The sequence below is a fragment of the Rattus norvegicus genome, chromosome 9 (assembly GCF_036323735.1).
Source record: "Rattus norvegicus strain BN/NHsdMcwi chromosome 9, GRCr8, whole genome shotgun sequence".
In the NCBI taxonomy this organism is placed as follows: domain Eukaryota; kingdom Metazoa; phylum Chordata; class Mammalia; order Rodentia; family Muridae; genus Rattus; species Rattus norvegicus.
The window spans coordinates 34579413-34723591 of record NC_086027.1 but is presented as its reverse complement, the minus strand read 5'-3'; the positions used below and the strand labels follow the sequence as shown (position 1 = coordinate 34723591).

General features: G+C 41.1%; 1 protein-coding gene and 1 pseudogene across 1 annotated transcript; one reads left to right on the top strand and one right to left on the bottom strand.

Moving 5' to 3' along the window:
• Positions 1-2798: 2798 nt before the first annotated feature.
• Rpl11-ps11 (ribosomal protein L11, pseudogene 11) lies at positions 2799-3357 on the top strand (annotated as a pseudogene).
• Positions 3358-49166: 45809 nt separating this feature from the next.
• On the bottom strand, positions 49167-130869 carry Lmbrd1 (LMBR1 domain containing 1). Its single transcript, NM_139189.2, has 16 exons — positions 130722-130869; positions 122696-122872; positions 114563-114623; positions 100355-100452; positions 99261-99328; positions 91069-91157; positions 88764-88837; positions 81228-81353; positions 78393-78545; positions 64871-64935; positions 64473-64575; positions 63875-63979; positions 61812-61961; positions 58191-58269; positions 50468-50559; positions 49167-50128 (listed from the first exon to the last, which is right to left on the bottom strand). Exons 1-16 carry the CDS (start codon positions 130779-130781, stop codon positions 50015-50017), a joined length of 1614 nt encoding a protein of 537 aa, NP_631928.2. The 5' UTR covers positions 130782-130869; the 3' UTR covers positions 49167-50014.
• Between the last annotated feature and the right edge of the window lie 13310 nt (positions 130870-144179).

The following is a 144179-nucleotide window of genomic DNA, read 5'->3' as shown; positions in this document are numbered from 1 at the left end:
ACAAATCTTCACCGGAGAAGCAAAGTCATCAGAGGCAGCGCCTCAGTCAATTTGACAAACAGATTCACTTGGAAAGAGTTGCACTCACAGTCAGAGAACTTGACATTCTGCAGGAAGTGTGTCACTAACTTTCTTCCTCTGTGACTTGGGGGCAGCCACAACCTTGCTGAGGGAATCAAAGTAATCTGCACTGAAGAATTGCTTCACGAACTTGAAATGCATGCAAATTACCTTGGGAACTTGTTAAAATGCGGGTTCTGCTTAGAGGGGAATGAAGTCCGTATTTCAAACAAGGTTTCCCTTAATTCCGATACCGCTGGTCTGTAACACCGCTGTAAGAAGCAAGGGACAAGGGACGAGAGTCATACAGAAGAGATCTTGGGCAAACTCTGACACCAAGAGAAGCCGCTTCATGGCTTGAGTATTGAGGATGCTCAGAATCAAGGTAAGTTATCAGAAATATAGCCAGAATTTTATTAACTAATGATCGAAAACACATGGGTGCCCCTCTCACTGTATATATCCGGTGCCTGAGGCAGATAAGTAACACAAATAAGTGATCAACTCTTGGGTCAGAAAAATCAGTGTTTGCAGACAACGGGTTAAAAGCAAACCAATCTGTAACTCTCCCCGGGTCTGGATTGTGGCTGTTTGCCTTGAGATCCATGTGCCTAACTGGCCTTGGAATAGATTTTAGGGATAGCACAAGAACTTCTGACATCATACAAAGTTGGATGCTAATGATGCAGGGCCGATAATTAAAATACTTAAGAAGCCTATGGCTCAGGTGAAATTCCAACTGGAATGTGTCTGGCCAGTCCAGAGAGCTTCTAGCCTCTATGCCATCATAGGGTGTCCCGGATGAGTGTGAGGACCTGCTCTTTCCAAAGCTGTTTTAAACTTCATTCAACTCTTGAAGGATTCAGTGGTCCAGACAAAGGCCTAAACCATAGTTGTGAGCAGACTGTCGCAAGCCATGGAAAGAAACACACTTTGGAAACTGAGCACACACTGTTAATTGACGAAAATTACTGTTCTGTGGTTATCACCGTGTGTTTGTCAAAGTTGCTTTCACTGAGTTAAATTGAGTTAAATTGTCAGGTTTCACTGAGGATTAACAAGAAAGATGCTCATGAAATCAGTGGTTAAGAGTATCTTAAAGCCCACACAGTATATTTCATTGTGTGGCCTATCCAACACAGTTCTAGATCAATTGACTAAGTCCATTCAGGGAATGTCTAGTTTGAAAGCTGGTTTTTTTTCCCCCCATCTTTATTAACTTGAGTATTTCTTCTTTACATTTCAAATGTTATTCCCTTTCCTGGTTTCCAGGCTAACATCCCCCTAACCCCTCTCCCTCCCCTTCTTTATGGGTGTTCCCCTCCCCATCCTCCCCCCACTACCGCCCTCCCCCCCAACAATCCCATTCACTTGGGGTCCAGCCTTGGCAGGACCAAGGGCTTCCCCTTCCACTGGTGCTCTTACTGGGCTATTCATTGCTACCTATGAGGTTGGAGTCCAGGGTCAGTCCATATATAGTCTTTGGGTAGTGACTTAGTCCTGGAAGCTCTGGTTGCTTGGCATTGTTGTTCATATGGGGTCTCGAGCCCCTTCAAGCTCTTCCAGTCCTTTCTCTGATTACTTCAACGGGGGTCCCGTTCACAGTTCTCAGTTCTGGTTTGCTGCTGGCATTCGCCTATGTATTTGCTGTATTCTGGCTGTGAATCTCAGGAGAAATCTACATCCGGTTCCTGTCGGCCTGCACTTCTTCGCTTCATCCATCTTATCTACTTTGGTGGCTGTATATGTATGGGCCACATGTGGGGCAGGCTCTGAATGGGGGTTCCTTCAACCTCTGTTCTAAACTTTGCCTCCCTATCCCTCTCCAAGGGTATTCTTGTTCCCCTTTTAAAGAAGGAGTAAAGCATTCGCATTTTGGTCATCCTTCTTGAGTTTCATGTGTTCTGTGCATCTCGGGTAATTCAAGCATTTGGGCTAATATCCACTTATCAATGAGTGCATACCATGTGTGTTTTTCTGTGGTTGGGTTACCTCACTCAGGATGATATTTTCCAGTTCCAACCATTTGCCTACGAATTTCATAAAGCCGTTGTTTTTGATAGCTGAGTAATATTCCATTGTGTAGATGTACCACATTTTCTGTATCCATTCCTCTGTTGAAGGGCATCTGGGTTCTTTCCAGCTTCTGGCTATTATAAATAAGGCTGCGATGAACATAGTGGAGCACGTGTCTTTGTTGTAGTTTGGAGCATCTGATGCCCAAGAGAGGTATAGCTGGGTCCTCAGGTAGTGCAATGTCCAATTTTCTGAGGAACCTCCAGACTGATTTCCAGAGTGGTTGTACCAGTCTGCAATCCCACCAACAATGGAGGAGTGTTCCTCTTTCTCCACATTCTCGCTAGCATCTGCTGTTGGCAGAGTTTTTGATCTTAGCCATTCTGACTAGTGTGAGGTTTTTTGGTTTTTTTTTTTTTTTAATCTATTGTTACCATTTGCTGGTTTGAGGTTTGCCTTTATGATTTGATTAAAAGGAGTGTTTTGATTCCCTTTCTATAATTCTTCTAACTTTGTAGAAAGCTCAGCTATGGTTACCAGAGAGAGAAATATTCGAGTCAAGAGTGGAAGACTAAAGAACAAGGAGTGGAAAGATGTCAATTCACTTCAACAACAGCAGCAACAACAACAAACAAAACAAACAAAAAAACCCACACCGTATCCATCTTTGGAACAGTAACCTGAGAGCGACCATAACAGTATATATACTGCTCTCTTCCACCATGGCGCAAGATCAGGGTGAAAAGGAGAACCCCATGCGGGAACTTCGGATCCGCAAGCTCTGCCTCAATATCTGCGTGGGGGAGAGTAGAGACAAGACTGGCCCGAGCAGCCAAGGTGTTGGAGCAGCTCACAGGCCAGACCCCTATGTTTTCCAAAGCTAGATACACCGTCAGGTCCTTTGACATCCGGAGAAATGAGAAAATTGCTGTTCGCTGCACAGTCCGTGGAGCCAAGGCAGAAGAAATTCTGGAAAGAGGCCTGAAGGTGTGAGAGTATGAATTACGGAAGAATAACTTCTCAGACACTGGCAACTTCGGCTTTGGGATTCAGGAATGCATTGACCTGGGCATCAAATAGGACCCAAGCATTGGCATCTATGGCCTGGATTTCTATGTGGTGCTGGGTAGGCCAGGTTTCAGCATCACAGACAAGAAGCACAGAACAAGCTGCATTGGGTCCAAACACAGAATCCGCAAAGAGGAGGCCATACGCTGGTTCCAGCAGAAGTTTGATGGGATCATCCTTCCTGGCAAATACATTTTATCCAAAGGCCAATAAAATTTTCTCAGAAATGCAAAAAAAAAATATATGGTGTGTATACCTACAGTTAACCGTGACTCTTCTTTGAGAGGCCATACCAACACACCAGCTTTCTACGATGGTCTGTTGGAGAAGCTCACAGCCCAAGCTCTTGGTGTGTCTTAGTTCCTTTGTACAATGACTCTTTCTCTTGACCTTTAAGTTTAAGCCTGTGTCATCTCCAATTCAGTCCTAGTCACATAAGCTATGTCTATTCCCTCATCAAAGTCAGGAACCCTGGTTTGACCTGAGTTGAGTCCCTAAATGTTTGGAGAAATGCCGTCCGACCACTCAGAGTTGTGTCTCTGTCCCCTTGCCACTGAAATGAATCTTGGCAGAGGGAGACTTCCAGCCTAGGCTGAGCTCCGGAGAAGCAGAGATAGAGAAGAGGGAATCAGTCACTCAGGTACTCATACCCTCACCGTGGGCTGCAGGCAACCTGCAAACATCTGCACACCCAGAAGAGCACAGGCAAAGAGAATCTCACCAGATCAAGCACAGAAAGGGGATACCCAACTCTCGACTCCTAGGGTCCAGTCCACTCAAGGTAGCTTTTTCTTTCCGCTCTATGGCCAAAGTCTGGGAGTGCTGTAATTTCCCCATTCTTTCTTTTCAGAAACTCCAAGTCCTACCTATTTTTGTTTGTTTCTTGATTTTTTTTTAATAAACCAATGAAAAGAAACAAAACCCACGAAACAGACAAAGAAACTACTCACCTCAGTGCTGCAGGGGGAACCTAGTCAACCTTTAAATTAAAAAGCCTGCAGTTTCCAACAGTCTGCCTCTGAGTGTTCTGCACACAGCCTGTCGCCCTGCTGATAGGAGCAATTCAGGAACTTTATCTTAAGAAAGAGAAGTCTGGAACAAAAAGCAGCAAGGGATACAAGCAAAACACAGCAGACCATGAAAAGAAGGCGAGGTGCAAGGAGAAAGGCAGCTGCATCACCTGTGGGTGCAGGAAAACAGCCATCTTGGGAGGGACGTGACTGGCTTGGCGTGTTTGTCCGTGAATAACAGATGTCGGTTTGACTGCAATTTTTTCCATTACGATTTTTAGACGAGAGACATATGTACGTATGATTTAAAGAGGACTGGGAATACATGGTAGGTGCTCCATGAATTATAAATGATAAGGCTCTAAAAAGAAATTAGGGCAATTTTTTTCATAAACAACACAAAAAATGGACATACTGATCACATTTGAAAAGAGTGCTTAAATGCTGAGAAGAATGAGACTAATAATAGCCAATAATATCTCCTTATGTGGAGAAATCTCATTAAGTCATATTCGATATGGTCAAACTTATTTTTGTACAACTTAGCTCGTAAATCAAAGGTTGGACTGGTCTAGAAGGTGATTCAAAATTCATAATTAAAGCCATCTGGCCCGTTACTTTGTAGACTGAGTAATCTTTCTTTCACTGCGTAGCTAAAATAAAAGTCCTTGACCCTGTTTCTCCACATTCTCTTTGGGGCTATCATGAGTCCTACTGTTAATTTTATTCCTTAGTCTTGTTATGCTTTTTAAAAATATATCTTATTATCCTTATTTATGTCGATATGTGTGCATCCATGTATGCATACATGTGTATGACCGCCCCAGAACACTGGAAGAGGATGTCGGATTCCCCAGAGCTAGAATTAAGGACGGTAGTGTGTCTTCTGACCTGGGAACCAAGAGCGAAATCTGAACATCCACAAACCACTGAGCCATCCTTTAGCCCCTTGTTACAGGCTTTGTTGGTCTGTTGGGTTGCATGGTTTTTCCTGTTTTGTTTTGTTTTTTTTTAATCTGTCACTTCTTAGAGTATAAAACAACTTTAATCTGAGAAGAAAGAGAAATACACCTTTACCCACAGGTAATGAGTCAGAGGTTGCAAGACTTACACCATAAAGTTCTTTCAGTCCACACCAGCATCATAAGGGCGAGTCTAAGTCCATCCAAAGCAGAGGGCTATAGGGGACTTGGGATAGAAAATGGGCAAAATGAAACAATCCCTCGCAACCTATTCCACCCCTCCCCACCAAAACCAAAACAAAAATCATGGAGACCAGCATTTTGATTTTCTTTGTATTGCCAGCATCAGAAAGGCCATTCTGTTCTTTTTTTTTTTTTTTTTTGTTCGTTGTTTGTTTTTGAGATAAGCCAGTTTCAAATGGAGATTTTTTATATTTTTCCAAGGTTTATTTTTACTGTGTGTACATACTGTGCCTATGTGAATGTATGTCATGTGTGTGAAGTGGTCATGAGATCCAGAAGAAGATATGGAATCCCCTGGAGCCAGAGTTACAGGCCACTTTAGACCACCTGATGTGGACACAGGTGAAGTAGTCTCTTCTAGGCAAGCCAGAAAGGCCGAGCCAACTTACCACTCTTGAGAAATTGTCATCCTTGATATTTTTTAAACTTATTTTTAAGTTTGTTTCTGTGAAATGACTTTGATTGTGACCTATACTTACAACATTGTATATAAAATGGGTTTTTTTTTCAAAAAATTATTAAGTTCTTTCCATAAAATAATCCAGAGTGGCAAGTTGAAAGATAAAAAAATGTTACCAGACATTTAGGGGCAGCTGCCAGGCTTTGGCAGCCTTAACAAGCTAAGGTTCGCTACCCACCCCCAATATTCCAATTAAAGAGACAAAAGACTGTGAAAAGAAGAGAAAGGACAGTATTCGATGTGACTCCACCCCCAAGTTCATCTTCGTTGCACTAACTTAAGTCTAGGCTTGTGCAGAGGAAGGAGCAAGTCTTCCTGGTGAAGGTGTGGTCCCATCCGGCACTGACAGCATCTGTTATGCAAATTATCTGAGCTGTATGAAATCTCTCCTAGGGCGTAAGTTACTCCTGTGGCTGGGGCACAGACTTGAGCCTTTTCCTATGTGATTCCCAGGAACTTTTTTGATTCTGTGGAGTCCATGGTTTCAACAGCCTGTGTCAGAAGTTTAAACTATAGGACCTTCTGCCAGGACAGTGCAATCCCACTGAGAAATAGCACAGATGACACAGTGTCCTATTGAAAGTTCACAGTTGTGATTAGAATAAAAAGGGTCCCAAGGAGTCCATTATTTCTGGAGCTTACATTATGCTGGGCCCCTGCTAAACTCCTCTAATTATTTACCTGATTCTTCCAAATAATTAAATGATAGAATCGTGTCTTTTTTTTTTTTTTTTTTTTTTTTTTTTAGATCGGGAAATTACAGTTCAGCAAAGTCAAGCAAATGATTAAGGTGCTGTGGTCACTAAATTGGTATGAAATTGCTTTTTTTCCTTATGAATACGAATTGTGATGGCTGATGTTGCTTGTCACCTTGACTACATCGGGAATCAACTTACACCCAAGCTACTGGGTGCTCCTAAAGAGGGATTTCTTTATGTAATCAGATTATTTAAAGCAACCATCCTAAATCTGAAGCATACTTTCCAGGTAAGAGGACCTGAAAGGAGGAAGTCTTGCTTTTTTGCCTGCTTTCCCTCAGGCTCGCTGGCAAGGTCATCAGTCTGATGCTTAGTCATTCCTTCGCTGATATTAGAACAAACTTCTTTAGGATTCCATCCTAGACTGAATACCAGCAGCTCTCCAGGACTCAGGTGCAGGATTGGGACTACTCAGACATCCAACCTTGTGGACTGAACAACTGTTGAACTATCCAGACCACAGCACATCCTGTAAACACACACAGACACAGACACAGACACAGACACAGACACAGACACAGACACAGACACACACACACACACACACACACACACACACACACACACCACACACGCACGCACGTATGAATATGCAATGTAAGCATATGTATGCAAATGTAATACAAAGTTAAAGCAAGAACCAAACAGATTATGGAAATGCTGCCTAAAGGTTGTCCCCTTTCAAACCCAAATCTCCTCAAGCCTGTTTCTGTGCTGACTCTTCATTCCAAGGAGGCAGCAGCAACATTAGTCAGATCTCATCTTGCAAGGAAAACAACCACCTTAGATCTTGAAACCTCTATTTACAAAGGTCATAGAGGCGTCAACCAAGAGATCCTCCTCTCGTATCCTGGTATAGGTTTGACGTCTTCCTACTAATTTTATCAAGGAGCATCACTCGGATGACCTTAGGTTAACAATCAGAATAATACGGCAGGTGCATTAAACTGGACCCACGCTTGCATTTTCCTAGAAAACAGAACATAAAAATAATCACCCCTACTGCAAACAGCCAGATTCTATGTACGAAGAGGAAAATTAATGAATTCTTTCTTGATAGACAAAGGATAGAAAGTCCAAGCGAGACAACCAAATCCATTCTTTAATTTGCAGCCAAGTAATTAGATGGCAATGAAATGCATCCTTAGTCTCTTGTACAAACCCAACAGAAAACCAGAAAGGGAATGAGCCTGCAATTACTTAAAGACAGTGGAAGTTGGTATATATGCTAATGACACGATAGAAAATAAATCCCTTATCAAAAGAATGTCTAACGGCTGAGAGAAGTGCACAGCATCCCTGTGATGAAAAGAGATAGAAAAATGTAGTTTTCTTACATTTGTCAGCTTCTAAGTGCAGCTGCTCATCAGGCAGGGAGACCTGGGGATGGAGAGTATTCAGCTTTTAATCCTCACGCTCTTTCTTGCTCAGAGTAGATCATAATACTTTGGTGTTGTAGAAATGTAGTTCTTTGAGGCTTGAAGAATATTAAAACTCGGGTGTCAAACATCTCATTAAATCGGGACAGTTTTACTTGTTTCCAGACAACAGAATAACTTAAAATTGGAACCTGGTAGTTTTATTACCCAGTCCCATATTTTTAAATCAAAAGTAATAAGTGTGTTTTGTTTTATGTGTTCTGTACTGAAAAAAAATTTTACAGTGTTTTACGCACTGTAATTATATAGAATTATATGTACTTACTGTTTGCATAATTGTAAAGTTTGCAATGAAATAAGAGTCAAATTGCAGGCTGACATTTTAAAATATGCATTAGATACAAATTGCAAGTGAAGTAACATAGACTTTTGCATTTACTGAGCTGAGAACTTTTGTATTCAGACTGGAAATGTATATCTGTATCATTATAGAGAATCCCAAGTTCATCGGCAGCTCTTTATTATCATAAATATGATATATATATTTATATTAACATTTTCTATTTCTAGTTAAGATTTCCTATTCTATTCCTCTTAAGATAAGCTTAATTCCTTGAGTAGATTAACAACCATCTCTACTCTTTCAGAAACAACGCACTTCAGTTTTTTTTTTTGTTTGGTTTTTTTTTGGTTCTTTTTTTCGGAGCTGGGGACCGAACCCAGGGCCTTGCGCTTCCTAGGCAAGCGCTCTACCACTGAGCTAGATCCCCAGCCCCCACACTTCAGTTTTTGATAGTTGCCCTCACTCATGGGTCACAAACTATCTTTGGTTTTGCTCTCTCTGACTCCATGACTGTTTCAGTTCTTTTCCTTCGTCTGAACTTCTGTTGCCAGTTCATGTGTCCACCTCAGGATAATGAGCACATGGTTGTTGGTTTTTGTTGTATGGTGGTTTGAATGAAAATGGCCCAGGGTGGGCAGGCTCCTGTGTTTGCATGCTTAGTCCCCAGTTGATAAACTGTTGGGTGTTGTGGTTAATAATAAAAAAATGAAGCGGGCAAAAATCACCATGCCACGCTACCTCCTTTTACTCTCTGTCTCCGGTGGTCTCTCTGCCTCCATGATTTGCCAGATCAGCCGCTATCCATCCGGTTCCCAAGGTGAGCCACTGCCACGCCAGTCCCATACGGCTCTCTTGCTTCAGACTCTGCTCACATTCCCTGGTAGAATCAAAACTCAATATGCTTCTAATTTATCAATCAGATTTATATCAGTAAATTCTCACCCCACAAAATGTCCACACAATAAACTCTGAACCAATTAATATTGATATAAACTGCCCACCTAGATAAGACAAATTGTCCTATAAAAATCCATCCCTTATGAAATATTCATAACTACCTGTGGTCCCTTAAGGCCACACAGATCTGGGTCATCCTTCTCTGCCATCATCTTGGTTCTTCTCCTCCCCTCCTCCTCTCTCTCTCTATTCTCTCTAGAACTCCATGCCCGCCTTACTTTTTCACTGCTCATTCACAGACCTTGCCTTATCCTATGCCTGCCCTCACCTGCATATAGCATCAATTCACAGTTGGAAAAGATTAGGAGGTGTGTCCTTGTAGAAGTAGGTGTGTCCCTGCAGAAGAAGGTGTATCACTGGGGTGGGCTCTGAGATCTCAAAAGGTCATGTCAGGCTTAGTGTCTATGTCTCTCTTTGTCTCTCTACCCCCTCATCTCCCTTCCTCTTTCTCTCTATGTTTCTGTCTTTATCTCTCTCCCTCTCTCTTTCTCTTTCTGCCTCTCCCTGCCTGCTGCCTGAGGATCAGGATACAGAGTTCTCAGTTATTACTCTAGAGACAAGCCTGTCGGCTTCCAACCATGACCATCATGGACCAACCCTCTGAAATTATACGCAATCCCCAATTAAATGTTTTCTTTTATAACAGTTGCCCTTTTCAGCTTCTCTACTTAAGAGCAATAGAACAATAAATAAGTCATGCTGTTCTGTCAGTAGTGAGAGACAGAGAGCCAGCTCTATACTGTCATCCTTGGCAGCCTGAGGAGGTCACCAAGTCTTTTGGGACTTTGACTCAAATTCAACCAGGACTCATGGCATTGATACAGAAAAAGAACAACAGACATAGCATGCATCCAGTTGGATGCAAAGTTAGGGGTTTGATTAAAGATGGTGTTTAAAGATACTTTCATGTAGACTTTAAGTGAGGGAATGGAGATGAAGAGGCATGCAAACAGAAACCAGACATACCCAAGTGAGCTGAGCATTCCAAGGGAAAATAGCGGGAAAGTAGGGAATATCTAGGTGTGAGTATGGGCCCCTCCAAAGAAAGTCACTATTGATCATATTACTACTTTCCACATACACCATTTTGGGTAGCTCACACATTACATTTCTAAAGATTGCTCTGATGGCTCTTCTTGGTTGTCCACTTATCTACATCAGGAATTAACTAAAATACAAAAATGAAGGGGAACACCTGTGAGGGACTTTTGCTTAATATAAAGTAGGGGAATACCCTTCTAATTTGGATTTCAGAGGTAGGAAGACATGCCTTTAATCCAGATCTTCTGAGGTGGGAAGACCCACCTCAAATCTGGACCACACCTTCTGATGCAAGTCTATGTAGGAACACTGGAAGTGTGAGCTTTTGCTCTCTCTGCCTTCTTGCTCCCCCCTTTCTAAAAAATCCTTTCCTTCTCTAGCACTAGAGCCTGCTTCTTTAGGATCCAGTGTCTACTAAAGGCCAGCCGAGACATCCAGCCTCATGGACTGAGCAACTACTGAATTCTTGGAATTTCCATTTACCACAGCCACACACACACACACACACACACACACACACACACACACACACACACACACAGTGGTTCTGCAGATGCTTTGGATAGAATTATAATTTGATAAAAACCAGGAGACACAAGGTTTACATGTCCTTTCTCTGCAAATGGGATTTCTGGTGAGATTACTGAAATTTCTCAGGTTTAGAGCTGGAAGAGACATACTGGGTGTTAGTTGTTCTGGAATTCTTGGCTCTATGCTGGTGAGAGGCTTCCATTGGGTCCTGGGTGAGAAGCTCTGCCTCATTCCCTGTGTTCTCATCACGCCATCTGTTTCACATGAACATCCATCAGTTATGAAAGGGAGCTTAAGTTTGGCCAGTGGAAATATGGTAACCCTAATCCCTAAAGGCATATATAAAAACTCTTGGATTATAAGACAGAGTAGTCATTATAATTCATATGTAAATATTTTTGTTACCCAAATAAGCAAAAAAGATCCTTTACACATGCTAATAATAGTCCTATATAACTGATATCTAATTTATCATCCATCATTAGACTTAAATCTTCTGTTCTTTGAGTTCACTGGTTGCTGCTTCAAAGTGTACACATATCTATATTTCATCAGAAGCAATTCTCTGTAGTCACCTTTAATTGATATTCACGGGGGATTTTATTTTATAATTACATTATTGATCTCTGGAACAGCATTATACAATGTTCCTAGATCAAGAGGAAGCTAATGACTTTAGTGCTAGACCTGACTCTAGAAGGCATTAGCAAACCAGAAGTAACTCGAAAAGGCAAAGTAACTTCCATCTGCTTCTGGGGGAAGGAGAGGAACATTTGGAAGGATCGTTGAGGTCCCTGCTTCTTCTTAATTATCGATATAAAAATTTTTGAAGATGAATTTTGTAGGACTATTTATTAATAGAAGTGATACCATTGTTCCATATAGGTTATTGTGGATAGCCTTCTGGTACTATAAACCCACACCCCAAACACATGCCAATTCTCACTGCTTTTGAAATTGGATTAGAAAGTCATCCTAGTCAAGATGAGGTCTAGCATGAGAACTAATACTTGCTGAGGATTCAGTATCTGCCAGGTAGGTACACTGCTTAATGTTTTACACATGTGAATCTACTTTAGAATTTTAAATCCCCAGAACAAATCTTTCTGATCTCATTTCACCTGTGAAGAAATTGATACAGTGAGCTATGCAGCTTAGTATATAAAAGAATCAACATTTAACAGCTTCAGTGCCTCGGCTGTTAACCAGAACATGTGCTTCTCTGGATTTGTCCAGAAAAACTCACATACACGCACACACACTTGCATGCACATACATATGCACACATACATACACACTCACATACACACACACACATATACCACAAATAAATATACACCCACACTCACATACATATCACACCCATGACACACACAATCACATGCACATACCACACTCTCATATACACACATGTTACAGACATTCACATATACACTCACTCACATACACACACATACACAAATCACACACACACATGCCACACACATTCACACGCACACACACATAAACACACATGCTACACACACACACACACACACACACACACACACACACACACACCCCTGAAGCCAGGTTCCCACTTACGACATCCGAAGTCATCGCTCTCATCTGACAATATGAATGGGGGATACTGAACTCAATCTTCCATTAGCTCCTCCAGATCTCTTTTATCCTGCTTTATGTCTCAAGAGCCTCCTCTGCTCCCCTGGGAAAGGAGGCAGGAAGAAGAACCAGTAAGTGAGTCTCCTACCTGCTTTACCAAAGGCCTCAGGTGCAGTGTCTATGTTTCCTTTGTAACTTCCTGCCTCACTGTAATTCCTCATGTGCTTGTTCATCTCAAAGGCACTGTCATGGTTGCTTCTCCTCCAGACTTCTCCTGCCTTGTGATGGTTAACATGGATCTCAGGGTCTAGAATCGCCTAGGAGACAAACCCCTAGTTACATCTGTGAGCTGGTTTTTAGATGGAGTCAACTGGGTATCTCTCTTCAGTGAGCTGGAGTTCAGGATTGAATAAGAGAAGACTGTGACCTGAGCACAAGCATTCATCTCTCTCTGCTTCCTGACTGCGGATGCTATGTGCTTAGCCACCTCACATGCCTGATGTTATGTCTTCCTTGCTATAATGGGTTGTACCCTCTAAATTGTAAGTCTGTATATACTCCAACTCATTCTTAAATTGCTTCTGGTTGAGTATTTAACTTAAGCAATGAGAAAAGTAGCTAATACAAGTCCCTTGGTTAACCACCACCACTAGTTATTCAGATAAAACATGGATGGGCAAGTTTTGGTAAAGGGACTGCTAGATGTCCTTGCCTGCTCCCCAAACCTCTTGAGTATCCCCAAGATATCAGGGTCATTAAGATATGTGAAAGTGACTTTTGTTTGCCAGCTGCATTGTCATCTTGGCAGCTTGATGCTGAATAAGCTCACTCTTTCTAGTTCTTTCTGAACTCTGGCTGGCTAGTTCAATTCAGCTGTTGTGGTTTAAAACTCCTCTCCAAGCTGATTGATTCGAACTTGCTTCTCTTGGCTTCTCATTGAATTGCTCTGCTTGAAAAAAAAAAAAAAAACTGCCTCTGAATTCCATGAACTGAACTACACTGACAGCACTGACTGCATAGACTGAATGGAACTGAATGGAACTATAAGAACTAAACAGAACAGAATTTAACTCGCTCACACCACATTGTATGAACTCAACTAAATTGCACTCACCTGAACTCCCCTCTCCCTGACTCACTCTGTGTTTGCCTGCCAGTAGCCTCTCTTTCTTATCTGTTCTTCTGAGAGTTGGGTGTATCCTATCTCTGGCTCATTCTGTCAAATCTTTCTCTGATTCAGCACTTTGTCTGCTCCTCAGTTAGATGTCACTTTCTTTTCTCTTTTTTATTTTTTCATTTTTTCTTAAGATTTATTTACTTACGTATATGAATACACTGAGCTGTCTTCAGACACACCAGAAGAGGGTATTGGATCCTCATTACAGATGGTTGTGAGCTACCATGTGGTTGCTGGGAATTGAACTCAGGACCTCTGGAAGAGCAGTCAGTGCTCTTAACCACTGAGCCATCTCTCCAGCCCCCTAGATGTCACTTTCAAACATGGCACCTTCCTTCTACAAACTAAGTTTACCTTCATTTTGGGGGGGGGTTGGGGGCAGAGATTAAAGGTGTGTGCTAAGGGTGTGTCTGTATTACAGCCAGATCACACACAGTCTTTGGATGTGATCTCTTGTTAGAGCAGCCATGTTGCTGGATTAAAATTCCTCTACACTGATATGTGTCAATATATAAGGTATAATGTGAGACATAGCAGGAAGGCCCCCATTATTTTCACTTGCTTATTCTGAGCATTTATGACTAATTAGGCACCATACCATGTGCTGGAGAGACAGCCATAATTATGACAGAATAGAGCCTTACTAGCATGCAGCTTATATTTCAGTGGGTGGAGCAATAAGATAAATTCAACGAACTGTATAATTTGGTAACTGCTATGAAGGAAATAATTATACTAGCAACGCAGAAAGTAGTTGGAGGCTGAGGGTCTGCTGTTTCCCGCGTGATCGTTCCTTTGAAAGCTGTCTTCTGAGTCTCAGATAAAGGAGAGCAGCTGGTGATGTGGCGAACTGAAAATGCAGAATATTCCATGCTAAAGCAATGGCTACCAAGGCCACGAGGAACAGCAGCACTTTTGATAAAAGGAAAGAAAGTGAATGTGGTCCAAGCATGACAAGGAATGAGGCAAGAGAGGTAGATAGGGTAAAAAAAAGGGGGGTTGGGGATTTAGCTCAGTGGTAGAGCGCTTGCCTAGGAAGCGCAAGGCCTTGGGTTCGGTCCCCAGCTCCGAAAAAAAAAAATTCTAATTCTTTAGAAACTGTCAACTCTTTGGCTCCTAGCAAAATTTAACATTCTGTACAGTACTACTTTTAGTCGGGGTGAATATGAAGAAATCTGGGTGAACAGAGTCCAGGGAAGGTGTTTACCTTATAAAAGTGAAGGTGAGCCATCATGGGTTGAAAGGTCTGTGAGGATTGCTCACCTGAAATGATTCTTGTTCATTTGCTGACATTTTTTGGAGGTTGAGAGGACTTGTCCCAATGGTCAATGCCCATGTCTCTGAGCAGTGAGCAAATCTTCAGATGAGTAGAGTACGTTCAGACATTTGGAGATGTTTTATTTCTCAAGGGTCCTCTCCAAATCACATAGACAGGTAGTTCACCTGTCTCTGCAAACATCCTAGAAGTACTGATAAATGTTCTTCCAGTTCTATGATAATTCAGCATTCCTCAACTGGCTGAAACCCTCTGATGGGATATGGGGTTTCTTTAGGCTCTCTGCCATTTGCTTTACTTCAATTTCTTATTTGCACATTTTTAATTTTCCATTTTTATTTATCCCCAAACAGGGATGCAGGGATGAACAGCGTCCAGGAGTGCTAACTAACACACACACACACACACACACACACACACACACACACACACTCACACACACACACACACACACGTATGTATGTATGTATATAATACATAATTCCTTTCCCTCTCCTTCCCCCTCCCCCCTCTCCTCTCTATAAAATTTCCTGAAGCACAAACTGCAAAGTTGCCAGTCCTAGAATTCTACATAAGGAAACTTCACTTCTATGGGCAAGGTAGGCTTTAGCTTCATACCAAGGTTACACTTAAATCTCCTGAGACAAATCTTGTTTCCCGTTAACTGCAAATCTAAGACCTCCTCACTTCCATATAGTAGCCCTATCATGATTCTGCCATTCAGACCCTGGAGCTTTTCTGAACCTCTCCAATGCCTGTCTTTGCTGTGATGCTCATCAGTTTCTGTGAGGCCCCATGCAGTTGGGCCTCTGCCATGATCCACACGCTGAGCTCAGCTGAGGCTGAGATAGAAACAGCCTCTGGCAGACACCATTCTTAATGAGCAATCCATCACTCCCTTCGTCCCCATTCTGAGACGTGTCTCTCTTTATCTCTCAGCTCTTCCTAGCTTCTTTTCTTCTTGGCTTTTGCTTTTTCCTCATCCCATCCTTAACTGATCTACGGAGAATCCTTTTACACTCCTCACATTGTTGACATTTCTAGGTGATCTGCTTCCTACGTCTAGCAGTCCATGCTGCTTGACAGACTCAGTGAATCTATATTCCACTGTAGGAGCACATCTCCAGATAAAGGAAGAAGGAGCGTAAACTGGATCTTCCGCTTAGCATTACATGAATGAAGTATTTGAAGGCGTAAAGGTCTTGAGAAAGTTAGAATTATTTGGTTTAAAAGATCGTGTCTAAATTTACTTGCTATCATCATCAGTGAATTACAGCTGCCATAACTATGAACGATGAAGTTTACGGAGGTTAAGGGGATGGCTCCATGTGTAAAAGGGTTGCTGTGTGAGCAGGAGGACCTGAGTTTGTATCCCTAGCATCCATGTAAACGTTAGGCTTGGAGGCATATGCCTGCAACCCTTGCTCTGGAAATGTGGAATCCTTAAAGTTTGCTGTTCATCCAGTCTGGTCAAAATAGGAAGTTACAGGGTCAATGAGAGACCTTGTCTTAAAAAGTGAAAACAATAAAATGTGGCAGAGGGGCTGAGATAGCACAGTGGGAAGAAGAGAAAAGGAAAAAGAAAAAGAAAGAGAGAAAGAAAAGAAAAGAAGAGAAGAGAAAAGAAAAGAAAAGCTAGCCAAGCGACAATGAGTTCAGATCCCTGAAACCTGTATAAAAAGCCAGACGTGGTAGTATACATCTGTAATCCCAGCACTCCCAGAGCCAAGATGGTGGACAAAGACAGGCAACTCCTCTGGAAACTAGCTGGCTAGCTTAGAGTGCCAAGCACAGTGGCAGAAACAAGAGTGGCTTTCCTTCAATCAAGTAGAAGGCAAGAACTGACTCCCCTGATTAATAAACTCACACCATGGCATGCATTCACACACAGTTGTTATAATTACTCTAAATTATTTTTAGTCATGACAGTTTGTCAGCAGAATAAACAGGGACCAAACAAAACATAAAAACCAACTGGGTTTCAGAAGAAGAAGAAGAAGAGAAATGTATTCCTTTTCTCGTTTCTTTGGCTAAACTGAATGTTTGTACTGGAAGAACTGCCCGTGCAACCTCAGAGAGGACAACAATATCATTTAATGAAATGAATGAGGTCTCGGGGTAAGCACATACAAGTCTGGGTGTTGTGGCTTAAATAGGTATGGCCCCCATAGACATGTGTGTGTTTGAGTGCTTGACCCACAGGGAGTGGCACTATTAAGAGGTGTGGCCTTGTTGGGGGGAAGTGTGTCCTGGTGGAAATGTGTTTTGAAGTCTCCTATGCTCAACCCAGTGTGACACAGAGTCTCCTTCCGCTGCCTATGTATCAAGATGTAGAATTCTTAGCTCCTTCTCCAGTCTGTAGGCACCCTCCCATGCTTTCTGCCATAACGATAATGGACTGAACCTCTGAAACTGTAAGCCAGCTGTAGGGACGGGGTATGTGCCCTTTTATTACCTTGAATGGCTGACTCTATCTCTAGGAGTCCAACTGATTCTATAATTGGTTAGGGCTTTGGAGACTTTCCAGGATGCTTGCTTACTCTTTCTAGCTACCTATTCTTGTTTCAGGTCAGATGACAAGGTGTCCTCGGATTGGCTGCCTGAGGCTGTTGTGGGCTGACTAGAGGTTCCTCTGGTTAAATGTTTTCTTTGTGAGAATACTGTGGTTGAACTGTCTTTTCAGTGTTGGAAACCCTAACTAAGACACTGGGTAACTTAGTTGTTTTGTCTCCTTCTCTAAGCGCAACACTTCAAAAAGCAAAGTGGTTTAAACAGGCAAATGGAATATTTCTCTGATGTTACCAGACACGTCTAATAAAATAAGCCCATATCCATTTTGAAGAGATGTCAATCATTGACTATTTTTTCAAGGAGAGCAGTATTTCACTTATGGAAACTTGAGAACATTTGCTGAGAAGAAGCTGATTTTCTAAACAAGTCAACCTCCATCATTTGAAGGGGATCTGTCAGTGTTTGGTTTATAACAACAACAAAAACAACAACAACAACAAACTCTTCGGAAATCACAGGGTGTTTGTTGTCCCATGGAGCGTGTCTGTAAGTCACTGGAGCTTGCCGGTCTGAAAATGGTGGAACAAAAAGATTGTTGCTGTCAGGATCAGTCTCCTCAAAAACATATATATTATTCAGATATTATTAGATATCAGTCACAGCAGATTTCTCAGAAGCATATTGATAAGCAAGAAACAGAAATTGTAGAGTTAAATTTTATTACCATCTTAAATGAATTTACATGACCTTGGATAGCTGACACAAACACTGTCTTCAACAGAAACCCAAAACTCTATAGGTTAAATTCAAGGGAAGCTGAAGAAACAGAAAACAGTAATCTGGGTCATGTAAACACCTTTCTCCCACTAGCATTTTTCCCCCTATACTAAAGTAGAACAAGACTGCGGGAGCCCAGAGATAAACACTACCCCAAAAATACATTTGCTGAAAAACGATTTTAGGAAGAAAATAAAAGCTGTCCTTAAGGAGGCAGAAAAGTAGACAAGGTCACTGTTAAATAAGATAAATAAGACAAATCCAGGGTAAAATAAAAACAAATGAAATCCATAGCAGACTAAGGGAAGTCACTGGTGGCACCTGAGAACTGGTTATACTGAAAAGATGCCCAAGAGTGCGGTGGACAGAGTCAGGCAGCCAAAGCTAAGTGGTTTTGATAAAAATTGGTTTCGTTACTTATATAGTAGTGAGAAGCATCCCACAACTGCTTGATTTCTTCATGTGTTAAAGGAACTGATGAGAAGTATGGACCTGTACCACTTCGAGGGGTCTGAGGCACAATGCGTCTTAAAGTATGGTAACATCAGCAGGTGAAGTCCTACTTTGAGAAAGGAATCTGCCGTCTTGCCTATTTCTAAGCACACAGCAAACACTTTCACACATGCTAATTATAGCTGAAACCATAAAAACTCAGGCATCCCGGCAAAACGCTGGATCTGCAGAGATGAGGAAAGTAACCACCGTACTCTGGCTACTGAAGTATAAACATACATATTGAAAGTCTCTTGGAAACATGATGATCAAGACGAGGAAGTCCAGGCATTTTTAAATGGAGACTTTCCCCAAAGCACGCGGACAAAGTGCATGTTAGCAGCACCGCAACCGCTGGTCTTGACTGTCAGCTTCCAAGATATGCAATCACCAGGGAAACGAACCCCTGTGTGTGCCTTTAGATCTAATTAATTGAGGGGCGAAGATGAACCCCAAATGTGAGCGGAGAATCTGTGAGCTGAGATCCATGACTGAATGACGGAGAAAGCGAGGTGAGCCTTGGTTTCGGTGTGACCAACTGCCTCGTGTTGCTCTGGCTCCTGTGCCTTCCCTCCTTCGGGCACTGTATCCTGGAACTCAGAGTCCAGGGGAGGTCTCCGCTCTTTGCCATTGGAATGAAACAAGCGACTCTCCCTCACTATTAACAATTTAAACTAAGAAAATGCTCCAAACATAGTAACAGAACAATTAGGAATTAATTTGACCAAGAGTGAGGCCCAACTAAGTTCTCCACTTCTCTAGTGTCTTCCACCTGACCCTAACACAGTGTTTTCCGCTGCAGTTTTTGAACGGCGTAGGAAAAATGGTAGGGAATAGATGTGTGCCCCGCCCCCTTTCTCCTTGGAGGCTGTTGGCCTGGGAGAACAAAGGAAGTGGATGTGGGGATCTGGGTTGCTGCAGTGAGGCAAGTCTACTTGATTATTTCAGGGATAGGGTGTGTACGGGTGGTTTTAGGGGCATAGGTATAAAGAGCTAATTGGTCACAGCAGCCCTGCTAGAGTAGGTGTGATTTTTGTTGGAGGAAGTGTATCTCTGTGCGCGTGGGCTTTAAGATCCTCATCCTAGCTCCCTGGAAGCCAGTCTTCGCCTATTTGCTTTCAGAACAAGATGTTGAACTCTCAGCTCCTTCAGTCTCACATCTGCCTGGATGCTGCCATGCTCCTGCCTTGGTGACAATGGACTGAACCTCTGAACCTGTCTGCCAGCCCCAGTGAAATGTTGTCCTTGGAAGAGTTGCCTTGGTCATGGCGTCTGTTCACAGCAGTAAAACCCTAACGAAGACACCAACTGACCCCAGAGTATCACTTAAAACCACAAAGGGATGTTATCAGCCTGTGTCCGCATGCTGAGAGCAACATTTATAGGATATGTATTTTAAGGTTGGTTTAAACAGCAAATGCTTACATTCACATACAGTATTGTGGGTCAGGGGCATGAAAGAATGCATAACTTAAGTTTAAAGTTATTCATTTAGTTATGTTCCAAAGGCTGATTGCATGGGATATCCAAAGCCTAGTAAGGTTCACTGCACTGTTTCGTTAGAGGGAGGTTAAACTTAAATAAACTGAGTAGATAGAAAGACATCAGGCTAAGTATATAATCTTAAGTGATCTTAAGGCACCTTACTAACTTGACTGCAAAGTCCAGCAGAAACTCAGTCTCAAGAAATGCTTTCATAAAAATTTATCCCCACAGTATCACAGAAAATTTACATAATAACTTTTGAGATGAAAATGACATCTGCAAAAACACTCAGGAATATACATATATAATATACCACATATATAGCCATATATATAATTTATAGCATGTAACATATATCATATATGATATATATGTTATATATTATATATATATGTTAAAAATAAAAAAGTTTAACTATTTGAAAAAATATTTTAGATCCTGGACTCTGGGTGGGATTCACAAAGAGTGAGACCATGAAAGTATCTTCTTTATGGATTAGAGTTAGGGCTACCCTTACTGTGTCCAGTAAAAACCCTAGACCTCGTCTCTTACACTAGTCCTGAATGTGCGCTGAGGTACTGCAGTGCTGTCAGTGTGTGACTGTGATGAGACTGTGTGCAATGTAGGGCAAAGCACATGCACCGAGTGTTCAGAACCGTGGTAATACAGTACCAGTGACCACGGTAGAAACTGTCTCGGGTTCTCATGCCCTTGATAGTGAAGTAGTCATTGGTCACTGAGTGTTTAGAGGAACTTTTTGTGTTGTACTGCATTTTAATGACGCCAATTTGGTTATGCATTTCAGGGTCCTAAAACACATTTTGTAAGTCACAAGTCAAGTGTCTCTATTTAAATCTTTTAGCTATTCCCAACAACCTGATTGTAAGGATGCCTGGTCTTCCTAGTTAGAATGGCAACCGAGGGGCTATTTATTCTACTCCATTCAAGTATGAAAGAAGTCAGGGTTTTTACAAACAAGTTAAAAGCAAGAATTCTTTAAAGTACAAAATGATTTATGTAAACACCATCAAAGGCTTAGAAAATATTAACACTGGGCTTTGACTTACGATGTTAAGACTTAGAAAACAAATATTTACAGGCGGTAAGTAGATTGATTCATAGTTAGAAGCACACTTGAAGAAATTATCCACTGCTCTTCAGGGACTGTGTCCTGCTTCCTTGTGTTCCTTAAGTCCCTAAGGCAATCCGAACACTCGCGGTTTCTAGTTTATAAATAATGTTTAAAAAACGAATCGAAGCTGCTTTTCAAAGGAGCCCCTTTATCTAAACGTCCAATCCTATATTTCCATTTTTAGTAGGATCTGAAGTCAACGTGTTTAAAAGGAAAGTATCTCTGGTTATAAAGTTAAAAGAAGCAGTGGAGAAATATGCCTTCTTTTCCAGAAAGCTGCTATGGAAAAAAAATCTTCTTAAAAGTTTATTTTAAGCTGTTCAGAGAGATAGATCGGAGATACACGTTAACATCAAGTTCAAGCGCTGCCAAAGCCGTGGACCTGCCAGCCTGCACGGAACTTTCAAGTCAAACTTCTTACGACTGTACTCAGTTCGGTTGATACGGTGAAGTTTGATATTTCCGTGACATTTCTCGCTTTAAATGTCTTCAACCTTTTTAAACTTTCATACATGGAGATCTGGGCGGGGGGAAGGTTTTGTTATTAAAAGCTAAAGCAAAAGAGAAGATTTTAGATAGTCTGCCTTCGGTAGCCTTGTGGCTCTCGGCATCTAGGTCTGAAACCCGCTACCTAAGGGGAAGGGGGAGGGGAAGAGAAAGACTTGTTATCCAATGGGCTCTCTGAAAGGCCCAAGTTTCCGGTTTTCAGACTCCCTCCCTCCCTCTTTTAGTTTTTTTCTTTTTTCTTTTTTCTTCTTTTTTTTTTTAATCTTTAGTTTTGCTCTTTTTTGGCCTGTTTTTGTTTTCCAGACTAGCAAAAATATTCTCTTTTGTAACTGTCTTCTCTTTTAATCTGTCTATTGAATTTTTTGGTTGGTTGGTTTTTGAGACAGATTTTTTTTGTGTAGCTATGGCTGTGCCTGGAACTCACCATGTAAACTAGGCGGTCCTTGAACTCAAAAGATCCGCCTATCTCAACCTTCCAATTTCTGATACTATGTTCATGGAACACCACCACCCAGATGCCTATTGAATTTTTGAGACAGTGTCTCATGTAGGCCAGGCTTCTCTCAAAGGAGGAATTCTAAGGACAAGTTCGAATTTTTGATTACCTCCCTGCTGAGGGCGGGGATTCGAGGCATATGCCATCACATCTCTTTTTTGTGGTGTTGGGGATTGGTTCTAGGGCCCTGTGCATGGTAGGCAAGCATTCTAGCTCGGAGTTTACAAACCCAGTTTCTATCTAAATTTCAAAGTACTTACTATACATATATAATCGTTCATCCCATTTAACGCTTTTTATAGTAGAAGTCAGTTTAGTTAAACAATTATATGATAAATACATTAAAATCACTTGAATTTATTTACATTTTTAAAAGAAGGCCTATTTTGTGCCCTAAAACATTTCTGAGGTTTATTTTAATGTATTCGTGTTTCCACTTCTTTATCAAAGGGAATTCATTATTCTTCATGAGCAATTTCACCCTCCTTGCTTTTTTTTTTTTTTTCCTCCTTGCTTTTTTGAATTGAGAGTTTTGAAGCCCGAAGAGTGGGAGAGAATCTTTACCAACTCCACACTGGATAGGAGATTACTAGCCAGAATACTTAAAGAACTCAAAAAACAAACAAACAAACAAACAAACAAACAAAAAACAACCCAAAAACACAAACAAACAAACAAAAAAAGCAAAGCAAAGGAGTCAAGAAAACAAGAGATCCAATTTAAAAACAGGCTCTCAGGCGCTAAACTAAAATATGTTCAACAGCCTTAGTGGTTAGGGAAATGCAAACTGAAAGTACTTTGAGATCCATCCTGCCCTAGTCAGAATGCCTCAGATCAAGAAAATGTGAAGCACAATTACTGCTGGGGCCGTGGGGAAAGGGATCCGTCATTCGCTTCTGGTGAGATTATAGACTAGTGCAGCCACTGTAGAAGCTAGAACATAGAACACTCAAAAGACTTCTATTTTTCAAATGTTTCTTAAACCATTTTCTAGCTTTGCTGCACCTCCTTAAGCAACTGTGTTCCGAGTGTTTTGGAGTCTCTGTCACCGTCTACAGACGATCTATTCTTGCGTGCCAAGGGTGGGTGAACCAGCACGTCTGTGGGAGGGAGCGTCATAGTCATCAAACCGTGGAGAGAACTTCTCATGTTTGCTTTTTGATGGATTTTCATGTGTTCTGAATACAAGTCTTGTTAGGAGTTTTCAAAAAAAAATCTCCATTCAGATCTCTGGGCTTGCCATTTTATCTACAATGGTAGAACGTCTCAAATTTGATGAAACATAATTGACAAATCTGTTCCTTTATGTTTTGTGTGTTTGTATCTATTAAAGAGTTGTCCAAATAGTTTCCCTAAATATTCTTTTAAATTTATTAGAAGTTTGAGATTTGTTGCTGTTTTACTTTGCTTGTTGTGTGAACTCTTTTCTTTTTTCTTTTTTTCTTGCTTGGTTGAGACAGTTTCTCTCATAGCCCAGGTTGTCCTCAACACCTTTATGTAGCTAAAGATGGTTTTGAACTCTTGATCCTTTGTCTTCCAAAGTGCTGGTGTTACAGGCATACACCACATCCTACTCAAAGATTAAGTCCATGTGTGATCTATCTCATATTAAATGTTGTGTGTGCTACTCCAGTACCGTTGGACGAAAAGAACATCCTTTAACCAGCACTGCATTTGTAATCACGTGACTACTATGTCTACCGATGCTTGGATATGTTTCTCTTCATTTCCTTTCTTCGACACTACCGTTTTAGCTCTATGCCAATGTGACGTGCATTGAATTATCTGGTCTTGAAGAAAGGTTCAGTGAGTTGGAAAGGTTCTATCTCTTCTTATTTGTCTTGGTGGAGGGTGGAGTAGAGCCAAGGTTTTAACAGTGTTGACCCAATGGGTCTTGAATCTGGCCCAAGCTCAAGTGATCTTTGCAGATCAGCCTTTGAGAGCTGGGACTACAGTTGAGCATCACTGTGCTCATTTCTATGACCATTGTGAAAATAGACTAGAAGTATCATGCCTTTAGTCCCAGCACTTGGAAGGCTAAGGCAGACAGATCTCTGAGTTTGAGACTAGCCTGGTCTAGATGGCAACTTTCAGACTAGCTAGAGTCAAATGATAAGACTCTGTCCAAAAAAGAAAAAGTACTGAGATTTTGATAATGTTTTCTTAAATCTGCACATTAATTTGGGGGATAATTTGCATCTTAAAATGCAGAGCCTTTAAACCCATGACTGTATTTCCATTTATTCATTAGTTTTTCTCAGCAATGTTTTACAGTTTTCTAAGTCTTGTCTATATCCGTCACTCTAAATCTTAAGTACTTTTATGTTTTAATGCTAATCATTTAAATTCAGAATACAAGTATGCTACTTGTATATAAAAGTACAACTGGTGTTTCTCATTGCCCTTCAACTGTTCAACCTTATTTAATCCACTTTTTTTTTTGAGAATTTTTTCATAGATCTTCCTATGAAGCCAGTTTTTCTTCTCTATTTCAATATGCATGTCTTTAATTCCTTCTGATTGCTTTTGAAACCTTCTCTTTGAAGTGTGTTGTCCAGGTCACAAATGTTTGAAAGGGAGGGAAATTTTCCCCCTACGAGTTTGGGCATTTTTCTTAATAGAGCCCCCTCCTGTGGAACGTTTTCCTCTATTTCTAGACACTCTGGTAGCCCTAAACTCTGTCCTTTGATACCCCAGTAAGACATTCCTTGCTTGATTTTTACTGGTCATGTTCCCTGCAGGCTAAAGGGGGCCCTTTGAGAAATAGTTGTCGGAAAATGGTCTTACTCAATGTACATCTTTCCTTTCAAAGCTGCAATTCTGAAATTCCTTCAGATTTCTGCTTGCTTTTGATCATCCTCCAATGCCGTTCTTGTTCTTTTCTTTAAAAAGGAAAAAAAAAAGCTTTATTTAGAATTTATCATTGTCATACTCAGGAGGGGGGACGGGCAATTCTCTATGATCTTCCTAAACATTTAATGACATATTTTCTCTCAAAAAAATTGTCACGAGAGAGTTTGAAAAGAGTCCTGAAATATACAGTTTCCTGCTCCAATGCATCGTGAACAATAAGATCTTTTATTTCGACCCCAGAGTCTCTATTTTGGTAGCATGGCAAGCTAACTTGTTATCTCGAAAGTCCGGTAAAGCTCAGACCTTCCATGATCTTGACAATGAGCTACTCCTGTCTCCTGTTCTTTCACTGTTCTGACTGAAAGTCTGAACCAGTTTCATTTTTTTCTTTTTTGTACTAAATATAATATCCCATGGTGCGATGCTATGTTAACACATTTCACACAACATTTCCATATTAATGGACATTCTGTTTGTCTTAGATTTTCCTGCTAGCTCTCTCTGCCACTTCGAATAACGTCGCAGTACATACATCGCTCGTCAAAATCCTGCTCTGTTTTGGCATGTGTACTTTTCAGCTGCTTAGATTGCCGGGAACTTGACTTCTCTTTTTATGCTGTAATTCTGTGTTTATTATCTCTTCACCACAAGGATATTTTAATGTTTGTGAAGTCAAATTCATTTGTGCATGTTCAAAAGTCAGTATTTTTTTGCCATAACAACCAAAGGGACTCTAAGTGCCACGGCTGATACGAGTCATCCTTGCCCTTCAGCTTCTTGGACATGAGGTGAAGACCTGCAGGTTCGCCAAGCACTGAGCTTCAGAGCATTTCAGAGACTTCTCTCTGCTCTCCCAGACCTGGTAACGGGTAATGGTAAAGGATGTGGTGATAGAAGTCTGCCTTACCCAATTCGGAATCTTTGGGTATCTTCAGTATTGCTTTTGCCCTTTGACCCCCCAACACCGTGCAACCAACCTTCTACATCAAACGTTCTGCGGCAAGATAATTAGTATATGTCTTGCTTTCTTAAGTGGACCCTCCTATACAATTATTTAATATTTTAGAGTCTGGTGGTTGAAAAAGAGGGGCTGGGGATTTAGCTTAGTGGCAGAGCGCTTACCTAGGAAGCGCAAGGCCCTGGGTTCGGTCCCCAGCTCCGAAAAAAAGAACCAAAAAAAAGAAAAAAAGAAAAAGAAAAAGAATTAGGTCCCATAGGTTCATATATTTGAATGCTTAGTCTTTAGTGAGTGACACTACTTAAAAGGATTAAGAAGTGAGGGTTTTTTGGAGGAAGTACGTCAGTGGGGGTGGGCTTTGAGGTTTCAGAAGTCCTATCTAGGCCCAGTGGTTCTCGCTGTCTGTGGATCCGAATGTGGAACTCTCAGCTACTTCTCTAAAACCATGTCTGCCCCTCATGTCACCGTTAAGTCCTGCCATGATGATAATGGACTAACCCTCTGAAATTGTAAGCAAGCCCCAATTAAATGCTTAAAAAAAAAAAAAAAGAATTGCTGTGGTCACGGTGTCTCTTCACAGCAATAGAAAACTGACTAAGACATACAGTTAAGTTTTAAAGTTAGTAATAGTTTATGTTAATAAATTCTTAGGTTTTTCTATAGTATTTAATTTTCTACACATTGGAATCTTTTTATATATCTGAAATTGAGTTGGAATCATGGTATAAGGGAACATTTTATTCAGAATGACTATTAATTAATATTGCGAGCCTTTCTTACCCGATTCAGCCGATTGTCACTGAGTCGGAAAGTAAAGTTGTACTGTCAATTACCATAAACTAGGATGTGTGGGATTAACTTCTGAAGCCGGAACAATTTTTTGGTTTCTTCTGGTCTCCCCACCATGGGAAGACCAATAGACATAGTGTTTAACAGGTTGAATAATCTTGGTATATACCAATGATAGGTTATGGCTTGTTTGGTTTTTTATAAATATAAGGATTTAATTTGGGGGCTTGCTTACAGTTTCAGAGAGTTAGTCCATGAACATTATGGTAGGGAGCATGGCAGCAAGTAGGTAGGCCATGGTAGTAGAGAGGCAGCTGAGAACTTACATATGATCCACAAACGAGAGAGAGAGAGAGAGAGAGAGAGAGAGAGAGAGAGAGAGAGAGAGAGAGAGAAAGAATGAGAGAATTAATTGAAAATGACAAATGCATAATTTTAGAACTCATGTTACATTTTTCTTTATGTCTATATTATTACAATGTTGAGTTTAGCATTAATAACTTTCTAATGTAACTTCTACTGAAAGCATTCAAAAGCCTTTCTTCTAACTTTTCAGAACCATACAGCACATTATCACTGTCTTTTGCCACCCACTGTTACTGTAGAAACAGTAGAACAGTTTCTCTCTTGCATCAATATGGTTCATTTTTCCTTTTATGGGACCATGGTGAACGTTTTGTTGATGTAGCACTTCATATCTTTCAGGTAAACACTCGGGAACAAGATCACTAGGTCATAGGACAATTGTACTTTTAATTTTTGAGGAAGCTACACACTGTTTCCCACAGCAACTGGGCTGATTTTTTATTCTCCAACAGTGGACAAAGCTTCTTGTTTCACATCTTCACCAGCATGTGCTGCCTCTTACCTTGTTTCTTCCTGAACAGCTAGTACAACAGGTGTTACCCTAATGATGGCGTTGTTTGCGTCATTATGACATGGAGTAAAATCACATTTAAAGGAGGTGAAGTTTCCTTTGGTTCCCAATTCCAAAGTTTTCAGCTCCTGTTCCACTCGCTTCCCAACCTTTTGTCAAGACCAAACAGCATGGGAGGGTGCACACGGTGGGCGAAGTATCTTGTGGTGTTCAGGTAGCATCGAGGGTATGGAGCTGAGATTCCAGTTTTCCTTTCCAGAGCCCCTCCCAAGTGAACTGCATTCCTCCCACTGCATGGGTGTGGCCCTGACCCCCAGTGGGCTGAGCCTTCTTATATCAATCATTAATTAAAAAATATCACACAGATTTGCTATTGGCTAAACTTTTTTCCTGAGAAAATAGTTTATTCGACTGTAAATAAGAATTTTTATTTAAAAAAAATTTAAACATTACCTTTAGTAACATCCTAAATTACTAATTAAGGATGTAAATTTGGATGGATACTTAGAAATCAAGTAATCCCCTCCAAATACCTTCAGCCTTTCTCCTACATTTTCAGAATGGATTTCTCTGGTTCAGGACTTTAAACCATTAAATACTCCCACTTTAGACTGGATCCAACGCAACATGAGTAATAGAGAAGCACAATTCTTTGCCATTGTATGGTGAGTTCCACAGAGTGCTAAAGCATTCTAGATCTGCAGCATCTGGACTTGGGGTACCCAGCCTACATCATCAGCATCTAGAAATTCTGTAGTGGGTTTTATTTATGCTGTCCACTCAGTCAAGAGTTGATGACTATAAGGTTACTTCTCATGGAAGAGGGCCTTAGTTTATTGATTTCGTTTGAATTTCCAGTTTCAATAAATTTTATTTAGAGTAATGTATATGTCTACTTTATAGAATTCTCTAGTACTCTTCTTTACGGTCCAATTAACATATGATAAATTGTCTTCCACATGTATGTGGACAAGACATATTCCCTATTATTCAGATGGGAAGTTCTAATATAAAGTTCATATATATGTGTGTACGTGTATGTATATACATCATGTGTGTGTGTGTGTGTGTGTGTGTGTGTGTGTGTGTGTATTCCCAGAAATCTGTCTTTTCCTCTAAAACTATGGTGAATTTCCAAAGAGCCTGTGTATTTCTGTGATATGTCAATGGTACCTCTCCCTTTGAATACATATTTCCTTGAGTCTTGCCTCCTTTTCTTAGTCTACTGGTTTGTCTATGTTATGTGTTTATAGAGGCCACTCTTTGTCTCCCTGATGCTTGTGTTTTGTGCTATGTGGCCATTTGTTTCTCCGCTCATGTTTTCTTTTCCCATTCGGATTCTCTAAGCCACAGAGGCAAGTCCTTTACTGAGGATCCCCATGTCTTTTTGGATGTAGACACTGAATCCTATAAACTTGCCTCTAAGTACTGCACATATTGTACCTTGCAGGATTTGGTAAGTCATGTCTCCACTTTGATTTCTTTCAAGAAAAAAAAAAATTAATTTACTACTTCAAAGCCAAGCATAGGGGTATAGGCCTGTAATCCTTGCTCTAGGGCACTGGAGGCAGACATATTGCTTGAGGCACATGGGATGCAAGGTAAGTTCAAGGCCAGTTTGTTCTATATAGTGAGACTGTCTCAGAGGACAAAAAATAAAATAAAATAAAAATAAAAAGTTAAAACACAGAAATTTACTTCGTGATCCCCCTCCCCCCAACCATTCTTGTAAAGTGGGTTATACAGAGATGGAAAGGTGGCTCGGTGAATAACATGCTTGCTGAATGTGAAAACAGATGCTTGAATCCTCAGAGCCTACACAAAGCTGGGCATGACAGCGTGTTTCTGTAATCCTAGGGCTCCTATAGTAAAATGAAAGGTGGAGAGAAGAGAATCCTACCAACTTCCGGCTGGCCTGACTGACCTGTGGAGTTGTAAACAACAAAGATGCACGGTCTCAAACAGCGCGGAAGGTGAGGGCCACCGACTCGCCAAAATGCTTGCATGCACACACACTTATCACGAACAAACACTGTACATGCATACACGCAAAGTAGATTATATAACTTGCATGCATTTGTATGTGTTTCAGTCAGTGTTCCATCGCTGTGAAGAGACACCATGACCAAGGTAAATGCTTACAAAGAAAAGCGTTTAACGGGCTGACTTACAGTTCAGAGATTCAGTCTGCTGTCATCCTGGCAGGGAGCAGGGCAGAGTGCGGTGCCGAGAAGTAGCTGAGAGTTCTCCATCATCCCGATGGAGGAGGGAGATGCAGGCGTCAGGAGAAGAGAGACTGGCTTGGGCTTCTGAAACCTTAAAGACCACCCTCAGGGGTACAGTTCCTCTAGCAAGGTCACTTCTGCCCCATCCTTCTGAGCAGTGCCCCTTCGTGATGACTAAGCATTCAAATACATGAGCCTATGGGGGACATTCTTATTCGTGCCACCCCAGCATTTTTTTCCTTGTAACTGATTTCTAGTTTTATTGGAGTAGAGCCAGAAAACAAAGAATATTCTCATGATTTCAGTTTTTAAAAATGTTTTCAGAACTGTATTTCAGTCATGTGATGTATGGGGGGGGGAGTAGGATGTAGGAATAAGAGAGCTGGTATTTGGAGAGAATGATACAAAGATTCCAGGTTCTTTTTTTTTTTTTCTGTCTTCTTAAAAAATAAAATAAAATATTTATTATATATGAGCACACTGTAGCTGTCTTCAGACACACCAGAAGAGGGCATCAGATCTCATGACAGATGGTTGTGAGCCACCATGTGGTTGCTGGGGTTTGAACTCAGGACCTTTGGAGGAGCAGTCAGCGCTCTTAACCGCTGAGCTGTCTCTCCAGCCCTTTTTTCCTATCTTTTAATTTATTCTTCTCTCATATAATACATCCCGACTTCAGCCTCTCCTCCCTCCACTCCTCCTAGTGCCCCCAACTTCCTCCCTCCCCAGAATACACTGCTCCTCCATTTCCCTTCAGAAAAGAGAAGATCTCCCAGAGATATCAACCAGACATGGTATAACAAGATGTGAAGAAATCAGGCACAAACCCTCATATTAAAGCTAGAGGAAGCAACACAGTAGGAGGAAAAGGGCCCCATGTTCAGGCAGAAGCCGCTGCCACACTCTTGTTAGGAGTTCTAACAGTGAACACCAAGCTAATCACCCATAACATCTACACAGAGGACCAGCACTCGCACGCATGCAGCTTCCTTCCTTCTTGCTGCTTCAGTCTCTGTGAACCCTTAAGAACCCTGCTTAGTTGATTCTGTGGTTTGTGTTCTCTTGATGTCCACAACTGTATGGTTCCTACAATCCTTCCTCTTCTTTTAAGGGGTTCCCCAAGCTCCACCTAATGTTTAGGTGTGGGTCTCTGCATCTGTTTCCATCAGCTGATAGGGGCTGCTTCTCCGATGATAATTGAGCTAGACATCAGAGATACCATTTTTTTTAATAGTTTTTGTTTGCTTTGTTTTTGTTGTGGTTGTGTTGTAAGACCCCATAGTGACCTTACCTCAGGAGTGCAACCCACAGAGCACAGATTGACAAAGTGACCGCTGCAATAGCATGAGGGTATAGGTTTTTAATCTACCTACGTGGTGTTGCTCATCCATGCAGGGTGAGGCAACCCCGAACCTAAAAAGCATTACAGAGGGCAGACTTCAGCAACAGGGTTAGCTGGCCCATCTCATTGGTGGTACACAGGACAAAGGATCTGGTCAGGCATTGGCTGGCCTGCCAGGGGGGCTGTTCTTAGCTCAGTTGATCACTTTCCTCATCCAGCCCTACACCTGGCCTTGGAGAATCACTGGGAAAGGGCTAAGTTGGCATATTCCTTAGAGGGGGAGGAACTGGGTGGTCAGGCAGGGTCAGGATGACATCTTGCGGTTGTTCTCGGGATTTACCACAGGGAGGGGTGGGGGGTCTTTCCGAGAACAGTCGTTATTGTTTTGTCTTAATTAGCTTAATCAGAATCTTGATCACCAAAACTTATTTTGTATCACTTGGACATCCTGATGTCAGATGTATCTCTCAGAAAGGTCACACGTTTGTCATAGGCATCCTGACCACCAGCAGGTGTGTTTCTTTTTTTTTTTGTCTTTGGTTACTCTTTTTTTTTTTTTTTTATTAACTTGAGTATTTCTTATTTACATTTCGAGTGTTATTCCCTTTCCCGGTTTCCGGGCAAACATCCCCCTAATCCCTGCCCCTCCCCTTCTTTATGGGTGTTCCCTTCCCCATCCTCCCCCCCATTGCCGCCCTCCCCCCAACAATCACTGGGGGTTCAGTCTTAGCAGGACCAAGGGCTTCCCCTTCCACTGGTGATCTTACTAGAATATTCATTGCTACCTATGAGGTCAGAGTCCAGGGTCAGTCCATGTATAGTCTTTAGGTAGTGGCTTAGTCCCTGGAAGCTCTGGTTGCTTGGCATTGTTGTTCATAAGGGGTCTCTAGCTCCTTCAAGCTCTTCCAGTTCTTTCTCTGATTCCTTCAACGGGGGGGGGGGGTCCCATTCTCAGTTCAGTGGCTTGCTGCTGGCATTCGCCTCTGTATTTGCTGTATTCTGGCTGTGTCTCTCAGGAGCGATCTACATCCAGCTCCTGTCGGCCTGCACTACTTTGCTTCATCCATCTTGTCTAATTGGATGGCTGTATATATATGGGCCACATGTGGGGCAGGCTCTGAATGGGTGTTCCTTCTGTGTCTGTTTTAATCTTTGCCTCTCTATTCCCTGCCAAGGGTATTCTTGTTCCCCTTTTAAAGAAGGAGTGAAGCATTCACATTTTGATCATCCGTCTTGAGTTTCATGTGTTCTAGGCATCTAGGGTAATTCAAGCATTTGGGCTAATAGCCACTTATCAATGAGTGCATACCATGTGTGTTATTCTGTGATTGGGTTACCTCACTCAGAACCAGGTGTGTTTCTTAAAACCTTGTTTTCACAGCTTTGTTTTTCCACATCTATGAAACTTTGTTTCTTCGGTTGTTGTTTTGAGACAAGAGTTTCTCTGTGTAGCCCTGGCTGTTCTGGATGTCCTAGAACTCACTTTGTAGACCAGGTTGTCCTTGAACTCAGAAATCTACCTGACTTTGCCTCCTCAATGCTGGGACCAAAGGCACATGGCACCACACCATGACTGGCCTTTTTAAATAATTTTTATTTTTATTCTATGTGCATTAATGTTCTGTCTGCTTAGATGTCTGTGTAAGGGTGTCTGAGTGTAGGAAGGACATCCAAGTCAGCTAGCTTTTGTCTTCAATAAACAATAATATCATAAATATAGCAAATAATTGCTTGTTTATGACTTACTATCAGTAAATGTTTGACTTGTAGACCTCTTTTGTATACAAACACCTTGAGTCCCAGGATAGGGGGTAGGTAGAAAATAAAAAAATTAAGAAACCTCTTCTAGAATACCTGAAGACAGTTGAAGACACCGTCATGGTTCAAGTGGGTGACTGTCAATCAGATCCAGAATTTCTTTGGAGCAAAGGTTGTAAATTATATGCAACCATCATGATAAAGGCTTTGGCAGATAATGTCCAACTACGACTACCAACGACAGCTGGGGAGGTGGCTTGACCATGAGGACTGCGGTATTATGAATGACTGTGCCATTCATTCATCAAATCTGGACCCCATGAGTGAGCCTGTGTATGAAACATGACTTCCTCCAAGCTGAGACTTTGTCTTTCAGTTTTTTTGTCTTGGGATGTCAGCATCATCCAGATTCTATCCTAGAGAAAACTTTATGCTAGGTTTTAATAATCTAATAGATTCCTGGGAATCTTGGGCTTGTTGGTTTGTGGGTTTGTTTTCCCCCTCTAATGGTTGTGAAAGTCCCCAGATATTTAAATACTGTACATAATATTTTTATCAGTTCCAGAAAGACAGTCCGTACTGAAGGACTTCGGGGAAGTAACTCCCATCTCTTTTGGGGTTGCTGTTCTCAAGCAAGTGTCATAAGAATCCTGCCGCAATTGAAGATTTATCTGGACTCACCGTCAGTATCTGCTCATTGAAGATTGGATAAAACATCTTCTAGTCAGTATCTTTCGAAAATTGCACAACTTGCAGGCATATATCAGCAATTGCATGGAGACAGTAGGATCCTAGGTTTCTGGGCCAGCCTAAGATTACAGAAATACCCTTATCTAAACGAAAAAGCAAGCAAGCAATCAAAAACATTATGACTCTCATAAGAGTTAAGTTTCCTTTCACAGAAAGTATCTGCTGTACCTTTAATGCCTAAATATTTCCCATCTTTATGGGAACTTTAATCAAGGTATAAGTACAGTTGTGTATGTTTGGGGGGAATGGGTGAAGGAAATCAAAGAACAAGCCATTGTTTCAATTATTAACCGTGGGGTGGTTGGGTAAGAGTTACTTTGTGAGCAGGAATGCCAATGGGTTGGGTAAAAGTTACTTTGTGACCAGTGGGTGAGAAAACAGGTACTAAATGCCTACTAAACTCGGAGCATCGCATCGCCCTAGGTGCTTTACCGGATCACTCTCAGAGTGAACATGGCAGATGCAGGCTCGCAAAGGAGAGAGACAACAGCACCAAGCTCTGCCAGACTGCAGTTACCCAGGGTGAGTTGACTTCTTCAGGGTGGAACTGTGGACCAAGGTCCCTGAGCTGCAGTCGACACAAAAAGGTTGGCTCTTTTGTGGGAAGAAAACAGAGAACTAGATACTGAGGTGAAGAGCTAAGTAAGTTTACTTAGTCCAGGTTTTAATAATCTAATACATTCCAGGCAGTCTTGGGCTGGTTGGTTTGTTTGTTGGTTGGTTTGTTTTTCCCCTCTGATGGTTGTGAAAGTCCCCAGATAAACAAATACTGTACATAATATTTTCATCAGTTCCAGAAAGACAGTCTGCATAGAAGGTGCAACTTTGAAGTTGCTATAACTTTTATATAGTGAAAGCGAAAGCGTGTTTTTTTTTTTTTTTTAGTTCAATTGCTTTATTTGACAATTATGGAAGAGGGCAAATTCACATATCTGTTTAAATATGGTGAATAAGATCCATTTGTCAACATTATTTTGATGAATACCAGAAAGTACACAGAACAAGCTGGGTCAAGGAAAAACTCTGCACCACTCCCAAAGGAACCCATGAGAGTGAGACAACTGAGCTTTAGTCAACGTGAGAAATTGAGAATCATGCTGGGAACTGTGGGGCTTCCCTATACAGAAGTTTTCTTTTTTTTCTGTGAAACCAAAGGGAATTGATAGTTTTGAAAGAGGCGAAATTCCCCTGGAGAAATTACTTCAACTAAGTAGAGAAAGATTGAGTAACAGGCAGCCACCATATGAAGGCCATCCATCTTTGATATGCATGAAACCGTATCTTTTTCACAGAAAACATACACTCAGAGTAGCAGAAATGGAACATCAGAGGTTTGGCTTTTAAAGCGCCAGGAGGAAGAGTAAAAGGATTGTGACTGAGAAGAGCTAAAGACAGAAATAAAGTTAGGCAGGGTGGCCTTTTGTGGTCTCAACTCCGCAGGAGGTTGAGGCAGTGGACTGTTGCAGTTCAGTAATCCGGGGCCTATTTGGGAAACCTGGCAAGACCTGTACCCCTAGCAAAACAAACGGAGAAGTTGAAATCTGGAATCCCCAAAGACAAAAACTCAATTCATCATATATTGGTATTCTTATGCCTTTAAATTTTCTTGTACGTCTGTTCTGGCCACAAAATGTAATTTTAAAAATTAACTTGTTCACAGTTTTATGGAGGCATAATTAGCAAAAAAAATTGCATATTTTAAAAGTGTACAATGCAATGTTTTGATATACCGAAACATTGAGAAATGATTACCAAAGTCAAAATAATTAACATATTTCTCACTTCAGCTAGTGTTGTGAAAATGGTGCTGTTCTACCCTTTGCAAGTTTGAGTATACATTATTAATTAAAATCGCTAGGTCTATAGAAATTATTCATACTATAGTTGAATACTAATATACTTTATCACTAGCTACACCAGGACTACTGCTCGCCGGTCACCATCTTTCTACTTTAATTTTTATAAATTTTAGACTATTAATTCCAAATTTTAGAAAAAAAAATACACTGAATAGTAAATATCTTTTGATCACTGTCTTTCTATGCCCTAATTAACTTTGTAGCCATTTTCTTCTGGTCAGTTAGTCCACAGGAAATATTCAATGGATGGGATGAGGGGATATATGCGTTTGGCTTTCTGTTATTTCAGCATGAGCGTTGGGTTTGAGAGTTTGAGAGTTTACTCTCTTTACTTAGACATCTATTTGAACTCTAGCGATAGAACCTGAGGTCCAGTGCTCCGTCCAATAGGCTTCTTCGAGCATGTATCAGTGTGTGCCGCTGTAATTGGGAAGTGTGGAATTGAATATATCTTATTCCCCTGTGGTTGAAAACGTGTTTTCCTAAGGCTATACATCCGCAGCGGGAATGCAGCTGACAGACTAACGTGTTCTGAATCCTGTGATTATTTTTTTTTTTAATTTGCTGAGTGTTTTACCAAAGAAGATTATAGAAATAAAACATTGCTCCCTTAAAACTACCCAGTTACTAAGCGTCTCCGGTTGGATTTTGACCCAAGGTCTGTCTTTTCTTTCTACTTCTGCCACACTGTTAGCAGCGGCAAACTTAACAGGGCGTGAGAAAACCGAAGTCAAGTTACTGAACATAAATTGTAGCCTGCAAAACGACACCGAATGTTTTATTCAAATTTACTTTGTTTTTGTAACTCTGTAGTAGTGATGGAATATGTGGAACTTTTTTTTTTCTTTATCCTGACAGGGGAAAAAGCTTTACAAATGCTAGTTTTCTGACTCAATATGCTCCGTGAATTGCTGAAGAGAAATCCTTCACTCTGTATGTTAAAGGAAGCAGACAGAGCTTGGGGGACAAAGACTACAGTGTTGACATTGTTAATCAACCTGAGAGGAATGGGAGGAAGGACTACAATGGGCCCTGCTTCCAAATTAAGCACAAAATGCTCTGACTGCTTCTGTGCATTGAGTAACTGTCACGTTTTAGTCTTGCATTTCATTATTTGAAGTTTTGGAAGTCAGCTTGAAGAAAATCAAATCACTAAACAGTAAAAAAAAAAATGGTTATATTAATACTGAATTCTTATGTTACTAAATTTTGTAGGTTTTGTTTTGCTTTAATTTTTAATAATGGCTAAGGTATTTAGGAGTTGGCTTAATACCATGCCAGTTTAGCAGAACGATAAGAGTACGTTCTCCTCTAGAAAGTAGGACCACTTTAAACACATCTTCTTAATCCCAATAATAATGCCAACTATGGGTGCCATTGTGGAGTTAGATGCTTGTCTTAGTCAGGGTTTCTATTCCTTCACAAACATCACAACCAAGAAGCAAGTTGGGGAGGAAAGCGTTTATTAAGCTTACATTTTCCACATTACTGTTCATCACCAAAGGAAGTCAGGACCGGAAATCAAGCAAGAGCTGATGCAGAGGCCATGGAGGGATGTTTCTTACTGGCTTGCTTCCCCTGTCTTGCTCAGCTTGCTCTCTTATAGAACCCAAGACCACCAGTCCAGGGATGGCACCACCCACAATGGGCTGATCACTAATGAGAAAATGCCTTACATCTGGGTCTCATGGAGGTATTTCCTCAACTGAGGCTCCTTTCTCTGTGATAACTCCAGTTTGTGTTGTTGACACACAAAACCAGCTGGTAAAATGCTTTTTTTTTTTAAGAGTAGTTGGTTACTCTCATGACATGTTTACCATTATTGCACCAGTGGGCATGTCCTGGCAAGCTGAACATTATTGTAGTTTTCAGGATTACACAGCTAAATAATACTGACAATTACTTTTTTCCTCTGGTAGTGCTCATAGAAATTTCTTTCCTTTTTGGTTATTTTATTTATTTACATTTCAAATGTTGTCCCCTCCTAGGGAGCGCAAGGCCCTGGGTTCGGTCCCCAGCTCCGAAAAAAAAAAAAGAAAAAAAGAAAAAAAAAAAAAAAGAAAAAAAGAAAAAAAAAAAAGAAAAAATTCAAATGTTGTCCCCTTTCCCAGTTTCCCCTCTGCAAGCCTCCCATCCCATCCCTTCTCCCCTTTGCCTCTAAGAGGGTGCTTCTTTACCCACCCACTCCTGCCTTAACACCCTAGCATTCCCCTACTCTGGAGCGTTGAGCCTCCACAGGACCAAGGGCCTCCCCTACCAATGATGCCAGATAAGGCAATTCTCTGCTATATAGGTAGCAGGAACCATGGACCCACCCATGTAAACTCCCTGGGAAATGAGGGTGGGGCGGGGCGGGGTCCAGTTAGTTGATATTGCTCTTTCTATGGGGTTTCAAGCATTATGAAAGCTAGCCAGGAGTGATGAAGCTATCAGGTCAGTATCAACTTGGCTTCTCCAAGTGTTGTGACTCAAGTGTATGGTTTTTTCAGCAGTAGGTTCTCGCCATGAAGTTCTGGAGTGTAACTAAGAGCACTGGCAACAGGCTGTGCTGTTTGGACATCTATGGCAACCCACTGGTTAGCAAATACCAAAGAGGTAACCCATTCCTAGCATTGGGCTTCCTGTTATCCTGTGGTGTCTAGTGGGGCATTGCTACCCTGTGATAATATAACGTGATTTAAACTCTCTGTCTCTCATATTTGTGTTGTAATATCTACACCTGGTTGTCAACTTGACTATATCTAGAATGAATTACAATCCAGAATTGGAGGGCTCAACTGTGATCCGGCCCTTGAGGCTGGAAAACACAGACTTCTGACCAGGATCTTGGCATGAAATTCTTTTTCATAGAAAAAAGCATAGAAAATTCATTCTTGAAAAGCTTAGACCCAGCTAAGGTAGTGCATGCCTTTAATTCCTGGAGACTGAGGCAAGGATATCTCTGAGGTCAAGGTCAGCCTGAGACAAAGGCAAGTCCAGATCCAGGTGTGGTGGTACAAGCCTTTAATCTGGACCATACCTTCTGCTGGAGGACATTGGAAGAAAGAAGATTCATCCTTTTTCACCTGCTTTCATTTACTTGCCAGCACATCTGTTGGAACCTACTTCTATAGAAAACCAGCTGAAACCACTAGCCTCCTGTGAATATTTTATATATGCACATATATGCATATGCACATGCATGTATATATATATGTATATATGTATATATAATTTAATGAAGCATGTATGGTGGTAGCTTCTTTGTAGCTTCTTCAAAAGGTCTTCAATATTACTTTTTTTTTAATATTTATTTATTTATTACGTATACATCATACAGCTTTCTGCCTGCAGGCCAGAAGAGGGCGCTAGATCTCATTACAGATGGTTGTGAGCCAACATGTAGTTGCTGGGACTTGAACTCAGGACCTCTGGAAGAGCAGTCAGTGCTCTTAACCTCTGAGCCATCTCTCCAGCCTGTCTTTGATATTACTTAGTTGTCTCCTTGTCCCTCCTCATAGATTAATGCATCTCATCACAGAAACTTTTTGTAATAAATGGCAATTAAAACAGAGACCCACAACTGGTCAACATGCAGACAGTAAGAGACTTCGAAATGCTTAATCCATCCTACACCTGTTCCTCCTAAAGCTCGAACATCATCGTGGAAGAGGAAGCAGAAAGACTGTGAGAGCCAAAGACAGTGGGAACCACAAGAAAACAATGTCTTCTGGACACAGTAGGGCAGTTACACATATGAATTCATAGGGCTCATGACAGCAAACACAAGACCTGCACAAGCTCCACCCAGACAACATCTTAGCATGGAGAGGGGAAGGAAGCGTCAGGTATCAGCCCCAGCTAAGGAGCTATTGGGAACTGAGAAGGAAGGAGGGATAAGGAGTCAGTTAAGCTTAGCCATTACAAAACTACGAAAGAAGCATATCAGCTACCTTTATAACACATGTCCTATATTTAGATCCATAATCCTCCTTTTAATTTTATACTTAGGTGTATACTGAAGTGTTTCTTTGCTCAAACTGGTGTATGTGTAAACTAGTTTTTCTCCCCAGTGCGGGTCCTTTTTGCCTCTTAGCACTGTGGAACCAGTACCATGCAGGAGACATTTATTTTGGCCATGAATGAAGCCGAGATAAAGCAACTGAGCAGGAGGAACTCACATATATTTCTGGGACTAGACAATAGTTTCCAGGAATTCCTGCTACTGCCTCATTGGACTGCATTTATGGTTCTTTCCAGCCCTTGACATGGCAATAGGTAACTGTCTTGGATGGAATTGTAATGACGTTAGAGTTTGCCTGGGCAACTGAAGTCATCCTAGATCAGACTGGTGAACCAACTTGTCCTACAAACATCCTGCCTCAAATGTGAACAGGTTTACAGCAGGGGAGAAATCTTGCTAGGCCCTCTAGACCGTATGCATAGAAATAAACCCCCTTCAAGCAATGCAATTAATGGAAAAGTATAGTTTGGTATATTATATAATAAGCATAACAAATCAAATTAGATTTTTTTTTATTTTTGAAAAGGGTTGTAAAAGAACAGAAATGAAAACAGAATAAGTGACAAAAAAAAATCCTGTGTAGCCTACCAAACATAAAAATCCTAACTTCTCTTTGCCCTTTCCAGGAAGAATATTAACGCCTAGAATAAAAGGACATTCTCAAATAACAAGTACAGAGCAGTTCTGCTTTCCCACTGTAAATGTAAAATCCTTTTCTCTGCTTCCCTAGCAGAGTAACTAACTTAGCAAACTACTAAACCCACGTGTACTCAAGAGGATTGGTGCAGCCTGGGCATAGACAGACATTACTTTCTGAATTTTGGCATGAGAAAGACTTTGTATTGTTACTTTGGTTCTTAACACACTTGAGCTGAAGATTCGTGTTTACCAATTTCTGGTCTCCATTTTCTCCTCAGGTCTAATTTGAGGTTGAAGGGGACCATATGTTAGTACCACTTGGACAAGCCCTTCTGGTCTGTGTTACCCATCTCTCTTAAGCAGATTCTCCCACTTCCCATGCACACAGCTCCATCATTGTCTTTGCCTCTCTTACAGACTCTGCAAAAGATACCTCTTTCCTTCCACTAGGACAGGTGATTGTTTAGAAGTGGGTTGGCATTTGTTATCTCAAGTCTTAGCTCTTCTCTAAGTTCCAGAAGTCATCAGATGACATAATATCCCGTTGATGACATCTGTGATGCCAAACTGTCTAGCTTTAAGTGTGGTCTCTCGAATCCTGACACCTTGAAAGAAGACACTATTTTGTTTCTGTGTCTCTAGTGTATAACTGTTTTGGAGACACACTAGACATCCAAACATAAGTTTGAGCAAATGCACTGGGAAATCCATTAACAAAGGCTTTCAGGCTTGATTATACTGATGAGCTCTTGTATACATGAGAGACATACTTATATTTCTCATAAATTACTCTTATTAGGGAAGGTTGTATAAATACACACACACACACACACACACACACACACATGAGGTTTTAAATAGTTTTAGGTGACTATTGTGAAAATGCTATCAAGATTAATTACACTTGCTACTTTTCTCATATCTGCAACAATATCCCCACAAACACAATGCAATATAAAGAAATGAGGCTACATTTTGGTTTACGGTTTGAGGACACAGTCCATCATAGCAGGGAAAGCATGTTGGTGGGGCTTTGAGTCAGCTAATCACACTGCAGCTCTAGTTGGGTTACAGAGAAAAATGAAGGCTGGTGGTCAGTTCTCTTTCTCCTTTCATTTGAGCTTGGGATCCCGGTGCATGGCATGGTGCCATTCACATTCAAAGCAGGTCTTTTCCACTCTGTCAAACCATTCTAATTGCAACCACAGAGACACCCAGAGGCATGTTTCCACAGTGATTCAATGTTCCATTTCATTCGCAATGAAGATTAACTATCCCAAGTCCACCTGTAGTAGACCCCACAGTACCACTCACGTGCAGGATGGATCTTGCCTGCTCTAAATCTTTCTGAAAGCACTCTCACAGACACATTCAGATCACATTGTTCTTGCCATCAAACATTAGCATAAACCATATGACACAGCCCAAAATAGTATATTATAGATGTAAGTCGCATAGTCATCAAATGAACTTTGGTTTCAATAAAAAAATATTTAGACATAAAATTAGTCCAGTTCCATGGATCACCCTTGGCTTTGTGCATGCTAAGCGTGCACTGTACTTCTGAGCTACATGGTTGGGTAAGGCCCTTGTGCTGAATGTGGGAAGGAATGTGTTCTCCATGTCTCCTAATCTCTCCAAGTGGTAACCTGGTCACCTGATTATCTACTAACAGAAATATATGTCATTTGTGGACAACAGGTGCTACTGCTTCATTCATATGTGTTGTAGCACTCAACCTTGACCCCATTCCTGTTCAGTAGCTTTAGTATTGACCTGGGGCAGAAATAAATGCATAGTGAACCATGTGGAAAACATAAATCGAGTCATCTTAGCTTGGGCCTCTACTAAAATGCTATCCATACACTACAGCTTAATACTTATTTATTGGCTTTATTACGTTTCATATTCCTTGTCCAATCATCATTGAAAATTATAAGTGGTTGTAGAGGTGCCTCACGATAACTTCCCAACGAGTGGAATAAGATGTTTCTCAATAAAAATGTGTGTGAGGAGAGGAAATTCCCTAAAAACAGTGTAGCTTAATCTCTATGTATAAAATATTGAAAATACATAGTCTGAGATTTACTTAACTAGTCACTGCTCATTGGCTCATGGCAGCACAGCTAAGTTTAGTAAATGAGAAATTTGTTCATCTTGAAAGTAGATATTCCTGAAGAAGAGAGAATGTGATAGCTGATCCTTGACTGTTAACTAGCTCACAAGATATATGGGGGACTAAATAACTAAAGCATACTTTTAGGTGTCTATGAAGGCACTGCCAGAGAGTACTACCATATAGGGACAGCAAGAGAAAAGCCCCACACCTAACATTGGAATGTTGGAGCACCATAAAATAGGCTGAGTCTAAGGACAGAACAAAAGTGGAAGGAAAATGAAAGTCATGCAGCATGGGCGTGCTTCACTCTCCTGATTACATACACATACATGACATCATCATATCAGTGCCACTCAGGGACCTTCCAGGTTTTCAGCCTCAGACCACAACCACTGGTTTTCCTTATGTTGAAGCTTGAAGTCTCTCACGCTAAGCAGCTACCATGTTCTACCCCTTCATCATGCATGGTCAGTGTTGGGTGATCTATCCTCGTCTACACAAATCGCAATACATTCTTTTCCTCTAGAAAACTTTGAATAATGTAGAGGTAATTTAGTCAAGGCTAAAACGATCCTCCCAACTGCATATCTCACATATCTTTAATCCCACACTCATCAAAAACTTGATTATGGCATCAGAAAATGATAGGTTGAGTTTCAAAGACATAAGCATTTCTGATACTGTAATAATTTTTATTGTAATTCAACTTTGATGAAGGGACTTTTCTATATGAATTCAAGATACGGGGCACAGAGAATTTTAGTATATTATCAGTGAGCCCATTGACTGCAAAACACTATGCATTCCCAGACCAGGTTCTGAAAGGATTGGGACCGTCATCTTGGTTCCTAGAAATTTCTGTGGCCACCATCATATGGAGTATGCAGGGTCACAAATGTTTACGGAGTAAAATAGAGGAAGTGTCATAAACCCAATATGTGTTGAGAACTCTTGACAGCACCCAGACTTTCCTCAAAGAGCCAATATTCTGCATCCTCACATATACTTTTCTGTTCAAGCTTTAGTCATCATTTGCTCATTAGTCAATGTTTATGTAAGGATTCCTATTGTATTTTCAATGCCACTAGGAAGAACAGAGATAGGAAAGTATTTGCAGGGAACTGAGCACTGCTATCTCTTAAGTGTAAAAACCTCATCTATCATCCTTTAGTCCTGGCTGTCTGGAAATTCCAAGACTGATTTACATATAATTGCAATGGACAATTTATCTTCTAATGAAATTTCCCCATAAATAGCATGACTTTTATCTTTAATATATGTTACAAACTTTAAAGCATTGTTCCTAAGTTTATATATTTTAAGTGTCACCTACTGAGCTGCTAAGATGAAAGCCGTTTGCTTGTTTGAGACAGTCTGCCTCACCTCCACCTTAAGATCGTCCTTTCTCCCTCCTCCCCCCCCCATCTGCTGCCATTGCTGTATCATCGTCAGATGCTCGACTGCTTACATTTACTTTCACAATTCTAATACGCCTCAGGGAGAGAACGGGATCTTTTCTCTATCTACTTTAGATTTCCAGCTGGGGCTCAGTCACAGAAGAGAAGATTAATAAGAGAAAATCATACATGCCCACTTAAGTTTTGCACAACACAGAACCCATATAAAAACGAAGACTCAAAGAGTAAAGATACTTGAATGTTTCCATGCTGGACAAAGACTATTGAGCCATGAAAATGGAACTAGATATTAGAAAACTAGTCTCTAGAAGAAAACTAGTCTCTAGAAGAAAACTAGTCTCTAGAAGATGGCCTCGGTAAGTGATGGTGGAGAAGTAGCTAGGAAGATAAGGGTCAGTGGAAAACTTTGTACAGAGTGTACTTTTAAGGGGTATGGGGTGAGACGGATGTTACTTTTCTTCAAGTATGGGGCAGACAGCTCCTATACAGGGGCTCATCTCCTGCTTTTAGAATGAAAAGATGATTAGACAATATTGGGCATGTTCAGGGTGGTATGGCCATAGACAATAAGGCTACAATCAGGGCTGGAGAGATGGCTCAGTGGTTAAGAGCACTGATTGCTCTTCCAGAGGTCCTGAGTTCAATTGCCAGCAACCACATGGTGGGCCACAACCATCTATAATGAGATATGATGCTTTCTTCTGGTGTGTCTGAAGAGAGTGACAGTGTACTTAAATAAATAAATAAATAAATAAATAGTGGACTGGAGACAGATGGGAATGGGAACAGGAGGGATCCGGTGTGGGGAGGATGGCGGGAGGTAAGGAGAGCAGCAACTGGAATTAAAAGGCATCTGGGGGATGATGTGGAAACATAGTACAGTAGAAACTCCCAGGATTCTATCAGGGACCCTACTGAAGGCTCCTAGTAACGAACGATATGGAGCCTGAACCAGCCATCTTTTGTAACCAAGCAACTTTCAGTGTTGGGACTGAAACACTAGTCCAGCAACAAAATCTTCAACCTATAATCTGTCCTGCCACGTATGCTGGGGCAGTGGCGGCATGGAACTTGTGGGAATCCTTACAAGTCCTCGGGCCTCATTATTACCTGTGTTGATTTGAGTTCATTTACTTGATTTTCCAAGTATTCTCTCATTCAGTAAATACTGACGCATTTGCCAGAGATGCTTAAATACTCAGGACAGTATCATTTGAAAAACACCCTGAATATTTATTATATGTGTGAGTATGCAATATAGATACAGGAAAACGTAAGAGGAATTTGTTAATCAGAGCTCATTGACATTTACCTTCACATTAGAAGAAAAGGACAATCAAACTGAGGAGAAAGGCAATGCAAAGGGCAGAACGATGGAAATCAACTCCAATCATGTCATGGAGTATAAGCTATTGTCTGATAAACTTTGTATTCTGTCCTTCACGGCTTCACAAAACCCACTTCCATTAGGTTGGTTACACCCATCATTACATGTTGTGTAGCAAATTATTCATTTATTATTATTATTTTGTGCACTAAACATTTTAGAACAGAAAAGAGGATTTGGCACAAAGCAATTATTAAGTTTTACACTTAATCTATAAGGTCATACTTAATAGATTTTTATTTTTAATGTGGGTTAATTTACCATTCAATTTCCTTAACCATTTCTGCATGTTATTAGCATTTCTCTTTTTCTATTGGTCTCTCACAGAGTACATCCCGACCAAGTTTCCACTCCCTCCACTCCTCCCAACCCGACCTCCCCTCTCAGATCCACTGCTCCTTCATTTTCTTTCAAAACAAGAGTAGGTCTCTGAAGAATATCCAGACATGGCATGACAATGTACAATAAGATTAAGCACAAACCTTTATATCAAGGCTGAGCAAGGCAACCCAGTAGAAGAAAAGGAGTCCCAAAAACAAGTGAAAGAATTAGAGACACCCCCACTCCCAGCCTAAGGTTCTAAACACTTCTACAACTTTCAGAAAAAAACAAGATCAGGTCTGTCACAGAGATATTGTACTCTCTCTTCTAGTTTGGTTTCCATAGTTGAAATACACACCATGATCAAAAGTGTCTTAGGGAAAATGGTTTATTTCACTTACAATTCCTTGCAACAGTCCATCACTGTTGGGCATGAAATGAAAAGGGACCTAGGGGTAGGAGCTGAAGCAGAACTATGAAGGAGTGCTATTTACTCGCCTGCATGGACTCAGCTTGTTTTCTTACACAACTCAGGACCCCTTGCCCAGGGGTAGCATCACTCACAGTGTGGGGCCAGGCCCTTCCACATTGATCATTAATCAAGACAATGTCCTACAGACTTGTTTACTGGCCAATCTGATGGAGGCAGTTTTCTCAGTTGAGGTTCCCTCTTCCCAGCTGTCAAGTTGACAAAAACAAACAAACAAAAGAAAAAACCAAAAAAACAAAAAACCAAATTTAACCAGCATACCCTGTAATAGGAAGATGTTAACATCGTTTCCTCTAAGGTCTTCCCTTTCCTTCTCCTTCTTTCATTTTTACCAACTATCATCTTACTTGCTTGTTATGGCTCGGATCTTAAGTATCCTCTGAAGTTCTGGTTGCTGCTAGCCCGTGGCCCTGTTAAGTGATGGTGAAATCCGCAGATGAGACCTAGCAGAGGGAGTTCTGTTCTTGTAGTGTGCGATGAACAGAACACTGGAACCCCAGCCCTACGCCCTCACTGCTACCGGAGCACAAGTCTGATCCCCACCATGCAGTTTGGTCTTGCCAAAGGGTTGTGGGGCCAGCAGAACACGGACTAAAACATTTGCAATTGGGAACCAAAGTAAGTCCTCCTTTTAATAGGGTTTTACTATTAGGGTCGTTGCTTTGTCACGGCAACAGAACAATGACAAAGTGACCAAGACCTATACATACTTTCAGTGCTATGGCCAACACCGAGTGTGCATTACTCTAGATATGTAACTGTCATAAGGCCTTGGTAGTATACTAGAAAACACCATTTGTTTAAGCTACATGTATGGGAGTGCAGGTCAGGGGACAAGTCTCGGGAGCCTGTTCTGTCTAGGTCACCTTGGAAGCCTGGGATGGTACTCAGGTGGGAAGGTCTGTGTGCAGTCTACCTGCTGATCCACCTTGTAGGCTCATGAAAACATTGCTACACTATTTTTTCTCCCTGGAGCTCCTAACTGGGTCTCTTTATGCAGTAAGATTTCTGTTTTAACTTCTTTTGCTACAGCAGCTCTGTGCTAACTAGAAGTTGGTTCCAGGTTTCTCCTTCCCCTGCTACATCGCTACATAAATGAGTCACTTTGAAGTCTGCACGGGACATGAGGGCCCTCAGTCTTTTGGAAAGTCAATGCTCTAGATGGTCTCTAATTTAGGCACTTCCGTGAAGACTTCAAAGGAGAAAAGCTGTTCGTTAGTGAAAGTCGTGACACTCAGAAGTCAGCTTTATGAAAATAGAAAGTCCAATGCATTCCATCACACCCAGAGAGGGACAAAATAGCATTTGAATAAAGTAGGCCTCTAAACTCGTAGGAAACGAGAGGAGCAAAATAGATACTTAAATTTTCCTGTTTAAACAATAAAACGAGTACCGTGGTAAGCTAAGAAGTTGGACTAACAAAAAAAAAAAAATCCTATGGTAAGTATGTAGAATAATTAGGATGTTTCTAGACTTATTAGGCAGAAAAAAAAAAAAGAAAACCCTCAAAAGATGTACATGCCTCCTGATATTTTAATAAAAGTATAGTTTACATAGGCTTAATCAGCGTACAAATGTTTACAGCTTCAAATTAGCAAATTCACCTATCAGTACTCTCTACATCTATGGAGTTATTCTGGGTCCCAAGAACAATGTCAGAAAGGCTTTGCAATGTGGAGGTGCACATGGAGGCAGTTAGTCACCACACGCTGCCCTGCAAGGTCCTCACGAACAGCCAAGAGCCAGCATCTTCCCTCCTTGGGCGGGCCTTAGAGGAGCAACAAATACCAAGCCCAAGGGAATTTCCTTTTTCTTTTTTTTTTTTTTTTTTTTTTTCCAGAGCTGGGGACTGAACCCAGGGCCTTGCACTTGCTAGGCAAGCGCTCTACCACTGAGCCAAATCCCCAACCCCCCAAGGGAATTTCTTTAGGAGACAAAGGAAAGGCAGCCTGGGCACTGCAAGAAGAAGAAACCATTCTGAGTGTGGCTATGAGGAATCACTCATGTAAATGCAAAGGAAATGGCCAAGAGCTCTGCAAGCAAATAAAAACAGCAGACCGGCCTTAAATACCGTGCAGGAGCTTATGGGTTTCATTTTAAAATAAGTGAAAGCCTTTCACAGTGAAGCAATGAATTAATTCCATTTCTGTTTTAAATGTCAAGAAAAGGCTGAGAGGAGTCAGGGCTTGGCAGAACAGCCAGTGAGGAAGTTTAGGAGCCAGGGTGTGTTAGTGCGCCTTGGCTGAATGACAAACACCACAGACTCAATGGATTGTAAAGCGAGAAAGTATTATCTGACAGCTATGGAAGCCAGATGTTGATGGGCAAGGTGCTGGCAGGGCCAGCTTCTTGAGGTCTTTCTTTGGCTTATAGATGGCCTTTTTGTGTGTCCTTCCATGGCTTCTTTCCCACACTGCCTGCACAGCCCAGATGTCTCTAAGAGGGATCCACTCAACTGCCTAATTTTACCTAGATTACCTTTCTTAATGGCCTCTAATCATATTCTAAGGAAGTGGAGCGGGGACTTCAACATATGATTTTTGGAAGGATACATTCTAACATGGTAAGTGGCACTAAGAGAGAAGGGTGACAGAGTAAAGGAAGGCTGGGCAGAAAAAAACAACACAACTTCATGATGGGCCTTTATATATAAGACTGCCTTGATTTTTAGTTGGCACAATCAGGGAGCCTAATACTGACAGACAAGGCCCTTTGCTATAAACAAACGAACAACAGAGAGAGGCTTAGTGAGCCAATGATGGGATTCAATTCAACCTGCTGCAATTGAAGCAGTAACGGAGCTTACAGACAAGCAAGAGTACAGGGTGAGGGGAAGAGTAACAGATGGAGGCCAAAGACAGAAACTAGGAGCAGAAGGGACTGGGATCCGGGTGAGTCATGTACATGTGGGAACAGAAGCCAAGTCAACAAGAAGGCTCTAGAAGCTTATAGGTGAAGGCAGAGGACCAATCAGTACAGCAGCTGGGGCAGCAGATTCAGCTGCAGACAGGGGTTAACTCTTAGGTGTTCTCCAGAAGCATACAGATATTTTACTGCAAGCATGCCGGTAAATACTTTTCAATGACTCCTAGACATTAGCATATTAAGACTTTATTTTCATCGCCCAGAACACAGTCAGAAGTCACACAACTTTCATTTTCTTTTACAGGTTTCCAAATACTTTCAATGAAAAGCAGCTGAGTATGACGTCATGTAACTTACAACGCTCCATAAACTCATCCTTCAGTATTCATTATTCTTGATATTTCCACTCACGATAATCCAAGTTTCAAAGTCTTGTATAAAACAAATCATATCTACATGGACGGGTATATTCCTGGTATATTCCTGTAGAGACAGCAACACTCTGTGGATTAAGATTTGAACAATAAAACCTGGACCACATCTTAGAAGACCATGGTCTTAAGCAGCTTAATAATTTTCATGAACTCTACTTGAGTCAGACTCATAATTTTATGGAAAAAATTGAAAGCAAGCTGCCATGAGAGTTCCGCTTATCCACAAGCAATACGCGGCATTGTTTAGTCAATCAGGAAGATACTTAAAAGTTTCACATTACTCCAGAAACCCTAAGGCACAAGACAAGTGACTTCTTACATTTTTAAAAAGCAACAAAGGGAATGTACATTCTGTAAGATTTTAATAAATTTAACACTATTATACAATAAAGAAAATTTCCACAGACATTCCCTCACAAACCTGGAAACTTTGTATTTACACAGCATTATAGCAATTTTAAATGTTAATCTATGATACAATAATGTTACTTCAGGAAACATAAAAAATATAGTTCTTTTTAATGGCCATGCTCTCATTTTTGATGAAAGCTAGACAGTTCATTTTAATGTTACTTTAAGCCTTTGAAAATGCATAACAGATATTCGACCAACTTCATTAAGCCCTAGGACAGACAGAAGGCTGTTCATGCAGAGTAGGCGGACGGTTCGTCATCGCTTAAGTCTGAATCTTCATCCACTCCTTCTATGACTGACTTCTTCCCTTTACAGCAGGATACAATCAATCCGATCAAGAACACCTATAAATTCAAATAAGCAGTGTTACCAAAATCTAGACATTAAGCAATGCAGTGCCCACGCAGCAGCTGGAGTGAAGGGCATGGCGCAGTCACTAGAACTTGCCTCACTTGGGGCAGCTAGCGACCTCCCATAACATCAGCTCCTGGGCCCTGATCCCCTTCTGGGCTCCACGTGCGCCTGCACACATGGGGTTCACTCACACACATGTCAAAGGCACCTTTCACAACCTTTCAATGCCAGTGCAGGGGTAAGACTGAGGAAGAATCCTGAGACACACACAAGCTTATACACTTAATTGTATAAAGGAGAGCCAAGTCATGCTTGGCCAATACACTTACCACCAGAAAGGCCCAGTTACCAAAGTAGTATGCGGCGCTGAAGAACCAGAACTTGTGGAGGAATACGTATGTTCGGGTGACAGTACACTGATCTAGAAAAAAGCACATGAACGATTATGTTAAAGTTGTTTCTTTCATGAACCAATGACTCTTTTTGAATCTAAAGGGCTGTTAACCAAAACTATCAGCTAAAAACATAGACAGTGAATATTAGAGATAGGTCTGGGTCTTTTCCCATGACTGCTGTCACTCATAGCCAGCATTAAACTACCAACAATTATCACACTAGGTAGTAAAATGAGTGTCAATATTATAATTTTGATACCAAAAATAAAAGTTTTATTTATTGGCTAACTTATTTGAAATGGAAAAATAAGTACAATATAGAGTTCCAGACAGATAAACAAGACAGAAAACAAGGCTTTCCCATGAAGAAAAACAGGAAGAGTGATCAGATATGTTTAATAGATAATGGCGCTTTGTAAGGAAACTGATTCTCAGGACAGCTCACCCTGGAGACAATTTTATGAGCTCGCCAGCACCTCAGAGCATTCTACTGAAAAAGTAGCTATTACTTCTAAGGAAATACCATTATCATTGTTTACAGAATTGGCAAAATTTACACAGCATTATAGCTTTAATCAAAACCAATTTATATTTTTCCTTCAAATAAGATGTTACTTGAAGAGAAAGAGGACGGTTACTGGATAGCTGAGGTAGATCTTACACTCACATTTACACCCATTATTCCCGTGAAGTTATAAGACACAGATGCGCTTGTCTTAAGTCTGAGGAAATATTTCAAGCTATTCAGAAAGGCCTCTGCAGCACAGCAGGACACAACTTTGGGAAGCACTGTGCTTGCTGCTCTTCACAGGGTTTAACAACCTTCCGCACATCGGGGGGCCTTTATTCTCCACAACAAAACCAACTTACAATGCAACTTCTTTTCCATCTATTAAGAAAGACAGTATGACTTCTGCATTCTTACATCTGAAATGGGCAGGGGCCAAGCAAGCTATATGCAGTTAGGAGACACATCTTGCTGCTGATTAAGAAAATATACCTTTAGTTTATTCTATAAACTGTCTTTCTTTAGTAATGGTAAGTGCCACTATTTTCTTGAAACAAAATTAAGCAGTGAAATTCTGTTGTCCAGTTTATTATTATATAAGGAATCTAAACTACTTTTCTCAATTTTATGGCTGACATGCAGTTTTCTGAAAAAGTAGAAATTAGGTTATATTTTACGAGAATGCAAGACCGGTCTAGATATTTAAACAAATATTTAAAAAACCTAAGTCTTTACTCTGACCATTTCCACTGCATTTCAGCGCGTACTTCTGAGCTGCCAGCACCAATCTCTGGCAGGGAAATACCCAGTAGAGGTGCACCCTCCTGCATCCCCAGCCCAGGGCTAACAGTGGCTCCCCAGGCTCCGCTGCACCCTTCACCAACTGCCCGGGCTCCCTCCCACATCCCACTTCTGTGGGAATTGTGTCTGTTTGGTTTTCAGGCAGGGCCTTCCCATGTAGTCCAGGCTGATCCCATGATCCCCCCACCTCAGACTCCCGGATGCTGATACAGCCCTGCACCACCCCTGGCTCTAAACGCGTCTCTGCCCTCCTACCTGTGGCTAAGACCATGGTTTTTTAGGTGCTGTGAGTTAGTGTACCAGAGACTCCTAGACTGGAAGTTATTTCATCCTCTGCTCCTACCACAGTTTACTCTCACTTCAGTTACAGAATTACTCCATAGAAAGGCACAGTAATGTGATCAACCAGTTTGCTACTGTTCTAAAGTACCCATAGGACACTCACCTGCCGCCATATTCAATATGATGAAATAAAATGACACTTAGGATAGGGCTGGCCTTACTACACTTCAGAGTACTGAACAGAACATTTTCTCATTTTCTTAAATTAAGATCTGACAACAGTCAAAGGATGCTAAGACAATACCCATGAGTACATCTTCAAAGTGAAGGACAAACAGCAGACTGGTGCTGCGCATGAGAGGCTGGGCACCATGGCCTGAGACTTATAAGCGTCTATCACTTGGCCCCTTCGCTATGTAAACTATGGAACCCGTATAGTGTAAAAGATGGTTGTCATCCTTTCTTCCCAGGATCACCACACAGACTAAAGGCTAAAGTATATCGAAAACCCTGGGCTAAGTGACAGTTACTGTTTCCTTATTTTTTGGCTAAGTAAAATGAAATTCATGATTAAAGGAGCTGCAATATGGTTGTGAGGCAACAACTACTCAACACTCTTTGTGGATGCCCCACAGTAGGAGGGAGGCCTAGTTGGTGCATCTGCACTATTTTTCTCTACATAGGGTTGAAACACAACAGGCTACGCAAAACTCAGATGTGACCATTTCAGCAACAAGACAACTGCTGGGAACTCCCTTTTAAAATAGGCAAGTTGAATGCTTGTACAGGGAGAAAGCTATAGGCTGCAACTTAGAAAAACTTGTTTAAAATTGTGATTTGAAGTCTCCCAGGAGAGCATCTCCGGATGTGTGTGTGTGAGATTTGTTTCCACAGAGACAGAAGGAGGGCTAATTGGATGTGGGCGTCATCATCCCCTAGGCTGGTCCCAGACTGAATAAGAAGGAAACAGGAGCCAGCAAGCTGGGCAAGGCCTTTATCTGTTTCCTGACTCCAGACACAATGGCCAGCAACCATACCGTTCCACTTTGATGGAATGCATCTCTTCTTAAACCTAAGCCCAAATAAACCCTTCTCCCCTTTGTCACAGTAACAAAAAACACAACTAATATAAAATTATTTAAAAACCAGAACAGTATCTTCTCTGACTAAGTATCACATGAGCCATATGTGCAAGTATAAAACTATCTGGGAAATGTCACTCAGAAGTCTCACCATGAACGGGCTGAGTAGACAGAGAAGCAGAAGTTCTATTCATTTTAACACTGGAAGACACTTTGGGAGTTAAGACTTGACTGAATTAGAATCTCAGGGCCAGAAGAGGGATTAGAGGACAGCAGCTGAGCCGGCAGAAGCAAGCACAAGTGAAATCCAATCATTCTTCCCCAGAGGCCTAATAATCCACTCAGTGACATTTGAAACTGGCTTAACCCGGATTACTTGGACCACCACCAAAACTGTATCTTAAATATTTTTTTCCCAACCACATTGTTTACATGTTTTCCATGTTTTAATGGTTTGCCTTTGATGCAAGGTTTTTAAAATTAAGGTGAAAATAATGTTAGTGTTTGGAAACAAACAGTGTTTGTCGTTAAAATCGAAGCTACCCTAAAAATCTATGCACAAGCGTACAGCAGCATTTGTTATCATTATATGCCTGCTATATAGGGTTTATTTACATACACTCAGAGAATAATGCTTGCAAACGAGCTCTGTGCTGGTACTTCATGCCCACGAGATGATTCCCCACTGAACAAAGGGAGAGGTCCTTGTTCACCATCTGCCAATGTCCAGCTGCTCACCTGAATCGCCAGCATCTAGCATACCGCTGGCTCTTTAAGGTATCTGGGAAAATGACAGCAAAACAATTTAACTTTTCTTTAACCTTCAATGTCAACTTAAGGATGGAAAGATGGCTCAGTGGGCAAAGTGCATGCTGTGCAGTGTGAAGACCTGAGTTTGGAGCCCTGTAATCGGTGTTAGCAGGCCACAGGAACGAGCATCCATAGCTTCAGCTCTCTTTGGGGGAGACTGTGCTGATGAGAATCCTGAGCTCCCATAGCCTGACTAGCATGAGTCATGCAGCTGTGAATGAGAGACGCTGCCTCGACTCTCACACAAGGTGGAAAGTGAAGGGCAGCACCAAAAGTTGTTCTGACACACACACACACACACACACACACACACACACACACACCACACACACACACACACACTCACAGACACACACACACACTCACACACACACATACCACACACACACACACACACACACACACACACACACACACACACACACACATACACAGAGACAGACAGACAGAGACAGACAGACACTGAATTGGCAGATGACCCAGTGTAGGGTTGTGTTTTAAAATTAGAAGCACTCAGGAATCTGTGGCTGTTGTCATGGAAAATGGCAATGTTCTCACTATACTAAAGACTGAATGTTTAGCATGAAAATTTAAAGCTTGCTTTTCTTTCAGAGTTTACAAGTTAAGAGCTGAGCAGGGGCACCATGGGCACACGAGTGAAAGGGAAAGACTTAAGTCTCAAGTTTGCTCCCTTACTCTACTGTTTCTCACATGCATCAGAGAAAAACAGATGTAACAAAACATTGTGTCAGAGCAAGCATTATTTTAGCTGATAATTTGAATATTTATTATACATTTGCTCCTTTTCATACCACTAGCTAAGGCACTTTTTAATGTATGTTGACTTCCACTAAAATAGCACTGATTAATAACTATAATAACAACACTTCTTATTTTAATAAGCAGCATCAATGTTCTGCACAGCTAAAAGCATTTCCAGGGTTTCTGGGTAAAAGCAGGTATAATCACAATTGAGCCATCACGTTAAATTATGACTAAAAACTAAGTTATAAATATTTAGACTCTGCATTTGTAATGATTTATATTGATAGGACACACTTGATCCTGTGTACTTTCCACCTGCACCCTATCTCAGTTCTACCTTTCAGGACTCTCATCTGCACTCTAGGGTCCACTTCAGGATCGTGCATCACATCTGAGCATGTCTCCTTTATGTTCTTACTTCTGCAACGTTCTCTCCCTTTGCCTTTAAGACAGGAGCATTCTGAAGTGCCGAGGCTAATTACTGTCTGTACTGTACTGTGTGACTCTTTGGGTCATACTACCCACTGCTGTCGGCTGTTGTTTCATGAGGCGCACACAGCCCATTTGCGGCTCAGCCCTGCTGATTTTGCTCTCCTGACGCAGACTTTGTCCGATTCCTCTGAGTTTCAGCTACAATTTTCTTCTTCCTTACAACTTACTCAATGTCGCCTTCATCTGAGTCACTTTCAGTCACCCCAGTTATAATTATTTCAAATTAGAGTCATACTCTGTGTTGATAAACCCAACGTTACTCTGGGCAAGTCTTTAGCCATAGTCACTTTCTGGCAACATCTCCTTTCCAGTGCTTCTACCCTGTGTCAAGTCGACAGTTAAAACTAAGTAGCACACACACAGAATTAAGAAGACATCCATTTTTGCAAAAAGACTCAATAAGAACTGGTTAAATGGCAAGCCCCTAAGTGTCTCTTAGTATGAGTCTGCATTAAGAATTAGATTTACATACGATTATTAAGGCTACTTCAAAGCTCCATTAAGATAGGGAATTTCCTTCATTTTACAATTCCTTTCCTTAATTCTCTAGTACTGCAGTTTATTCTGTTCTATTACAACAGCACTCACGAAGGCTTAAGGCTTTCTAATTATCAGGTACTGCTGTTTCAAGCAGCTACAGCACTGACCAGTGCACGCGGCATTTTCTTGGGTACTAAAATGCTAGTCTTCTGGCCCTCTCTCTCTCGTTTGGGTCTTCTCTAACGACCTAGGTTTACCCTGTGACAGTCCCTGTATGTTATCCCCGACTTCCATTACTCTCTGCTCGGAATGAGCATTCACTGTATTTAGAAAGCAGCACCAGCTTTGTTTTCCAATTTTAAAGGACAGATGATGTAATACTGTTAGACTGCTTCTCTCTTAAAGGAAAACACAAAAACACTAAACACAGAGGGAAAACCTAGAAGATTTGGAATCTGGCCCCAATTCTTGAGTCCCTTCTCTCAGAGTCCAGTCTGCATCTGCCCCAAGAAGGAGGTGACTCTTCAGGTGACGTCCCTAGATGATTTCTTTGTAATAGTATGGTTTATAATGCAGGAGTAGATTAAGCTCTTTAACCCTAACCTGTAGGGTAGTAGGTAAATGGCCTTGGGCCCACAGGTTTGCTTGTACCTGCTGGAAGAGAGCAAACAACGTCATGACTGTTGGAGTCAATCATATCAGTTCTGTTGACTTAAGACAGGCACAGATTGGTAACTGGTGTCATTCCCTGTATCTACTCATCTCCGTCATGAGCTGATTTTCAGATCAACATTTTATCTGTGCAGCCTGGGTTCTGAGTCATCCTGGATGATGTGCTCATTTAGTGCAGAGAGCAGAGGTCAGCCCTTTCTGCATAAGATGCTGACGCACCGCTGCTGTCCTCACGGCCTTCAACACTAGCATTAGTCACAGGAGCATTTCTGACCTCTGCTTTCCTGTCTCCGACACATGGGCTCTTGTCTTCTTCAGCTTATAATTTTGTTACTTGACTATTTGATAATTAGTGTAGTTGGGAGGGCATGTCAACTTACAGGTTGGTATTTGAGTGTATAACCTACAGACATTTGATTCCTCCTCAGGCTCTACTCTATCGTGAGTAAATACACTTCAACAGAATGAGTACGCAAGACTCAGGTTTCCTCTACCTGAGAAAATGAGAGGGCGCATTTTCAGCTACGCTAATGTCCAAATAAGACAAAATATATACTGGAGAACGTTGAAAATGACCAAATGTGACAACAGAACGAGACTTTGCTGCTGAGGACTTTCTAATGTTAACATTTAGGTACATACTGCTCTCTGGACGTGCACCCTGCTTTTCATCTTAAATTTAGCCCTCAAGGTCACATGCTCCCCAAACAATGTCATGACTGTTGGAATCATTCATATCAGTTCTGTTGACTTAAGACAAGCACAGATTGATAATGCACCTCATTCCCTGTATCTACTCATCTCTATCATGAGCTGCTTTTCAGATGAACTCTTCTGGTCCCGTCTATGCGCTATCAGAAACCACTGCCACTTCCTTCTATTGCTAACTTCATGGCCCAACAAATCCTGGCAGATGCTTTGGACTTTTACTTTATGGAGAACTGAGATAATCGGGTATTAATAGTACTTCTTGCCAACCCTCAGATCTCTGTACCGTGCTAATCTGAAACCCCTTTTGTGTATAAACTGAATTCAACTTTTATAATAATAAGCCACAAGATAACTATGTCCTTGCTTCAAGCTTTTCATGGATCTGTTGCCGCTTTCAGAACGTTGATGGTGATGTTCCACTGGTTCTTGTCTGAAGGTCACGACCCGTTGAGGGGGAACATCTCTTTCCCGGTATCTCCTATCAGATATTTACATCATGATTTCCAATAGTAGCGATATTACAGTTATGAAGTAGCAACGAAGATGGTTTTATGGTTGGGGTCAACACAACATGAGAAACCGTATTATAGGGTCACAGAGTTAGGACGGTTAAAAGTCACTGATCTTATTTCTAATTCGCTATTTCGTTCTGATATCATTATAACCCTCATGCCCATAATCTAAAAGATGAAATGTCAGAGCAGTCATAATATAAATGTTTTCTGATCATCTTAGGCAACCCCTGTGAAAGGGTCATTTGACCCCAAAGAGGTCACAACCCACAGGCTGAGAACCACTGTGTTACAGTAATGAAGTTTAAAACTCTCTTGAGCATACAACTGTGCATGCTCTTTAGCAGGGGACAGCTTAGACTCAATGCACAAGCTAAATACCTTCTTCTTGAAACTATGACCCGAAAGTTCCCTTTGCCTATCTACCATTTGACCAGGCTCCACTATGCAGAGTTAACCACAACTTCCCGTGGAGGATGGATGACCTCACTAAGTTCTTACAAATTATAAATCCCAGGAGAGTTTGGCAACAGCTACTTTACCTTTTGGGGCATCTGCATCACATCTCTTTGGCACAGCAAGCGTTGAGTTGCCTTTATGGGCATCAGAAGTTATATTGCTCTGAAAGACAAGAATGTGATTAGAATATAAACACTGTAGTCATGAATGTAATTCGATTAAAGTAGTCACGTTGCCAACTTCATGTTCTACTTTCTGCTAATGATGTAGAGTAGCCATTAATATTAGACTAATATTAATTTAGAATAAGAGTCTAAAAGGTTAATTTAATATAAATTTTAAGACAAGAAGTGATGATACATTAATATTAAGGTGCTTTTGCAATAATGATTTAGGTCATTTTCTAAACAGCAGAACTTCTTTTCAGAAGGAGGTGACATAAAAAGAGAAAAGGCCAGGCCTTAGAGCTTGGGTTCCATTTGAAATCTCAGCAGTTTGAAGTCTGAAGCAAGACTATGAGAAAAAAACAAAAAAACAAAAACTGTTTTCAAAAAGCACTCTTTGCCACTATGTAATAGAAACAGAGATGTGGATAGGGCAGGGCAGGGGCAAAAAAGGAAGGAGGATGGTAGGGAGAAACATGGAAAGGAAGAAATAGGAAAACTATCTGTTCTCAATACAAAAGAACAGTCTTCACTCCCAGAAGATATTTACAGGTATCAGCTAGGAAAGCAGGTCTGTGCTGAGGCAGGAGAGCAACAGATCATGTGATCTAATGATCTAGTGAGGTGTCCCCAAACTCCTGTACCACTCCTCTGACTTAAGTGACTAGTACTTTGCAAAACAAGTGATGTTATTGAGAAAATTCTGTTTTACTTTTTTAAAAATTTTATGTAAAAATAAACAAAGATTAGAGAAAATACAGGAGAAGAGAGATCTGGGAAGGCAGATAAATAACTGAATAGTGGAGGCTCCATTTAAGCAGCAGCAGATGGGACAGGGGTGAATATCACAGGGTAAACTGTTAGGACGCACTTTATGAAAGGTTAGTGAGCATAATATGTTTTGAATGAGACCAGCCCCCTACCCCCATCTTGAGTATTTAAATATTTAGCCCTCAGTTGATGGTGTGGTGGTTTGGGAGGTTAGAAGGTGTGGCCTTGCTCTAGGAAGGAGGAAGGCAGGAATGGGCTTTGAGAGTAGGAAGGCTTCCCATCCCCCTCTCTGCTTGTGGCTGGAGTTCAGATGTAGCTGTCACTTCCTCCTCCCTTCCTCTTCCTTCAGATCCACAGGTCATCTCCATCTCTCACTAAATAACAAGCAACCTTGCCACTGTCCCACTCCACACCCCTGGAACCATAGGCCAAAATAAACCCATCCCTTTTATACACTGCCTGCCACAGTGTCTTATCACAACAGCAGACAAGCAATGGATATACTAGAAAAACATTGAATCCCATTTGGCCAAAATCAATCCACACTTGCTACTCAATTAAACCTAAAAAGCATACTTGTTTTGTATTAGTCAGTGATATCAAGAAAACAGAAAACATATCAAGGAATCCATCATGCTTAAAAGACTCCCAATTATTCCCAAATAAAGCTATCCAGGAAGTCTTTCTCACAAGCTACAGCAGTGATGCACAAACATTAATGAAACTTTGGTAACACATTATTAAAATTATTTATACTGCTATTTTTGTAGAAGCATTAAGAGTCGTAGTCAATTGCAATAGAACTGAAGACCCAGAAATGAACCCACACACCTATGGTCACTTGACTTTTGACAAATGAGCCAAAACCATCCAATGGAAAAAAGATAGCATTTTCAGCAAATGGTGCTGGTTCAACTGGAGGTCAACATGTAGAAGAATGCAGATTGATCCATGCTTATCACTCTGTACAAAGTTTAAGTCCAAGTGGATCAAGGACCTCCACATCAAACCAGATACACTCAAACTAATAGAAGAAAAGGTGGGGAAGAATCTTGAACACATGGGCACTGGAGAAAATTTCTTGAATAAAACACCAATGGCTTATGCTCTAAGGTCAAGAATCGACAAATGGGATCTCATAAAACTACAAGGCTTCTGTAAGGCAAAGGACACTGTTGTTAGGACAAAACAGCAACCAACAGATTGGGAAAAGATCTTTACCAATCCTACAACTGATAGAGGGCTTATATCCAAAATATACAAAGAACTCAAGAAGTTAGGCCACAGGGAGACAAATAACCCTATTAAAAAATGGGGTTCAGAGCTAAACAAAGAATTCACAGCTGAGGAATGTCGAATGGCTGAGAAGCACCTAAAGAAATGTGCAACATCTTTAATCATAAACAAATCAAAACAACCCTGAGATTCCACCTCACACCAGTCAGAATGGCTAAGATCAAAAACTCAGGTGACAGCAGATGCTGGCAAGGATGTGGAGAAAGAGGAACACTCCTCCATTGTTCGTGTGATTGCAGACTAGTACAACCATTCTGGAAATCAGTCTGAAGGTTCCTCAGAAAATTGGACATTGCCTTACCTGAGGACCCAGCTATACCTCTCTTGGGCATATACCCAAAAGATGCTCCAACATATAAAAAAGACACGTGCTCCACTATGTTCATAGCAGCCTTATTTATAATAGCCAGAAGCTGGAAAGAACACAGATGCCCTTCAACAGAGGAATGGATACAGAAAATGTGGTACATCTACACAATGGAATACTACTCAGCTATCAAAAATAATGACTTTATGAAATTCATAGGCAAATGGATAGAACTGGAAAATATCATCCTGAGTGAGGTAACCCAATCACAGACAAACACACATGGTATGCACTTATTGATAAGTGGCTATTAGCCCAAATGCTTGAATTACCCTAGATGCCTAGAAAAAATGAAACTCAAGAAGGATGATGAAAATGCGGATGCTTCATTCCTTCTTTAAAAGGGGAACAAGAATACCCTTAGGAGGGGATAGGAAGGCAAAGTTTAGAACAGAGGCTGAAGGAACGCCCACAGCCTAGTAAGAGCACCAGGGGAAGAGGAAGCCCTTGGTCCTGCCAAGGCTGGACCCCCAGTGAATGGGATTCTTCGGGGAAGGGTGGTAATTCGGGGAGGATGGGGATGGGACACCCATATAGAAAGGGAGGGGGAAGGGTTAGGGGGATGTTGGCATGGAAACCGGGAAAGGGAATAACATTTGAAATGTAAATAAGAAATACCCAAGTTAATAAAGATGGGGAAAAAGAAAAAAGAGTCATAGTCAATATGAGGAAAAGCACAGCAGCTTAGTGTCACGGGATCCACTTAATAAATATTCATAATGAAATTATATTATTTTAAAAAGTATGAAACAGGGCTGGAGAGATGGCTTAGCGGTTAAGAGCACCCGACTACTCTTCCAGAGGTCCTGAGTTCAATTCCCAGCAACCACATGGTGGCTCACAACCATCTGTAAAGAGATCTGATGCCCTCTTCTGGTATGTCTGAAGACAGCTACAGTGTACTTGTATATAATAAATGAATAAATCTTTAAAAGAAAAGTATGAAACAAACATAAAATGTTCACAAATATTGAAAAACTAGTTTGTCAGTAAATTTAATAATTAGAAAATAAAATTTGTTTTTAAGTATCTCTAAAGTTCTTTTTAAGTTTATTTTTCTTTTTTTATCACTATTTCTAAAACAAAGAAGTAGAATTTCACATTACCTCTATTAAGTAATTCTGGCTTCCGTACATCACGTACTGAGGAGCAAGACTATAGATCATGTAGCTGGTGTGGAGGACAATCAGCAGAAGAATCATGCAGAGAAATAAGAGCGCCTGAGGCCTGGTTCGTCCTCTTCTGATTTTATATAGCTAGGGGGAAAATAATGACAGAGGTTTACCAACATTACTGTGAAACTCCCAGTCCTCATGTGGAGACAGTGATACAGTTCCACTGCTACAAAATAAACACCAGACACTGGAGGACAAAAGAAGGAAAGGGCCATTTTGTTTCCTGTACTGTTTTTTAGCGTTCACTGCACTGGACTTGAAATTACTGTCAGAGCACCCCTGTCTAAAGGATCCTATTAAAATTTCAGAATAAAGTAAAATAAACACAACTCACTAGTGATCACCAGCCTGTACAACCCTGGCCTTACTTCCTGTGATCTCTTTCAGATGGTTATAGAACCAAGAATTGTGAAGGCAAACTATAAGTATTCAGAATGGTACAGTTCTGGTTTTATTACATTAACCTATAAGCACAGATATGACAAACTTGTAAGTATTAATTTCTATAAAACAGTCACGATACACTTGTACTAAATTCTACTTTAAAAATCAGTTTTGAAAATTTATGATCATCTGATTGTAGATGTGACATTTTTCTCTGTGCAGAAGAGGAATTACCACATTAACTGTGATTTAGAAATGACGTTAACTGTGATTTAGAAATGACGTTCTATGCTCCATCTTAACGACGAAGCCCACTCTCACTCTAGCAACTGAAGCATCATCTTCCAGCCGCTCTGCCAGATAACAGCACAGGACAGGCTAACAGAACTCCTGTTCTGGAGGAGAGGATAACACCATCACCTAGAAATGTACACTTCCCATACTCCCTTATGCCCAGGAGTGGTCACATAATAAATTATTCCCAGTAAGAGAAACAGAAAGGATCCCTGCACCATCAGACCTCATACTTTTAACTACTAGAGCATTCCCCCCCATAGCAAGAAAATTTTCTTTAGTTCAAATACATATTTACTAGGTTTTTCTTTGATTGATATCTAGAAGCAATGTCTGCCTAATTCAGCATTGATTTAGAATTCATAATTATTTCAGGATAAATATAAAAAATAAGCACTATTCACAGATGTCTTTGGTATTGAGAGGGAGGTTCCATGGTCCACTATGACAGCAAAATCTGCATATACTAACTCCATTGTGCGAAAGGCTGTAAGGTTTCCATATAGCCAATGCAGGCTCTTTTGAATACTCTAATTCATGCCTAGGTTACTTATAATTGACAAGGGTGAGTTCCATAATTATGTTACATTGTTCAAGGAAAAAGGAAAGGGGACAGGTCTGGCCTATATAGTCATTTGGTTGGTTACCTGTACAGATGGGGAGCCATAGATACTGAGGGCTAACAGTCGCCTTCTCCAACTCCTAACTGGGTAGGAAGTCTCTGAATGTCACTGAGCCCACTGTGGTGGCTGTATGTCCAATGCAATCAAACACTAAGCCCAACAACACACTTTCTACCACGGCTCCTCCACTTCTGCCGTGCTGACATTTCCGGTTTGATTAGTCTCTGCTCTGTGTGCTACATCATGTCTAATTAGCAGCGTCACTGATCCCTAGCCACTAGATTTCCACAGCAGTCCCTAGCAATTATAACTAAAAAATGTTTCCAAACAGTGCTAAATATCTGTGTGTGCATGTGTGCACGTGCTCGCTCTCTCTCACACCCACACTAACTCCTATTTAATACCTTCTGCTTGAGAAAGAAAGCTCTTCTGTCTTCACATGAAGCAAATGTTTCATATTTCTATCACTTTTATTGCCAATCTACATGCAGTATATTCTAAATATGACAGCTGGATGTAGGTGTGCACACTCTCCTCCTAGCAGAAGAATGGGGAAGGCAGGAAGATCGCAGACTTGAGCCAGTCTGGACTACACAGGCTCTTTCCCAAAAAACAACAAAGAGAATAAACTGCCACAAGAGAAATAATGTACGAAGTAATGAGAACAAAATCCAGAAAATAACATGTACTTACTCTAATCCAAAAGAACCAAATGCCAATATTTCGAATTCCTGCCATCGAAGTAAAAATAAAGTACATAATAATAATTGTTATAAGAATATAATCAAGAGGGAACACCTGAAAAAAGATGAAGATCACATTTAATAATCAAGTCATGAAAGCTCTAGAAATTAAACAAAATAGCCAGAAACAATTATTTATATTTGATAATTAAAATATTAATTCCATTTTAGATTAGGCTAATATAAGAATATTTAAAAAGAAAACATTTTCATCAAACCCTAACTACTATGTTTTCATCCTAGAGGGGGAAAAATCCAAAATAAATTATATTATACTTTTGTTTTGAAATAAAGTACTTAATTATCCCAAATACTATTTGGAAGAGTTCTCCTTTGGTAATATTATACATCCCATATGAACAGTGTGCCAATACATAGATATAATCATCTATAAACCAACATCCATGCAGAAAGCATCTGCAAATATAAAATTAGCACAGAGCTTCAACAGATGTCTGACTTTTGTTAAGTTTGCAGAATAACAATTTTAATGGGACAGGATAACACGGTGCTTTGATGTAATGTAAAATGACCGACATGTTACTTACGGTTTGTAACAAAGGCAAAAGCATGTTCAATGGATTGCTCAGGTTAGTTCCAAAGACGATGAAACCCGAATCTATTCCCGCTGAGTGAAGAGCTTTATCTAAACTAAAACAGAGTTGTGAAGAATGGATTTATGTTACACCATCCCATTTCCAGCCCAGCTAGAAAGAACATCACTTTAACCTAAGTATGCTACTTCTGTTGAGCCCCGGGAAACAAATTAAACTTGCCTTAAGTATTTCACAGAGATTATTAATAAGTAAAAAGGAAACACTGCCCATTACAAGACCTTTTAGAGAGTCTTTGGGTTCATGTTGTACAATACTTCAGGTGCTAATGCAATTCAGCACCAAAATGTATGTTATCAAAGACTTCATCTAAGTGCTTTAGATGTACTTACTTTGACAGGAAGAGAGAAATTACAAACAGCAATGCAACCAGGATGAAAAATATTCCCCAAATAATCTAAAATGAAAAATACATTCATTAGAACACAACTCTCAACGTTGATACTGAAAGCATAAAATCTTTAAGCTGACAGAATTGGCTACCACATAGTAATGACCTAATGCAAGGTACAATTTAACTTAGTATCTAGTCTTATCATTTGTACTAGGACTTAATAATGAGACCAGTTGCTCAATAATGCATATGCAAAGAGGCAAAACATTTAAAAAGCCTTGACTAACAAGTAAACAAAGAAAACTTTGACTTGATCAAAAATATTCTGTTCTATTACCAAAGACAACATTAAAGAGAAAAGAAACTCTCTCTCTATCTCTATCTCTCTCTCTTTCACACACACACACAAACACACACACACGAACACACACACACACACACACACACACACACACACACACACACATACAAACACACACACACAGTATTAAACAGGCCAGAAAAATCCATGTAAACAAAATCCCTCACAGCTAGAGCTGTCATAGAAAATGTTTCTGTGGCAAATACATCAAGTGTTGAAACTTTCACCCCTTACAATATCAACTTTGTTTTAGAAATAGACATAAAGGGAGGAAACAAAATAACAAAATATTGGAACTGACTTCCAAAATAACTGTTTCAAAATGAAACAGAAATGGATTCTATGGCAGCAAAATCTTCAGGTCTTTTGTTGTTGTTGTGTTTTTTTTGTTTTTGTTTTGTTTTGTTTTGTTTTGCTGCTTTTGTTCAAGTTCAAGGAACAGCTAAGCCAGGTAAAAAGCCTGCAGGGCCACAGGCAAAGGGGCTTTGTTCTGAGAACAGGCTAGTTCTGCTTGGCTTGTCCTTTGGAACCCATGGAAGAGAGAAATGTGAAATTTCATTTGACATCATACTGAAGTATCTTTCAGAAGGCTGGGGGATAAAAGAAGTGAATACGAACATATGATTGCACCCACCCTAACCAGATGAGCTTCTGAAATCAAATTTGAAAAGGCTTGCCTTTTGTGTCTCCAGTTCAAACATTGTGTCCTTGGGGCTTGATGAGAAGGAAGGAAGGAAGGACAGCAGGAGAGGGTCAAGAGGATCTTTGTGAGCAACACTATAGACCTATCTCATGTCAGGGCTTCTCTGAAAATTCGTTATTGGAAAAGGGTTTCCCTGGCAAGGTACTCTTCTAATAAGTAGCACTGAAACATGACAGAAATTGCAGACCTTGAAGAGGCAAAGATTCCCTTCTGTTACATTTTGACAAAAAAAAAAAGTTAAGTATAAAATGCTTATTTATCTTACTGGTGTGTACACACACACACACACACTCACATATTTAGCTACTTAAGATCATAGAACTTGATGATGTTCCCCACCCTTCATGTATACAGGAATAAAATGAGGAATTAAAGCATCTATGACAACAGTGGTGAGAACACCGAGTTAGTTGATTTAGAAGCCATAAAGCCATTGATTATACTTTCACCAAGATGCCAATTTCTATAAGAAAATGAAGCTGCAGATTGTGGCACCAGTAAAAGTCCTGGAGTAAGAACTTTGATAGCATTTATTCCCACAAAGGCATAAAGGAACCAGCACAAATGACTGAACTAACTTTTTCTGTTTTGTGGAGACAAACCGAAAGCAGACAGCAATGTGGGGCCACTAATTCAAGAAAATGTGGATGAACTGGGGTAGCCACACAATGACATGCCGCAGCTCCAAGTCCCACACTAATGCTGTGGGCATCCTGAAAACAGTCAGAGGCCAGCAGTCTGGAGATAACAGTATACAAGTGGGCTGAAGCTCTTTAAAGCATCATTCCCAGAAAAATGCCATCACTTGACCTGACTGGTGGTTCTCGAGAAAACTACTTATAAAGTGGCCTGTACTTGACCTGGATGGGTGTTCACACAGTGCTAAAAGCTTTTGTGACGGCTGCAAACAGTGACAAGCAATCTATGAACTGCATGGCCTCAAGGGTCAGTGAACTGTGCACAAAAATATACTAACTGAACCTCTTTAGAGGAAGGTCTAGGAACTGAGAGGACTGTGGAGAGAGTCTCAGGTTCTCAATTCCCAGCAACCTAAAAGGAGCTGCACATGCTCAGGGCTACGCGCGTGCTCAGAACAGATGTGAGAAGGCCTAAACTGCCGCTTGAGACTGCACAGGAAGGAAGTTCAGCTGAGACTGAGCTGAGATCTGGCTTGGTGCTGCACTGCACCCATACACAAAGATGCTCAGGCAGAGGCTGAGGCTCAAGGGCTGTAAGAGGTTAAGAAAATTTAGTTATTAATCAACATACTAACTGATAGGAGTTAGAGTGAACACAGATCAAAGAATAAAGGCCTTTTTAATTCATAATAACCCAAGGATATGACAAAGAAAGGAAGAGGGAGGGAGGGCAGGAAGAAAGAAAGGAGTGAGGAGAATCATGAATAAAATCAAACCAAGAAAATATGTTAAACACAAAGGAGATAAAAGAATTAGTGAGCACTTATGGGTGCCCAGACTTTGGAAATAATAGAGAAAAACTTTATATTTGTTTAAAAAAAGTAAAATTAATACATAAAGATGTTTCAGCAAATAAACAATATCAATGAAGATATATTGGGGCTTGATCTGGTGCTGTGCCTTCAAATGCTAAATTCTGTACCTCAAGACCTGGTTGACCCAGGATGAATTTCCATGAATAACAGTTACTGTTGTGCAAACCTTGCTCCCTAAGTTAACTGTTCAATAAAAAGCTAAAGTCTGTGATTGGGCAGTAGATAGAGGTAGGCGGGTTCTTAGCTACCTGGCTGGTGGTCCCAGGTAGAGAGAAGAAAAAGGAGAGAGAAGAAGGAAGTTGCCATGGGGTAGGTTGATCGTGAGCACATGGCCATGAGGGCTGGCCTGATGGAGCAGAAGGGGCCCAGGTGGGGACACAGCAAGTGATAGCTTGGAGCTCCCCACAGAAAAAGCAGACACAACTGCATAGAGGGTTGATATCTATGACTTAAAAGCAGCTCCAGTGCTTTTAAGAGTACTATAAATCTAAAGGTTCCTGAGTCTTTATCTGTGAACAACATAGTCTGAAGTTGGGCAGGAACCCCTAAAAGATATTTTAAGACAACAAGCCCCAGAATAATTACCACAACAAAGATACAAAAGCTATTTATTAAAAAGTGAACTAAAATGTTGAAGCTAAAAAATAGAATAACGGTATTGTGGCCTACATTGATTGCAGAGATGTCTAGGTTTTGGATTATATTAAACAACCTCTTTATTTCAGAAAAAAAAATAGAATAACGGAAATAAAAAGTTCATTAGAAGGGCTCATCAGAAGCAAAGAAGTGCAGGCTGACAGGAACCAGATGTAGATCTCCCTTGAGAGACACAGCCAGAACACAGCAAATACATAGGTGAATGCCATCATTAAACTACTGAACTGAGAATGGGACCCCCGTTGAAGGAATCAGAGAAAGGACTGGAAGAGCTTGAAGGGGCTCGAGACCCCATATGTACAACAATGACAACCAACCAGAGCTTCCAGGGACTAAGCCACTACCCAAAGACTATACATGGACTGACCCTGGGCTCCAACCTCATAGGTAGCAATGAATATCCTAGTAAGAGCACCAGTGGAAGGGGAAGCCCTGGGTCCTGCCAAGATTGAACCCCCCAGTGAACGTGATTGTTGGGGGGAGGGCGGCAATGGGGGGAGGATGGGGAGGGGAACACCCATAAAGAAGGGGAGGGGAAGGGGGAGAGGTTAGGGGGATGTTGGCCTGGAAACAGGGAAAGGGAATAACAATCGAAATGTCAATAAGAAATACTCAAGTTAATAAAGATGAAGGAAAAAAAAAAAAGAAGGGCTCATCAGCAGACTTGAGCAGGCAGAGAGTTACAGAGAGAGTAAGTAAACAGTGTTCACCCAAACCAAGGAATACAAAGAAGAAAAAAGAGGGGTGGACCATTTTAAAAGCATATGGGGAAATCATAAAGTAAACTAAGAAAAACAGTGGGAGAGTATTTGAAGAAATAATAGCCCAAAGTTTTCCAAAACTGAAAATATTAATCTATGTGCTCAAGAAACTTCAAATTGAATGAGTCAAAGATACCATACCCCCCCAACACACACACACACACACACACACACACACACACACACACACACACACACACACACTGGAAATGACTCTGTGTGTGTGTGTGTGTGTGTGTGTGTGTGTGTGTGTGTGTGTGCGTGCGTGCATGTGCACGTGTGTGGCCGGCAGAGGGAGTGTAAGTGAGCAAGCCAGCCCCCCAAAGGGAGCTCCTGAGATAAAAGACAAGGCAATAGAAGAAACTCATGTAGTTGGTCCTCATTCCTTCAGGTTCCATGTATTAAAAAGCATGAAGACAAATTAGATAAAGTCAAGAGAACTAAGGAGTGGTACTGAATGTGACAGGCATGCAGAAGACCCTTGTTTAATATCCAAAACTTATAACCAAAACACTACAAAAGTTTACACATTCTGGGGCTGCAGAGATGGATCCACAGTTAAAAGCTCTGGATGCTCTTCCAGAAGACCAGGGTTTGAGTCCAGCACTGACATACTGGCTCAGAGCCACCTGCACCTCTAGGTCTAGGGGACCTGATGTTCTTATGGCCCACATGGATCATGTATGCTAATGACATACATGCAGGCAAAACATCTATGTAATAAAAATGTAAACAATCATAGAAATCCACTCACTATGAAGAATAAATCAAAAGAGAAATGAAACAGGTAAAGGACTCTTGAGGTGTGTGTGTGTGTGTGTGTACACGTGCGCACTGGAACGTGCACCTACTTAGTACAAATGAAACTCTCTAGGCTTTATAATGCATCTCACTAAGGATTTAGGCTATCTAGATGCAGATGCTATTCTGCTGTAATGTAAATGCACTCCCTTCTTCTGGACTTGTATGTTGAAGTCCTTACTCCAAGTGACAGTGTGGAGCTTTTAGGACAGTGGTTCTCAACCTTCCTATGCTTTGACCCTTTAGTACAGATCCTCCTGTTGTGGTGACCCCTGCCTCCACTGCACACACATGGTCACAGTTTTAGGGAAAAGGTTGTGGTGTGTAGGCAGTGTGGGTGGAGCAAGTGGTGCTGCTGACGACCCTAATATACACGCCAGCCAGATTCTCCATGGGCTGCATCTTTCCTTGCTTTAGTATTTATTATATTATATATATATGTATATACACACACTGAATGGCTTGCGAATTAGTGATACATAAAAAGCTTCTTGGTACCTGTGTCTAAACAGCAACAATGTTTAAACAAAACCACAATTCCATGACAAAATCAGGAAATTAATAGATAGGACACTGGCCAAATCGGAACTGAGTTGTTCATGTCAATTACAGAAAAGCAATCTTTTCTAGTCTAAATGTAACCCAGGATCACACAGTGCTCATGTGATTTTAGTAATCTTCAGTTTGGATCAAATCCTAATTATCACCCCCCCAACACACACACACACACACACACACACACACACACACACACACACACACACACATAACCTCAACATTTTGAGATCAGAGCAATTATTTTATAGAATGCCCTTTAAGTTAAATGGTCTATTTCTCATAAGCATATTTATTATTATTATTATTATTGTTGTTGTTGTTGTTGTTATTTTGGCCGAAATGACAGAGAGAGTCTGGTGAATGTATCATATCAGGAGGCACAATAAGGTCTATTTATCCTACAATTAATGAGGTTTCTCCACTGTAAAAGTGTCATTTCCCCTTCTATAACTAATACATTTTGTGGTATATTTGAGAATAGGTAAAATTTAATTCTCAGCAAATTTTTGCCTTTAATTTCAAGTAGCTATTATTGTCTCTCCCCAGAACAGGTATGTGTTACCTGCTAAATGCTGCTTTCTAACTGCTGGGTTTTTCTAAAATTCTTTGTTTAAAGAGCTTTGTCTTATTCAACTTATTTACTCACATTAATAGAGTCATAAATGATATATATTTTTTAAAGATTTATTTTATTTATATGAATACACTGTAGCTGTCGTCTCTCTTAAGACACACAGGAACCCATTACAGATGGTTGTGAGTCACCATTTCGTTACTGGGAATTGAACTCAGGACCTCTGGAAGAGTAATCAGTGCTCTTAACCACTGAGCCGTCTCAGAGACTGATATTTTGTTCAATGAGCTATCGTCATCACTGCCACTGTGTACACTGTGAATACCATCATTCTATAGCTAAATGGTCCTCACTTAGGCAGTGGCTCCTCTCGGCAGTGTTCTGAGCACTGCTCCTTGCTGTCTGAAGGAGAAGCCATTTTCCACTATCATTTGCTCTCCTAGGCACAGTCCTAGAAACAGGCAGCTGCCTGCGTGGTCCTGCTTCCTCTCCACAGAAGCAGCCAGGGGGTCTACTATAGATTGAGTACTCTGGAGAGGAGCCCATCTGTCTCTTCCCTGGATCATCATCACCTCGCACTCATCTTCATTCCCTTAAGTGTGTTATTTTGTTAGCTTTTTGTAGCTGGAGATTTGGTTGTGGAGTTAAATCCCTTTTCACTTCCATTTTTACTGATGGGTGTGTTCTGGGCTATAGATTTCTCAGATCAGCAAGTTACATGTATCTTCTAGTAGACAAAGACATGAAGCATCAGCCCTACAACCTCAGGAAACATTATGAGCTCAAGAATCAGAATGAACGGAAGTGCTACCTGCCCTCCTGTAGTGGCCAGAAGGACTCGGTCCTGTAGATACGTTTCTCCTCCAGACTTGAGTATTCCTTATCAAATGTGTAGGGCCAGAAGTGTTTCTGATTTTAGAGTCTTCTAGGCTTTGACACAGTTGTAAAAACTACCACTGTGCATCCTTAATCCAAAGATAGAAAAATGGAAAGCCTACAAAGTCTGAGACTGTCTGAGTTCCACAGAGTGCTAAAGCATTCTAGATCTGCAGCATCTGGACTGGAGGTACCCCGCCTACATCATTGGCATCTAGAAATTCTGTAGTGGGTTTTATTTCTGCTGTCCACTAGGTGGACAGTTGGTGGTTGACAGTTACAACCTTTTCATGTAAGAGGGCCTAGTTTATTGATTTCGTTTGAATTTCCAGTTTCAATAAATTTTATTCAGAGTAATTCTATTTTATAGAATGCTTTGTTACTCTTTTTAATGACTCAATTAACATATGATACATTGTTTTCCACATGTACTTGGACAAAAAGCATATTCCCTATCCTTCAGATGTAAAGTTCTAAGATATACATTATATTATACCTATGCATCATGTGCATGAAGTACCGGAGAGGGCCAGAAGCAGACATCAGCTTTCCTGGGCTTCTCCAGTCACAGTTAAGTTGACTATGAACTGTCATGTGGTTGCTGGAAGAGTAGCCAGTGCTTGAACCATAAACCAGCTCTCCAGCCCCTCCTCCACATTCTATTCCATGGTGTTTACATGAAATATCTTACCTTGCACACGGTAGCTACTCCTTAACTACCTCTTACCGTGTTTCAGTCTGATTCTTGCAATCTTCCATGACTTTTGCTTTGTAAAACACAGTAGATTGCTTTCTACAACAAATATTCATAACTGCTCCATTTTCATTATAAACTAGAACTTTTCAGATTAAAAATGTGTTTATTTCCTATGTCAGCCATAGTACATTTTTTTTTCTAATCTTCTGAAAAAAAAACCAATACCCACTTTCCTTCCTTTCCCCTGTTAGCTGCTATAGGTGGAGCATCTAGACAGAATGGCTCTTCTCGGCCTCATGCCTTAAAGATCTCAAAGGCCCAAAGCCAGCTGTCAGCAGAGCCACAGCCCTCTCTGGAGACTATGGCAGGGAAACACACCACCCTCCTCCTCTGAGGTAAGAGGGCTGACTCGGCCATCGTCTCTTTGACACCTCAGTCACTCCTCTAACTATGACACCACAGCAAGTCACCCCTACATGTGCTGGCCTCTCTGCTACTGTATAATTTGTTCCTGTGTCTTGTCACAAATGTTCTGCTTCTAAGGTTGAGGTTGTTATACTGAGACCACGCCCCCAATCCCACACCATCTCTGTATTTTGAGGTTTATAATTTCAATTACACCTCTAAAGTCACTTTTGCTACTTAAGGTAAGAAGATATTTGCAGTCCCAGGAAGGATGCCACCAAAAGCATCATCTTACCCACTGAAAAACATCTCTTGTTTTCTGGCATTCAATATTTTTTATTGAATCTGACTTTGTCAAACATCAGGATGACTTTGTATTTTCCCAAGGTTTCTGCTTGTTTGTCTCTGAGGACCTCCTTATTTTCAGTCATCCTGAGCTGCTGATTTAAGTGTGTCTCTTATAAATAACATACAGTTGGATCGTGTGTTGTGGTAAAAATTTAAAAATTATTCCAATAGTGAGTTGGGTCTATTCACATTTGTTGATATTACTGATATAGTAAGCATTAATGATGTCTTATTGATGGACAGTTGTATATATAACACATTTCTTATACTTTTAGCTTTATGTATTTGAATAGGTAAAGTCTAAGAGAAAGAAGAAATAGAATAGCAGTCATGAAGAAATGGAACTATATTAATGGGCAGGTGGTTTTGTTTGGTAAGATGGGGAACGAGTAGAGGTGACACTGTGCAGAACGATGGATTGCTTAATGGCTGGACACACACTTAAGATGGTGAGCTTTATAGCACAGAAAGCAGGCACAAGTGAGCATTAAAATGTGTGAGGTCACCAGCAATACTGTACAGAAATACCAAGAAACCTCAAATAATTTTTAAACAAAGGGAGCAAGGCTACTCAGGCCAGTGAATTTGTTAGAGCTTTAAGAGTGGTCCCTGCTCCTCTAGAAAAGTGTTTTTCCAAGTATTGATAAACAATGGAAAGTTAGAAAACTGTTGTTTACTATATATCGATTCTAGCTAAAGGAGCCTCTAACTTATTGGAAATAAGTGCTTACTTTTTTAATTTGTCTCAACATAGCAGTCGTCTGGTTCACTGCTGTATTTCAGCAGTTGAAAAGCTTATATCTACAAACAGAAGCATCAGAAACAATGGGGCACAGCATAAATCACTTCATTTAATTCTCATAGCAAACTAAGTGTGTGACGCCATTCTAAAGAGAAGGAAACAGGTTGAGGACGAGGAAGGAACAAGCTGCCGCATAGCTCATAGGAAGCAGAGCAAGGACGGAACCCAGCGCTAACTGACTGTGGCCTGTGCTCCGGGTCATCACACTTTAAATGGGGTTCACACATCCGGGGAGAGGGTGGGTATGCAAAATCACAAGATCAACAGGCTTCTTCATGGGACAAAAGGCGATGTTTGGCAGGAGGGGAGGGGAGGGGAGAACAGAAAATGTCTCTGAATGTGTGTGTGTGTGAGTGTGTGTGTGTGTGTGTGTGTGTGTGTGTGTGTGTGTAATGATTAAAACGAACAAGGATTACAGAACAGAGCAATAGGCAATACTGGCACCAGAGTTTAAGACAGAATATAACTTGAGCATGGTGGCTCATGATCGCAAAACTCAGGAGGACGTAGCATGTGGATTCCTATAAGTTCAAGGACAGACTGGTCTACATAGTGAGGTCAATGCTAGCCAGGACTATATAGTGAGCACTGATCTCAAAACAAACAAAACAAAACACAGAAATAAATAAAACATCGGAAACTTTTAGGTGAATTTCAGCATACAGTGAGCGTTACAGATGGGTGACTCAACCTATACAGCCTTCATCAAGGCTAACGTTGATGCTTAATGTTTAAGAAACACTAAGCAAAAGGCAGTTTTCTACTTCTGAATTACATCAACTATAGATGAAACACCAAAGGGATAATTAATGATTTCACATCTCACTTAAAGAAAAAAGGAAGTGTCTCTTTCCTTGCATTTATATTAAATTATTTAAAAATCAGTCTATCCCTCAGGGATTTCCTTCAGGCAAGCCTATATTTCTTCTAGGTAACGATCAGAATATTGGTAAGAATTCCGATTACTACGGAACGATGCATTTATATAACAAATAGGAATAAATGTCAAGTCAACTGTAAAGAGGTCTCGGGCAGGAAACTTGAAACAGGGAAAAGCTAATGACTGGCAATCCTTTGGTCACCACTACTTCAGTCTATTGTCGATCATCATAACACAATACTTGGAGTGATCAGCCCTTAAGACAGAATGGCTTACTTTGACTTAGTTTTACTCAGACTCTTGGTTCATGGTCAGCTGGCCTTGTGCTTTGGAGTAGGCAAGACAATGTATCACAGGCGTGCAATGAAGTAAGCGGCTCACCTCATAGCAGGTAGGGAGTCCACACTGCTGGGTCCTAAGCTCCCCCATGAGGCACACTCCTGATGGCAAGACTGCTTCTCATTTTGAAAGGTATCCTAATCTCCCAGAAGTCCCAGGGTCGGACACTAAGCCTTTAATAATAATCTACGGGGGACACTTGTCCAAACCACAGTCCTCACAGTAGAAGGCGATAAGGAAAGCTGGTTTTTAGTAGCTAATACAACCAAGAAGAAAAATTTTCTAAGTAATCAACAATAAAGCTATAAGAATTGCCAGGTTGTAAGAAGAAGGTAAATTCTTACATTTTACAGATGAGTAAAAAACATTGAAAATTGAAATCCGTAATATAATTTTCATCAGAATATAAAAGGATGTGGAAGCAATTTTTCAAGATGTTTCTAAGCTAGTATAGTGACTATAACAAACACTGACAGAAATATAAGATTAGATAAACAGTTCCCAAACTAGAAAACTCAATAATATTAAAACATGAGTTCCCCCCAAATTACTTATAGACCTTGTATATCCAGACTAACCCTAGTAGACATTTCAACAGGTGTTTAACAGAATTATGAACTGATTCTGAACCCTAGATGGCAATGATCTGTCACAATGAAGATAACTCTGAACAAGGGCGAGAAAGTTGAAAGGACTTCTGCCTGACTTCATGACTGACTGCAGCGCTCATGCAATGAAGCTTCAGCACAGGGGCACACAGGTCCGTGGGCCGAGGGGCTAAGCTGGGAAACACTGGGCAGGTATTCCACAACAGCCAGGGAGCTGTCCAAGTTCCAGGAGGAAGGACAAACCATGCTGGAGCAGATGGGTACCAAGATAAAAATAAACTTAAGTCACAAAATTAACTCAACACAGACCACAATCCTGAACGTGAGGTTAAAGCAAAATTCCTGAGAATATAGGAGACAACTACCTTAGGAAAGACAAAGATTTCTAGAAACATAGCACGAATAGGAAATAAATAAATTGGACTTCACAAAAATATAAGCAGCATTTGTTTGAATAATAATGTTGAAATAAAAAAGTACAAATTGCAATGTGATATTACCAATGAATATATTTGACAAAGCTCTTGATACAGAATGCTTAGCTAATGTATTAGAAAAATCCCAGTTGATGATTAGACACTGTAATATGTACTAAGACGTCTCCTGCCATAATACAATATATCATTCAAACACCTATTTAAGGAGAAAACTCTGATTTGGATGATGATCAAAAGATTTATATGTGCAGTTTGTAGAAGACCTACAAACAGCAGCCATATAAAATACTATCATAACCCAGCAGATAAATGGGACGAAACAAAATGTGAGCAGTTACCATCGCTTAGTAGAGCAGTTCTCAGAAATACTATGTAAGAGGGGCAGGGACATGGAACAACTGATATCTCACTATTAAATGAATAAAACCAGTGTAAGCATTGTAAAAGAAAAAAAAAGAAAAGCCTTGGGCAGCTTCTCACAAAGCTGGGCACTAAACATTAGACCAAACATCTCTAATGCACGAAATTAAGAAAAAAAATTAAGGAAAGCTCCTACTTGCACAAAGACTTAGTCTCAAAATGGAAATAACCACAGTATGCAAATTGTGATTTACAAACATTAGAATACTACTTAGCCGTAAGGCAGAATAAGGCACACAAAATGAAGCAACATGGAGGGATATAAAAACCCTGCTGGGGGCTGGAAAGGTGGCTCACAGCACCGGTAATCCCCACTCCAGTAGATCCAAGAGCCTCCTCTGGTCTCTAGGAGCACCTCTACAACTGTGGGCATACGTTCATATGAAACAGGCAAATATAAATAAAAATATCTTAAAAAAAACACGTAACACTGTGCTGTGGCAAAGTAGGTATGTTTCTATTTCATGAAATTCTTGAAAGCTTAAACCAAAGTATGATCTGGGCTACTGGGAGCAGGGGACAAAGTGCATTTAGAGACGTTTGTGGATGTTCTACATATCCACATAGTTGTATTTGGCAAAATCAATCTGTACACTTAACCAAATTGATTTACAAATTCTTTTAAGCATATGTTCAGGGAAATAACACATGCTTAAACAAAAGCAGCTGATGAAGGATTGCATTCTTATAAGTATTCATTAGATATGACAAGAATTTAGCAGTAAAGTTAAGATATTTGGTATGATGCAATCAGTCACCTTGGGGAAAAGGACCAGACAGTTCATTCTGAGAGATGCTTATAAAGCTCACCACTTAGAAAAATTAACTGATCTAATGGACAATATACTCTTATCTTTTAAATGTCAAAATATGCTAATGTAGTAGATAGAGTAACAACAAGACTGGACCAGTCCAATCCATCTTTTATGGCATTCTCTGAAGCGTCATTCTACTTTGTGTTTGAGACAGTGTCACCATGTGGCTCAGGCTGGCCTTGAACTCACAAGCCTGTAGTTCCAGCCTGCCAAATACAGGGTTGGAGGCATATGTCACCTGACACAATCTGAACCATTTATCTTGAGGCTTAGTCCAACCTGTTTGCTACCTGACTAACCCCTTCCAGTCAACCTATGCAATGTGCAGCCTCAATTACAGCCTGAACATCACTGTCTACTGACGGCTGACATCCGAAAGCTCCCCAGATGCAGGACAGGTAAAGCTGGTTCTGTAGCGAATGCTGTCCATTACTTTTCAGTCGGAGTTGCCATCACGGACCTTGGTACTGAAATTCTGGTACCAAATTCAAGTGCCAACACAGCAAGCCTAGAAGGCTGGCAAACAACAGACTGTAAAGTGGAGAAAGTATTGGTTTCCGGTTTATAAACAAAGCGGTATGTTTTTCTAGACTCTCATCTCACAAGCCAAGCGGCCACTTGGGGGCAGGGTTTCTGAGTCCTGATATACGACCACGGTCTCCCATGTACATACAGCAGGAGCACAGACCTGCGGGTATGTTCTGAGTGTCTTTGGTTACTTTCCCTTCCTTTGCATGTCCTAAGGCCACACTGTACAGGAAGGAGTGAGTGGGTCTCTGATGGTGAAATGCCTTGCTCAAACTACCAGTCACGAGCTGGGACTCAGCCGCGCTCATTTCAGCTCCAAAGCCCACGCCTTTGAGTGCCGTGGCTCAATGCCGCCCTGGGAAACTCACCTCTCCTAGAGGGGCTACAGAAGGGCTTGCAAAAGATTTGACAGAACCATTTTATAAAACTCCATTTACCTTCAGGGGGCGCAGGGCACCACAGAATTTTGTCCACCAGCTGTTTTCAATGAATTCTAAGTGCCGTTCTCTTTTCCTAAGTGTTCTTAATCTTTCTTCACATTGCTTTAAGGTACGTCTATCCCTCGCGGACAAAGGTCGGCCATCTTTGCTCTACAAATAACAGAACAAAATCAAGATTTTCCTTTTCTCCTTTCAAATCATTAAAGTCTTAACAGACTACTCATAGATTTAGCAGATTCAGCAGCCTCTGTAAGGCTGGACGCTCACAGGCGAATGCACATTGCAAACAACAGATGCTACCATTTAACAGACAGCCTGGCGAGGTCTGTGTTGAAATGGACCTGCCTGAGGTCTGCTTCTGCGGTATTCCTAATACGTGGTAAAGACATGTGAGCACAATGGCTCATAAAAGCATCCCATAAAACAAACCCGGAGAGGATGAAGAATGCACCTGCTTTTAGCAAAAGAACAAATATTTACTATTTGAAAAATGCAAAACCACTAAGGACAGGAATATGTCCACACTGTTCCTATTACAGTACAAACCACACAATCTCTCCAGCACATGCCACTGTAGCTTCAATTTGAAAGAACAAAATGAAGATAATAGCCGGAAAACCTCTCAGAGGAGCCTCTCACAGTTATAAATGTGTCTTCATGGTGGCACCAGGCCTCCTGAAACCAACCACCTTTTTCATAGCTTATCTTGATGGGCCACTGAAGATGGAGTTCAGAAGGCCACAGTGTTAGACAGCAGCGCAGGGTTCCAGGGGCTTCAGAGAAAGCAGTGACTCTGACAGGAACCTGGCAGGGCCCACTCATGTCCCAGCAGGCAGCATATCCTTCAAGCTGTGGCAAGGCTACTGCTCAAGCCTAGGCGCTATACGCTGAGCATATGGAACAGAAAGGTGGGAACGTTGAAGAGTTTGGGGAGCGGAGGAGCACACGGAGCTCCAAGCTGTGAGCAAGATGGAGGTTTTCTGAGACTGGAACCGCTGCAGAGAAGACCTGGACTCTCACTGAGTGGGAGAAAAGGGGCTGGAAGGCAAGCCTCGACCTGCTGAGATTTTCAGGAAGTAATTTTTCAAATCCACCTGGAAAGAGAATACTTGAAAGGACAGTTCCCTGGGGCCTTAGCAATGGCCACCAAAAAAAGTGATTTTTTTTAGGTTGTCACAAAACTACACAGAGCCACTGTATACGTGTTTCAGGGGCCTGTGCCATCTCTTGAGCTGGCATCAAAAGGAGATATTGTATTATGGTGGTTCTGAGAATATTTACGATGCATCAGTGAATAGGTTATGAGGCGTACAGCCTGGTTCAGAAAGTCCCAGAGCCCAGGTGACATGTGGCAGGGCTGATGTCTCTGCAAAGAGCTTCTGAGCAGGCTGTTCATGAAGCTGTGAGGGGAAAGCCTAAATTGGAATGGAAACCTCAGGATACACAAGGTGCCAGAAACTCGAGACATCTGCTGGGGAAAGCTGTAGACACTGAGTAAAACAGAACCAAAGGAGCCCACATGTTCCACCAGTGTCAGAGCCGGAAAAGCAGAGCCATCCCAAGCTCTTGTCATAGATGATGCCACCAGGAGCCCTAGATGCCAAACATGGAACTTCAGGTTTGGTGCTTGTCTCCATGTTCTTCCTTTTTATAATGGGAACGCTTGCTCTACACCCCTGTATGGTGAAACTGCTAACTTTATTACTTTACAGGATGTCATGGTGAAGAGACTCTACCCCCTTCTCCAAGATTTCCACACTGGAACTGTCAAAATGCCAGCGACTTTTAAAGATGGACTGGCTGCAGTTTTCGGTAAGACACGGGGGTAGAATGTCATGGGTTACAGTGATCTCTTCGGGCATCTGTTTATCAAGGCTAGACTCTTGATGATTAATTTCATCGTGAATTTACTGCACTAGGAAAGTGTGCTTAGCCTTGATGAGACACACTTTGGGGAATGTCTACGAGGACTACTCCAGAATTACCTGAGGAAAATCAGACTACCCCCGAACCACTCCATGGCTGGGGTCCTTGGGCTTAATGAAGAAGGATAAGGGAGAAAGCCCTTTTCTCTGTGTTGACCCACCCAGGAAACAAGGAGTCTTCCACTCTGAATCAAGAACTGCTCCAGGTCTGTGAAGTGCTTGGTTCAGTGAGTAAGGGCACTTGCTGTCAAGCCTGATGACTTGATGTCAGTCCCCAAAACTCACGTGGTCAAACAGGATACCTGACTCCCATAAGCTGTCTTTTCCTTCTACACGTGTGTTACAGCATGTGCCAACCCCCCCACCCCCCCCAGCCCAGATACACAGATGAAAAGAAAACACAGGAGTTACTCAGCCAGCAGAGTGTGCCTACCTGATGTTAAAAGTCCTTCTGCTTGTTAAACAAACAAACAAACAAAAAAAAAAATTTGTGTCTGTCTTATTTGAAGACATGAGAAGAAAAAATTTTATCATGTTTTTAGAAATACATTTACCTCACACGTGATTAAAGGTAACCTTAAACTGCTCAAAATATACCCAAAATTTGACTCTAACAGAGGCAATGAAACACATTACACATAAATTGAGGGTGACTGAAAACAGCAGAAGTCTTGGTCATAAGCAAGCAGAGGGTTATTTTTAGCTGTAAAAATACCCACAGAAAGTCTCAAACTGCCAGTGTCCTATGCATTCTTAGAAAATAAAAAATTAACATAATTCTCAAAGTATTTGTTGCCCAGAATTTAAACAATGTAAAGGGCTCCAGGCTTGCTGATGGCAGAGGAGCACCACGGAGGACCACAGAAGCAAAGTGATGTCACGCTGCCAGGGCGAGGCAGAAGCCTACCTTTGATCGAATCGTCTGGATGTGCTGCTCCACCTCCTCGATGTCCTCAGTGTTCTCCAGGCGTTCGTAGGCAGTGCTCCTAGTGCCTTTTATCAGGTTTAAAGGTAATGCCGACATGCCATACGCCTGAAAGGGATGGCATTAAATGTTTTAATTGAGCTACTCAACATCTCATTCACAGTTTTCAGGTTCAGACTGCTATCCCTTCAGAGTAATGACTGGAACGTGAGCGTCGGTGAGCAGCCCTCAGCGAGCTCTCAATCGCCTCGGAATCCTCCTCCTTCCTCCAGCTACATGTGCACAGTTATGGTTTTAAAACAAATCATTCAGACTCCATCAAAGTGATAAGTTACAACTTCACACTAAGCAAGTTAATACAGTATAAGTCAGTACAAAAACTAGCAAAATTGTTTTTTGTAACTTTCTCAAATTACATAGAACAAATCTCTAGAATATACCCCTGATATCTGATGACTAATTTGGAGACTAATTATATATATATAATTCATTTAATATTCTTTGCACAAATAGTCAAACTTTCTATTAATCTTCAGATACATTTCAACAATTAATTTTCAACATTGAAAATAAACAGACTGAATGAGTGTGTGCAGAAGTTCCCAGACTGGGCCTTGTGCAGGACATCTGAAGACCAGGAGTTCCCAGGCAGATGCCACAGATAGAGCACTGTTATCACTCCTGTCTGTATGTCCCAGATCTGTCTGAAATAACTGATCGTGTGCAACAGCTGGGGAAGACTTGAAGGCCCTGACATCCCAGCTGGCCAGCCTCAAGAGAACCAAATTTATTGAAAGGGCCCTGTGCCCACCTAGATGGGCCTAACGGACCAAAATGGACCCTGGAGATGGGTGGACAGGACCAACTTTCACACATGATTCAAGAATTGGAAGCCACGGCAGCTGGATGACTGGCACAGACGTGGGATAGGAGGGGGTGAGCACTGTGCCCACTTCTCTTAGGATGATGGTCATGGGAATGATGATGTCTGCCAGAGGCTTTGCCACTGGATCTGTGAAACAGAGCTGGGCAAAGGCAGCTGAGTCCACTCCCCATAATTTATAGCCTCCATTCCATAAGCTTCAGATACCTGGTGTCTTGGTATCTTCATCATCTGGGGTGATTGGAACCTTGACACTGCATACATTATACAGCCTATAATAATAGTTAATTTTTAAAGTTTTATGTTCACACACACACACACACACACACACACTCACACGAAAATAAATAGACCATTCAGTTCTAAACTCCATTCCCAAATATTTTTTACTATACTCATCAACATAAGACTCAATGACATTTGCTATATAGCTACTATTCAAAGACACATTACATTAACCTAAGTACTTAAGAAATGCTGACAACTAGTGATTGCAACAGGCTAGATGCAAGCCTGTCGTCTAAAATCTTTTTTTGTATTTCTTCTAATTACACAACCACAGCACCTTACTCAATCTCCCCTAGCAGTGCTAGGAAGGGGCATGAGATTGGCTTCCCTATTCTGCACAGGAAAGCTGTGAATTCTTTAACATGTTAACTCCAGTACTGCTCCCCTGGGAATCTACTGCTTTAGTATCTGTGACATATTTTGGACTCAGTCCGCTGTCCAAGCCCAGGGTATGCTCATTTTCCTGACTGTTCTGCTGTCTGACTTAGTCCAAATCCATCTTCAAGGATGCTTCAAAGCATTCAAAGCACTGAAAATCTTGTCCAATGCCCACACCAGACTACTATCTTCTAATTAATAAGCTTTCGGATTCTCCACGAGTCATGAGGATATCATTCAGAATCCTCTCACAGGACAGGAGGCAGGGAAAGCACTTCTAGGATTAATGCAAGAGATAGGGAGAGAAATGGTACATAGTACCCACACCTGCTGTAGCCAGAGTGGTTCCACTCATCCATCCGTGTGTGTGTGTGTGTGTGTGTGTGTGTGTGTGTGCAAATAAAAATATATATGTTTGTACACACATGTCTTCTGAGAACCTCACTTAAGACTGAGTTCAAACACAGTTTGACTAACGGTTTACTGTGGGCCAGGCTGACTGAATGTTCCTATAGTCATCTTGCATGCCCATCATCTTGTTAACCTCACCTCCCCGCCAACTGCTCACCACTTTTTAAAACTCTCTAGTGAGCCACTTCAAGCTGTGGTGGTTCACTCTTTAATACATGCCGTGCCCTCCCCAGAACGCCACCGACTGCCTGCCTCATTAGAAAATTTCAACGCACTTCACGTCTCCGCTTAATCACACCGTGTCTGAGAAGCTTCCCTGGATTTGCAAATGTGCCTTGCTTATAATAAATAACACTGTGTTGTTAACATTATTGGCCTGCCAGCCTTGGCTAATCAGGCTTCTAGGCTATGTGGAGTCACAAGAGCGGAGACCGTTTGATGTGTTCAGATCAGGGCCCAATTCTTTTCTTTCTGTCCTTATTCTATGGACATTTCCTAAGCTGATGATTTGCCTGTGAAGAGAGTACTTGATTAAAAACCTTTAGGATAAGAGAGCTCTTCATTTACACTGGAGTTATTTTCTTACATACACTGAGGTACTTGTTAGAAGAGCTCAAATGAACTAACTACTCAGTAGCTTCATGTAAAGTCTGTTAGAAAACAAAAATAGTCCTGTGGTAAGAACCTGTTTTAGGAGGACACAGGATACTCCACGTCTTGGAAATCTCCCTGAGGATGGTGAGTACAGGACAATAACCACTGGCTTGCTTAGCCGACTTCGGTTGGCTTCTAAATTGCACGTTTACGTTTCAATGGTTATCAAGAAAATTAACTATAATGTTTAGGTTTTAATAAGCTTGAAACAAACATTTTAAAGTATTAAGGTTTCTAAATAATCTTTTGAATTTAACTTGATACTTCAGGGAGGGGAAAAATGTATAAAACGGCTTTTATTGCTTACTACTGCCCTCCAGTGGATTTCTAGGAAACCGGCAACTCTAACGAGTAAGTTTTAAACGCTTCTAGGTTAGCCCTAATTGCCTCCAATTTTTGTTGCTGTTTTGTTTTGCTTCCAAGAACAAATCTCCAACCAAAATGTTTCAAAACATTATGTATAAAGTTCAAACGTTTTTCCATCTTACTTCACTGACGAGTTTACAATGGAAACTTTTCTGTGTTACTCCCTTACTTAGAATGATGTTTCCAACTCAAAAATCTTTGGTTTTCGCTAAGGCTTAACAACAGTCACTGGAGATTGAACAAACATTCCCCGTGCGTTTGTAAACCTCTAATTCACGGACACAAGAGCTGTTACAACCAGTGAATCGATTCCCTGCACAAGCACTCCAGCCTTCCTCATAAGGACACAGACATTTTCTCACATTTGACATCAGGGAAGTCTGACCGTCCTGACGCTGACGACAGAGCAGAGGTCAGGACGCAGCAGCACCACTGCAAAATCACAAACGCAGGCCCAGCTTCGGAGCAGTCACCTTCATGGAGTTACACGCATTGCAGGTATAAAATACTGATCGTACCTGCCACGCGCATATCTAAGATAGACTTAGGGCACGGAACAGAGACAAACAATCAGCGTGCACCACAGAGGAGAACGGAGAAGCACAGAGAGTAAAGCAAACATTCACCAGGACGATAAACAAAACTGGGCAGCTGTTTGCAGAGCAACAGTAGAGGCTTCTGTGTTCCTATAAGGGAGAGCCTCACTTAGAAGCTGTTCCACAATTTCTACCTAGGTGTATGGAGGTGTACACTTTTCTCCTTAAGTATTGCCTTTCAAGTGGGAAGACAAAGAGCAACAAAGCAATGAAAATTCACACAATGGTGTTGTCAGCAGCTTCAAAGCAGGTTCCAGACATGGTACATTATTCATTCTCAATGGCATAAAAGAAAGCATTGTATTACATTTATTGCTACACATATAATAACTAATATATAATAACTAAGGGCACTAAAAACTAATCTATAGCAAATGTACACAGAGCAGGGGAATAAATACTTATAATTTATGAGACCCTTATAGGACATTTTGTCGTTTCCCCGATGAGTGTGTCACTAAGCATACCACTGGCTGTATTTTATATGGAAAGATCTTCATTCAACATTTCCCCCACTTGGTGGCACCAAGAAAATTTACAATATTTACATAGCTATGTATCCCCAGAGGTTTCATTTGTAAACTCTGAAAGGCAGCAGATTCCCTTCAACTTAGACTTAAAATAATAGGCAGATTCAAATAGTCTGTCATTCTCCTAAAACTAACTGTGAGATTCCATAGCTAATACTTAAGACAGTACAATGTCAAAAGGCTAGTGAAATTTAAATGATCAACTAGTTTCTAAACTAAATAATATATATTATATATAAGAAACACACTTGATTGGTACAGAAATGGCTGTAATTTTAATATAAAAATTAGCTATAAATTCTAGGACAAGACATAATTTCCATTTATAGTTGGGTCAAAGTCCTCTACATCTTAATTTTCCACTTTATAACTTTTACTTCTACATTTATGAGTACACTTCATGCCTTCCTTCATACTATACGTCACAATTCTCGACCCTTTCTATAATGAGGTTGGAAAAACTTTATAGCTCAATTGTAAACAATATAATAATTAGTGATATCAATTACCTATCGGCACTAACGGTAGCCATCTACACACGGTTGCTTTTTGATTAATTTTCAAAGGACCTGTGTAGCTTTCTGATTAGACTTTAATAAAGTTAAGAAATAACTGGCTCATTTCCCTCAGGGAAGCACATGACAGAAATAACCAGACCTGATAGATAGATAGATAGATAGATAGATAGATAGATAGATAGACAGACAGACAGACAGACAGAATGAGGGTATACAGACACATCACTCAGGCACCTAGTTCAGCTGCATATGCTCCCCTCCTTCCCCATGTCAATATCAGTAATAAAAGGAGACAAACCCTGGGTTAGCTATGAAATACTATCACACCGCGCTTTGAGCATATTTTCAGTGCTATTTAAATGATATTTATTCTCTTTCCACCTCCTCCCGATTCCAACTACCCATCAATTATGAATACATGTCTGCCTTGCACATCTTTGAATAATTCATTTCCTCACTCCTCATGATATAATTGCCTTGTGCACGTTTTTACTTTCACAGAGAGAAGAAAGCAGCAGAAACTGCAGTTTGGTTTATATAAAACTAAATATTTAACAACGACTATTTCACAAGTAGTCAGCAGATTCTAAGACTTACTACATTGTTTAGTTAAACCATCACAGCGGATTTCTGAAGAAATTTCATAGAGACACTGAGATGGTAAAGTAGGTTAGGAGAGTCTTGAATCTGAGCTCCACAGTAAGCCTTCCCCCTTTATTGTATGTTCAGCTTAAAGAAAAGCTGTCACTCCTAGTAGTTTAAACCCATACCACTTAGCTTTCTCCCTCGGACTTGGGACTTAGGCGTCCTTTTCTTCTATTCAGCAGCGCCTCTGTGTGACCTTTGGCTCCCGATCTTGGTGTAAGCTCCTCTCATTATTTTATCGGTATCTTTAAGGCGTCTGCGTCTGAGAAAAACTGCTTTAAGAATATCTCAACTCAACATGATCATTTGGTTTAAATGATTAAATGAAAAAGTTCAAGGTTGAACAACATAAAACACTAGTTAAAAGTACTTCTCCATGGGCTGGAGAGACGGCTCAGCAGGAGAGAACACTGGCTGCTCTTGCAGAGGACCCGTGTCCGATTCCCAGCACCCACACAACAGCTCACAGTCATCTACAACTCCACTTTCAGGGTATCTGGCTCCCTCTTCTGGCCTCTGCAGGCACCGGCACACAAGTGCATATTCATGCAAGCAAAGCACAAGATAAAATAAGAGTAATTAATTAATTACAATATTCTCTTCACAGTAACACTGTTCATTGAGGAAGTGTCTTTCAAATGGTCTTGGTGACTTCATTCGATTTTCTCCTTCCTTACAAACTGGAAGCCAGGTTCGTACCTGACCCCTCGCCTACCTCACTCCCAGTAGTACCTTCTTAAGGACAGCAAATAGCCTAGGCGGATACAGACGGCATCTTCCTGGGGACAAAAGGCAGCTATGTTTGTTGTCCATGTAAATGATTCAGCTTCCTTGAGTCAGAATTCCTTTTCTGTAGCACACCTCACTGTGTGAGTGCTTCCGGGATTCTACTCACAATTGCACATGGAAACTAAACAAGAAACCTGAACAGGACAGGACAACATCAAGATTATGGAGTGCTGCTGCTGTGATTAGCCAAGGCTTCTGTCTGACTCAGAGAAGTCTGGCATCTTAAGACTCCAATCAGGGTGAGTCCTCAGCCTTGCATTGTTCTCGCATGTGGCACTGCAAGTTGGTTTTCTGTCCTGTCTATTTGTTTCTCCTGACTCACCTTTAGTCTACTGCTTACTTCAGCTCCCTGTAATTACCACAGCACTTCTATACACAAGACCCGACGAACCCCAGAGGCACCTGTGAAACCTTTTGTTCACCTAGAGGACACAGGCTAAGAAACAGACTCAAAATCAGCACGCTGTCCAGTCAGACAACAGCGACTGGAGCCTCGGATTGACTTCTTTTTCAAGGACAATAATTAATATGTTGTAAACATATTCTGTGAGACAGACAGATAGCCCTCCCTCAACTTATAGCACATGGCAAACTTCTTATGTAATCATACATTAAAAGGCAGACAACTAAAGATGAATAACAACACTAATACCTAAATAAACACTTCAAGATATTAAAATATGTGTGTGTGTGTGTGTGTGTGTGTGTGTATGTTTGGTGGGTTGGACACGTATACCAACTAGTGGTAGTTGGTTCTCTCACCAACCCCAGGTCTTTTCATTCTGTATGCAGTAACATATGAATGAGCATGGAACATAACTTGATTCTGTTATCATAGCAGCCCATTTCTTCTGTGCCTAAAGAAAGCCATGCAGAAATGTTTCCAAAAGAACAGTATTTTTCATCTCTACAGGAATCAAGAATCTCAAAGGCTTCCAGATATTTATTCAGCTGGGGGTGGGGGGCGTTAAGAAAGAGAACTGATTGTGGTTTTAATTTCACCAAACCACAAAGCAGTCTGTATATATAGCAGTCATTAATCCTTGCCAGTCCCAGGAAAATGAACAAAGTCAGAAAGTTAGAAAATACAGCATAGCAGTCTATGCACCATACACCATATACTATACAGTCTGTAGTCTACATACTACAGAGGAGCACCCGTGTCTGACTGCACAAGTACACACCAAACAGAACAAATCGATGAACTAGTAACAAATAGTGCAGGGCTCTGGCGTGTACACAGTACTAACTCCACATCTGTACAGGATATAATTATCTGCAATTCACAGATTCATCTCCCAGTCTTAATTCTGCAAACAGGCAAGATGACCAAGTCATCAAGTAATGGAAACAAGAATAAGAAGTTGAGGAGGGAAGGACAGCGCGCAGATGCCTGAGGTACAAGGTTGCTGCCCAGGGTGACGCTCTAACTCCAGCTCTGACACTCCCATGGCACTTACTGTGTATGTTATGGCCGCCAGCATCCCAATCAAGGTCAGAGAGCTGATGGAGAAGGACAGCGCGGCCAGACCTTCTGTGAGAATGAAAGACATTGTCAGTGTGAGCTTCTCCGAGTCTGCTGTTTCTTTTCATTAGAGCACGTAGAATACAGAAGTCAGTCTCCTTTAGGCACAGGAAGGGATGAAACAAATATATATCACTGTCTCCGTCAAGTGCTGATTCTACTCAAGAGGGCAGATTTTAAAGAGCTCTTTATAAAGTGATCTTCACATAATCCTTTGGATCAGCTAAGATTTCCTTCCCTTCCCCTTTTAAAATTAGAAAGAAAAATCAGTTTAATTAGTGGCATATATGTACACATGTGAGCGTGTGTATGAAGGGGGGGGGTGAGAGGTCAACACTGTGTGGCTTCCTGTTGCTCTCTACTTTTTTCTGCCTGCCTGCCTGCCTTCCTTCCTTCCTTCCTTCCTTCCTTCCTTCCTTCCTTCCTTCCTTTCCTTCTGTCTTTCCTTCCTTCCTATTTTTTTCCCTTTGAGATAGGGTCTTTCAATGATCTGGGAAGTTCACAAATTCATCTAGACCCAGAAGCTAACAAACTTGGGGATCCTCCACCTGCCCCAGCCATTTGTGAGGTTACAAATCTTTTATGTTGGTGATGTTTAAACAGTCATATGTTCATGGAGGTTACTAAGTGATGCATCTTTGAATGTATCTCAAGTTTTATTTAACACATAGAAAGAACATATTAACAAATTCATGAGCCAGACAGGGCCACTCCTTCAGCATTTGTTTTGTACAACTACACTTCAGGGTTAAAAGAGAGTGCAGTGGCTAAGAGCATCCTTGCTGCTCTGCCCAAGGACTGAGTTAGGTTCCCGCCACTCACATCAAGTGGCCCACATGTGCCTGAAACTCCAGCTCCAAGGGAGCTATGTGATCTCCTCCCCTGGCTACCACAGGTACCTACACATGCATGGCACTGGCACACATGTGGCATCACTACATAACACACACACACACACACACACACACACACACACACACACACACACGCACGCACGCACAAATACTAATTTTAAAAGACAACCACTCCTAATTGACTAAAGGATGACTAAGCTGGTTGAAGATGCTGGTTTTATTCCTCCATAAACGTCTATGATCTGCGCATGCACACAAACAGATCCTATTGACAGAGAAGTTGTACCGTATTTGTAGAGTCAATTACTTTGCTACAAGAAAAAAACCTATTTACACAAATTATTTTAAAGCATTGTTCAGTGAAAGAAGTCAGGTACATATGAAAATCATAATAGTACACTAAATGGATTTTTATAGTGATGGACATGTTCTACACCTTGACTGTAGTCAAATATGTACAGTCATTTATGTAAGATGAATTACACACTATGACTGTTTTAGGACACATTTAGTAACATTTTGGAGCAGATATATATACTAGATACCTTACACATCTAGGAAGTAGATGAGGGAACTGAGACTAGAATTCAGGAACACTTGGGCTAGGACTGGAGGAGGGCTTATCAATTAAGAGCAAAAAGTGCTCTTACAAAAGACCCAGATGCAAGTCCCAGAACCCATACAACGGCAGCTAATAGCACTTACAACTCTTGCAGAGGACGGAGTTCAGCTCCTAGCAACCATGTTGGAGAACTCACAAACAACTATAACAGCAGCTCCAAGGCCTCTGTTCGCCACAAGTACTTGTAGTATTCTCATGGGCACCTACCTACACCCTCCCTGCCGTGTGTGTGTGTGTGTGTGTGTGTGTGTGTATGTGTGTAACTAAAAATTTTTATAGAAATTTTTATTAACTTAATCATGATTGAGAATGTTAGAATTTCAAGAAAAGCAATGCTGACATATTACCATAAATCTTCAGTAAAACATTAGTAAATTCCTATGAAACATGTAATTTACTTTCTCAATAAAATATGACTTCATCTTTAGTAGCATGATAGAGCACTCTCCTATTAAAAATTTAAAATAAAAATCTATGCCCAGAACACTTCTTTAACATTTGTTATTCTACATTATCATAAGAAATTAAAGAGCGCATTAAAATAACAAGCCCATTAAAATGCTTTGTACATTAAAGCTGCTTTATAGCAGGTTCCTTTTGTAGAGGTGGAAAGCTGCCTACGTAATAGCTGGAAGGTAAACGTAGACCTCCTCACTGAAGTACAGAATGGTAGATTTCTTAGAAAAGTAAAAACTGGCTAATCTTCATCAATTTCCAAAGAACACAAACTAGGAAGTCCTAGAAAAAATGATTTGAACACTTACGACCAGTTCCGAGATCTTCAAACAGGAGCTTCACCTTTTCCCACTCCGTAGAATTGTTGTTGTTGGGCAGATTCAGCGGCACAAAGGCACTACAAAGGAGAAAATGACTCTGTCTGAAGGCCGTGAAAATAAGTTAAATAAATTTAAAAAAAGGTTCGAAACACAACTGACAATAGGTTTTTAAAAGATCAATTCTTCTTCCAAATCCTAAATCTGAACCAGACACAGGGGTACGAGGAATTTCTCACCAACAGACTCACATTTGTTTTGAACCATGATATTAGACAAATTCTATGTTAACTTAGCAGAAAAATGCATACTATCATTTCCATACATTTACATGTAAAACAGAAACAACATGCATCACAGTCAGCAGTGAGGCCAGAGATGACCTCTGCTTCCTCCTTTGTCTTTCAAGATCCTGCACCTACAGGACAGAGGAGCACACTAAACACAGCCACAAGAGCTTACACTAAGAAATAATGGAAAAGAATGCAGATGCAGATGGTTTATTTTCCAGGCCAGAATAATAAACAAAGGCATCAAGACATTGAGATTAAAAAGCAGGGTGTCCTCAAGATAACATATGGGAAAAGCATTCTAAAGGGTAAAACATAATAGTCACACCTCCTTCCTAAACTCATTGAATTTAAGGAAAGCAATAGAATGTATCAATATTTTACAGAACAAATTATGAATATATATTGAATTAAATACATATAAATGAATATGTGTCGATATAGTATGGTATCTATGTTGAAAATATTTTCTAAAGAAAGCTATTATTTTGAAACTTTAGCTTTAAATCTTTTACTCCTGTGCCTATAAAAAGAAGAATGGAATGCATATGTCGGGTTATTTAATTCCTAATCAGTGAGCTGTAGACGAAGGTCTGTGGTAGTGTTTCTGCAGGTTTGTCTTGCACGCCAAGACCCCGAGTTCAACCGGCGGCTTGGGGAAGGCAATTCTAAGCACTCGCATCGCCTTGAGTCCTCCTAGTCTTGGAGATGAACTCATCACTTTAAAAAGTGAGTCCCCAAAAGCATGAGCATAAATCTAATACATCCGTTCACTGTCCAGCAGAGAATCAGGCAGCAGCAGAATAGAGTTTTAAAATAACTTCTGTATATTATATATCAATAGTATTAACCATCAATTTAACCACTGAGATTTAATTAACAGAAAAATAAGCAAGGATTATTTATATAATAACCTAGTTTCATTTAAGCATAGTTTTTCTTGACAGCCTACAAAAGTATATTTAAAATTTTTTAGTTTAGAACGTGAATCTAGAAAAAATTCTTTTATAAAAAATCATCTAAAATATGATTTAAATATATTTAAATGTATACTTAAAAGTAGTATTCATAAAGTAAAAATTTTACTTTTAGGTAATCGAAGGTTCTGTGCTTTGGCAGAGTGGACTTGGAGGAATGCCTGATGATCAACTTCTCAGGCTGGCTGTCCAACAATTCAGAAGTAACAGAGTAACACAAGAGGAAATGTCAGATGACCCAAATTGTTTAACTAAACTTTAAAAAAAAGATATAAACGTTAAGTTGACCTGATTTCAGAGAATTAATTATTTTGATGAAATCCATCAGAGACTTCACACTCATTAGCTCAGGCAGAAACCACAGCAGAGACTCAAAAGCATCTCCCCAACCACATCACCATAGGGATTTAATCATTAATAAACAGAATTAGAATGATTTGACGTAAAGAGAAACATCAATAGGCAGAATGAAAAATAATTCTGTAACTATACGCTGTCCTAAGCAACAGTACACAAATACTGAACGCAATGCAAGGGGTAATGGTCGACGTGCACCAGTGCGAGCTGAGCTCTTTACATGGGGCTAAGGTAGAGAGAAGACTGGGGAAGCAGATCACGGCAAGCACTGCCTCCTGGAAACGAGGGGACCACTGTACTCATGACCTCACTGAAGTTGGGATGGCTGCCGAGGCCCTCATGAGAAGAGGTCAGCCAAAATCCAGGCACGGTTAGGCTGGAGCTCACAAGCGCACTCATCTGAGACCTAACGGACAGCTGTGGCCTTGGACAGAGGGACAGTCAGGCTTCTTTAAAGTGGAGGCTCCTGGTAGGCTGACCATGCTCAAGTAGATGAGACCATATGCAGAAGCATATGAAAGGCACAGATTGGAATCCATAGCTTTTTACATCTTTTAATGAGGGAAATAGGGAGTTGGGGGGTGTGAGGATAGAGCTGAGAAAGGGAAGAGTGTGGGAAAAATTTAATCAAAATCTATTGGGTAAAATCCTCAAAACATAATAAAACTTGTTTTAAAAAGGCAACTGAAATCAAATAATGATTGATAAATCACTCTTGGAGAGGTTAAAATAAGTTAATAAGATTATCAGGCACTCAAATAATGCCTTTTAAATTGTATCCTCTAGTATTATAGATATAGGACAGTACTGTATCATACCTCTGTGGATGTAAAATAGCTTGTACCTGCTTTATGATACGTAGTAGTGACCGTGCTTTATCAGAGCTGTTTTTAATGATGTTGCTCAGAATGTTTTCTTTCCAGATGATGATTGAGAAGCTAATTTAAAAAAAAAAATGGTGCCAGGTACCACAAGAGTAACAGAACTGTGCTGTTTTCTCGGGTTTTGTTTTTTTACTTTTTTTTTTTTTTTTTTTTTAATGGAGTGTGCTGGATGTCTCTACAGTTTTGTTCAGATGACTGCAGAACCTGGAAAAGCTGTTGCTGCTGTTGATGCATAACACACTGCTATTATTGGTCTTTTTATATAAATATAAATATATATATATACAGATATATAATTTGAATTTTTTGAAACTTTAGCTGTGCTGTCAACTTTGGAAAAAAGTATCCCCGTTTACTGTGTTGAGTTGGCACTGTACAGAAATTAACAGCCATATTGGTCTAGAAATGTTGAACTTAAGTTTTTTCCATTTGTACAGGGGTAACACACTGTATTAAATATGTAAGGTCTTATCTACGTGGGTTTGATTACAAAAACTAATAAAGTATTCTCTAAATTTAAAAAAAAAAGATTATCAGGCACTTGTAAATGGTGATGATTTATGGCAAACAAGAATTGTAGTTTAAAATCACATCAATATATCCTTAATTTGCTTTACTCAAACACAGTGACTAGAGAGAACCCCCATTTCTTCAGCCTCAGTAGCAAACAGAACGGGAACACAGTAAGATTAGAATCCTCCCTCTCCTCACTGAAAATAAGAAAGCTGAAAAGTTGCTTAGTGAAAACACTCTGAAGTCCACCTGAATCACCAAGTCAGCTTAATTCAGTGTATCTTTGGGAAGAGGCAAAGAGACTAATTAATGACTTTCAGGGGACAGGAAATTGAAAGGATGAATTCAGCATCCTCTCAACCAAGCAAGATTCTCCCCTCCTACCTCACCACAGCACATCCTCTTTCTTCCCCCGGCTCAGCTGTCTCCTCCTGCTCTCTGAGAAACCTTTTCTGACCCTAGCCTCTCACCTGAATTATGAGAGGTTTACCCAGCTGATCTTTTTTTTTTCTTTTGTTTAGCTCTTTTTTTTTTCTGGTTAAGATAAATTTCCTTGAAGTTTCCTTGCTGCCTTTATATAGAGGTAAATGGTCACTTAGAATAAGAGACCCATGGCAGAGTCTTTTGGCTCTTATAGCACTGTTTTGCTTCAGAGGACTCATTACTAAGTATGGAATACCTCAGATTTGCCTGGTGCAGCTGAGCAGAAGGTAGAGTGCCAGGTGACCAGCCAGCGAGCATTGCCGTATGCTGCATAGAACAAGGCCATTTGGATATGAGAAAAGCCTTGGTTAGAGAAGCTGTGCCCAGAGAAGAGATAGAGTGTTTGCTTTAGGAAAGAAAGGGAACCAGCCCTGCAACCACGAGTCAGCCTAACTCAACTTAGATATGTCTGTTCTTTTTTGTGCTGGTAATCCACATAGTTACCATTGTGACAGGAAAAACCAGCCAGGTCTTTATTGTAATGACTTATGTACTTTCTTTCCCCCCGATTTTTATTTCATTTTGTTTAGCATGTATTTTCAGGTCTCTTTTTATTCTTGCTGAATCTGTGTATGACAAATGGTAGTTTCCTTCCTTAGTTGAGGAGCTATAGATCACAGTTCGCTCTGACCACAAACTCGTATGACTCCTGAGAGTTGGTTTCGATTCTCACTCAATCCTTACATTTTATTTTATTTTTTTTATTAACTTGAGTGTTTCTTATATACATTTCGAGTGTTATTCCCTTTCCCGGTTTCCAGGCAAACATCCCCCTAATCCCTCCTCCTCCCCTTCTTTATGGGTGTTCCCCTCCCCATCCTCTCCCCATTGCCGCCCTCCCCCCAACAATCTAGTTCACTGGGGGTTCAGTCTTAGCAGGACCCAGGGCTTCCCCTTCCACTGGTGCTCTTACTAGGATATTCATTGCTACCTATGAGGTCAGAGTCCAGGGTCAGTCCATGTATAGTCTTTAGGTAGTGGCTTAGCCCTGGAAGCTCTGGTTGCTTGGCATTGTTGTACATATGGGGTCTCGAGCCCCTTCAAGCTCTTCCAGTTCTTTCTCTGATTCCTTCAACGGGGGTCCTATTCTCAGTTCAGTGGTTTGCTGCTGGCATTCGCCTCTGTATTTGCTGTATTCTGGCTGTGTCTCTCAGGAGTGATCTACGTCCAGCTCCTGTCAGCCTGCACTTCTTTGCTTCATCCATCTTGTCTAATTGGATGGCTGTATATGTGTGGGCCACATGTGGGGCAGGCTCTGAATGGGTGTTCCTTCTGTGTCTGTTTTAATCTTTGCCTCTCTATTCCCTGCCAAGGGTATTCTTGTTCCCCTTTTAAAGGAGGAGTGAAGCATCCGCATTTTCATCATCCTTCTTGAGTTTCATGTGTTCTGTGCATCTAGGGTAATTTGAGCATTCGGTCTAATATCCCCATCAATGAGTGCATACCATGTGTGGTTTTCTGTGATTGGGTTACCTCACTCAGGATGATATTTTCCAGTTCCAACCATTTGTCTATGAATTTCATAAAGTCATTATTTTTGATAGCTGAGTAATATTCCATTGTGTAGATGTACCACAATTTCTGTATCCATTCCTCTGTTGAAGGGCATCTGGGTTCTTTCCAGCTTCTGGCTATTATAAATAAGGCTGCGATGAACATAGTGGAGCACGTGTCTTTTTTATATGTTGGGGCATCTTTTGGGTATATGCCCAAGAGAGGTATAGCTGGATCCTCAGGCAGTTCAATGTCCAATTTTCTGAGGAACCTCCAGATTGATTTCCAGAATGGTTGTACCAGTCTGCAATCCCACCAACAATGGAGGAGTGTTCCTCTTTCTCCGCATCCTCGTCAGCATTTGCTGTCCCCTGAGTTTTTGATCTTAGCCATTCTCACTGGTGTGAGGTGAAATCTCAGGGTTGTTTTGATTTGCATCCCCCTTATGACTAAAGATGGTGAACATTTCTTTAGGTGTTTCTCAGCCATTCGGCATTCCTCAGCTGTGAATTCTTTGTTTAGCTCTGAACCCCATTTTTAATAGGGTTATTTGTCTCCCTGCGGTCTAACTTCTTGAGTTCTTTGTATATTTTGGATATAAGTCCTCTATCTGTTGTAGGATTGATAAAGATCTTTTCCCAATCTGTTGGTTGCCGTTTTGTCCTAACCACAGTGTCCTTTGCCTTACAGAAGCTTTGCAGTTTTATGAGATCCCAATTGTCGATTCTTGATCTTAGCGCATAAGCCATTGGTATTTTGTTCAGGAAATTTTTTCCAGTGCCCATGTGTTCCAGATGCTTCCCTAGTTTTTCTTCTATTAGTTTGAGTGTATCTTACCCAGCTGATCTTGCTGCCTTTAGTACATCACCTCCCAAACCCAACATCCGAGAACCCCATCCACACAACCTTTATATTGCTGTAACTTTGAAAGCAGGATCATGTGTATTAACTTCCCTTGAGTCATGATCACACATCTCTCCCTCCCTATTGCTAATCAGGATAAAACTTACTATTTTTTAAACGTTGCGTGCTAAACTTGGAGTCTACATACCTGTCTAATATCATGTGCCAAGGGTCTCATGTGATCACTTGAAACATCACACTGTGCCTTGTAGATTGATGGCTTGTTGGTTTAGGGAAAAGACAGGTTTAAAGTCACATACTTTTTACATCACTCTTCAGCTGCGTAGAGCCCTTCTGCCATGACACTGGTATGTTTGAAAGGAAACAGCAAACAGTTCCCTCCACACTGCACAGAGAAGGACACAGCAAGAGGCGGCTCTCTGCAAGCCAGGCAGCACTCTCACCACAGGCCAAACTTGCCGACATCCGGATCACAGGCTTTTTGCTTCTACAGCTGTGAAAACTGAATGTCTACCTGTTTGAGCCTTCTGGCCTCTGTCCTTTATTAAGGCAACCCCAGCAATTTTCTTTGATGACCCCAAGATCTAGCCCTGACACACAAATGCTCCAAAGACCGCTGAGCCCTACTAATATCAAACCTAGATCACACCCTGTCTATACAAATTACCTACAGATTTATCAGCAAGAAAATCTTTTAAAAGAAACTAGGTTATTCTGCCTTAAAGATGTCCTCAAGCAATTCAGTAAATCTGCCTGATTAAAATATTTGCATATGGTAATGAGAAGAGTCCTGCCCAGATAACTGAAACATGCTAGTCTTTAACCCCTTATTCTCTTACACTGGCCTGTGCACAGATAGCTGCATTTATTAATAGTTCTCCGTCTACTCTACATTGGGATCCGCTGCATGCCGAGTGCCCGTATTTATGAAAATCCAATAGTTTTACTGCTACTTTAGCTTTGGATGTCTATGATTACTTCAGAGCTAGCTACAAGGGAACACCTGCTAGCTACAAGCAAAATGCACTACAACCCTAAGTATTTGCTTCCTCTCTGCTCTTTACTCTTGCTGACCCTGTTGTAGGTAGTAGGCTAACAGATATGACTTAAATGTCATCAAGGGAAAATTAGCATAAACACCTCTCTGGCCTTCTTTATTAGAAAAGGAGACTTGTAAAAGCATATTCTACAGCTAAAACAAATAACAAAACCGTAAACTTGGAGCATTTTATGGCCCGGGAAGACAGGCAAAAGAAACAGGAACATAACTAGAACAAGAACCATACAGCCCGTGATCCTCAGCCTCCATTCCCATCACGAATTACATCTAATGAATGTTGAAAGTATCGGAAATTATTTACTAAGATGTAAAACGCCAAGTTATGGGCTGGGAAAACGGCTGGTGGTTAAAGTACACTCCCGGGGACCCAGGCTCATAGCCTCTGCAGGCATAAGGCACACAGGTAACACAGATATACACGAAGGAAAAAGAACCTTACACATAGAATTCACTTTGAAAATTTGTTTAAAAGCTACCAAATTCATTATAATAATTAAAAAGCAAATGACTACCTAATGTATGTCTTCAAGGGAAGGTAGACAGAGGGGCTTGGAGGGATGAAAGGGAATGGGGAAATGACATGATTGTATTATAATATTAAAATAATCTTAATTTAAAAAACTTAGGAAGCTTGACATTGAAAATAAGGATCATTTTATCACCTTTCCTGCTATAAAAAATTTAAAAGGATCAAATTTATTTTAACAAAGACAAGAGTCTCCAATAAACAAGGACAGATGTCAGACTTAGGAACCAATGAACAAAGCTTCACTTCCATTAAAATACACAGAGTTCTACAGACACAGATCGGGCTTTTAACATACGGACATCATGCACACACGTCCATGGAGGAGGCCCTGAGCTCACTCACGTGAACTGCTGTCCTCTAAGAAGGCCCTGCCCCCCTCAGCAGAGAACTCCATGCTCCCAGTCCGGGGAAGACTCCCAGAACATTACAGCAAGCGTTAGAATCGGGACAGCACCAAGAACTGGACAAAAGACCATATACAAAATACTAATGTACTCGTGTAAAAGCAGTAACAACACGGAGGGTCCACGCAGGAGTGAGAACTGTAAGTGGCTAGAAGGAGACCAGCGCTCACTGTGGCTCCACACCGTGGTGGCATAAAAAGCCACTTGTTTGGTTTTTTTCCCCCTTTTTGTTTTGTTTTCCTTGTCTAGAGTTTTCTGAATGAACCCTCTGTTACCATTACTCAAATAACTCTTGTTTCCATTGGCACAATGAAATGTCAAGACTCACCCAACAAGGAGCAGCAGCGCGCAGATCACAACAAATCCCAGTGTGTACTTGAGCGCCGTTTTAACTTGCTAGAGACCGGGGAGAAAATGTATCTCTTAGCAAGCCTTTACATAAAGAGGTATTATGACAGCATAATAATATTCTTTTATATCAAATATACATTTCAAGTCAAGAGTACAGAGTTTCAACTGTTGGAGAGAAAAGCCTTAAAATTTAACGAAAAGTATAATCAGTATTCCACATCCTAAGTGCCTTTTCGAGTATCTGGAATGGTCAGAACCCTTGAAAAGCACCGCACTGAATACATAAGTAGCCAGTGGGTGGAACGGTCAAAATAGAAAAATATTCCCCTAAACAAGCACCTATGGTACCTCTAACCCAAACACAAAGAGCAGTCGTAAGAGTAAGTAATACTCTTTTTGTTTATATTTTTCAAGACAGGGTTTCTTGGAATAGCCTTGGCTGTCCTGAAATCACTCTGTACACCAGGTTGGCCTTGAACTCAGATCTGTCTGCTTCTGTCTTCGAGTACTGGGATTAAAGGTGATTGTGACTATGCCTGGCTAAGAATAAGAAATGTTCTCATGTATATACTTACATGTTTATGTCCATAAAATGTAAACACATAACAACTATAGTAATACTTATATGTTCACATTTTGCTACATATGTAAGCATAAGTAAATACACATAAAAGTTGCTGTGTAGCCTGACTGGCATTTAATTGGCAATCACCCTCCCTCTGTCTCCCACGTGCTGGGATTACAGGTATGCACCAGCCCACCAAGCTTGTGTGCATGTTTTAAATATATGTACATTTCTCATGCCAGGCAGCACCCTGCTAAACATTTTACATATGCTAATCACCCAATTCTCACAACAAGTGCAAGGCAGGTGCTCTAACTTCTATCTCAGAGACAGGGAGCTGAGGCCCAGAGAGGTTAAGTCGTTTTTCCTAAGCCGGCTACGTCCTCGGGGTCTACAGAAGGGCGGGAATAAAGTGAAGAAGCGTCATGGCACTCGTGGAAGACCGAGGATGAGAATGGAGGACGGAGTCCTGTGGGCTGGGAGGAGCCCATCTTAAGGCAACTCACGGTGCACTTGCTGGTGTCGTCGTCGTCCTTCTCCTCATAGTAGAAGTAGACAAAGGGGATCCAGAAGAACACACAGAACAGGATGACGGAGTACAGAGCTGTGGAGAAGAACAACGGAAGGCCTGATCAAACTTACTACTCGGATGCCCTGTATTCCTAACTTCGTAGATGTGGTACTCAACAGCCTTTGCCTTTTCCATTCCAAGAAATGAACAGGATCAGAATGACACACTCACCCCAGTTAAGCTGCACACAGTGTGTAACAAAGGTAAGGATGGCACCTGAGGAAGCTGACACCCGGCTCTCTTCTCGTACCAGGTATACAGGCCTCTACCCTCTCAGTCAGTTAACTCTGCACTCACTGCAGCCCAACACTCACAGCCACTCTGGCAAGTTAAACAGCCAGCTAAAAAGACACAGTAATTTTATAGAAATAAATTCCCTCTGCTAAATATAAAACACAAAGACTCAGCACACTGGTCTTAAATCAAACAAGGAGAAGAAAAGCTAAAAGCAGCAGAAGTCCATAAAATGAGATTCAAAGTTATTTGACAGGAATTAATTTTCCACTTTAAGATAATGTTAGATTTGAGATATTTTTAGATAGTGAAACATCTAGTTCAATACAAAGCTTAACCTAGGAGCAAAGATCCAATACACTCATGAATTAAAGAAAACAGTGAAAGAAACTTTGAGAGACTTCAAAAACCCAGGAAACCTGTTTTTAAAAATCCGTCCGTTAAGCATTTTCTTGCATATATGTAATCTGGAAGCATGACAACAAATACACACACACACACACACACACACACACACACACACACACACACACACACACGTATCATCATCGTCATAATCCAGGAGCATCTATCACATTCCTCCATATAAGAGAGCAGTGCAGGCTGGAGAGATGGCTCAGTGGTTAAGAGCACTGACTGCTCTTCCAGAGGTCCTGAGTTCAAATCCCAGCAACCACATGGTGGTTCACAACCATCTGTAATGAGACCTGATGCTCTCTTCTAGTGAGTCTGAAGACAGCTACTGTGTACTTATATATAATAAATGTATTTTGAGAGAGAGAGAGAGAGAGAGAGAGAGAGAGAGAGAGAGAGAGAGAGAACAGTGCGACCATCTCACACAGGCCAGAGTGACTAGTGTGCAGGAGAAAATAACAGGTTGGCAAGGACACAGAAACCTCTGTGCACTCCTGTAGGAATGTGAAATGGTACAGCCACCATGATAAGTTGTAGGACTGTTTCTCAACCTCTGAAAGATCCGACTACTGTATACCTGATGATTATGCTTCTGCATATGCATCCAGAAGAATTAAAAATGATGTCTGAGTTAATTCTATACTTCCCATTTTCAAAGTTGCATTATGTATAATAGCAAAAATACAGATAAAACCAGGGTCCAATGGCAAACAGCGAATATAGCATATATGCAAAGTGGACTATTATTCAAACATAAGAATGAAATTCTGGCATACACTATAATATAGATGAATTCTGAAATCACTGCACTCAGTGACACATGCCAGTCATGTAGGGATAAAAACTACATAGTTAAACTTATAGGGATAATTAAGGAAAACACATAAAGACAAAGGGTAGAAGATGGTTGTCAAAACCCCAATATTCAGGAAGTAGTTGAGTGCACATGAGTTACAGATCATTTAAACATGGTCCTAATCCTGGCAACACATGATCTCATTTGTAAAACAACGGCTAACACTGCTGTAGGCTGCTGTCATACTCATTACTGGAACAAGGCATAAGGCAAACTCTGCAGTTCTAAGAGAAGACAAGTCATGTTGTCCCACTGGAGCTGCTGCCCTGAAATCTGTTTCTCTGGCTTCATGCTATACTATGAAGCATCTCGTGTATCAATAAATACATCTTCATTCAAATTAGGCATGCCATTTTCAAAAGTTAAAATCAGAGCAGAACTTAAACAGATACTCTGCTATAGAACATATACAGTGACCAAAAGCACATTGAGAGATGCCCGATATGGTAATCATCAGGGAAATGTAAAGGAACCCAACAATGAGCTCCGACAGAGCAAGCTAAGTTACCTGCAATGCTTAAAAACAACCGAAAAGACCAACTGTCTACCGGAGGCTGAATACACAGACTGAGTGTTCACTCACACGAAAGACGTGCATCAAAAAGACCGGCGAGACATAAACAAAGATCCCAGATGTTACACTGAAGGAAACAAGCCCTGGACAAGAGAGTACACGCTCTATGAGTGAATGCAAAGAACCAACTAACCAAACTAGTCTCATAGAAGGCCAGAACCTGTCTAGGGTTGTGACTAAGAAAAAGTTAACAAAAGAGACTTCCAACAGTGAACACTTCCCCAAGGCAGCAAGAAACAAAGACTGTGGGGACTCAGCAGTCTCTAGGCAGTGGGTCCACAAAGCACACCACATGCCCTCCCGAAACGTCAGCGTCCTGACCCAGCGGAGCTATCTTCTCCCTCTGATTCCTTGGTGCCCATCAAGATGTCTGCCTTTGGCCTATGAATGCTGAGCTATAAAGTAGAACTAAATTAACGTTTATGATTGGGTTATTTCTATCACCCAGTTATCCTTCTATATTTATAAACAGAAGCTCAAATATTGCTTTCTTCTACTGTCGAGAAACAGAACTGTCTCTCTTAAAGATGTGTTCCAGAATCATACCTGTCATCAGAGGAAGCCCTCCTTAATCCCCAGTCAGAACACTGTGAATCCTGTCATCTTCATAAGGGGCTTGTACTTCCTTGTGTTTCCACTCTAGACTGCCATTAGCAAACTACAGTCAGCAGGCTTTAGGTAGGCAGGCCTACTGAGATCCAGGATCACATCAAGGAAAGGTCTCATATGCACAGAAATTGACACAGATCAGACTCATAAACTCCTGATTTCTTTTTAGAAATTTAAATACATTTGTATTCCATATGCATGTAACATATACACACATACACACATACACACACACACGCACACATATATATGAATGAACGAGTGAACAGAGAGCTACTGTTGAAGAACACATGCTAACCCCCCACATTTTTGTAGTAAAAAAAGCAAGCAATTTGTCTTCTAAGTGCTTTGTGTTACTGACGCATAGCGCATGAGCATAGCGCACGTGACGTGAACTTAAACACTCTAGGCTTCTGAGATAGTCAGATCCGAGAGCGTTTTCCTGTTTATTAATAACCTTTAACCCAAAGCACTACAACATCAGAGAAGAGATAGGCTTCTGTGCCATAGACCTGTAGTCCTAGCTACTGTGGAGGCTAAAATACCAAGATCATAAATTAAAGCACCCCTTGGATTATAACAACAAGTTCACGGCCACCTTAGACAATTTACAGGTACCCTGTCTCAAACTCAAAATAAAAAGGGGACAGGAATTTAGCTCGGTGGTATGGTGTTTGCCTGGGCCTGCCAAGGTCAGTCCTTAATGCTGAGAATAATTAGCCATTACAAAAATTTTAGTTTCAGAGGGTCAAAGTATAAAGATACTGTACTTTGGGAATAAAAAAGGTTTTCCAATTTCTTTTATCTAGCTGAAGAAACCTGGGGTCAACACTGAGAGCCACAAGCCCAACACCCATCTTTCTTTCAACTTCTCCTTAATTTCCACCTTCCCCTTTGACCTGCTTCCTGTTTGAAACTGATACACAATACCTTAAAATAACCCAGCACCATTTTGGACTTGTTATGATCGCAAGGGACTAAGTGTCCAGGATGAAGAGCAGAAAGAAATGAACTTCAAACCCTTACAACACAGCATAGCGGCCCAGGCCAGCCTTCCATTCCAGCTACTGTGACAGATGCTTCTTATGGGGAAAATGCCCGGGGAGGAATCACACTTTCTGAGTGAGTGGGAGCATTCTTCCCCTCGGCAGCAGCCACTCCCAACAGCTTCCAAGACAACACCCCTTACACAGTTGTTAAGACAAACCTTCAAGATGAACTACTTGAAAGCTCACTGCCCAGAGCCGACTACTGTTCCCTCAGTAATTAGTATCCTTGGTAATTAGGATGTAGAAGGGAAAAGCCATGCCGAGCTCTGTGGCCTGTGCCATTAGCTAAAGGAGACTTCTCAATTCATTTAATGAAGCTACCTGAGTCTTTGTATTTAAGCCTGACAAAAATCAAATAAAGGGAAGGTCACAGGCCTGTACTAATGCAAGTTGATTGAAGAATTCTAAATGAGAGAAGAGCAAAGCAAATCCAGCAAAGTTCTATTTAAAACGACACCACTTTTACCTATTCTGTAAGACATGCGAAATTTGTCTAATAATAATTAACCTACATCGTGTGTATTATTTTTAAGAGAGTTACAACCTCCCTAAAGGGCATGGTCCTCTTTAAACACAGAGAAGGCTCCAGAGACGATGTGTTCAGTTATAAGCACCTTGGATATACTTCAGCCTACACGAGGGGAGGACATACACCTAAATCAAAACGCAGAACCCTAGTCTCATGAGGTTAGACAGGAATAAAGAAAAGATACAATATCTCCACTCTCATACTAGTCATGTTATAAGGAGTACATCCCCAAAGAATAGAAAGTCACTCTGAGATTACAGAAAGACTGTCTTCTGTCTTGACCACATCATCCCTCTTTCTCTGAGACTCCAGTTTCTGTGCTGTATTACAGCCTGCAGTTTTGTTGTACAATACTCAGGGGGATGGTCAACAAGCAGGGGAGAGCAGGGTTGGGGCTGGGGGGTAGCTAATGCTTCCCTAGGAGAGCGTTAAGAAGACTCCAGAACCAACAGACAACTTCCCTGCAGTTTCCCCTGCAGGGGAAGCCCAGCTGGGAAGCATCTAGATTCCTGATGCAGAGAAACTACACAGAAAGTGTGGTTTCATACTGCTAATTTCCCCATACTTTGTTAATAACTCAGATTCTGAGAGCAAAGTGAAGCCATTCAAGCATTCTCCTGCATATGCACTGAGAATACATGTCGGGATGTAGGCCAGTTAGTTGGGTTAAGTTTGGAGTAGCCAGGAGACTGCCCAATCAAAAGGCCTAAGCTTTAAACTCTACCAAATGTCTCTGTGTCATTATTTATACACTGGTGGGTCTGAGGAAGTCCCACAGTAGAAACTACTGGGTCACCTCACAGATGAACCTTTCTGAAAAAAATTAGACTGTTTTCCAAAGCAATATAGCATTTTACTTTCTCAGTGTAAAAGCATCCGAAGACTTTTTACTTGGCAATATATGTATTATAACCTGCAATATATGTATTATTACTTGTAATGAACTTGGACAGCTAGTGCTCACCACATCAAAACGGGTTTTGATGAGTAGTTCTAAACCAAGAACATAATCAGACACCCAGTAGAAATATCTTCGAGTTGAAGTGAAGGGGATGGAGGTGGGATGATGGTAGGGTAGTCGGACAACTCATCAGCGCCTACAGGGTGTCTGCTGAGAAAGTGTGGGGGCCTCTAAGACAAGAGAATACTGACCCACAGGCCAGCCAGAGGTCAGCAAGGCTGCATCCAAGAGTTCAAGTGCAGGGGAGGGAGCACTACCCAAGTATCTGTGTTAGAATCCACGTGCATCTGTCCAAAGTCCTCTCAGCAGGGCTGGAGAAATGTAACCACCATCCAAGTGCATCTGCAGGGAGGACCACTCTCCAGCGGTCCACACGCCATCAAGCCAAGAGCTCCCCAGCGGTCTACACGCCATCAAGCCAAGAGCAGCAGCAACTCTGAAGCCCCAAGAGCCAGTGGTGTTTGATATCCTGCCTGTATTCTAACTCCTCTTCCTCTGGTCTTCTTCCTTTCAGAATAAGAATATCTATCCAATCCTCTTCCTTTCAGAGAATATCTGTCCTATCCTTGTGGCCAATATTAAATGTGTTTGGACAATTAGATCGTCTACCTGCTTTCACGGTTCAGAGAATTTTGCCTCAAGATGAGTTATACTTAAAAGTTCATCCTTATCTAATTTATGTGATACTGAAATGAGTCTATGGACATTGATCATTAGAGTCTGTGACCTTGAGGGATTATAGGGCAGAATTAATATGCATTTTCTGAGAACAATATGGGGCAAATAAAAGTTGAAGCCCTGCAAGTGTTTCAAAGTGAGGCGTTTGGAAGTAAGCAGGTTTGCATAACGGCATAAAGTGGGGTACATGATGAAATTGGTGTCCTGACCCCTCTCATAGCCAAAAAAAAGCAAGAAGAAACAGTACACAAACTGTTAAAAGGAACAGTGAGAATTTGCTGTCTGAGAGTTAGGGTGAAGGCTCTTGTGAGAAACTTGCTTATGTAAGGCACCAAGTCAGCTGTATTTCAGTAGATGGCCTCGGCAAAGCAGCCACTCCAGCTGAGGCAGTGTATCAGTCTTGAAATATAATCTATATTTCTCTAGTGATTAATAATGCTGGCATTTTTATGTATTTATTAGCCCCTCATATATCTGCACTGGCAAGAATGCCTATTTAAATACTTTTCTGATTTCTAGTTCATCAGTTTGTGTTATTAATGATTAATAAAAGCTGTAAGACCAATGTACACTCCCTATCATATGATGTACAACTCCGCTCTTCCTGTCTGGCGATTATCTTTTCTCTGTTACTGGAGCTTCTTTATGCAGTCCAAACTACTGTCTTAAACTCACAGGGTCAAGTGACCCAGCTACCTAAGGCTCCCAAACCAACTGGATTAAAGGTGCACACCCCTATAACCAGCCAATCAATTACTGTTTGTCTCCTGTCTGCTGAAGACAATTAATATTCATTGAGTTTCAATGTACTAAAGGGTTTTCCCCTATGAATCAAATCCAAGTACATTTTGTCTAAGCAAAGCTTGTTGGGATTCTATCTTTCATTTATTTTAAACATTTGACACTTTTATAGGTTAGGGAATATTGTATAATTACAGTCTGAACATTAATAATATATTAATAATAAATACTATTATATCTTTTAGTATACTAGCCTTTAACCACTACTAATACATTTATCCAAACTTATAATTACTATTTATATAGCATCTTTTTCCAATCTTTGGGAATCCATTTTCCAAACTATTATTTGTGCCACTGAACAGAAGATGCACCCCATCACAAAGTAAATTAATTAGAAGGGATTCTTTTTATAACTCCTCTATGCCAGTTCTACAGTGTATGTTGATAGAGTAGCTACATCATTTACATTGAATACAATCCTCAATAAAAGTGTATTTAGGTTGACAGCACGTCATCAAGAGCATGACTCTGATTAAAGAATAAAACCAGGATTTGGGAATAATTAAATCTATACAGTCACTGACACAAGTTTAGCACACATAAAGGTCTTCAAAATAGTGGCAATGTTAACCAATATGTTTCAATGCACAGTATTGAATACAAGACTCTATTTCAGTGGGTAAATATTAGTTACATGAATATAAAATACTGACAAAATCATGATAGGTAATAGGGCCATTCATAGAATAACTAGACCAGTGAATTTTAATGAAATGTTAAATTAAAAGGTAATGAAGGTATAAATTCGCATCAGAAATTTTTTAGGTAATTAGCACTCCTTAACATTTTCACTGAGGAAGACAAATGAAACTACTTTAAAGAGGGTTTTAAGAATTTAAGTCATTTTGCCCATTTCTTCCACAGGAAATAAACTCAGACCCAACCTATCCCCTAAGCTGGAATCTACACGAAACCTAATGAGCCCAGGAAAAAGCCCATAATAGCAGCTCTTTGAAATCAAACATGTTAACAAACTAAATTCTCACTAGTTAAGCATTTGAGCATATATTAATATGCTAGTTTGCTAGACTATATTATAGTCTAGGAAAAATGGCTGCCGAATGATTTGCAAGTAGATTGTTTTTGTGCTGAGAGCACACACTCCAAGACAGATAAGACATCTCAGTGGCTCATTAAGGTCTGTAGTCTCAAAGTTCTCCCCACATATGCACCTGAGCATATGAAAAGGTACCCACACATACTGTGCTCCTCGATCTGAGCGCTAAAACCAGACAGAATCATTACTTGGTAATAGATTACCAAGCTGTCTATCAGACTCGCTAACTCAGAATATCTCTGGAACAGTTTTGAGTTATTTAAAGGTCCCAGATGATCCTGACATTGCCCTAGAGTTTTAATACTACTAATTATTCCCATAGGTCCTGCTCCCAGAACCACTGACTAGAAAGCGGTTAGTTCCCTTTACAGCCCAGCTATGGTTGGACGAGCTTCCTTTGGGCATTACCATGCCCTACCAGGATGACTGTTAATACCAACATCCTCATCTGTAGCATAGCACATCAGTACTGTGAGAAGTGGGAGAGCCCATAATGCCTAGAAAGATTAACAATAAAAGTGTTTATACACCAGAAGGGCTAACAGGAGTTCTGAATAAAAACAGTGCCCTGGCCCCTGCAAAGACAAACAGATCTTTCAGGTGTATGTGCAAAGGCAGAAAAGCACAGGAGCTCACAGGTTATCACACTGCAGCTGGCTACACGTTCCCACACAGCATGCCCCTCTCCCACAACCAGGAAAGTAACTTCCTTTCAAGAAGATAACACTGCTCTTGGCAGACTTTCACCAAATGCTACTGTGTCTTGGGAAGACCTTGTGGAAGAAGGGTATTGTTGATAGTTGGAATCCTGTTCTCCTATTTCTCCCCCTATGACATCACCATGGCACTAAACAATTCCACAGGAGGAGGTTTATAAACTTCCTGGATTATGGTGGTAGTTGATGTGCTATTAACAACAAAAAAAGATTAAAAACAATCTACAATGTCTATTAATACTATTTAGTATTAATAAAACAGTATTAATTAAGACTAAGCACACTGTTGATTTAATTAATATTTTAAAATAAAATATTCACTAAGACTAAGCACATTATGAAAAAAATGAAGTAAAAACAGTGCCTTGGATGTTTTCAATGTTAAGATCCAGAAGAAACTCTTAGCCAACTTGAGGACTGTGACGTCAGGAGGACAGCCAGCCTCCAGGACAGTTAACTATTTCAGAAGCTGCACAGTCTGGTCAGGGAGGTAGCAAGAGCCGTAATGAGTCAAGGCTGGACAAAGACTCACTTCTGATCACCGTCTGTGCATGGAGCTGACCCTGGACCACAGCAATCTACCCGGATACCGCCAGGAAAGAGATGGTCTCCCAGGAGTGCTGACACACCTGGGAGCACAGGTAAGACCACAACCTCTGCTCTGAGGAACCCACTGGGAGCCCTCAGGTCACAAGAAGGGAGGAGCAACCTGGAACAGGATCCTTCTGGTTTCCATCTGCACTACAGAGCTGACCATAGGCCACAGATCTCCACACCCAAATCCCTTCCAGAGACAGCAGGTTTCCCAAGAGTGCTGACACACCTACGAACACAAGTGAGACCCCCACTTCTGCTCAAATACCTGGCCAGAGCCCTCAGGACACAGAAACCAAGGAGCAGCCTGGGACAGGATCCTTCTGGTTTCCATCTGTGCCCCTGAGCTGACCCTATGCCACAGCTCTACATGCCCAAATTCTGCCTGAAGAGCTAGGTTCCCAGGGGTGTTGACACACAGGTTTACAGGAGTGACAAGCCACTGTTAGAAACAGCAAGACCAGCCAACAACAGAAATAACCAGATAGCAAGAGGCAAATGCAAGAATATAAGCAACAGAAACAAAGTCTACTTGGCATCATGAGAACCCAGTTCTCCCACCACAGCAAGCCCTGGATATCCCAACACATCTGTAAAAGCAAGACTTGGATTTAAAATCACATGTCATGATGATGATAGAGGACGTTAAGAAGGATATAAATAATTCCCTTAAAGAAAAAGAGGACAACACAGATAAACAGGTAGAAACCCTTAAAAAAAATCCCTTAAAAAATTATAGGAACACACAACCAAACAAGTGAAGGAATTGAACAAAACCATTCAAGATCTAAAAGTAGAATAGAAACAATAAAGAAATCACAAAGGTAGAAAACCTTGGAGATGGAAAACCTAGGAAAGTGATCAAGAGTCACAGATACAAGCATCACCAACAGAATCCAAGAGATAAAAGAAAGAATCTCAGGGGCAGAAGATACCATAGAAACACTGGCACAATAGTCAAAGAAAAAGTAAAAGGCAAAAAGCTCCTAACCCAAAACAACCAGGAAATCCAGGGCACAATGAGAAGACCAAACTTAAGGATAATAGGTATGGAAGAGAGTGAAGAGTCCTACCTTAAAGGGCTAGTAAATATCTTCAACAAAATAATAGAAGAAAATGTCCCTAACCTAAAGAAACAGATGCCCATAAACATACAGGAAGCCTACAGAACTCCAAATAGATTGGATCACATAATAGTCAAAACACCAAATACACTAAACAAAGAAAGAATATTAAAAGCAGTAAGGGAAAAAGATCAAGTAACATATGAAGGCAAACCTATAAGAATTATACCAAACTATTTTCCAAGCAAATGATCTCAAGAAACAAGCTAGAGTAGCCATTCTAATACCCAATAAAATTGACTTTCAGCCAAAAGTTATCAAAATAGATAAGGAAGGACACTTCATACTCATCAAAGGAAAAGTCTACCAAGACGAACTCTCAATTCTGAACACCTATGCTCCAAATGCAAGGGCACCCACATTCATAAAAGAAACTTTACTAAAGCTCAAAGCGCACATTGCACCTCACACAATAATAGTGGGAGACTTCAACACAAGACTCTCAGCAACAGACAGATCATGGAAACAGAAACTAAACAGAGACACAATGAAACTAGCAGAAGTTATGAACCAAAAGGATTTAACAGATAGTTATAGAGCACTTCATCCTAAAAAGAATATACCTTCTTCTCAGCACCTCATGGTACCTTCTCCAAAATTGACCATATAATCAGTAACAAAACAGGACTCAATAGGTACAAGAAGAATGAAATAGTCCATTGCATCCTATCTGATCACTATGGACTAAGGCTGGTCCTCAATAACAACAAAAACAACAGAAGGCTCACATACAAAATGGAAACTGAACAACACTCTACTTAATGATAACTTGGTCAGGGAAGAAATAAAGAAAGAAATTAAAGACTTTTATAATTTAATGAAAATGAAGGCACAGCATACCCAAACTTACAGGACACAAGTAAAGCAGTGCTAAGAGTTCTGAGTGTCTCCCAAAAGAAACTGGAGAGAGCATAAACTAGCAGCTTGATAGCACACCTGAAAGCTCTAGAACAAAAAGAAGTAAACACACCCAAGAAGAGTAGAAGGCAGGAAATAATCAAACTCAGGGCTGAAATCAACCAAGTAGAAACAGAAAAAAACTATATAAAGAATCAATAAAACCAGGAGCTGGTTCTTTGAGAAAAATCAACAAGATAGATAAACCCCTAGCCAGATTAACCAGAGAGCACAGAGACAGTATCCAAATTAACAAAATCAGACATGAAAAGAGAGACATAACAACTGAAACTGAGGAAATTCAAAAAATCAACAGATCCAACTATAAGAGACTATAAAACTGGAAAATCTGGATGAAAAGGACAATTTTCTTGACTGATACCAGGTACAAAAGTTAAATCAGGATCAGATAAACCATCTAAACAGTCCCATAACCCTTAAAGAAATAGAAACAGTCATTAAAAGTCTTCCAACCAAAAAAACCCCAGATGTGTTTAGTGCAGAATTCTATCAGACCTTCAAAGACGACCTAATACCAATACTCTTCAAACTATTCCACAAAATAGAAACAGAAGGCACACTACCCAATTCATTCTATGAAGCCACAGTTACACTGATGAGCCAACTTTGATAGAGAACTTCAGACCAATTTCCTATATGAATATTAATGCAAAAATATTCAATAAAATTCTCATAAACCTAATCCATGAACACATCAAAACTATCATCCATCATGATCAAGTAGGCTTCATCCCAGAGATGTAGGGATGGTTCAATATATGAAAATCCATCAACATAATCCTCCACATAAACAAACCCAAGGTGGGGGGGGGCACATGATCATTTCATTAGATGCTGAAAAAGCATTTGACAAAATTCAACACCCCTTCATGTTAAAAGTCTTGGAAAGATCAGAAATTCAAGGCCCATACCTAAACATAGTAAAAGCAATATACAGCAAATCAGTAGCCAACATCAAACTAAATGGAGAGAAACTTGAAGCAATCCAACTAAAATTAGGGACTACACAAGGCTGCACCATGACCAAGAAGCAAGCTGGGGAGGAAAAGCTTTGGAAATGCTGTTCATTACCAAAGGAAGTCAGGAGTGGAACTCAAGCAGGTCAGGAAGCAGGAGCTAATGTAGAGGCCATGTAGAGATGTTTCTTACTGGCTTGCTTCCCCTGGCTTGCTCAGCTTGCTCTCTTATAGAACCCAAGACTACCAGCCCAGGGACGGCACCACCCACAGTGGTCTGGGTCCTCCCCTCTTGACCACTAGTTGAGAAAATGCCTTACACCTGGGTCTCATGTTCGTGCAAGTATAGGACCCTGACTAAGACAGCACCCCACTACTACTAATGACAAACTTACCTCCTTTGTATTTCAAATGAGACCAGACACTTTATATTTAAGACAGAGAATATCTTTGGGAAGATTCATAAAAATAAACTAAAATCCTTCTCTGTATTGATGGAATAAAATTAAAAAGTCTGTCTGAAGTAATAAACTGGTTTATAAGCGTCTTGTGATCTTGGCAGGAATAGGTCATTGCAGGAGCCTCTTAGTTCATAGATAAGATAAAGTTCCTGGTCTCAGACTTCCCTAGCAAGTTTGGTTATCTTGTCATATGATCCACAGGCTGGTGACTACACTGTAACAGGTGAGAGGCCAGTCCCTCAAAAGAAATGTTCAAAGAGGTCATTGTATCATTTCACATAATTTGTAAAAGGTAGAATTGACTTAACACAAAACCATTTGGCACACCTTTTTCTTTCTCTGTTCCTGTAGCTTCTAGGACTTTCCCCTAACCTGTACTATGTATTCCTTTTAAACGCTAATAAAATGTGTCTCAAGCTTAAAAAAATAACAATAAAAATAAATTCTACAACAATAGTAAAAAAAAAATCTTCTAAAAACCTAATTAAACCAAAGGAAATTTCATGGTTCTTATGGATCAGGAGAAAAAAATATAGGTTAGAACTAAAATGGTTAAATTAAAGTTCAGTAAGTTTCTTTTAAAATATCATTCATTTTCTTGGTGCTGGAGAGAAGGCTTGATGGTTAAAAGCACTGTCAGGTCTTCCAGGGGTCCTGAGTTCAATTCCCAGCAACTACATGGTGGCTCACAAGTATCTGTAATGGGATCTGATGCCCTCTTCTGCTGTGCAGGTGTATTATAGACAGAGCTATCATATACATGAAATAAATAAAATGAAAAATACTAAATCATTCCCTAAAGGCCAGCAAGACTTGGCCCCAACTGTCGGCCAGTTCATAAGGAGAACAAACCAACTGCCACACGTTGCCTCTGACCTGATAGGAACACTGCAACCCTCACATGCCCCAAGACACAAGCAAGCACACACATACAAACAAAGGCAGAAAAATTTTTAAATGATTCCATCATTAAAATTTCCTAGGTGTTTTTCACTTTCCAATATAATGTACTACTAAACTCTAGGTCAACATCTTGATTTACTGATTTTTTTAAAAAAATGACATCTGTTTCCTAAATATATATTTCTACCTTTTATGAAGCCTCACTCCAGGGGCAAATCAAATGAAGGGAAGCATGTAGGGGTCCCTATCAGTCTTTCCGAATCTACTAGTGGAATGGGAGGAGGAAGAGACAGAAAGAAAGCGAGCCACCATGACCCATGGGTTAGCAAAGCTCTGCAGCTCTGTGAGGCAGAAGGAAGCTTGTGGTGGGGACTCCTTGGGTGCAGTCCTGTCAATGTTCATCAGCAATTAGCACAGGAATGCATGAAACACAAGTGTCTAATACATGGCACCAGTGTGAGAACATGCTGACTTATACAACACACAGACTTCCAGGAACTCTAAACGCCCACAAGAAGTGTTACAAGGAAAACGAAGGCAAAGTCGGTTTAAAATGTCTTAGAATATTAAGAACATATGCATATTATTTATTCTTTGTGTGCAAACTATAATTTCATACTTGATATCAATTAAAGAGTGTGCATGTAGTTTTACTTTACACTTGATTGGCAACCAGAATAGAAAAATGAAGCTGACCGATACTTACTATAGTAGCCATACAGAACTGTGTTCTCAATCTGTACAGTGACATTGGCATTAGCCCAGTCCTAGGAGAAAAAGGAGACAGTAACTATCTTAGCTTTAGCAATAATTTGTATCACATGCAGAGTTAAGATTTGGTACGACTGAATATTATCTGTGGGGCCTGTTAGTAGATCGAATAAAGTATGGTCTCTTCAAGTCGTGACAGGAACTCCAGGTATGAGTTCAGCCCAGAGGAGACCATGGAAGAATCGTATTTTCTAGCTTGCTCTCCACAGCTTGCTCAGCCTATTTTCTTATATACCTTGGGACCACCTGGTCGGGGGGTGGCACCACCCACGGAGGGCTGGGCCCTCCCACACCAAACATTAAAAAATGCTCTATGGATTTGCCTACGGACAACCTGATGCAGTCAACTTCCCAGCTGAGAGTTTCTCTTCCCAGATGACTCTGTGTCGAGTTGACAGGAACTGATCAGCACAGTGACTGCCACAAGTGTACTGTACCTTTGTTAAAATCACCTAAAAGCTACCTGAAATGCCTCTGCATTCCCATCTGTTACTTAAATTGCTAAACTCAAAATATAATTCAAATTCATCGTTTGCATGGAATAAAATCTGTACACTGCTGAGACAGAACCTAGGGTATAATGGCAAGTAGACATTCTATAATAAGTCATTTGACAACAGACAAATGTCAAGAAAAAAAGGGGAGATAAAGTACCACAATGTTATTATGGGAGCCTTCCACCTACCCAGGTCCCACAACTTAACATGCTGTAATAGCCACTGTAGCTGTGAACTGTAGCAGAAAAAAATTCCCATATTAAGCACAAGATAAGCACATTCTGTGTTAAATCTAACATAAAGGTAATCTGACTAGACCAATAACAGTATTAATATATTTAAAGTGCTGCCGAATGAATGACTGAAGGACTTTAGGACTCTTACTAAGTTCTCTGGCAACTGAAAAGCATAGCTTCCTTTTCCCAAGCTGAAGCAGCTGGGTAGGAAGGAAACCAGCTTAGGGTGTTCAGTAGTCAGAATATTCTATCACCCCATGAAGCGCTTATAATTGCTCAGCTCAAACTCTTTGATACCTAGTTTATCTGGCAAGATTATTCTGTCTGCCCCAGAGCAAGACAGAAACTGAGGTATAGGTAAGCTTACATCCCAGTCAACTCCAGCCTGCACCTTTGATTTTAATTAAGAAGGGCTCTTTATACCAAAATATATTCAGTATGTTTGTTTAAAATAAAAAAGCAACAACACTAACAACAAAAATCTAGAGGCAATCACTGCTCAGAGGAAAGATGAGAAAACATATCATCATAAATTCTTAATAAAAATACCATGTAAATACTAAAAACTAAGGTCTTTATTAAGACCTTTAAACATGACAGAGTACTGAAATGGACAGGAGACAGAAAATGTAGCAACCAACAGCATAAGCACACTTACCTTCTATCTTTAAAAACAATGACAGGAAAACATCCAAACACAGAGAGAGGCTGAAACTGTGAATAGGGCCTGACGCCTACTATGGCGAAGCATGGAAGAGTCTATGGACCAGGAGAACACGCTGTCTTGTTGTCCTAAGTACCCACTGCTGACATACCCACTGCTGGAGTACCCACTGCTGACGTACCCACTGCTGAAGTACCCACTGCTGAAGTACTCACTGCTGGAGTACCCACTGCTGGAGTACTCACTGCTGGAGTATCCACTGCTGGAGTACCCACTGCTGAAGTACCCACTGCTGAAGTTCCCACTGCTGGAGTACCCACTGCTGGAGTACCCACTGCTGAAGTACTCACTGCTGGAGTACCCACTGCTGAAGTACCCACTGCTGAAGTTCCCACTGCTGGAGTACCCACTGCTGGAGTACCCACTGCTGGAGTATCCACTGCTGAAGTACTCACTGCTGACATACCCACTGCTGGAGTACCCACTGCTGACGTACCCACTGCTGGAGTACCCACTGCTGAAGTACCCACTGCTGAAGTACCCACTGCTGAAGTACTCACTGCTGGAGTACCCACTGCTGGAGTACCCACTGCTGAAGTATCCACTGCTGGAGTACCCACTGCTGAAGTATCCACTGCTGAAGTACTCACTGCTGGAGTACCCACTGCTGAAGTATCCACTGCTGGAGTACCCACTGCTGAAGTATTCACTGCTGGAGTACCCACTGCTGGAGTACCCACTGCTGAAGTACCCACTGCTGGAGTACCCACTGCTGAAGTATCCACTGCTGGAGTACTCACTGCTGGAGTACTCACTGCTGGAGTACCCACTGCTGGAGTACCCACTGCTGGAGTACCCACTGCTGACGTACCCACTGCTGGAGTACCCACTGCTGAAGTACCCACTGCTGAAGTATCCACTGCTGAAGTACTCACTGCTGGAGTACCCACTGCTGGAGTACCCACTGCTGAAGTATCCACTGCTGGAGTACCCACTGCTGAAGTATCCACTGCTGGAGTACCCACTGCTGAAGTACTCACTGCTGGAGTACCCACTGCTGGAGTACCCACTGCTGAAGTACTCACTGCTGGAGTACCCACTGCTGAAGTATCCACTGCTGGAGTACCCACTGCTGAAGTACTCACTGCTGGAGTACCCACTGCTGGAGTACCCACTGCTGGAGTACTCACTGCTGGAGTACTCACTGCTGGAGTACCCACTGCTGGAGTACCCACTGCTGGAGTACCCACTGCTGAAGTACTCACTGCTGGAGTACCCACTGCTGGAGTACCCACTGCTGAAGTACCCACTGCTGGAGTACCCACTGCTGAAGTATCCACTGCTGGAGTACTCACTGCTGGAGTACCCACTGCTGGAGTACTCACTGCTGGAGTACCCACTGCTGGAGTACCCACTGCTGGAGTACCCACTGCTGACGTACCCACTGCTGGAGTACCCACTGCTGGAGTACCCACTGCTGGAGTACCCACTGCTGAAGTACCCACTGCTGGAGTACCCACTGCTGAAGTACTCACTGCTGAAGTACCCACTGCTGAAGTACCCACTGCTGAAGTACCCACTGCTGGAGTACCCACTGCTGGAGTACCCACTGCTGGAGTACCCACTGCTGAAGTACTTACTGCTGAAGTACCCACTGCTGAAGTACCCACTGCTGAAGTACCCACTGCTGAAGTATCCACTGCTGGAGTACTCACTGCTGAAGTACTCACTGCTGAAGTACCCACTGCTGAAGTACCCACTGCTGACGTACTCACTGCTGGAGTACCCACTGCTGGAGTACCCACTGCTGAAGTACTCACTGCTGGAGTACCCACTGCTGGAGTACTCACTGCTGAAGTACCCACTGCTGAAGTACTCACTGCTGGAGTACCCACTGCTGAAGTACCCACTGCTGGAGTACCCACTGCTGGAGTACCCACTGCTGAAGTACTCACTGCTGGAGTACCCACTGCTGGAGTACTCACTGCTGAAGTACCCACTGCTGAAGTATCCACTGCTGGAGTACTCACTGCTGAAGTACTCACTGCTGGAGTACCCACTGCTGAAGTACCCACTGCTGAAGTATCCACTGCTGAAGTACTCACTGCTGAAGTACCCACTGCTGGAGTACTCACTGCTGAAGTACTCACTGCTGAAGTACTCACTCCCCACTGCTGGGAGCCCCGCTGCTGGGAGCACTAACAACTGGAGTACCCCATGCTAGAAGTTCCCAGTGCTAGAGCACCCGATGCTGGGAACACCCACTGCTGTGAGCACCCGATGCTGGGAGCACCCACTGTTGGAGCACCCAAGTGAAGAATGGACAAAATTGTACATGTTGGCTCCGCTGAACTGGGCTCACTAGAGATTTCTTACACAAGGTACAAGATTAAAAAAATGTAATTAAGATGACCAAATCAGGGGTTGGGGATTTAGCTCAGTGGTAGAGAGCTTGCCTAGGAAGCGCAAGGCCCTGGGTTCGGTCCCCAGCTCCGAAAAAAAAGAACCAAAAAAAGATGACCAAATCAGTGAAGTAGAGGATATATTTGTATTTGTTATACATCATACAAAGCCTCAGTGTTTTCCAGATGGCCCCTGAGAGTAGTGTTGTCCTCAGTGAAAATGACTTAAAAGTTAGAACTTGGAAATTCCACAAAAGCACAATTTCAAAATATAAACTAAGAATAGAAAATATAAAAGTAATTTAAGGTCAAATATTCATTGAAATGTAACATCTTTTAATTTAGTGGGTTCTGTCTGACCAATTTTTAAGACAATAGGCCAAGCTGTTATTTTTTAACTACAAATTTGTATAAAATAAATAATCGAGCGCAGGACTATTCGTGCATTTGCCTCTATGTATTTCCATGCCCCCGAGTATCTGATGTACTGTGGGGAAGACTTACTTTAGAAAATCTTCCTTCTATGCCTTTATTATGTTTTATAAACCCTGGCCTCCCAAAGCAGAAATTAATGGGAACTTCGCTTATTTAAACTGCAGAGGAATGGGTTACAATCACCAAGTAGGACTAGAGACTAATAAATTGGAATAGTTCAGAATTCCACAGATAGAAGACAAAGATGGTCCCCACAGCACACACATTCCCTGTGCTGTTCTTCACAAAGACTTGGAACCTCTCTATCTGACCGGAAGAAAAACCCAACTCTCCTACTCTCAACCCCACCTCAGGAAAGGGATTCTAAGTCAGGAGAAATTCCTCTCTCTATGGGCATCTGGCAATGTCCTGGGACATTAGAAGCTGGGGTAGAGCAAGGGAGTGGCGGGGAACAGTGCTACAGGTACCTGGCGTAGAAGAATCAGAACAATGATTATCCAGGGCAAAGAGTCATTTACAGTTAGGTCTCACAGTCTGAATCTAAAATATATATAAAGACGCAAAATTAATATATTTAAAACTGACCTTTATCTGTATTTAAATTTAGGCCTCTCTTCTTTCAAAGTATCCACACTACTTTACCCTCAACTCTTTTGTTAGAGTAGCAACAAAAGCCCACTATGGAAAAACTCCTGGTCAAGAGAAGAGAGTCTGGGTGGAGACCTAACATCCTAGTTAGACAGGGGACTGTCCCTAAGACAGTGGACACCTTAAGCAGACAGAATTACTACTTCTTTGTTGAGATACTTATGATGGTTTGCATATACTCTGCCCAGGGAATGGTACTATTAGAAGGTGTGGCCTTGTTGGAGTAGGTGTATCACTGTGGTCGTGGGCTTTAAGACCCTCACCCTAGCTGCCTGGAAGTCAGTCTTCACTAGCAGCCTTTAGATGAAGATGTAGAACTCTCATCTCCTCCTGCCCCATGCTTGCCTGGATGCTGCCATGCGTCCACCTTGATGATAATGGACTGAACCTCTGACCTGCAAGCCAGCCCCTATTAAATGTTGTCCTTAGAAGAATTGCCTTCCTTGGTCATGGGGTCTGGTCACAGCAGTAAAACTCTAAGACAGAAGTTGGTACCAAGTACTGTGGTCCTGATGTGACAGGACTAACTATGCTTTTGTTTGGATGTGGATTTTGGGACTTTGGATTTGGAAAGCCATGGAATGTTTTAAGTGGGACTTATGAGCCATCCTAGTAGGAACATGGAAGACTGTTGCTGAGAGTAGACCTGGCCCAAGAGGTTTTCATGGAGAAGAATTTCAGTATGTGGCCTACTGACTCTTTTTGTGGTATTTTGGTGAACAGTGACTGCTTTTTACCCTTGTCCGAAGAGTCTGCCTGAGAATAAAGCTAAAGAGATTTAGATCAATTGCTTTGAAAAAGGAAGTCTCAAAACAGCCTAGTGTAACTTCGGTTGTGTGGTTACTAAAGTTCACTTATGAAGAGTGTTTTAATGAAAAGGAGCAAGTTGAGAAAGGAAAAATACAAAATATACATTCAAGTATTAAAGGCACACCAGGAAGTAGAATGGAGCTGAATCCTGTGTTCTAGGAGAGAGCAGATTAAGGGAGTGGATCTTTGGGGCAAGATCCTCACCCAGCTAACTTCAGTTCCAGGCACGGTGGTACACACCTTTAATTCCAGGAGACAAAGTCAAGCAGATTTCTGAAGAAAAGCTTAAGTGCAGACACTAAGGAAAGCAAACTAGAACTTTAACCCAGAGTTCTGCCACTGACCCACAGTCCAGTCAGTAGGAAAAGACTTCAACTCTTGCTCAGGAATATAATGAAATCTCCCAAATTAAACTAACACAAAAGGGATAGAGCTGGCTGGTAATTGAGTCCAATTCCTAACACTGAAAACAAACAAAACCCAGAGACAATGGCTCCAGACTAAATTTTTTTTTCCCAGAGCGCTCTACCACTGAGCTAAATCCCCAACCCCCTCCAGACTAAATTTTTAAAAAGAAAAATAATTATGATCCAGAAAAAGATGAGTAATTTAGGCATGGGTAAAAAAAATCAGCAGTATATAAGTTCATAAGCTCATAAAAACATTTACTTTAGAAATTTGCAGATGAAAACATTCCCCTATGAGTTTTATATAGTTTTATATAAAAACTCTACATGAAAACCTAAAATCCAATCTCAGTTCAAACAATAATTACACAAGAGATAATTACATTGCTTATACTGTATTAGAATACTTGTGCATATTTGTATATATATATATATATATATATGTGTGTGTGTGTATAATATATATATTAATTTCACAGGTTGCAGAGAGAAAAACATCCTGGAGTTTGTAATTATGTACTTCCTAGATTTCATTATACCACTTCTAAATAAAAACACCCCAGCATCCTCATAACGTCAGAGTCATTTATCTAAGAAACAGCTGTATACCCAGACTCAATCAGTGAAAAACACAAAATACAAATTAAACCAAAACCAATGAAGAGAGCTGCAGACCAGTGGCTAAAGTGCTGAAATGTGTGTTTCTGGAAGGTTCATCTTCCCCCACAACAACAAAAAAGAAAAAGACCTCTGGAGGCAGAGAGCAGAGCTTCAATCTCTTTTATATTTTCAGACTGAGCCTGATTTTTGGTTTTTGTTTTGATTTGTTTTTACCCATAGGCTGCTTGTGAGTCAAAGGAAGGCAATGTGCGTAAACACTTAACATACAGTGCAGTACAGACACAACCACCTCTACAACAGTACACCGTCTGGCACGCACTAAGACTCCATTCCTACTAAGTGAGAGTTTGCTCTATAGGAAAAAAAGAAATTTTAGTTTCTGCACCTGTCAGAATATATCCAAATATAGCCACAAAAATGTTATCAATTGTTGGTGTCATTTAGTCCACAGTCAGAGGATTATTAAAGAAGTACACATTACTGAAATTCAAAAATGACTACTTTACTCAAGTATCATGTGCCAGACACGACATTCAGTACCTACTTCACAGAGGCTTAATTAAGCTTATAAGGAACAAGAAATTTGTAAAATTGAAAGAGAACATCTTCCAATCTATGCCTTTCCTTTTTAAAATGAGGAAGCCAGAGTACAGAAAAGATAAGTAACTTGGCCAAAATTACTCAGCTCAGCCTAGCAACCTTCCATACCAGAAGACTATGAAGTAAATTCTGTTGGCCATTAACAAAAGCCTTCCTAAATCATTTATTTGTGGTATTAATGGGAATAAAATCAAATATGCTGCAAAGGACTTATAAGAAGCACAAAAATAAGACCTTTTAATGAAATATTTTCACATTAACAAAATGGCTTCTGATACTGGCTGGGTTGTTGGACTGATGACTCTTATACAAGGTAGTTGTCTGCATCTTGTCTACCACTGTGTGTATTCATTTCTCTATTTATTTATTCCCAGACTGGAGAACACAGGCCTAGAGGGACTGCTCGGTGGGTACACATGCTAGGTAGTTGTGAAAGTGGCGAAAGCTGAGTTTAAGTTCTTGGCAGCTGCAGGCAGGCCAAGCATGGCCACCCATGCCTACAGCCTCAGCACTGAGCAGGTGGGGGTGGAAACCGATCCTGGCCAGAGGTCTCTGCCACCCACCAGCCTAACCTAAAGAGAGGAAGATGCCCGGTGTCCTCCTCTAGAACCTCAGGCCTATGCACAGGTACACTCGCACTACAGAAGAGACAAAGAGTTAGAAGACACTAACACTCACTGGTCTGTTATGTGAGATGCCTGCCCAGTACCCACAGGGAAGAATAATCGCATAGCACGACACTACTTACCTTGAATGTGCCATTTTGATTTTTCATGTAAGAAACCAAAAATATATCCACTGGCAGGAGCGCTGATGTGATAAGCGCGACAGCCAGTGAAAAAATGGCTGTCACAGTGGAGACGACCTCACTTTCCCGTTGGCTCTGGTATTTACGAACGTATACCCAGCAAAAGGCCAAAATAGCCTGAAACACAGCAAAAAGAAATACCTCATTACCTTATCCATTCTTGAACACTAACATCAATGTGTATTGGAGTTTATTTGGGCAAAGGATCTTTTTACACATGCTAAGGAAAACCTTTATTAATTTGCACAAGGTAGGATGTTAAAGCCTACTTATGAGCACAATACAACTTTACCTCAGTGCACACACCTTATGAATCAGTGCACGACTGCATATACCCTCACCAAATGTCATTAATAGTTACTCACAATGTCATTCCCCAATGTATCTCTCCATTCTAAAGGAAATATACCTGGTGTTCTTTCCCAATCTTATGGCAAAGCATCACAGAACAGAACATGGATGGAAAGTGATTTCTGCTCTGACAACCCCCAGATGCCATCCATCTGAAGGGGCACTGCTAATTACCACACAGAATCTGTAATCCAAATGTTAAGGGCATTGAAGAAAAGTCAGCAATGAAAATAGAGTCATGCATTTAAATTTTCTAGTGAAAACCATGCCCAGAAGAAAAGGAGTTGACATCTGTAGTTAAGTGACACTATTGGGACCTCTCTAGTTACTAACAAAGATCAGAGGTCATGCATGATTCTGCATTGTCAGGGAGCACTGGAATCATACAGGGAGGGCCTGCTGAGGCCGGTCTCCCAGAGCTTCAGAATGAGAGGCCCAGGTGGGCTTTGAACATCTCCGTAATGGATAAGATCATGGTGGTACTGGTCAGGTACTGTATTTTGAATTCCTATGTTCTATTCAATGGTAGAAGTTGCAGACACATACTAGTGGTCTCAGCACTGACTGTGAGGCAGACTTATCTTTAAATACCTTTAAGCATCTCAACTCTGTATCAAGCCGTCAGTTTGTAAGAACCCTCCAAGCACCACAACTAGATGTTAGAGAAGTCTAACGTGAATGGTAAAGACCAGTGCTCTAAACAAGATCTGTTAGAGTGCTGAGGAAAAAAAAAAACAAAAACAAAACAAAAAACAAAACAGTTTGTACCGTCTGCCTAGTTCCAAATCCTACCACAATTAAGATACCAAGAATGGTTCCATTACAATTGAACATTTTGATTTGTCCTACAGTAGATGACCCCACTCTACATTCACAGCCATTAACCACCACCACCTGGGGTCGGTAACTACCACCAACTATAACCACCATCTCCTGGAGTCTGTAACCACCAGGACCTGGGGTCTGTAACCACCAGGACCTGGGGTCTGTAACCACCAGGACCTGGGGTCTGTAACCACCAGCACCTGGAGTCTGTAACCACCAGCACCTGGGGTCTGTAACCAGCACCACCTGGGGTCTGTAACCAGCACCACCTGGGGTCTGTAACCAGCACCACCTGGGGTCTGTAATCACCAGCACCTGGGGTCTGTAACCACCAGCACCTGGGGTCTGTAACCAGCACCACCTGGGGTCTGTAACCACCAGCACCTGGGGTCTGTAACCACTATCACCTGGGGGTCTGTAACCAGCACCACCTGGGGTCTGTAACCACCAGCACCTGGGGTCTGTAACCACTATCACCTGGGGGTCTGTAACCAGCACCACCTGGGGTCTGTAACCACCAGCACCTGGGGTCTGTAACCACTATCACCTGGGGGTCTGTAACCAGCACCACCTGGGGTCTGTAACCAGCACCACCTGGGGTCTGTAACCAACACCACCTGGAGTCTGTAACCAGCACCACCTGGGGTCTGTAACCACCATCACCTGGGGTCTGTAACCAGCACCACCTGGGGTCTGTAACCACCATCACCTGGGGTCTGTAACCACCACCACCACCTGGGGTCTGTAACCACCATCACCTGGGGTCTGTAACCACCACCACCACCTGGGGTCTGTAACCAGCACCACCTGGGATCCGTCCCTACAGTTTCTGTCATTTCTAGTGTCACTGTGTATGCATGCTACATCTCAGCTTTTGAGTTTGGCTTCTTTCACTTGGCTCAATGCATTTGAAATCCATCAAAGTTAAACACCTGTCCCACACAGTACTGCCATTTCAGCACTGTCATTTACAGAAAGAAAAAAATTAAGTTTAAAGAAGCTAGATGTTAAGCCAATAAATAAAACCACAACAAAAACAAGGGGTAAGCTCGAACTCTGGTTTAAATGTTCACTATTTTTTTGTTGTTTTAAGAGACTTCTTTCTCATAAAATGTTACATTAACATGCAATGAGTGTTTAAAAGTGAATTCAAAATTCTTGTAAGCATTCCTCAAGTTTGTTTTGAACTCATCGGAAGCTGAGCCTTGTCTATCTGTACTTAGCAGCACTTACAGCAAAGTTCAGCACATTCTACACCGACTTAAAGGAAGAGATATTGGCATTTTTACCAAGCTGGAGGTGATAGGTATCACAGAGGAAGCATGCATTAACCTCAGAGAGACAAATTACAAGAGAACCCAGGCAGAATCAACAAGCAAGAGGTTTTATCTTTTTTCCTTTAGGTTATACTTCGGATGACAACAGTAACTATATCATCAAGACAAGAATAGAGGACAATAAAGGACTTTCCTAATGGGTTTTCAAGATTAGCCTGGGGGTTGTGTAGTACATGGCTTAGGGGACACTAACTGCTTCACAAACAGCATTGTTAAATTAGCCATTAAGAAATAGTTAATAGCTACAGAGTAACACCTCAGAGCATTTCATTTTCTTTTAAAAAGCTATTATTAAAAATCAAGGAAAGATTTTAAAGTAGTTCCCTGACTCTTTCCAATTTGGACTTAATTGTTCTGGGCATTTGGAATGTTAATACCTCCCTAGGTAGTTTTAATAAGTGGCCAAGGTTAGGAACCAACGGGGCATAGGAAAGAATCCTAAAGAGTTTTGTCAAACTAAGCTGCAGAGATGTTTCCAGGGAGCTTGCTAAATGGCGGACTACTTGGGTGGGATGGAGTGAGGCCATAGATTGTGGAGTTCTACCAGATCCATAAGCAATGCCCACAAAGAACACGAGTAAATCTGCTTTCCAGATATGGAGTAGCCTCTGTAGTAATGAAATGGGCAACTGAAAGGTGGCGTGAGGCAAATTACTGAGGATCTGGGAAACTCAGTAAGGTGCCTACATTTAGCATAGCAAACAGATTAAGAGAGAGCATAAGGCACCAACTGCAATTATTCTGTAAGTGGCACAGGAAACTAAAGTCCGTATTGTTTGTCCAAGATTATAAACCAATAGAGGGAACAAGTATTTCTTAATCTTTTCATGCACTACTGGCATTAGTTCTCAAAGTATGAAGTCCCCAGACACTCTGTTTCTAGGACAATTTTTGGGTAGTCAAAAGTTGAAAACTATTCTCATAATAACGTATCATTTGCCATTGTGCTGGCTAACCTTATGTCAACTTGACACACAAATGATGCCTCCATCAGATCCAGCTCTAAGGCATTTTCTTTTTTTTTTTTTTTTTTTTTTTTTTTTTTTTTTTTTTTTTAGAGCCCTTGGAAATAGGGCTGAGTGTTTTAAATACTATGATTTTTTTTTTCCTTTTTTTTTTTTTATTTATTTTTTTTTATTAACTTGAGTATTTCTTATATACATTTCGAGTGTTATTCCCTTTCCCGGTTTCCGGGCAAACATCCCCCTCCCCCCTCCCCTTCCTTATGGGTGTTCCCCTCCCAACCCTCCCCCCATTGCCGCCCTCCCCCCATAGACTAGTTCACTGGGGATTCAGTCTTAGCAGGACCCAGGGCTTCCCCTTCCACTGGTGCTCTTACTAGGATATTCATTGCTACCTATGGGGTCAGAGTCCAGGGTCAGTCCATGTATAGTCTTTAGGTAGTGGCTTAGTCCCTGGAAGCTCTGGTTGCTTGGCATTGTTGTACTTTTGGGGTCTCGAGTCCCTTCAAGCTCTTCCAGTTCTTTCTCTGATTCCTTCAATAGGGGACCTATTCTCAGTTCAGTGGTTTGCTGCTGGCATTCGCCTCTATATTTGCTGTATTCTGGCTGTGTCTCTCAGGAGCGATCTACATCCGGCTCCTGTCGGTCTGCACTTCTTTGCTTCATCCATCTTGTCTAATTGGGTGGCTGTATATGTATGGGCCACATGTGGGACAGGCTCTGAATGGGTGTTCGTTCAGTCTCTGTTTTAATCTTTGCCTCTCCCTTCCCTGCCAAGGGTATTCTTTTTCCTCATTTAAAGGAGGAGTGAAGCATTCACATTTTGATCATCCGTCTTGAGTTTCGTTTGTTCTAGGGATCTAGGGTAATTCAAGCATTTGGGCTAATAGCCACTTATCAATGAGTGCATACCATGTATGTCTTTCTGTGATTGGGTTAGCTCACTCAGGATGATATTTTCCAGTTCCAACCATTTGCCTACGAATTTCATAAACTCGTTGTTTTTGATAGCTGAGTAATATTCCATTGTGTAGATGTACCACATTTTCTGTATCCATTCCTCTGTTGAAGGGCATCTGGGTTCTTTCCATTTTCTGGCTATTATAAATAAGGCTGCGATGAACATAGTGGAGCACGTGTCTCTTTTATATGTTGAGGCATCTTTTGGGTATATGCCCAAGAGAGGTATAGCTGGATCCTCAGGCAGTTCAATGTCCAATTTTCTGAGGAACCTCCAGACTGATTTCCAGAATGGTTTTACCAGTCTGCAATCCCACCAACAATGGAGGAGTGTTCCTCTTTCTCCACATCCTCGCCAGCATCTGCTGTCACCTGAGTTTTTGATCTTAGCCATTCTCACTGGTGTGAGGTGAAATCTCAGGGTTGTTTTGATTTGCATTTCCCTTATGACTAAAGATGTTGAACATTTCTTTAGGTGTTTCTCAGCCATTCGGCATTCCTCAGCTGTGAATTCTTTGTTTAGCTCTGAACCCCATTTTTTAATAGGGTTATTTGTTTCCCTGCGGTCTAACTTCTTGAGTTCTTTGTATATTTTGGATATAAGGCCTCTATCTGTTGTAGGATTGGTAAAGATCTTTTCCCAATCTGTTGGTTGCTAAGGCATTTTCTTAATTAGTGATGGATGTGAGAAGGTCCAGCCCATCATGGGTGGGGCCATCCTTGGGCTAGTGGTCCTTAGTTCCATAAGGAAGCAGGCTGAGCAAGAGGAACAAGCCATGAGGAACAAGCCAGAAAGCAGTATCCCTCCATGGCCTCTGCATCAGCCCGTCTCCAGATTCCTTCCCTGCTTGAGTTCCTGTCCTGACTTCTTTCAGTGAAGACTAGTGCTGTGGAAAGGTAAGGTAAATAAACCCTTTCCTCCTCAAGTTGCCTTTCAGTCATGGTATTTCATCACAGCAGTAGAAACCCTAACGAAGACAGCCATTTGACAGAGCGGTTCTGACATTTGGGCACATGTTTATAGAGCACTTCATGGGGGGCAGGTTAGGGGGACACATGGGGACTGCTGGCATATATTATCATGAAACAAGACCCTAACTCCCCTGGTGTTTGCATTTTTCACCACCACACACAATTCTAACAACAGCAGCAGCAGAACTACTTACTACTCTGTTTGATGAAACAATAATTCATTTTATTAAATTTTGACCCGTAAGTTTTGAACTCTGTTCAGTAAGATAAAAAAAAGTATGCATAACGGCTCTATACCAAAGTGTGATGGTGGTTACCAGACAAAGCCCCTTAAAACTCTTAGAGCTAAAAGCCAATCTTCCTGACAAAACGGCCGTCTTTATTTGAAAAACAACTGACACTGAAGTGACTTAGAACTTTGGTTTTTAGTGGAGCATCTCAAATGAGCTACAATGAAATATCACTTAAAACCTACCGAGGGTTTCACCAGCATAGGTGTTGTAGCCAAAGCTGAGCTTGCTCCTCAGAGCAGTAAGTGGAAGGAAGTGGTCCTCGGGCCTCCACCCACACATTATGCTGCACTCTCCCATGCGTGAACACAAGCACACGCACCTGCACTGACCCCACCCCTGCCCCTAGACCAGTACACAAACCATACAAATGAATAAGTAGAGTGTAACTTCAAACCTCAAGCTTTCAAGTGACAACTAGAAATTTCAATATTTAGAAATTCCCAGGGCATTTCTGATGAGATCTGTGTGGATTTAATAAGGGTAACATGTGATACTGCACAATTCAATGTATCCATGTTTAGGAGATGAACCTCACTAGTTACTACTAGCTCCCGAGGAGCAGAGAGAGTTCAGGTTGGACTAATGGCCTTAATGTAAGGGACGAATATGTCCACTGTTTTTAGATTGCACACAGCCACAGGACCTGAAGAAACTGGTACTTGTTGGCTTTTGGTACAATCACAAACAACAAAACCAGCTATCAAAACAGTCCTCTACTTCTGACTAGATTTTGTACACAGACTTCAACCAAAATAACTTTCTTCAAGACTGAACGAAAAGCAGACACGAATACAGCTCCTTTCTAATAAGCCAAGCACTAGACAGAAAGACAGTAATTTAATTTTTAATAAATCATGTTTTCGCACCTCGCAAATGTACTTCTGTACTCTTGGGTTGCTCCTGGTGCAACGTCACAAGCTATCCATAGGCTACTTTTCCACTGGCACTTTCAAAAGTAGCCTCTCCCAAGTCTTATTTCACTTACAAATCATATTTTCTCTTCCAATGCTTAGACTCTATGTTCCCCACTTACAATCAGTCCCCTCTTAAAAAGCCATGTATGTTTGGTTTGCATCCTCCTAGGTAAAACTACTGTGTCCACAATAAAACTACTATATCCAAGGTGAAATTGCTGTGCTTTAAATGCTTTTCCATTAATCAAGATAGTCCAACTATACTTTCCTGCTGGTTACATGCTTATTTTTCTCTAATCAAATGGGCTGGAAAAGCCAGTGAGTTCTCCTAGTATAGGTCTGGACAGCTTTGGAGAGGCCACCGATAACCTCTGGGATTTCCCACTTCCTCCAGGACACAAGTTAAGCATGGCCCAGGGCAATGGGATTTGAGAAAGTGAAGGGAGCATGCCAATAGGGAAGACTGAGTTTAGGATCCCTGAACATGCTAAGCAAGTGATGTACGTGTGTGTGTGTGTGTGTGTGTGTGTGTGTGTGTGTGTGTGTGTCCCTGTTAAAAAAAATGAAAAACTTGACTAGTTGAACATACTACGCAAGTGTCAATCCAGGGAATCTGAAAAACCACATCTGTCAAATGACTTTCAAAATGCAAACACTAAGTAACCATAGGGTTAAAGTCTTTGTAGAATTGGGAAGGATTTGACAATATGAAATGTCTTAAGAGAAGCAAACTAAACTATGTCAGAAAGTAATAACCAGGCCACGTTGGGTGATGACAGTTAGATTTTGTGCAGTTAATGATCAGAGAAGTCTGGAAATGCAAGCACCTCAGTTCAGACAGGTAATAACCTCCTGCCTGGGGAAGGTGCTCCACACCGTTCTAAGTGGAATGTAATACCTAGAACGTGACACTCACGTCATCAAAGCAGAATCGCACAATGGGCGCGGGGAAACCCGAGGTCTTACTACCCCAAAGGCTGGAGCACAAGGAGGAAAGGAGGCATTTAGAAAAATAAACAAGACTATGTCAGCGCTCAGGAGCCTGGCTCAGAGGCGGCGAGCACTCCAATCATAGCCGTCGTCACGCCTTTCTCCACCCTCATGAGGGTCGCTCGTCCCCAAACCCACCCGCCAGCCACATTCTCTGACAAGAGACCGAAGCTGGCTGAAGTTAGGAAGGAGACCTCGGAGGATCAGCACCTCCCCACCTTCCTCAGGGGACCCTCGCGAACCCAGCAGAGAGCAGAGCGGGCAAGGAGGGTCCCGGACTCCAGAGGCCAGCGCTGACCCGCCCTCCTCCTCCTCCTCCTCCCACCCCCTCACCCTAGGAGAACTCGGAGCGACTCCCCTACCAGGAGCAAGAGGCCGAAGATGCACCAGCCGATCACCAGATCGGCAGCCGCCGCCGCCATCTTCGCTTCCGGTCCCGATAAACCCAAAGGGGAGGGGAGGGAAGGGACGGGACAGGACCAAGAGGGACCCGGAACTGCGCAGCCTAAAGGTTAAAGGGGCGGAGGGGCGGAGCGGAGGGTTGCCAAGGAGACCCGGCCCGCGAGCGTCCCCTGGCGACCAGCCGAGCCGGGGCGAGACGCACCAGACGCACCGTGACGTCACCACGCTGCCCGCCCACGCATGGGCTGCGTGCCACCTGACCTCGCTGGCACGCTAAGAGCTTTACCAAGGCAGGACCCTGTCTGTGCCTCTGAATGTCGAGTGAAATGTATGGGTTTTCATTGCTTCCACAAACAAGGTTTTGATCCCATAATGCAATCGGAAGTCATCAGGGTGCAGGAATGACTCAGAATAAAAGAATGTCATCTGCCCAGATGACTTTATAATTTGCTGGTGACCAGGTCATTGCTTGGCTGGGCACTGCATTACCACGTGATGTTTTGTTTTGTTTTTTTCCATCCTGTGAATTTCCATGACGGTTTCATTCAATTAAGATATCCGAGTCTATGAACTGTAGGTGCTAATAGTCTAAATCTTATGTGAAGCTGAGGGAAAACCCGGCGTGCTTGCCTGGGTCCTGTGGTTTATTTGTGCATATTTAAAGTGAGTAAACTAACCCTGGCCTGATGTTTAGTTTTGATTGTGAGCATTTGACTGTGGGCTTAGTACGTGTAGAACCAACTGGGAAGAGTCTCTAGGATGAATTGTCTAGACCAGATTGGTCTTTCTGCTTGTGAGGGATTTTTTTTTTTTAATTGGGTTAACTGGGGTGAGAAGCCCCACCCTGAATGTGGGTGGTATCATTTCACATCCCTGGACCTGAGGACATGCAGAACTCATTGTTGTCTGTGCTTGACTGTGGATGTGAGTAGCCATTTCAAGTTTCTGCTGCATTTAACATCGCCACAACAATGGACTGAAACCTTGAATTGTGAACCCAATAAACCCACCCTTAGGGAACTAAGACACTTAGGATGCAGTCAAAACATCCTATCATGAACCCTGTCATCGCTACAATTTATTCCATGATGATATTATTACTTACCTTGGTCTTATTTCTGGCTGGAAGTCTGCAGTAGTTAAGGGTTGGGTAGAAGAATAGAAATGCGAAGAAAGTGGGAAAAGAATGACTTTATACGAACCGGTCCCATCACAAACTCTCTGGTGGAACTATGCACACATCTCTGAGCTCTCTCATAAGTCCCTTAAACCGAGCAAAAACCACTTAGAATTCCTCCATAACCTGCAAGTCACAGTCATGCTTGCACATTGCTGCTTCAGATCAATGTCTTTCAACCCTTCTCTAGTAGCTTTCCTGGTTAGAAGAGATATCTAAAACCACCCGAGACCAGTCATCCCCATTTGTCCTCAGTGGCCCATATCCTTGTAAACAATAACGTTGTGAGCACAAGCTGTTCCTCTGTGAAGTTGCATTTTCTTAGTTCTGCCATGGAAGAGTGGGTAGTTTGATCAGGCCTGAGTCAGAAACCTTTCTGTATACTTTAGCATTATATCCATTTTCAAATTCTCTAAAGATTTATTTATTTATCATATATAAGGACACTGTAGCTGTCTTCAGGCACACCAGAAGAGGGCATCAGATCTCATTACAGATGGCTGTGAGCCACCATGTGGTTGCTGGGATTTGAACTCAGGACCTCTGGAAGAGCCCTTCAGATTCTCTAAATAGATTCCTTGGGACCTCTTTTGCATTAGCCAGTTTTCCATCACCAGGTAAAAGTACTTGAGATAATCAACTTATAAGTCTTATTATGGTTTATGGTTTCAGGAGTTACAACCCTTGGTTATCCAATCCTATTGCTTTGTCTCGTGGTGGCTTATATGGTATATTATATAAGACTGTGTGGTAGAGAAAAACTTTACCTCATGGAGACTGAAAAAAAAATAGATGGAGTCCACTTGTGGTTTTGTAGTTCTGAAGGACTCTAGAAGCTTTCACCAGCCTTACACCCACCCGCCTCGGGGCAAGACTAGGCCAGGTTCCAACTTCCCACCTCAGGTTGAGGCTAGGTCAAATTCTATTCTCCACCCACCGGAACATTCTTGAGTAGAACATTCTCAGAATGTATTGACTGATGTTTGCTAGCCAATAGATTTAAAGGTCAACATGCTTAGCCAATGTAACCTTGCTGATGTAACCTGTACTCCTAAAACGTATAAAAACTGCTTGTCACAGCCACTGGGGTCACCTTCTAGTCACTCGCCATGAGGAGCTGATTGAGGGTCGACCCTGACGCACCAGGGAAATAAACCTCTTTTATTTGCATCGAACTCCATTCTCGTGTCTCACTTGGGGATCTCCCAGTAGTTAAGGTTCATTTCGAGTCTTACAGTTCCAAGTCTTCCATTTCCTCCCTGAAGTATCCAGTCAACAATGTACACCAGGCTTGAAGGATGAACCAGAACCAGGACTCCAGTCAGGCTGAGAGCAAGTGTTAGGGAAAAAGAAGGCCTTCTCCAAGGATTTTAAAGAACAGCTCTCTTAGACCATCTTAGCTTGTGTGCATACATTTATTCAGGGAAGAGAAGGGTTATATATGAACTGAAAGGGAGAGAGAGAGGGAGAGGGGGAGGTGGGAGGGGGGGAGGAGGGAGAGGGGGTAGGGGAGAGGAGAGGGGAGAGGAAGGGAGAAGGAGAGGAAGGGAGAAGGGAGAAGGGAAAGGGAGGGGGGAGGAGAAGGAGGGGAGAGGGGAGGAGAAGGAGGGGAGAGGGGAGAGGAGTTTTCAGTGATTGTAAAACCATTTACTAGAGTTTATAGCCCTGGGAATATCTCCTTTGCATAGAGAGGTATTCTACAGGAATCCCAGAAAAGAGGAAGTTGGACTTGTAGGTCAGCCAAGGACTACTCAACCTTCCCCAGAAGGTATGGGGGATTGGACTCCTAAGCCAAGGTCAAAGAGAGGGAAGCCTTGCTGGTAAAGGGAGCTTCCATTTTCTGCAGAGCTCAGAGGAACTATCCAGACACAGTAGACTGTGACCTTAATTAGCAGGCTTTCCCCACAGGTTTGAAGAATTATGGCCCCAATAAACTCAAGTGTTTTGAATGCTTGGCCCATAGGGAGTGACATTATTCGGAGGTGTGACCTTGTTGGATAGGTGTGGCCTTGTTGGAGGAAGTGTTATCCTGTGTGTGGGAGGGGCTTTGAGGTCTCCTATGCTCTAGCTTCACCCACTGTGGCACCCCGTCTCCTTTTGCTGCCTACAGATCAGGATGTAGAACTCTCAGCTCCTCCAGCACTATGTCTGCCTGCACACTGCCATGCTTCCCATAATGATGATAATGGACTGAACCTCTGAAAATGAAAGCCCAGCTCCAATTAAATGTTTGCCATGATCATTGTGTCTCTTCACAGCTATGAAACTCTTAACTAAGACATCCCTCAAAGGTCATGCCTTGGTGGCCTTAATTTTCATAAGGACCCACTCTCTACGTGTTTTTCCACCTTCCAAAAGCACTGCATTCTGGGGGATTTCATCCCCTTCATTACTCATGTGTTTGTCTCATGTTCCAGGCCCAAATATGGATATCTACTGTACGAGGTTGCTTCCGACCTGTTGGTTGTCTTTCAGCGAAGGATTACTACAACACACAAACAGGCATGCATTGCTCTCAGTCTGCAGCATAGAAGAGTACATAATTTAAAAGCAAAGTTCTGCATTAGGTTATAAAGCTGACCGCATGAGAAATCCCAGGCAAGTAAGGCTGGCTTGCAGTTTCTTGTTCTCTTAAAGGCAGGTTAAACTTACAGAATGATTCTGCAGTAGGAGTAGGATAGCAGGTTAGGTCTTAAATGGTGTATAATAAGCTTGGCTGGAAGGTCTATTCTCCCTAAGTTTAATTTCTTTCCATGTAAGAGATATTTTCAAAGAAATCTATGGCTATGGTTAGCCAAAGTGAGAGGTTCTTTGCAGCTCAAGACAAGTGGGTGAGGGGCCTGGAAGGAGGAAAAATGATATAATTCTGTTTAAATTAAATATAGACAGTTAGAGATCAGAAAGATGGCTCAGCAGTTGAGAGCACCAACTGCTCTTCCAGAGGTCCTGTGTTCAATTCCCAGCAACCACGTGGTGGCTCACAAACATCTGTAATGGGATCTGACGCCCTCTTCTGGTGTGTCTGAAGACAGCAACAGTGTACTCTTATGCATAAAATAACTAATAAATATTTTTAAAACCATTAAAAATAGATAAATAGATTTGTTTGTGTGTGTTTATGTGAGACTGTCTCTCAGGTGATTATAATTATATTGACACAAAGTGTCAAAGGAATGTAAGTTCTGTTGAAACTTACTGTGAATTCTCTTGGTCTATACAGGAAGACAAGAGCAAAAGATATTTGTTTTTGCCTCCAAATATTCAAACTATGCAATAGAAAGTGTGTATGGGACCCAGGAGATATGAGTGTGTGCCTATAATCTACAAATCTAATTTGCAAAATCTAATTTACAAAGGATTGGAAACAAACTTAGATTCTGATTAAATGACATAAACTGGAAGAGAAAATTAAATATATATTATATATTATATATATTTCATAAATATACAAAATATATAAATATATAGGAATTAGTAGAAAGAATAAAAGGCATTGAATGTATTAATAAGAGGAAAGATGAACAAGCGAGGAGAAAAAGTTACATCATTTGGATACAAAGTAGATAATAGAAGAAAGGACAGACTTGGTGTCTTCAAAAGCTAAGACATGAAACGGAGAGGTTTCTCTGGGCCTACAGCTGGAAAGTTGAAGTAGGCTGGCCCAAGCCCACTGGAGAGGGGTCTCCAATATAAAGGATCTCATAGAACTGAGCAGGGGCTTAGCCCTAACAGTCAAGCTAACTGGGTAAAGGGAACTGAAACCTGGATACGATTTCTACCTGAAATTACAGTTAAGCCATAGTGAAGTTCAGCTATGTGTCTAAATTAACTGTATATAATTATATGTCCAAATTAACTATTTACCATGTATCTGGATGCTGACATTTTCATACTTTTTTTTTAAATAACTAAGCATTGTTAGGTCAAATTCGTGAGATGCTTTACTTTCCTGGGAACTGAAAACACTGCACCAAGTCGAAATAAACTTTAAAATTTGTCTTTCTGGCCGTCATTTCGTCTCAGAGATAATCCTATTTTTGAATGACAAATTCTTTCCTTAGCTATTCTAATTCCATCAGCCAGGTTACACTGAAGTTTTGCCGTCTGGTGACTTTGCACATGTCGGTCTTGATTCACACCGTGTTTATATAGTATTTAGTTCTCTGTGCTCCAGGTTTTCCTTATACTTAATCTTCTGTCCAAAGGATTTAGGAGTGATCTAGGGTGCAGATTGATGTGGGACCAAGGGACTATAGCACACCAGCCATTTCTTTCCAATATTATATTAACTCTTTCCCCTCACAGCTATTGCCAGCCCCCTAAGTTTCTTATCACAGCCCTAGGACGTTTCTTCTTTTCTTTGAGAAAGGGCTCAGTTGTGTTCATGAGGTCCTCTGCACATATGGCTGTGAGACCCGCTTGGTTCTAGAAGCACATTTGCTCATTTATATATAACCCAGTTAGGAGCCAAAGGATTTTGCACTGGAGCCAACGTATGAAAAATTGCACTTATGTCTACATTTTCCTTTTGAGATCAAGATTTCTTTTCACACCAATGGATAAGGTACATTTCAAACATAGCACATCTATTTCACTGGAGGCAAAAAGTGGCAAGGAGAAAATGCCACTAAAATGTTAATACCTGGGTGTTTTTTTTTAATTTAAAAATACGCAGGCAACTTTCCAACTTATTGTCCTAAAATTAGATTGTGCACAGTATGGTTATGCGGACTGTGCCATTCATATTTTTACATTTCTGCAGTGATGAGCTCTTAGTGGACGCTGTTCATAGACTCCTAGTGGAACAAGTGTTTCCACAGGAACTGGCATTGCATGGTAGTCTCCTTAAGAGTTTTCTTCTGGCTAAAAGTGAAATGATTTATTCATAGTTTAGACATGTTAAAAATTATTTAATGCCTCCAAGTGTTTTTCATTATCAAGTCTCAAACTTGCTACGTGTGTGTGTGTGTGTGTGTGTGTGTGTGTGTATCCTTATATGTACAGTTCAAAACATGTCAAAGTCAGCTTATAAGTAGACCTCATGATTTTTAAAAAACAGAGTTTAACTCATGATATTTAAAATTATCCACAGTGTACTCAATGATTTTAACAAGAGATGCTTTTGATTTATTTATACATTTGGTAGCATATGTTGCTCTTTTTCCTAACAATAGGGTTCCTCTCCTGATGGGAACATCTGTTCTTTTCACAATGCACTTTTGTTTGCTTCATTGTTGCAGAATTTGTTACCTTAAAGTTGAATTCAAATTGGAGTCTTCTGTATTCAATTTCCACATGTTAATAATTTATAGATTATATAGTTTTATAAAAACCTTGTCAGAATTTGTGGAGCTAAAGCAGTGGTTCTCAACATGTGGATATTGACCCCCCCCCCTTGGGGTTTGAATGGCCTTTTCACAGGGGCTGCCTAATACTACCAGAAAATGCAGATTTTTACATTATGATTGATATCAGTAGCAAATTTACAGTTGTAAAGAAGCAACAAAAATAATTTTGTGGTTGGGGTCACCATAACATGAGGAACTGTAGTAAAGCATCCAGCAACGGGAAGGTTGAGAAGCACTCAGTGAACATATCTCACGTCTAATCATACTCGTGACTTATGAAGCAGTTCAAATATTAATAGACAAATTATAGACATTTTCATCCCTATATTTTTTGAATATCAAATATTGTTAAACTTTCTAATTATGGAAAAAACTGTGGGTTTCAACTTTTGACTCTTAATATGTCTAAATTCAAAATGTGAAACATTAATATTGGGGTTAGGAAGGACTTTTAGGTGTAGGTAACATTGTGAAATGTTTTAAAGGTTGCAAAAAACAGTTTAGCAGACTTACCAGAGAGTAAGTAAACATTTCACCAAAGGAATACTATGCACAATGATACAACACCATGAAATACCATGTTTGGTTCTGGGCAAAGTCAGCATGACTTTAGTCAATAAGAATTTGCCGTTTCTAGATTAGACTGCAAATGGATTGATGTTTACGACTAGTAAACTCAACCTTCATGTTAGAAAGGGTGGCTTAAGAGTTAAAGGACTATTCAGAAAGGAGTGAGCAGGATAGAGGTAAACTGGCCTAGGGGTTAGTAGGGCTAGCAAGAATACACTACCATTCCTAAGAGGACATTCTGTCTTCCTTAATAGGAAACAGGTTTAATGGACAGAATACATAAATTTAGAATAGAGCCACCTAACAGCCATAGAAGGTATCAGTATATACACACTCTCTGCCATTTTATCTTGGGTCAGTATCACCCCTTTACATGAACTTAACAGGAAGACAAAGGGCACGGGGATGTATTTGGTGCAAAGCCTTATTATGTTCAACCTCCTGGGGTTCCCAACAGGTAAAGGTAGAAGGTTCACCTGGGCAACAAGCACAAGACACTCAGAAGAAGGGTTAAGACTTCTTAGAGTCACAGAGGACATGTAGAGTCCTGGTGAGGGAAAAGGGTGCATTTCATTTCTCATAGATTCTAGGATGCGCAGTACTGGAAAAAAAAATCTTACTGTATTTTAGGCAGAGTTAATAAGAAACTGGTCTTTCTAAATAAGGAAAGTCCTCCAATTAAAAAAAAAGTTGTTCATTTTTTTATTGTGTATAGTGAAAGCAGACAATGTAACCTAGAAAGGGCTCTAGCTTTCTGCAGCATAACTAATAATTAACATAAAGCCTCATCTTTATATTAAAAACCAGATTTATTATTGACAATACTCTTTCAAAACGTACAAACAAGTCAGTGTTGTTGGGAGTTTTAATAAAAATCAAAACACTAAGATTTAGGTTTGGATCTAAAAATGAAAAGGAACAATTTAAAACTTCATGTTCTTAGGTTGTCAGTGTGTCAACTTTATTAATATTTTTAAAATTTTCAAATTGTGTGTGTGTGTGTGTGTGTGTGTGTGTGTGTGTGTGTCTGTGTGTGTCTTTGCCTGGGTCTGTGCACATGTGGGCACAGTGTCTAAGGGGCCCACTGGACTTACAGAAAACTGGCAGTAAACAAGAGCAGTACACATTGTTAGCTACTGAGGAATCAACCTCCTCAACTTAATTTTAATCTTAAAGTTTTATGTACTTAAATTGTTACACTCTTTACTCCCAGATCTAATCAAGTCTCAATAGCTCAAATGTCTTCAGCAATGTTTTTCCACCTTCCTTTTGTGTTAAGCTCAATTTTAATAACTTTTAGCTTAGAGACAACTTAAGGGTTTTTAACATTATTCATAGGAATGAGACCTTAGTGGGGAAAGACCCATAACAAATTGACTATCAAATATTGATTTTTAAAATTATTACATAAATTTATTAATACACAAACTTGTGTACCTGATGAATGTCATTTTAGAGAAGCATGTTCGCAATCAAAGTGCAAAGTAGCTTTGACAGATATGATAAAACACCCTGAAGAAATTCCCTTTTATTCCTTTAGGTCATTTTTTTCTTCCAACTTATTAAGCCACCACACCAGTTAATATTTTCCCAGTACTGGTATGGACCAATCATTGAAGGAAAAATGGAATTTTATACAAGTTAGAAAATTACTCAACTTATGATCGCAAGTCATTTTCCCTTTGGGCCACATTTATTTTATGACGACTGTATGCAAATGAATATTTTCTGTGGATTTTGTGGATTTTGGAATACCACTCAGTCTTTCATATACACCCAGATCAAGCCTACATTTACTAGACTCTAATTGCCTTGTTACCTGTGTGATTCTGGGACGCCTCACTTAATCTAGTCTCGTGGACTGACATTTATAGAAACACCAACTGGTCATAAAAATACAATTAGAAAGTGAAAATGTCAGTCTCTGGAGAAGCCGTGGAAAGATAAAAGGGGTAATTAAGCTTTTTAAAGTCCTCTTTAGATTTCACTTTCATTTACTCTCATGTCTGCCGGAGTAAACTCACCACTAATGAAGCTTCCATTTGTGGGCCCCACTGACAGAGACATTTTTCCTGGTCTTCAAAGGGTCCCTACCACATTCTCCCAAGTTCTCATAAAGTTCTTGCAATTTGCTTAAGTCTGTCAAGACCCCGGTGCTTCCCCCAGGACTTTCCCTTCATGGCACTTCTCAAAGGAGCGTCATTTGCGTGGCCACAGACACTAAGCATCAGGCAATGTTACTTAGCGTCAGGAATGTTTTTCAGGTAGCACTGGTGGGATATACGCACGTGGCCCACACATGCTCCGCTATAGTTGAGTTATCGACGGGTATCCAGGTATTTGATTGGTTTCCGGGAATGTTCAGTTCTCTATTCCAATTTAATAGGCACTATGAATAAAAAGCAAGACCAGGGATGTATTGCGATGGGAATCTGTGCCTGATACGAGAAGTCTCTGGAGAGTGGGAAACACCCACGTTTTGAAAGTATGAACCAGAATCCGGACGATGCTATTTTATGAACATTATGAAGTTGTGCAGTATGTGTCAGCTGTTAAAATGATCTACTCTCCCTGCCTCATTTTAAATAAAAATTTATTTTCAATTCTAGCGTGTGTGTGTGTGTGTGTGTGTGTGTGTGTGTGTGTGTGTGAGAGAGAGAGAGAGAGAGAGAGAGAGAGAGAATACCCCGGATCTGGAGTTAGAGGCTGTTTTGAGCCACTTGACATAGGTACTGAGAACTGAACTTGGGTCCTCTCCCAGAACAATAAGCAATCTTTTTTTTTTTTTTTTTTCCGGAGCTGGGGACCGAACCCAGGGCCTTGTGCTTGCTGGGCAAACGCTCTACCACTGAGCTAAATCCTCAACCCCACAATAAGCACTCTTAACCACTCTTATCCACACAATCCCACGAACCCAATTTTGTATTCATAATACTAAATTGTTGTATTAAAAAAAGATTTAATCGGGGCTGGAGAGATGGTTCAGCAGATAAAAGCACTGGTTGCTCTTCCAGCGGTCCTCAGTACAATTCCCAGCTCACAACCAGTGGCTCACAACCATCTATAGTGGGATTTGATCCTCTTTTCTGCTATGTCTGAAGAAAGCAATGGTGTACTTATATACATAAAATAAATAAACCAATATTTACCAAAACCCAAATTGCTCACTTACAAAGTAAAAGTTTTGGTCTCCATACAGATTGCAAAAAAAAAAAAAAAAAAGAAAAAAGAAAAAAAATTCCCACTTCATTCTTTACTTCCTAGAACACGAGTAGCCAGGCAGGCTTTCCACTCTACACACCGCCTCCTGTGCTTTCTCCTCACCTCCTCCACCTCCCTACTGAACTTTATATGCCGCTCCCACTGAAAACACTGCTAAGTATCTGAATCTTCCTTTTCTCCCCTTGACTGCATTTATTTTAAGCACGAACACTCCAGTCTCTAGTGAAAGGCAAATAAAACCCTCCATCTTTTATATGATTATATTGTGTTTCTGGGCTTTCAAAATACCTACATGCATCCCTTTAAAGAGAAAAAAAATCTTCCCCGGAATCCGATGTCAACGTCATTTTTACATCGTTTGAATATCTACAACTATGAATGTGCATACAAATGTCAGAAGCTTATCAAACTTATATGATCCTAATAAACTGAAATGTTCTAACAAAGCTTACAGAGAAGATTCATGGTAATGACACTTTTTACAGTGTGATACATGGTAGTGCCTTGCTGAAACAAAGCCATCCATCCCTATGTCTAGAGCTCATGTCTGCTTGTAGAATTAATCTGTTTGGGGACTTTGATTTCAATAATGCAACTGTAGGAAAGTTCGCTTCCCCTAAGTGTATGGTACAAATGGTAACTTCTAGCCTTTGTTTGCTCATTAAGTATAATCAGACTCTATGCTTAAGTAAATCTTGGGGGTAATCCTTTCGGAACCAGTTTTAAAGTGTTGCCTTGAAAATTGTGTGAACTCTCTTTCTCATTTTGGGATCGCATGGATGTTGGTCCCAGTGAGGCCTGCGTCAAGTTGATCCAATTGCAACTGCAATCGGATATTGAACTATTTATTATTGTATATTTTGGTAAGAAAGCATTGGAATGTGTGATATAAGATGAGAATATTAAAACAGTTTGTTTACAATGTGACTATAACACTGAATAGCCAACAAGATTCTTGGGAGTCAATAAGCCTTCATGACTAACCATGAGTCTCTATCCATTGTGTTATAATTTTCTTTGCAATCAAGGAATCACTTTGATACATCCAGTTTTATTATCTGACCCTTACTTAGTGCAAACAGGACAGAAGTATAGACTTTTGAAGGCTGTTCAACTGATGTCTCTATTGATTAAATATGTGCTTGTAGCTTTGTAAGATTTTTAAATGTAAAATACAGAATAAAAATTTGATCTACAGTTTCCTTTGAGAATTAGCATAGGGAATTTTATGTAGAACACACTTGCCTTGCGCTTAGAGATTCACCTGCTTCTCCATCCCAAGTGCTGAAATTAAAGGCATGTGCCCCCACACCTGGACTTACTTTCAATTTTTATTTTTTTAAGTCAATTATGAAAATGCTGCTGACAAATTAGCATATCATAACACTTATGCTGAAATGTCTTAGGCTCCCAAAACAACTATATATACATATATATATATATGTATATTTACACATAAAGCTGAAGTATATTTGAAAATATCAAACATTTAAATATTATGGTACCCATAGTGATATTATTGGCTTTAAGTCAAGAACTTAGAATCTACAAGTTACACACCTCATTGCTTCTGTCTTGCCTTATAAAGTATTGACACCCTCTATACAACTACTGTGTTGCCCAGTCTTGCAGAGGACAGTTTGGGGGTTGTCTACCTATAGTATAAGCTTTTGTAAACACTGACCTTCCTATTTGTCTTGGTCAGACCTATTCTCCAACATCCTACAGATAGAGGCCTCCAGAATCCAACCATAACCCTTTTTGTGAGACGACAGTCAAACACATTGGTAGGCATGGTTTGTTCTCTATGATTCTGGCGTTTTGGAATGATGGGGGCAGGGGGGAGCTGGGTGAGAAGAGAGCAGTCAGTCTATATATGGAATAGTGGAACAGGAGGGAAGCCCCAGAGCTTTGTCCCATGATGAAAATAGGGATAAACAATATCTATTCTGGAAGCTTTAAGAAAGGTGCAATGGGAGTCAGTCAGTAAGCAGAGCAGAAGAAAGAGATACACAGAGAAGTCAGTTACCAGCATCTGGAAGCAGAGGTTGAAGAGCAGAGTTCCCGAGTAATCCAAGAAGCAGGAAATACAAGCTATGAATGAGAAGCAAGGAGACAAATGAAAATTTAGTCAACAAAAACAGTTATATAAGGGATAAAAATATTATGAGTGGAACATTGATGAAAGAAAGAAAAGTTGTTTTGTGTTGTTTTGCTTTGTTTTGTTTTGTTTTGTTTTTAACATTCCTAAAGTTGATGAAACTCAATTCTACCAAGGAGTCTAGCTCTTCTTCTGGGGCCTGGTTTGATGCATTTCTTTTTGGTTGTGAGCCTAGCCTTTAACGGCTGAGCCATCTCTCCAGCCCGTTTGATGCATTTCTTAACTTGTCAGGAAGCTGCAATGAATGAGCACAACGTCTGCTTTACTTACTCCCACATCGAGTCTTTTAATAAACTCCACATGACTTAAGGCATTCTCAGGAACCTCTGTCTTTATAACTAAGAAAAAGGATCTAATTAAAACAGCCTTTCTGTGATTGCCCAGAACTGTACTCGTTAACCAGCATATTCACTTACGTGACATATTAAAAATGATCTATTTACTTATCGACTCACTTCATGTCCTCTACCTCTAGTCCTCAGGCTCTTCCTTGCAAGTTTGTTCCTGGTATCCTCAAGATTGTCATATGAGAATTTATCCATAAATTCTTATCAAATTAATAGTCAAACAGCCACTTTAAGAAACACTACAAAGCCAGCCATGAGGGACTCGCCTATAATCCCGGCGCTGGGGAAGCAGAGATAAAGGATCCACGGATCTTGCAGGCAAGCCAGACTAGCCAATCAGGAAGCTCCAGGTTTTGTGAGAGAGGCCCTGTCTCAAAAATAAAGGTGGAGAGTAATGGAGGAAGACACTCAGATTGAACTCAGGCGTCCACACGCACAGCACACACGCGCATGTGCAACTACTAACACGTGCATGTATACACAAACACACATACATAAACAAGTACCAGAATGAATTTTAAACTTTAAAAATGCATAATAATCGGGTTGGGGATTTAGCTCAGTGGTAGAGCGCTTGCCTAGCAAGCACAAGG

Coding starts and splice junctions, on each gene's coding strand:
- Lmbrd1 (NM_139189.2), bottom strand. CDS start 130,781: ATGGCGGCGGCGGCTGCCGATCTGGTGATCGGCTGGTGCATCTTCGGC. Junction 99,329..100,354: donor ACGACACCAGCAAGTGCACC/GTGAGTTGCCTT, acceptor CCCGGTCTCTAG/CAAGTTAAAACGGCGCTCAA. Junction 81,354..88,763: donor TGGCGGCCATAACATACACA/GTAAGTGCCATG, acceptor CATCCCTTTCAG/GCGTATGGCATGTCGGCATT.